Source organism: Rhagoletis zephyria, unplaced genomic scaffold (genome assembly GCF_001687245.7).
Source record: "Rhagoletis zephyria isolate East Lansing unplaced genomic scaffold, Rhagoletis_zephyria_1.1 Rzeph_scaffold_01709, whole genome shotgun sequence".
Classification (NCBI taxonomy): domain Eukaryota; kingdom Metazoa; phylum Arthropoda; class Insecta; order Diptera; family Tephritidae; genus Rhagoletis; species Rhagoletis zephyria.
Genome location: NW_016158793.1, coordinates 1 through 110,888, shown reverse-complemented (window position 1 = coordinate 110,888; position 110,888 = coordinate 1). Strand labels below are relative to the sequence as shown.

The 110,888-nt window shown below is 35.4% G+C and overlaps 7 protein-coding genes across 11 annotated transcripts; 2 read left to right on the top strand and 5 right to left on the bottom strand.

The window, feature by feature from the left end:
* Positions 1-189: 189 nt before the first annotated feature.
* LOC108364917 (transmembrane protein 94-like) lies at positions 190-800 on the top strand. Its single transcript, XM_017618804.1, has one exon. The coding sequence runs from the start codon at positions 213-215 to the stop codon at positions 798-800; it is 588 nt and encodes a 195-aa protein (XP_017474293.1). The 5' UTR covers positions 190-212.
* Positions 801-6,048: 5,248 nt separating this feature from the next.
* Positions 6,049-10,229, top strand: LOC108364916 (transmembrane protein 94-like protein l(2)k05819). Its single transcript, XM_017618803.1, has 5 exons — positions 6,049-7,091; positions 7,128-8,417; positions 9,398-9,521; positions 9,594-9,843; positions 9,915-10,229. The coding sequence occupies exons 1-5, from the start codon at positions 6,138-6,140 to the stop codon at positions 9,985-9,987; spliced, it is 2,691 nt and encodes an 896-aa protein (XP_017474292.1). The 5' UTR covers positions 6,049-6,137; the 3' UTR covers positions 9,988-10,229.
* Positions 10,230-12,750: 2,521 nt separating this feature from the next.
* Positions 12,751-54,968, bottom strand: AMPdeam (AMP deaminase). Of its 5 annotated transcripts, XR_001847841.1 has the most exons (15): positions 44,352-44,500; positions 36,898-37,199; positions 32,445-32,628; positions 23,764-24,083; positions 23,085-23,123; positions 18,580-18,695; positions 18,401-18,495; positions 18,208-18,333; positions 15,881-16,211; positions 15,200-15,363; positions 14,826-15,116; positions 14,443-14,737; positions 14,275-14,385; positions 13,312-13,770; positions 12,751-13,152 (listed from the first exon to the last, which is right to left on the bottom strand). XR_001847841.1 is itself a non-coding variant. In XM_017618801.1 (14 exons), the coding sequence occupies exons 2-14, from the start codon at positions 54,519-54,521 to the stop codon at positions 13,606-13,608; spliced, it is 2,352 nt and encodes a 783-aa protein (XP_017474290.1). In that variant the 5' UTR covers positions 54,522-54,568; positions 54,725-54,968; the 3' UTR covers positions 13,013-13,605. The 5 variants fall into 5 exon arrangements, 4 of the variants coding, with proteins under 4 accessions (XP_017474290.1, XP_017474287.1, XP_017474289.1 ...); XM_017618801.1 differs by lacking the exons at positions 36,898-37,199; positions 44,352-44,500 and adding exons at positions 54,407-54,568; positions 54,725-54,968 and having other exon boundaries at positions 13,013-13,770; XM_017618798.1 differs by having other exon boundaries at positions 13,013-13,770.
* A 534-nt stretch (positions 54,969-55,502) lies between these two features.
* Positions 55,503-59,156, bottom strand: LOC108364914 (transmembrane channel-like protein 1). Its single transcript, XM_017618797.1, has 10 exons — positions 58,743-59,156; positions 58,444-58,667; positions 57,928-58,378; positions 57,712-57,863; positions 57,362-57,656; positions 57,203-57,303; positions 57,017-57,137; positions 56,846-56,955; positions 56,484-56,774; positions 55,503-56,407 (listed from the first exon to the last, which is right to left on the bottom strand). Exons 1-10 carry the CDS (start codon positions 59,124-59,126, stop codon positions 55,987-55,989), a joined length of 2,550 nt encoding a protein of 849 aa, XP_017474286.1. The 5' UTR covers positions 59,127-59,156; the 3' UTR covers positions 55,503-55,986.
* Positions 59,157-61,491: 2,335 nt separating this feature from the next.
* On the bottom strand, positions 61,492-62,161 carry LOC108364913 (succinate dehydrogenase assembly factor 4, mitochondrial-like). Its single transcript, XM_017618796.1, has 2 exons — positions 61,671-62,161; positions 61,492-61,563 (listed from the first exon to the last, which is right to left on the bottom strand). The coding sequence occupies exon 1, from the start codon at positions 62,060-62,062 to the stop codon at positions 61,694-61,696; it is 369 nt and encodes a 122-aa protein (XP_017474285.1). The 5' UTR covers positions 62,063-62,161; the 3' UTR covers positions 61,492-61,563; positions 61,671-61,693.
* A 1,802-nt stretch (positions 62,162-63,963) lies between these two features.
* Positions 63,964-64,692, bottom strand: LOC108364918 (succinate dehydrogenase assembly factor 4, mitochondrial-like). The gene has a single exon (XM_017618805.1). The coding sequence runs from the start codon at positions 64,473-64,475 to the stop codon at positions 64,125-64,127; it is 351 nt and encodes a 116-aa protein (XP_017474294.1). The 5' UTR covers positions 64,476-64,692; the 3' UTR covers positions 63,964-64,124.
* A 14,335-nt stretch (positions 64,693-79,027) lies between these two features.
* Positions 79,028-110,557, bottom strand: LOC108364911 (uncharacterized). The gene is made up of 7 exons (XM_017618794.1): positions 110,541-110,557; positions 93,511-94,522; positions 92,975-93,268; positions 85,194-85,322; positions 84,790-85,095; positions 80,144-84,701; positions 79,028-80,012 (listed from the first exon to the last, which is right to left on the bottom strand). Exons 2-7 carry the CDS (start codon positions 94,351-94,353, stop codon positions 79,840-79,842), a joined length of 6,303 nt encoding a protein of 2,100 aa, XP_017474283.1. The 5' UTR covers positions 94,354-94,522; positions 110,541-110,557; the 3' UTR covers positions 79,028-79,839.
* Positions 110,558-110,888: the final 331 nt, after the last annotated feature.

Here is a 110,888-nt window from a genome sequence, read left to right as displayed (position 1 = left end):
GGTGGGTAAATGTGATATTAGATAAAATCAATTTAATCAATCAATCAATCAAGATTAATCAATTTATGATCTGGACTTACTTAGTTAAAGCAGAAGCATTTTCTACTTATGGAAAAGAAAATAACAAAGATCGCCGAAGTTTTCGATCTCGAATTGATCAGATTTATAATGTTATTCTCTTAACAAATCTATATTTGATTTCTCTTTATTATATGCAGCTGGTGACGAAGTACATCCAACAATGGGGATTCATATGTGCCCTATGTCTGACACTTTTCGCCGGTCTATTGCGCATAAATGGTTTAAGCAGTTCGCCTAGTGCGGGTAGGCATCCCGATGAGCAACATTACTGGAAATACGTTTTCCTAGAGACACCCGCAGCCGCCGTGATACCACTACTTCCACTCATCTTCCCCATCATGTGGATATCAATGAATTTGTGGGGAGTCGCAAGATTGCAGTGCTTTCTCAGAATACCACAAGTTCTTATCACCAAAGACTCCGAAAAATCATTCGAAGAAGATTTGGACAGTCCAACCTTTGACTATGATAATATTTCGCTGCTACGTTCAAATGTCTTCCGCAATTGGTGGCAACTATGGAATGGTGAAAGTGAGTTACTACCTCGCTCATCGAATTTAGTTCAGGTTTTGGGTTCCATCACGGCACTCTGTTGTATAGACAAGAAAGGCATACTTTCATGGCCAAATCCGACAGCCGAGAAGGTTTTCTTCTTACATGAANTTATCCAAATTTTTGTTCCAATACAACTAGGTTTTTGTATTTTGCACAAATATTAAGCGAGAAATTTGTATACCAATCAAGAAATTTAACGTCATGCAAATTCCAAATTATTCAAAACAAAAAAGTATTTTTTTAAATGCTCATTTTAATAAGGCTGTCTAAACAGAAATCGTGCTACGTACGTCTTTACAAAGCATGAAAAACGGATTGATGCGCTAAATAATTTTTAAATAGCGACATTTGTTGAAATTCCTGTAAGATGCGAAGCTATTTTCTACAGCACTACACTGACGCACTTTCCCAAAAAAACAACAACAAATAAATCGATTACCGAAAATGTTGGTTTTCAATAACGCCGCTTTTAAAGTATTGTATTACACGCGGTTGAAATATAAATTTTCTATATTTTACCTTGCTTTTATTAATGAAAAAACTTTTGTACTCATTCAAAAGGCTATGCTGAAGCCTTAAATACTAAAAATGGACTACTGGTTTAATTGCACTAAAAATAACATCATTTTCCTCTTATTTATTTAGTCATATTTGCTTTTTGAAGTTTTTGTTTTAGAGCTTACGGCATGTAAATTTTTCAAAATTATAAAATTGCACAGTTTATGTTGTCCTAACATGTTGTAACACCTAATTGGCGTAAATAATTGCTTTAATCATTTTAACATTTTGTGGTAAATAACTCCTGTGTTTTACTCAATTTTATGTTTAATTATAAATATCTCGTAGTTTCATTTCTATCAATTTCGATACTACATACTTTTTTCAGATATTTAATTGTGTTACTGAAGTTTGCTGTTTTATGTAATTTTGCTGAGTTTCGGCATCAGTATCTGAATGAAAGAGAGTTTTTTACACACGTAAATTTGTTGAACAGTTTGGCCGCTAGGAGAAAACGTTTATATTAAAATATATTTAAAATTTTAATCAAACTTTAAATATTAATATAAATCAGGTTACAGCTAAAACAAAAATAACCGATTGATACAAATTAGTAAAAAAAAGTTAAAAGTCCTTCGTATGTTTAAGAAATTGAGCACGATTATTAGAAATCTATTTTTAAAATTCTAAAATCACACTCACCGAATTGCTTGAGAAAATGTCCCACTACTGAGACACATCCTTTGCTTTCCCATTGAGACTGAATCTAGTTTATTAATTCGATTTCCGAACACTCTTTGTTTCCAATTAAGTAGGGAGAGGATACTTGGGCGTCTACTTAACAGTTAATATATACTTCTTATATCTACCTAGACCAATTTATTTTTGTCTCCTTTATGCTGGCAAATGCTGCACTGCACCAAGCTATCTATTGCGGCCATTCGGAGCTCAAAATTGAGTTCAACGTCACTTTAAATTTTGCTGCGTTCCCTAATTAGAAAATCGCGTGCCATTGCGTCTAAGGGCAGCTCCTTTTCTGCTCAATGGTGGCTTTGGCAGGTTTCAAGCCGCACTGATATGATCCAGTTAGTTGGTTCATGAACGTTTCAGTCTTTCATGCAGTATTGTGGTTAAGTCTTACCTCGTCTTGGTCTAAAAGAGGGACGTGAGCTTAACACCTACACATTGGACCGAATGAATGTTTGAATGCCGTTCTGGGCACACAACCTCCTGACCTGTACAGGAAAAAACTTTGTCTGCCTCGGGAGACCCGCACCACAATAGCCCAACTTCGCTCTGGCTATTGCAGTAGGCTAAACTCATGCCTGAGCAGAATAAACGAGGATATGCCCAACCAATGCCCGGAATGCGGAGAGTCGCCACATAGCTCACGGCAACTCTTCGCATGCCCCAAAAACTCCACTCAGCTAACGTCCCTGTCCCTATGGACAGATCCCATCGAGGCTGCACGATTCCTGGGTCTTCCGCTTCCATTGAGGGACTAACCGATCTGGGCGGGGTTGTTGTAGCCGTATCTTTAATTCATAAAAATCATACTTCTTTAAGGTGTAAATACATACATTATTTAAGGTTCATATCAAATATGTTTTATTAGAAAATTGGGAAAATGAATATTTATGTAAATTCGTTTATAATGTTGAAAATATAAAATTACACATTAGAGTGGTCCAAAATAATAAAGTCGGAATTTTAATGCCGCCACCCCCTAGGATTGTTCTGAACCGAAAATAAATATACCCCTATTTTTTATTTTGAGATCAAAAACAGGGGTATATTTTTTTGGTATAGAACACTCCTAGGGGCTGGCGGCATTAAAAATGCGACCTTATTTTTTTACATACATTTTTGGACCACTTTATTACACATACGCGTAAATTGTAAACAGAAGAAAAACCACTTCTAGAAGGCATGCTGGGAAGCACTTTGTTCAACCCTTCTTGGGTAGGTCTTTTAGAATGGCTTCACTTAAGAAGGCCTACCTAAATTATCTCTTGGTTAACCACTCTTCCTTGCAATAGTATTTCATCAGGTGTAATTTTTTTGATCCTCCAGCTAGAAAAATTTTATCCACCTAATCACACTATCGCTGCATGTTTTCTTGGCCACGTACAAAAGTGCTGCCGAGATGTCATCAACAAAATAGAACAATTATCTCCAACACTCTTATCTCATTCGTCGCTACTTCTACTAGTAGCATCTTATAATTTTTGATCTCAAAAGCCGAAGCAGAAATTCGTACCTCTGAAATGGTCTTGTTCCCTTGTCTTTTCTTCAACGAAATTCTCTGTGGCAAAGCTTTTGCAATTATCCTACCTACTATTGCCTTATTTGGTTCCTTCAGCGCTAAGCTCTTCTCCATCCGACTCTGCAGCCTTAGCCCTAAGAAGCGCGCGGTTTCTCTTGAGGCTATGTCCGAATTGAGCCTACTTTACCTACTGGACCGGAGTTGGGCCAGCGTGACTCTTGTGTCACGTAGAGGTCTGATATAAACGAGAGAATAAGGTGGAGGGCGTCTTACTTGCACAATGTCCGCGTCGATATTTTTGTGCCATCGACCTCCTCTATATCCACCTCAGCCTAACCTATTTCGTCTAGCTGGTGAATAAGGTGTCCGTAGATTTCGCAGCGGGGGACCTTCCCAAAGTAGTTATTAATGTCTGCTGCTAAGGAGATGATCGAGATTCCCTTAGGCGGATGCTGGAGTTCGGAAAGTTAGATATGTATATATTGAATTGGATACGAGACAGTTCGTCATATTGTGGTACTCCGTGTTGGCTTCTCCTTGGTTTAAATGTTTTACCTCTGAATGACACCGATGACTTCCTGCTCCACAACTATATAGTTTGACACCCATTACTTCGTGATGATGTGTACTGTCGATGAGACGATGTTTCCATGGCTTGGTGGACTGTGTCGAAAACATTGGACGGGTCAAGAGTTGGTAAGCACAAAGGGCGCTTCTGATTGAGGTCGTTTGTTATTTGAGCGGTGATGGCGTTTAGAACGGTGTAGGTGAATTTTTCTGAATCCATGTCGATGTTAGACCAGGCGTAGATGATTTGTAAGTGAGGCGGGGGAGTAGTGCTTGGAATCACTTATCCATGGGGAGAGGAGCGTAGGGAGATGTCCGTTCGCCCCTTTCAGGTGCAATTTATTAATGTTCGCGCTCGTTGTGAACATGGCTAGCGAGCTGCAGCAGTTACTCGTCAGTCTGGTGTGTCTTGCTGGTCGTTACCCAGATTTGAATGCCAGAGCGCGTGACATGCATTAATCTTGTACCTGAATCTCGTAGGCGAAAGAGAGAAAACTTCGTTTTCTAGCTCTTTTATTGTCTGATTATACAAATTTCCAAACTGTCTTTAACACGGATTTCTTTTAAGTGTTATTTATTTTAGCTAACGTCAGTTGTATATGTAGTATATACTTGAAGCATTTTTTTCATATGTTGTACAGTGAAACCTCGATATAACAAACCTTGATAAAACGATTTATTCAATATACGAAAATATTTTACTGTCCCCTGAAAAAAACCTAGTTGTTGGGAGATTATCAATACAAAATTGTTCCGTAGAAATGTTGGCCATGAAAACCTTCTGAATTTATTGATGGTTAAAGTCCCGTTAGCAAGAACCTCAATGTAACGAACTGCGACTCAAAAGCCTCTACATAACGAATTCTGAATATGTTGACGGTTCGAATCCGATTAGCAAAAGCCTGTATATAACGAAGTCTTGAAGTCTGAATATGTTGACATTAAAGTCCCCGTGATAAAAAAAAAACGAAACTACACTTAGCAAAGTGTCAAAAATTTTGTTTTTGCAAAAAAGAAAATTTTATTGCGGATTCCGGTAGAATACCCAATCGGTAAAAATATTTTTGTCTAAAACGACAAACCCCTAGAAATGGGTCTGGCAGTTTTAGGACTAAAGTTAACAAAACGAAGATTTTATTGTGGATTTGGACAGGTTTTCATTTTGCTCCATATTACCAACAGTGTTTGTTATGTTTTTCTAGACCACGCGGCTTCTAAAATAACGATTTTTTCCAAAATTTTTCATTTTTCTTTGTATCGAACTTTTAATATTCTATAAATATAAGGAAACTATAGGCATAACGAAACATTTCAACTTCGTTATATTGAGGTTTCACTGCACTTATATACCCCATATATACATACATATACATTATATCCTCATACATAATACATTTGTGATCATAGCTTCGTATTACTACATTCATCGATTACCTAAGTGTTTGTGTATTTGCAAATCTTTACACAAAAACATAAAAAAATTTTACATTTTACCTATTTTGTATTTTAGAAAATTACAGTCATGTGCAAAATATTAAGATCACAAGAACGATTTCCCCCAACACACAGCTATTAAAGCGACAACTGTAATTTTAACAACTACAACAATTTTATTTTAAATATTTTCACAAAATTGTTTGTTCTGCTACCTCAAAGCCTGCCATCCGGATTTTGCCAGGTGGTCTTAATATTCTACACATGTCTGTATTTTTCATTTTTAAGCTATTTTCATTATAAAATCTCAATAGGCACATATGCCCACATAGTTCATGCATATTTACATGTTCCAATGCCTAATTTGACATCAGTGTTATACTTATCACCTCACATGCAAAGCAAATAAATTACTAAAATCAGTTAATAACATAAAACTTTAAACTTATGCAATTTCGAATTCACATGCAGACGTTGCCTCTGCGAATTGGCCAAACAAATCGGTTTTACCGATCATGCCACAGATCGTTTTGCACTCGAAGGCCAACTGGCTTCCTATAGACACTTGGTAAGTAGCAAATTGTCTATTTATGAAGTACTCGTATAAATTAACTTTTTAACTCTGTTTCGTCCCTTGCAGCAACCGGAGGTGGTTCGTCGTGACATTCGTTTTGCGCGCCAACTTCAACTCTCATCCAAAGTGAAGGTACCCTTTCCGCATTCCTTATCGGTGGTGATGCGCGAAACCCCCGGTGGCTATTTATCGCTCTTCACCCAGGGAACCGCCGACATTATAATGGATTTCTGCGATGATTTCTGGGATGGCAAAGACTTGCGTCCGCTGTCGCCGCAAGACCGCAAAAAGGCGCTCGATTTCTATCAACGCAGTGCGCTCACCGCCTACTGCACGGCCTTCTCATATCGCCCACTTCGCCATGGCATAAATGGCGCGCTAAGCGGCGCAAAACATACTGGCGGTCCAATTGCCTATCTGGAGTTGCCTCCCGAATCAAAGATACGTATGCGGCATGTAGATCGCGCACACTGTGACTTCGAAAGTGGACATAGCCATGTGAAGTTAAGCCATAGCATCAGCACCGATTCGCTGCTGTTCTCTGAAAGCAAAGACGACGACATTAATGATGTGGATGGTTGCTTTGAGATGCAGTGCCATCAGGTGTTCATCGGTATGGTGACTATGCAGTACCAAGCGCAGACAGATATAGTGCAATTGGTAGAGCGCTTGGAACGCGCTTGCATACGTTTCGTACACTTCAGCAAGGAAAATGAGTTGCGTTCGCGTGTGTTTTCGGAGAAAATGGGTCTGGAATCGGGTTGGAATTGTCATATATCGCTATTGAATGAGGCAGACGACAAGGCGTCGACGAATACTGGCGCGGCCGCAAACAGCAGCGCTGAGAAGGCTAACACTAGTGGTACGTCAGCGGCTGGGCAAACGCCCACGCGATCTGGTAACAAAGAAGCGCATGTTACTATTGCGAATAATATCAACAACATTGTCGAGTCCGCTCATGATCACTCAACAGCCATAAGCATCATCAAAAACAAGAACAACACTGCCACAAGCACCAATTCGACCACCACTGCCATCAGTAGTAGTAAACCTTCATTGCCTCATAAAGTTGAAAACATAACTCAGTGCAATAGCATGCACCACAACACCACCATCATCAACAACCAAAACAACAACAAAAATAGTAGTAGTATTAGTAGCACGCATCACAATCATCAAATGCACCTAAATACATCGAATATTGCAGGAGGTACAACCGGCGCTGACAATGATGCCGATGACGAAGGCAGCGATTTGCATCGCCTACTGCCGCCCGCCAATCTCGAGTCTTCCAAAGCGCTTAGTTCATCAGCGCCTGGCGCAATCTCTAATCCGGGCGACTACAGTGCGGTACAGCTTAGTTCATCGCCGCCGTCGCGTCGCAGCAGCGCCAGCTGTGGGGACGGTAACGGAAAAGTGGAATCTTTACACCTGGTTGGAGACGGCGACGAAGGTAATGCTATAAAAGCTGCAGCTGAAGCTGATGCCGAGGAGCAGCGCCAGTCAGAGGACTCTGCAATGGATGAGAACTGCCGCTCTATGAGCATCATTACGGAAAGCACGGAACAGAGCGCACCTGTGCACTTTGATATGTCGAATCGTGCGAAACTGCCGCGCGGTATCGAAAATATACGGCCGCATTTAGAGCAAGTGGATAACGTGCCGCTACAAGTATCGCTTTTCACCGACTGTTCACCTGAAGCGACGCGTCAAATGCTTGACATCATGCAATCGTATGGCGAAATTGTCGTCTGTCTCGGCTCTTCGGCCAGCAACTCAAACGCAAAGATCTTCTTGCAGGCCGACTGCAGCATTGCGGTTGAACCGCTGTACCCACAAGTTTGCCAAGATATTCCCGCATACACGGAGGGAAACCTAACTAACAACAAATTGCGTTTGTTACGCTTGAAAAAAGACCTCAATGGCGAAGAGAAGTATGGCAGTCATGAGCCTTACACCACCGAAGAGCTGCTCGAGAGCGGCTTCTATGGCAATGACGAGCCGCAAATGCGTCCAATGCAATCCACGGGTAATACTGTGTCGCCTGTTTATCTAAGCAGACTACTCAACTCCTTGCCATGTTCCATATCGGTGTGCCGCGATGAACCTTTGTCACTGGTAGCCATTATCGAGCTATCGCGTCGTTTCTCTTCAGGACTCTGGAATTGCATACAGTACTGGGCTTGCTGTGCTGGTGCGCTTTCGGTGATTAACATTTTGAGTGCTTGCCTTTCCTTGCCGCCGCTGCTGACGCCACTCATGGTTATCTATTTGATGAGTATACCGGTGCCGTTAATAGCTCTCGCTCTAGCGCACATCGATGTCGACCCAAAGATTATGAATCGTGCAACGGGCAAGAAGCAAACTGAATATGACACACGCGTATTTGGTTTTGTGGTTTGGTGTTACGGCTGCAAGTTCATTGCGCCCATTTTGGTGCTGGTGAGTATGTTTAATAGACTAGCATAAGCTTACGTTTGGATTTTTTTATAAAATCGGATGTTATCTACTAGATACTCTGCTAAAATATGTACATACATATATGTAGATAAAATATTCAAAAGAAATACGGATATTACGCGTCCCAAAGCGGAGCATTATCGATAAATCGATGGCCCCGAGATACTTTATCTTAACTGGTCGATAACCCTCAAACTTTCTTATCCTGAATGCCGTGCGAAAGACTGTCTTAATTCGATGAACTATCTTGACTTTGTATTAACTAAGCGCTCTCAGACAAACTATCCTAACTGAGACGCGCTTATTAGTTGTGTATAAGCTCCATAGCTTAACCACTTTACATACGACCCAAAAAAGGTGAGTTAGTACAGAGTTAGAATAGTTCATCAAGTTGAGAAAGTCTATCGAATGGCATTCAAGATAGGAAAATTTGACCGTTATCGACCTGTTGAGATAACTGAGTTCGAGGCCATCGAAATGTATCCAAAGGAGTACCGGTGAATACTATACCACTAAACATATTACACAAAACTGTCTATGAAAGTATCGCCAAGATGCCAATGAATATATTAAAGCCTATATCCGAGAATATTGTATATATAATATATTATGTGTGTCGAGAAATAAATAGGTAGCAATATCGATATTCATATCGAAAATTATATCGGCAAATAAATCGATAGGATGCGATTAATATGTTTATGTATAAGTAAAGCAAAAAATACCATGTCGATAACGAACTTTAGCGAATATAACCGTTGTCGATGAAAATGTCGTTAACGAATAATGCGTGCGAATATAATATTGCGCCGAAGCTTTGATCGTAAATATTAAAAAAGTATGAAGTTTAAATACTTTTTAACTCCTAAGGCCAATCGTGTAAACTTACTACTAAACATAGATAATGTACGTATACCTGCTACCCACCATTAACCTTTCCTCCTGCTTTCATTCCACAACAGATTTTAGCCTATTGTACATTTATGGCACATCCCATCGAACTCATGGACATTGACGAAGAGAAATTTCATATAAATTTGCATATCGCGCGCATTTTCTCATTTCTTGGCATTTTAGTACATTTTGGTAAGCATCCAAAATTTGTAAAGTAACTATTTAAGTTATGTAAATATAATTGAAAGCATTTTCAAATTTCAGTGATGATTTCTGCCAGCTTCGTGCATCGGGATCACTCGCTGTGGCAGCGCAATCCCTTCCGCAATAGCATTTGGTTCTTCACCTGCAGCTGCACACTACTTCTGCATGTAGTTGTTTGTGCAGTGCAGATTTTCCTGCACGACACCTACTTCAAAGAGGCATGTGGCATGTGGCCGGCAATAGTTTTTCTCTACTGTGGAAGTTTGATAAGTCTGACTATCACAGAAATATGCAAGTGGCAGGAAATTAAGTGAGTTTCTCAAAAATTTATTTTTAAAATCGATATTTTTTGTAATGAATTCACGATTGCTTTCGTCACAGGGTAAACACGCGTTATCAGCGGCGTGCGAGACTAGACTTTGGCACCAAGTTGGGCATGAATTCACCTTTTTAAAAAGCGACTGAACAAAAGCGATGAGTATTCAACAATCTAAAGAGACTAATTTCGACATCAAAGAAATAAAAAACAAAACGATGCAAGGATGATGCATTAAAAAGACCATAAACTATTATTATAAAAACTACTTAAAGAACACATTAAAAAAACAAAAAGATAAGCAATTCAAGACGTAGTGCCAAGGCTGCGGCTAAACTAAATAATAACGAAATTATGGAATCACAAAATAAATAAAAAAATCAAACTTATTTGTACTTATGTGTCGTTTTTGAAATGCGAATGCGCCGCTGACACTATTTAATATTAAAGCCTTTCATCAAGTTCGCTAACGATGAGCAATATGCATTTACATCCATATGCCAACGAAAAAAAATAATAGCAGTGACCAACTTTGGTTTTTTTTTTTATATGTTTGAAATGATTTATATACATACATACAGTCAACCAATCTTGGCAAACTTTTTATAAAAATATGGTTAATTCTACATCAAAACCCCCAAAAATCAGAGTTCCAGGCCTGGTGGAAAATTAAAGAAAATTCTGTAAATTTTTCATAAAATATTGCACATTTTAATTACATTCTTTAGAACAAAAAATTGAGTATTCACTTTTTTTGCCCATTTAATTTTAGTATAATAAAGTGCAAGTTAGAGGTAGCTAGGAAGGTGTTGCTCATTTTCTCTGTATAAAATTGTTGTTATATGGGAAAAAAATGTGCGACATGCCTTAGAAAAAAATTTGCCAAAAACCAGTGGTAAGTCCTAGCTACTTCAAAGTTGCACTTTATTGCACTAAAATTGAATTTTCTAAAGAAGTGCACACTCAGTAATAAATAATGTAATTAAAAAGTTCAATGTTTTAAAGAAAATTTGCAGACTGCCGTTTGTAAAAGTCGATAATACCGACATATTATGTTCTATTTCAATCGCACTTAAGAAGAAAATAAAAGTTAGTGGCAGCTGCAGCACTAGCTCCAAATGCAAATAATTTTCCTAAATATAAGTGCACACATACATACATATGTTTGTATGTACAGTAAATATTTCCTTAAACATTTTCTATTAGCAGCGCATTCGCATTTAAGCGCATATAAAACTCAATAGCATCTAAGTTTTTAGTTGTTAGTGTGTGCATTTTTTAACTTACATACATATGTACACTTTCCTTTGCTAATGAACTACATATGTTTATGTTCACATTTTTGTAACGTATTGTACATACACACATATACCATTTAACAAAGAGTTATTTATGAATTTATCGCTTTAATACTTATGTAGTACTAACTCAGACATTTGTGAAACTTTCAATGTTTTATGTATTCAAACTTGCGAAAGCAAGAAAAGTAAAATGCAAAAAAAAAATAAATGAATTTTTTTTATCAATTGTTTTTTTTTTGTGCGGTTAATTCGATTTCACCATTTTTATTTCCGAACTTTCATATTCGAAAAAGTGGAGTGCACGTTTAAAAAGTGTTAAATTTTTTTATAAAAGTATTGTTTATTTTATTATCAAAATATACAAACTTTAGAAAAATGCAAACAATTTTTAACTTTTTAATCCGAATCTTTATACAATTTTTTGGTATGCAGTTACATGGTTCATGTAGTAAAAAAAGTGCAAGTTTTAAGCGGCTAAAAATCGCGTTGAATTTTAATAATTTTTCTTTGCTGAAGGCGTTTTTGGTTTTTTCATATAACAAGTGCAATTTTCAAAAAAAGTGCCGTTGGTGTAAACTTTTTTTTTTAATTGTTTTGCACATTTTATTCCACAAGAAATTCTTCTTTATATGGAAAAAAGTGCAAAGAGCTACAGCAAAAAATATAGTCAAATTAAAAGCGATTTTTTAGCAGAAAATTGTTTGGAAAATTAAAAAAAAATCAGATTGAAAAGTTCAAAGTTTTGATGAAAATTTGTTAATTTTTTCGAGTTTGTAAAAAATTTAAAAGTTTGATTTATATAGTTTTGGTTAAAGCACGAGCAATAGTTTTATAAAAAATAACAAAATAAAAAAAATAACTTGAAAAACTTTGTAAATATTTAAAATAAAATATCACCATGCACTTAGTTTTGATCGTCAGCGTATGTAGAACTGCTGATAGAGCAGATTATCTCGTCCATTTCTTAACAGAATTTTTTTTTATTATACGTGCATTTATTTGTTGGATCTGCTTATTTAACATCTATTAAGCCTAACAAGTTTAAAAATCTTACGTCTAATTTACAATAATATAGTTCAAACCATGTGGTTTGAATGATTTCTTTTAATCAAAAAAGCAGAAACGCGAGTGAATTTGAGTCAAGTGCGCATTGTATTCAAATTGGCAAGGGTTGAAATTCCCTCGGAAGTGAATTGCAGAACACAATACAATACAATAATATTTAATTTTATTTCTTATAACCGTTATGGTCTCTGGTATACAGTGCTGCAAAAGTAACTCGAATTGTGAGGAATTTAGTTACAAATAATATATTGAAGTCAGCGCTTGTTGCTCCAAAATTTGTTGAAAACAGTTTTTCTAAAAAAAAATTTCACCTGGTCACCGCAGCAGTCGCCAAACATTTTGCTGCTCGATTTTTCACCAGGCGCTCAGAAGCAGGAAGCAAGCGCCCGCCGCAAATTCCAGCACGAAATCGTTGCCTGAATTTAGGCTACATCACCACAGTGGCTACAAAAGTACTGCGAAACAAGTTTGGGAGGCAGTGTACTAGTAGAGTCAGATGGCACAGTAGCGGCAATTTAAAAACAACAACAGCTGATTTATTTTGTCACTTTTTTATTTATTTATTTATTTATTTACCATTTAACATTTTTTTTATATAATTTTCTGTTTGAAATGGTTGTTACAGGTTTTAATGAACATATCTTGCTTTTGCAATATATTTTAACAAGCCGCAGAAAAAACCTTGCACAAAAGGTACATAAAATTGTAGAGCGTAAATACAACAAATATTAACAGTTACTCGTTTGAAATAAGCTACATGCGCGTTATAAATACCAATACATATATTTTTTCTTTTATCATCTTGTTGGCAAATAAGAAAACTACAAATTCTCCAAGCATGTGCAATGTTCCGAGTTTATATGTGAGGATATACTTGCATCGGTTTCGCTGTCTAGTTCAGCTTCATCTTTGGCTACATTTAAATTTCGCGCTGAAACTGATTTTATAATTGTTATTTTTCTTTATAATAATAGGTACATATAAAATGNACGTGTAACTATATATTTACTTATTAACATGCATAGATATATATATGTATGTATGTATGTACATATACTGTGTGCATCTCAAAATATATCTTCTAGAGGCGCTTTACCTGCGAGATGCATTCATAAACATATATGCACATACAAGTAGAAACAACTGTATGTATGTGATTTTTAGTAGCTGTTGTGGTAGTCGTAATAGTAGTAGTAGAAATAATTTAGTAAGTAATTTTAGTTGTAACTGTAGTAGAAAAAATCCTTTAAGAAGGTTGCATAAATTCATGAGAAGATGACGACTGCAACGCCATAGCACCACAGTGGTGGTTTATACTTCTGGATGCTCAGTTGTGTGACGCAGTGTGGTTGTTATCGCAACAGTGCTGCGATAGTTGGAGCAACGTGAATTACTCACTTTTGGGAATCTCGTGCACCTTGAATATGTTCGACAACTCGTCCAGCAGTGTTTCACTTCGATAGGAAACACGGATATCGGGCACATTCGTGCGCGTAATGTCATTACCAGCAACACCTTCACGGGTATAATTGGGACCGAGCCAATGTTGTTTGACCTGAGAAGATAAGATGGTGATAAAATTAGTTTAAGATGAAAATCTAAAACAACAACAAAATATGAGCATGTTGTGACATGTTTTAATGAATAAGCGAAGTACTCCTGTAAAGTATTTTAGTACGATTTTCAAATTGATTAAGAATCTACAGCAGTTTTCACGAAAATAGCAGCGCGACGTATTCACATACTTTGATAATTTAATTTCCTTTTATTTAATTTGAATAATTTCTGTTATAAAAATATAATTTATTCTATGACAAAAAGCGTACAATCGTCCAATACTCGGAAACAAAAAGTGAAAAGTGAACCGGTTAGGGGAAAATGAAACTAATGATAAGGCGAAGTGTTAAATTTCACACTTTCTAAAAAATGTATAACAATTCAAGAAATTCAGGACTTTTGAGTATGCCGATTTAAGTTTAAAGTTGAAACATATCTACGGTATATATATTATACTCTTTTCCTATCCTTTCAATGGACTTAATTTTTGTAACACACATACCTTATGCGGGAAGCCACTCATGATTACACTATTGCGAGCCAATTCGCACATATCACATGAGCTAAGCTTCCACACTTGTGCCGCAATGCTGTACTCCTCCATTAGCGGTTCCTAAAAGAAAGTAAAACAAATTAATAATTAAATATATTTCTTCTCAAATCGTCTTACCTTTGTGAAGTGAAATTGTAATGGATCATCAGTCGATAGTGAGACAATTAAGCCACGTGCTAAATATTCTGGCAGCGGATTGCGATGATAGTTGAGAAAAAGTGAATTGTTGGAAAGTGGAGACATGGCAATACCAATCTGAGACAAATAATACAGATACTGCAGTACAGGCACTTTTCGCAACAGCAGACCGTGAGATATATTCTCAGCCATTAGGTAACCGCAAACTAAATGCTGCACAGGACCAGCCTCGCCGCAATGCGGACGTAAAACAAATGTGTTCATGCCACGCGCTCTAGACGAAAAAAATAAATACATATGTAAGTGGAATTGTTAATAAAAAATTATAAGCTAAAAGCTTGAAACAATAAAGACCCACTCACTTTCTGTACTGATTCAATACCGTCATATTTGCATACATATAATAAATATAATAAGCATATGGCGGATTTTCCTCTTCGCTCCACGCTTCTGGTGTTAGTATATCCACATCGATAATTGGATTCTCTGGTTTTGATTCATCGTCTACCGAATCGAAGCCGATGACATACTTGAGGAATCGATGCAATTCGGGATGCTCATTAGGACGGCTGGTAGCCTCGAATAGAGGCAGAAAGATATTATCCAGGATATTTTGGAATGAATTCATCAAATTGTTGGATTTGAATATATCACTAAAAAGAGGGGTAAAATACGATTATGTTATTTGAAATCAATTCATTTTTATATAAATAAATTTATAATTTTATGTGCTTACTAAAGACGTGGAATCTGTATCAGCCAGCGTACATTTGTCGAATGCACATTGTAATCGATGGCCCATTTGGCTAATTTTTTCCACTCATCCGGCGATTTACCGTAAATGGAAAGACGCAATTCTGCATTTTGGTATTTCGATTCCTCTAAATCATAGGCAACTTCCTAATTAAATTATAAGGCAAAAATATATTGAAAATATATTTTGAATGTTTTATGTGCACACATTAGGGTGGTCCAAAGAAAGTAAAATTGGAAATTTAATGCTCTCACATGTGTATTTTATATCGGGGGAAATTTTTTCGTAGAAAATGGTATGGAGCCATTGAAAATCAATATTTTACAATCGGCAAACTTTCGATATTAAAAAATTGTTAAACAATTGGATATTATTTTTTGATGGCTTTTGAAGAGAACACAGTTTGCGGATTGAAAAATATTGATTTTCAAATAGCTTTTCCCCCTTGTAAAATATGTACATGGGGAAACTTTGAGCGCTTTGAGGTACCTCTAAATAATTTTTTATAAAAAAAAAAAACGTGGATATATTTTTTCGATATAGAACAATCCTAGGGGGTCAGAGCATTAAAATTCCTACTTTACAAACATATATACATATTTATAAACATTTCAGTTTTCGAAAAAGATATTTAACTTGTATGTTTCCTGTGTCTACCCTTACCTTAATAATTTGCGCAAAATATTTGCCATTCGAATAGTTATCCGTCTTTAGGAAGACCTCACGTAAACGCGACTCACCGATCGGATTGTATTTGGAATTGAATTTGTCAAAGCGATGGAATGTGTTCCGATCTGCATGCACGTCCAACATATCTACGGTAAGATCATAGGTAGTTAGGTTCATCGATTGGAAAACATCTCTCAGTGACATTTGTTGACCTTTGGTAACTGTCACAATTTCATCGGAATTATTTTTTAGTGTCTTCTTAATAAAACGTAATAGATGTTTTTGATTCATGCAAGAGGCCGCGTGTATGTGAGTGTCCACTTTTCTAAAGGTGAGAAGAAGAAAAAGAATTAGTTGAAAGTACCATAAAATGCATGGGACCATATTTAAATAAAGAACTTTGGTTAGAATTTTTTTTTTCGAAAAATGGTTTGGACAACATATATGTGGCAGGGAAAGTTCGAACATAAGTTTTCGAAAAAAAACGACTTTGAAGTTAATAAGTGAATTTGCGACTGTGAATTTTCATGACCACGTTACACCAATATAACAGTTAATAACTAGACAGTTTGAGAGGTAATCTTCGAAAACTTTGTCCTCACAAAAACGGCAGCTTTTGAGACAAATAAAAGGAGAAACTATTGACAATACCCAAGACAATTGTCCGGCTGGTTCTGAGATACGTTGCGTCGGTTTGTTCATCAGAGATTAGTTAGACCGGAAGAAGGCTTAGACTGCCACAAAATCACACTCCGAAAAGCCGGACAATTCGTTATGATGATGCCTGAACATCAATTACAAACTTATGCCCTTACGCTCATTGTAAAGCAACATAATTGTATGTTAAGTAAACAATTTCTGTCGCTTTGTTGCGACACAAATCATCCGATCTGCTACAATTTTGAAGCTGCTACCCGGAAGACAATTTAGGTCGGCGTTCATAAGGAATGCCGTCCTATAAGGCTTACCGAACAAGTGCTGAAAGAAGAGCTTCCGTGCAGGTATTATAACGGGTGATTTTTTTGAGGTTAGGATTTTCATGCATTAGTATTTGACAGATCACGTGGGATTTCAGACATGGTGTCAAAGAGAAAGATGCTCAGTATGCTTTGACATTTCATCATGAATAGACTTACTAACGAGCAACGCTTGCAAATCATTGAATTTTATTACCAAAATCAGTGTTCGGTTCGCTTTACGTCCGATTTATGGTCTACATAATCGACCAAGTGAGCAAACAATTAATGCGATTGTGACCAAGTTTCGCACTCAGTTTACTTTATTGGACATTAAACCAACCACACGAATGCGTACAGTGCGTACAGAAGAGAATATTGCGTCTGTTTCTGAGAGTGTTGCTGAAGACCGTGAAATGTCGATTCGTCGCCGTTCGCAGCAATTGGGTTCGCGAAACACATTTCGAACCGAACACTGATTTTGGTAATAAAATTCAATGATTTGCAAGCGTTGCTCGTTAGTAAGTCTATTCATGATGAAATGTCAAAGCATACTGAGCATCTTTCTCTTTGACACCATGTCTGAAATCCCACGTGATCTGTCAAATACTAATGCATGAAAATCCTAACCTCAAAAAAATCACCCGTTATAAGGGCTTTTCCGATTTAAATATTTGATAGGAACTTTATATAAATACATTAAAGAAGTATGATATTTCTGAATTAAAGAAGGAGCTTTAGAACAACTACTCCAAAGAGCCTTCTGAAGTACATATGTATATACCTTCTGGAAGCCCTTCTATGATAAGCCAAAGCAGACCTCCCTTTAATGTGTCCCTCTCCATATACAAAAAAAATAGAAGGAAATACAGAATGGGAGTCCTCTAGACTCTCAGTAAGGCCTTTTTGCAGGGCTTTTAGCTCCTGAAGTTATTTGATGGGCATATTCTACCTTACTAACATAATCGTTAATGGGTAGCACGTTCTTGGTTGGGACACTGAATCTATCTGAGATATGTAATAAGCTAAACTGCATACATGCATATCGTAAACCTAACATTTTAATTTCTTTGAGTGGTGATTAAAAAGTTTATAGAAATTGTAGTTTTCTAGTTGCGAATCTCTTTTAAATGTTGTGCTTTATTGAAGATTCTAAATTTAATGTTTTAGTACCAATTTTTTTTGATTCTGAGAGGTATTTAGTGACTTTCGTACAAAAACTGGATTTTAAATGAATATTGGCATTGGGATATACTACTATAACCAAATCAGGTGTTGAAAGAAACATATTTAGTTGGCGACACTAAACTCAATGGATGCTAGACAGCGTGTGGACAGCGTTTATAAAAAAAAAATCTTACTTACCTGATGTTGTAGAAATCGCGATGTGGCACCGCTTTCTGTGAGGCTAACTCACGCAGCTCATTCAAGAGAACGTGTAATTGGAATTTCGACGAGAGATAGCAAAGACGGCGATAACAAAATGATTTCCTATGTAAAAAAAAGAAGAAAGGATAAAATAATAGCAAAGCCATAACAATTGGTTTAGCCAACTTACAGTGGACCATCGACGATCATGTTGCACATAACTTGCATATCGTTCACAAATTCTTTGAGATTTGGATATTCACACTTAACTACTTGCGTGCATTCCTGTTAAAGTAGGGGATAATCAGAAAAGCAAAACAATTAAAACAACAAATTAGTATACATAGTTTACCAATATGGCGCACTTACCTTATCCTTGTAGACGTGGAAGACACCATTAATACTTTTGATAGCATATTCGTTATCAGGTGGAAACTCCAAGTCCCATGGGTCGGACGTGTCAGTTGGCGGATGTATGGGATGGTCTACATACGATTACCCGAGTGTGCGCCGTTTGATGGAGTCGAGTGTCGGATGTCGGGTGTGGGGTGCCAAATGACGATTTACATGAAGATGGTGCCGGTGGGGCGTGGCGTGTCCCAGTTGTATAGTTGTGTTTGGGTGTGTAGTTGTGTATTCCATATTCGAAATTGCATTTGCATATTTTTTGTTGTTGTTGATATTTGTTTTTTTCAATTCATTACGTGTTGTCGTTATTATAATTACAACAAATTGCATTCGATGCATAGCGTTGCGTTTCAAAAATAGTTTTACGCATACGCATGCACATATCGATGTAGTGTACGTCATAAGTGTAAAAGTGTCGCATAAAAATAAAGAAAAGAGGAAAAAACCAAACCGAAATGTTTATTTGTTGCACTACCAATCAGTGTTATCTAGTATATAATTGCACATGTATGTATGTCAATTATTGTGTATGTATGTATTTATTCTATAGGCATATTATACTGTATCTACACGTATACATACATACGTATGTATGTATATTCGCTAATACTAAACGCTAAGTTGATTAAGCGCATCACAGAGGTGAACACAAAGAAAATAGGCACACAAAAAACACAGTTACAAAAAACAAAGGTTTCAAATTCAATTGAATAGCGTGAGTGGGCGGCTTAGAAATACAAAAACACACTCGGCAAAAAAAAAACGAAATATAAACAAGTTAAATGCAGCACAACCGACCAACGCTGCTCGTAAAGGTCACGGCTATGGGCACACAATATTCAAGGATATTTAACTGCCGGCTCTTTGTAAATATGTATAGCATTTATGAATGCTTGTATGAAAAAAGATTTTAACTTGTAACTGCAATTGTACATGGTTGTGCACAAAAACAAAAGAGTGCACTTGCATACGACTACATACATACAGTATCGGTCATATCTATAGCACGCCATTTCAAAGTGATGTTGTGTGCCACTTATATTTATTTATTAATTTTTAAGAATTTTCAATTCAAATATAGTTCACTCTCAGACAAAGCCCATATAAACGCAAGTTTAACAATTTGTATAAAACTACAAAAAAGAGCAACAAATTTTCACCTAAATTTCAAGGTTTTTTCTCCGAAGTGTTGGAATTTTTTTGAGTGCGCTGTTTTATAGCCCATTAAATTTTAATCTAATAACGTGCAAGTTTCAAGAGGCTAAAAGTTACCGTTGATTTTTTGGATTTTTTTTTTTGCCAAAGGTGTTGCGGATTTCTTCCATATACATACAAATAAATCGAGTTTATCCATTTTATGGAAGCCAATGCGACAAGAAATCTTAAAAATGAACGATAATCCGCAGCCACTTGAAATTTGCACATTATCAGACTAAAATTGAAGGGGCTAAAAAACTGTATACTCAAAAAAATTCTAACACCTCCGAGAAAAAAGTTTGAAATTTAGGTGAAAATTTGTTGCACTTTTGTTTGTCTGAGAATGCACTATATTTTAATTGAAAATTCTTAAAAATAAATAACTAAACATAAGTGGCACACACTATCACTCTGAAATGGCGTGCTATAGATATGATCGATACTGTATATGTTATAAGGCATAGGCGACTTAAGCGTTAGCAAATTTTTCTATGTATTATGGTGGTCCTTAAAAATCAAATTAAGGATTTTTTTAGGTTTCACCCCCTCAATCGATAATACCGCGACCAAAGATATCACATATAAATGTTGGTCCCCTTGGCGACACGCCTCAACCGTCTCTAATCGGGACCAAAATTTAAATGTGATAGGCTTAGGAATTCTTAGGAAAACAAAGTTGGCCGTACACCCCTGAGTCTAACTGCCATATCCAAACAAAAGCGTTGAGGGAAGCGTTTTCTGTCGCCTAGCGTTAACACGCAAAGTGTCGTACATAAGCAAAAGCGGTAACGCTTCGTCAAATGTTCAAATAACAGCAAAAACGAGCATAGGTTTGAGTGTGCAAAATACGAAAATGACAGTTTCGTCGTTTAGGCGCAAACAACTTCACTTCTTAACGCCCTGTCAAAATCGGATATTCCGACTGCTCAACGTCGTCGCCGCGGTATATCGGCATGCTTCGTACAAATTGTATGGGCATGAAAAATTTTTGACAGCTAGACAACGCCGACGCTTTTATTCAGGTATGCCTGTGCGGTATATTTGCAAAGTACTTTGGAAAAATTAATTTTTTTTTTTGGCTTTTTACGGTGACACCTAAATTAGGCAATAAAATAGTTTGTTCAAATAGTTCTACTGGGATAATTAAATTACTTTCTTAGCAAAAGTTTTTCGAAATTGTCTGGCAAAAATACTTCATCGGTGTCCCTAAAATAGCGCGTCAAGCGCCAATTTGGGTAGGTATTAGGTACCAAATAAGCTACAAAAAAAAAATCTATCAAATAAATTTTCCAACGAAATTCCTTTTTCATTTTCCTTAGTGCTAGTTACTGCCTATTACTATCGTTAAATTCGAATTTCGGACTTCCTTTTTCTATTTAGGATATTAAATTAGAAATTTAATTTAAAATGAATTAATTTTTAGATTTTTATGAAAATTGATACAAATTTCTAAAATGCCATCAAGAAAAATAGATCCCGAGATATCTAAACAAAAATAGCTAAATTATTGGAAGGAGAAAAAGTTAAATTTCGCAGGCCCGTGTAATTGATTACTTCAGAATGTGGTATTAGTAGATCACCTGATTTGATTTTTTTTTATTTATTTTTTTCCAAATAATTTGGTCTCTAAAAAGTGTAAAAGGTTGTCTATTATTTTTCACAAAAACTCCAAATTTCCAAAATATATTTTCATGGGAAACCTTTTTTCACAAAAAGAAGCGATTGAAGACCAACTTTGAAACCGTTCGCTCAGCTGAGTAGCACAAACGGTAATTAATGGACCTTGCTAAGAATGGATCAATTACTTTGTTCCAGTGGTCCAGGACATAGTAAGAAATAGTATTAAATTACAGGAAGTCGTTACCGTACACAAGAATTTTTCTCACTGGGGACACTTTTGAGAGAGTAAGAGAGCAACTCTTCTCGGTCCGAAGTTATAGGATCTTACACGAGGTTTTTCTTCCTGCAAGTTCATGAAAAGTGTCAAACGATAGGCCGGGTTGCATTTGTAAATAAAAACAGAAGGCGCTGAAAGCAAAAAAACCTTACATTTGTTAAAAATGGAAGTAAACAACGAAATATTTGAATAATGTGTAACGCAATAATGCTACTACCTGTTTCATATGCCTTGGTGCTTGTAAAGCATTGTTGGTGTAAGTATTATAAATAGATTTCTTCTTTTCAAAGTTGACTCACAATTTAGCTAGTTTCAGAATATGCGCATATGGATATTAAAAATCTCCTGAGTATGTACTACATATAAATGAGGACAGCTTCATAAACATATCTTTTACATAAGCTTAAATCATTTAAGGTGCCATTATTCCCCTCCCACTTAGGCACCTCGAAAATATAGGCTTTCAACCTTTCAACAGATTATTTGGAAGCCAAAAACCCTTAACCATGAAATGTTGTTTTGATTTGAGGAAATAAAAACAAGATATTAGGTGTCAGGTTGTGGGTGTACGTCAACGATGATCAAATCTCTGTCTTGCATTATTAGTTCCAATAGAACGTCTGAGTTTGGACGGCATTCACAGATTTTGCCGATTTTCAAAATGTCAGATTGAACCAGACAACACCTACTAGTCGCAGAATATATGTAGCTGCCCTCGCATATAGACATACAAAGGGATGAGTCATAAGGCTGTTGATTTATTTAGCCGACAGATTGATAATATATGAGATACAAATGGTAGCTCCTCTACATGATTTCTTATTAAATCAACAGCTGCATGTAACCTTGTTAAACCCCGATACATATAGTATGTACATGTGTATAATTTGATGCGTAAAATGGCGAACGAAATATAGTCTGGATTTAAACACAAAGCAGAACAAAGAACTTAAAGAATTTCAAAAAGCGGAAAAAATTTTGCGTGCAAATTAATGGAATCACTCAAACGGAAAATAAATAGAGGCAAAGGAAATGTAAAAAATAAAATTTAAAAAAATAAATAAATAAATTGTCATAATAAATTTGTAATCAGGAAAACATAGGCAAAGCCAAAAGATAAACACGGCAATAAATTGCAGATCAATCACATTCCAACATACATACATAAATATTGAAAAGTCTTAGGAACATTTCCGATTTCTAGATGATTTACATTCACATAAGTGTATAAGCAAGTAACTCATTGTCTTAACTGTGCAATAAAATTTTGAAATTGAAACAAAGAATAGCAAATCACATAAAAAAAACCAAAAATAAAATACAGAACTCATTCGCCCGCTGCAGTGGTGAAATGCAAAAACGAACGAATTACCTGTCTGCGAACTGGGGAGGCTGATCTTGCGTATTATAGCTATAAAAAGAATAATGTTGGAAATAAAATATTTATATTTGTCCAAAATAAAATCATAAAAGATAACAAAAAAAAAAACAAATAAATAAAACGAAAAGTGTGTGACTAAAACTAGCACTAAAAACAATTTTGAAAAAAAACGTAATTTATTTTTGGAAAATTCAACTTTAGAGCAAATAGTTATGAATACAAAAAAGAATGGAAAAAAGTTTGCAGTGCGATAGGCAAGAAGAAAAACGACACGACAAAGCGACGTTTGCGTTTGTACTAAATATATGTATATTAAGTGTATAACTGTTATTTGGAGGAACTTAGATTGTTAAAAATCCTACAACTTTGCTTTGTACATATTTACAATAAAAGATTATAAACAATAAGTACATGTAATAAGTATTAAAATTACACCAATCGAATTATTGCTAAAATAAACCAAATAAGACGTGTACATATCTATGTACATAGTATGTATTTATGTAGTATTTATAAAGTAATCAAAATTGAAAACTTGCTACTAAAGTCTACATTAGAACAAAAATATCGAAATTCGATAACCCTCTACAAATTATTAGAGAACTGTGTGTAGCCTATGAGTAAGTACTCTTCTAATAGCAAAACAAAAGCCGTAACAGATCAAACTTACCAGCAATGGTCTTTCGATTCTCGTGCTCAATCGTACCGAAACGATTACGTTCGTGTACGGTTTTCAGAAAACGGCGAGTTGTTGTCGGGAATGATTGACCAGAATGTAACATATAGCGCTCGCGTAATTCCAACGCTTGTATTAGTAGGGTGGAGGCGCGTTCTAAATCCTCCAATGGCACACCGCTAGTATCCTCACCAGAAATGGAGACACGCTGAAAATTGGGCAAATCGTGCTCCTCTGCATCGACGGTCTCCATTGTCGCTAAACTCTCATCACTGGTCAATGATGTATATTTTTCCGCTACATTAGCGGGTCGGCTAGAAAACCGAAAAAAAAAAAAAAAATGGAAATGATCAAGAAAATTATTAAAAAATTTAGTTAAAGCTCGTCGGCTTAATAGCTACAGTTGTTTATGTGTTTATGACATTTTTTTTAAACATTGAACTTTTGAAATACATTCTAATTGGGTTGTTGGTGTTTCTGACTGGGTAGGAGTATGATGGAACGATTTTTCGTCATACCTTGTCAAATTTTAATTGTACTTTTTGAGCTTGTAAGCTGAAGAAAGCAGTACCAGCTGACTGAAACCATGATTCAATAATTAAAGGTTTACTCACTAGTGACATTAGAGTTTGGAACCTTCCTTACAAAAGCTTAGCGTACACACACACGAACCCACACACAGTGCCTTGCTAAGGGAGACGATTTTGTCAAGAGGGAGCGAGAAAACTGTTTTCTGAGCAAACCTTTTATTATTGAACCATGGACTGAAACCATATATTAATTACACCAGCATACAAAAAAAATGGTGTGTGCTTTTAACCAGACCCTATTTCGACCCTCTGAATCCGAATCTCAGGTCCGTTTGATATCGAAATTTCGGAGGTGTACCTGCCATTTTTTTCACAATTTTCGCAATTAGCTCGAAATTTAGGAGTTGTACGAGTCATTCAGTCGATCCAGATACTTGTGGAGAGGTGGGTATGGTTAAAAGCACAGCCGGCGTTATCGTGATTACTCCAGAAACGGGATTCTGAAAATTATTATCGCTAATTCTGATCGCCAAAAATATTTAAAAGAATAGCAGGCGCGCCTAACAACATGTACTATCTAGTTATATGTCCGTCATATTACCAGATTTCGCTGATTGTAATTGTTACTTTTTCAAGTTTTATACTTTTAGGCTACACTGCTTTTCATTTGTAGAATTTCGGCGATGAAAGTTTTGCGTAGAAATTGTCAGCATCCCAATCTTGGATGGAAACCCGATGTATGTCAGAGATCGGTTAAGAATCCAAAGTACTTGTACTAGAATCCTAAGTTTTATAGGAAAATTGAATCTCTTTTATTATATTTGAACCATATTAACGCTATGACACTAATAGTTCGCAATGCTCAACTTTGTCAATAAAATGTTTGTAATGTAATGTGAATTGGACAGCCCGATCCGGTTTGCAGTTAATTTAAACATCACACTCTTATAAATTATAATTTTTAATTGCATTATTAAAAAAAAAAAAATGCTTCTTACCTGTAGTACAACTCGAATGTCTTAAACTTATAGGTATCACAGGCGAATGACATTCTCAACGTTGAGACACGTCTTTTTATCACTTTGTTTGACTATTACAATAAGGCACTTTCGGGTATCACAAGCATGAATAGAACTTAAAAACTTTGTTTGCCACCACCAAAGGACTAAGAACTACTAAATTTACCAACTCCAGAATTAAATGGTTCAGAGTAGCTCAAACAAATTTTGGTTTTAGTTATATACATAATTGACCTTTTCGATGCGATAAAAATGTTATGATGGATTGCGTTATTATTGTTGTTATTCGGCTTTTAAAGTTATGACAAAGAAAACATAATACGAATAGGAATGAGTCAATGGCACGGGCCATTCGACACACGCACCTCCACAACGCAGACGGCTTTTGCAACAGATATTTACGTAATTGTTGGCAATCATCCAATTCCTCTTGCGAACTAAGTCTCAACTGATGGATGATAATATAAATATGTATGTATATGCAAAACAAATTGACATTAAAGGAGTTCGCAAGAAAGAAAGGTGTTAACCTGCGCACACTTTAAATGCCATTAATTGAATTACTAAATTTCGTGTGACACGAAAACGGAGTCGTCGTCTTCAATGCATATTAATTGAAATAAATTGAAAATAACTTTAATGCCGATTTCGTTTCTATCGGAAAATGGAACCTTTTCTTTGTCTTCTACGCATAAACACTGAGAAGTTATGCATTGATATCAACGTGCGACAGTAAATTTTTTTGAGTTAGTCATAAATATTGCGAAGTCCTTTTAAAAAAATCCTGACGTCAAAAAAAAGCTAAAAAGGTAGTTTATTACTAGTCCCATAGTTTTGCAAGTATGCTGATTCTTTTGTGTTTTGAAATTGTTAGATTTTTGTCGCACGGTGTAGTAGCCAAGAGATCTGACATTAAAAAAATTAGGTACAGCTTAAAATGCATTACTAGAATCGAAACGGTAATAGCCCGAGGCACACCCTTTTAATTTGTTTTTTTTTTTTACTATAATGGGCGAGTAACGTATTTATTATTTATAGATCCTTCTTTCTCATAGGTATTACTCAAAGAAATTTTTCTTGCTCTCATGACCTCATATGTAAGTTTTAAAAAATCTTTTATCTTTTTATGCTGAATGGGACAATCGATTACCATACTTATTTTTGCATTGCCCTTACTGAGTTTTGCAATAGAATGCAAATTAATAGGTACAATACTTTTCTTCAGGAATGAAGTTAAGGATTTTACTTTTAGGGATCGGAGAGTCTTTGTTTTAGGGCCTTTGTCATCATGTCTGATTAACCCTAATTCCCAATTAAAATTTGTTGGCGACCGGCGCAATATTGTCTGCATGTTTAACAGGGGATTAGTGTTAACTGAACATTGAACAATCGGCCCTTAGTCTTATTCTGAAGAATAATCTTTAAAAGGGCAAAAAAAACATATAATAAGAGGAGTAAAGAAAGGAGCACGGAACGTCTATCGCTTCAAAATATCTGAAATAAGGACTCCTGAAGGTCTTATTTTTTTCTGATTCTGCCGACTGTAAGGATAGGAGAGGGCATAAAGGTGAACTTGAGTTCCACACATTTTTGTCAATTTGGCCTTAAGAAGTTCGCAAAAATTGTATTTAAAATCTCTGGTTGAGCTCACGGTTGAATGACTTTCTGGGGTAAATATTGTTTCAGCCGTCATCGTTTGAAAAAAGAAAAAAAAAAACAGGAAATATAACCGAAACAAAAAGGCAACACGGAAATGATATAAGGTGCACTGAGAGGTCAGCACTATATGATTGCGGTGACACTGCACTTAAAACAAGAAAAAAAGTTGGTCTTATGCCACCACCAAATAGGTAAAGGACTTTTGCCGAAATGTAAAAAAAGGTAATCAATAAATGCACAAATATGAGAGTCAAGAGTGGAATTTCGGAAGCTTTTTTTAGTTTCGATTACTACACATCATAGCTGAGAAGATATAATGGTGCTATAAGGCGTGATGCCACTTTATGGAAAAACTAACGCCAAAATTTAAATCCCGAAGTTGTAGTCTTCGCTGGCGAAAAACTTTATCTTTTATGACTTCAACGGATTTAATAATTACTTTTGAGATGACGATCTTTTTATAGCGGTTTGAGGAGACTAATTGAGCGCTCATATTATCGGACCGAGTCCATAAATCTTTTAAAAAGCCTCTCGGACAGTGTTCTGAACAAGTTTTTTCCAAGACGTTTTTCAAGTTAATTTTTTTGTTTTGTTATTTTTCAACAAAAACATTGAACAAGCTTTGGCCAAAACCATAAAAAAGCTTCAAATCTAATACAAAATTTATTGAAATTCCACTAATTTTCACGAAAATTTCGAATTTTTTAATCTGGATCTTTACAACAGTTTTGGGTATGCATTTGTAAAGATCCACATTAGAAAGCTCGAAGTTTTGATAAAAAATAGTTGGATTTTCATAAATTTTGTACAAGGTTTGAATCTTTGATTCAAATGGTTTTGACTAAAGCTTGGACAATATTTTTGTAGAAAAATAACAAACAAACAAAATTAAATTGAAAACATTGATTATTTAAAGAAAATCAACACCTGAATTGTTTGAGTCACTGCGGGCGGGATGTACCTACATCATATATCGCTCAAACTCGAAATAAACGGTTTTAAAGTTGTGAATTTACATATACGGGCATAGTAAAAATTAATACATATTTCGTTCTAGTGAAAATACTGGTAATCGATACAGCTATGAAATTTTTACACAACGCAGAAGAAGAGGTATTTAGCTGTAATTTCTGCATACTTAATTAAATTTTTGTATTTTGAAGCAAATGAGCGATATGGTCATGCATATTCCTAACATGCTCCAAAAAATATAAAAACTGAGTTTCTCGACTGTCAAACTTGCATTCTAAATTACATTTTTAAGTATTAAGAAAAACACGAGCCGCGTTACTCTGACATCGACCGATATTTACTGACATTCGTATGCCGCAGCGATGGTGTTGGTACCTTTAACGGTGGGCACGTCTTTGGTACGCGTTACCGTTGTGAAAACTAATGAACCTGGTTCACAATTGTCGCAACAACGACGAGACGAACACCGCGTTCCAAGTCATTTGAATGCAAAAATCGTACTAAAATAAAATAAAACTAATCTGCGGGTTGTACGCGGCTAACAAACAGTACCAGGTTATAGACAAGCTAGATAGCTAAATACATACATACAAATGTACCTGTACAAATACGTTAATTCATTACCACACACCAATGTATGTATGTACACACGCGTATTCGGAAGAATAGGCATTGCAACTGTTCAGGTGTATATTTCCGAGGTACCTACATAAGTCCGTAAAAGCTGTCAAACACCAAAACACTAAACACTGATGGATGGTTGTGGATGGTGTCAATGATGATATGTCGCGTAATCCCACCAGTTAGTTTATGTAAATACATGCTATGATGTGAGTAGAATAGCGTCATAACACCACGAAAGTGAGAAATTCTGACAAATTTTGAATCCACAAAACGCACTGATGTGCACATACACACACCGGCTACCGCCTCCCTTATACAACGCTCACATATGACAGCACTGGCTGACAGCATTATATGATACTTATGACATACTCGTATCTATGGTGGGTGGGTGAATGCCACCACACAGCAGAGAGACTAAAACTGTAAAATGACAGTTGCTTGAAGGCATTTACGGAAAAGCCGGTCAGAATGTCCAAAAGTTAGCAATTGTGTGTAGGCAAAAAAAAACGTGAAACGTGCTATAATTGGCCTATATGTATTACGAAATGAAATTGGAAACTTGAGCAGGGATTCTTATTTACTTGACTAAGCATGTGACCAGCACAGATGTGATTCGATGGCTGTGCCTTGCCATTAGCAATATCAGGCAGTAGAAAGTCTTTTTTTTCTTCTATAACATCTCGAAATCATACCACAAATTCGGCCAAAAGTTCGGTTAAACGCCTTTCAAAACAAGAGAAAAAAACAAGAGTTTTCTTGTGAGAATTGGAATGTTACGAAGGCTCTGTAATTTTAACAACAACAACAACAACAGAACCTTTAATACTGAACTAAACTCCTTCACCTAGAGAAAGATGGGTACCCTGGGTTCAAGAGAGAAAGGTGGGTCCCCTGTCGTTCATGGGCTAGTTTCCGTTTTTGCCAGCTCATCTGCTGGGAGGTTTACGAATATTTCACTATGTCGGGAACCCATACCACGTTGATGGTGAACAGATAGATAGATTAATAAATAACACTAGTTTACAAGAAATCGTTTCTTAGGTAAAATTTTCTCCTGAATATGAGACAATTTTTTTAAGGAATACTTCTAACATAGCCTTTCATTTATTAAAATTTAAATTGGAAAATCTTTAAAAATTTTAGCCGTATTTAGACTATCGAAAATGTGTAAAATGAAGAGTATTGAGTTTAATTCGTCAATCCAGTATTGCGATTTCTGAGGAAATTTCTTTTTTTTTGTGTGTGTATGCTTAATACTGTCAGTAGTGAACTATTTACTATTTGGAGGGGAGACCTCAATTAAGATAGGAAACAAAAGGCGGTTTACAACTTTGTTTCTGCAAAGGCTGCTCTTTTTAATTTTTCGGCAGACAAATTAGAAAATTCAGACCGGTAAGGTTTTCAATTGAAATTAATATAATTTAACAATATTAAAAAAAAATCGCCACCGTATAAATTTATAACTAAGAGACATTTTTTTCTTTAATACAAAAATTTTGAAAAAAACTGCATTGAAACTTTCAAGAAAACCAAAAATTAAAGTGTCCTTTAGACCCATCGGGCGTCAGGGGTTAAGATTTTGAAGTGGTCCTGAGCGTACGACAACTGCTACGAGTCAGTTCTATAACTCCGCCCATCACTATTAGACACTACATGCTAAGGGCCGGTTGTTCAATGCCTGGTTATCACTACTTCCCCGTTAGGGCCAACTCTGGTTAACACAAATCCCCAGTTAAACATTGTTGCCGACGTTACCGACACAGTGTTTTGCGGTAGACCATGGATCTGGATTCGAAACGTTTTCCCATTCGTTTCTCTCTATAAATCTAGTTCGTTATCTATAATTCTAATGCGTTGCAGATCGCCTGAAGCCTACCATTTACGTAGATAGAAAAAAGATTTAGCACGTTGCAGGGGCTGAGGGCAAGTTTGTCGTGATTAGAATGAGGGAAACCCGCTCCTATAGAGAAAAATTAACCTTTGGAAATACCTACAAGGCCAATAAAACATATGTCGAAATAAATCATATTGCACTAATTAAACGAATTTATCAAACATTTTTTTTTTAATTTTCCCTTTGCTTAATAAATAAACGACATTTGACAGTTTGATCCTATAAACATTTCAACACTTTGGCATCTATTCAAAATAATCATATGACGGGAACTAAGTGCAACCTATCCAAAAAAATTAAGTATCTAATAAGTATATTTGCATGTCTTTGTGTATGTGAGTGTCTATCAATTAGTTGAACAAATTATCGCATAAATTAGGAAATCTTGGCCATATTGCAAACCTATTTATTGAATAAATTTCACACAATTTGACAACTAACATCGCCACTCATTTATTTACGATTGCAAATGTGGATGTGGTGTGCAAGTATGTATGTCGAGAAAATGAAATACTGATTTCAATCCATATTATGTATTTGCAACATATAATTAACGTTTGCACAGCAGATATATATATGTATGTATGTATGTATGTATATGTGTATGAACAACTACTTGTAATCATCTACCCAAACCTTGAAAAAACTATGAATTCTACACCACTGAGTCGGTTTCATTGATTTAATTTACCTCAATTTTACAAGTACATATCGCACTGAGCTAACCCAAAATTCAGATCGGAAAATATAACTTCTTATGGATCGCACAGATTCAACGCAATTAATACAAAAATATGCATAACAGTCATTTTTTACTTAGTTTATCTAACAAAAACAACATAAATCCAAATTTAAAACTTTAATAAAAAATTATAAAAATTCAACAAATTTTCACCAAAAGTTAAAGATTTATTTTTTGTAATATTTAGTCAAATTATTGATATAAAGTAGCCCATAAAATTTTAGTATAATAAAACTCAAGTTTTAAGGCAGTTTTTTTTTTTGTTTACATATCAGTAAAATTTGATTTTTTTCCATTAAGGGAAATTTTGGTGCATACATTGCATGAAAGAAAATGCGTGGCATCGTCAACAAAAAATGCCAAAAATCAACGGTGCTTTGTAGCCACTTGAAACTTGCACTTTATTATAGATACCAAAATTTAATGGGCTATAAAGCTTAATAAGAAGTTGAAATGTTGGTGAAAATTGGTTGAATTTTTGCACAAAGTTTGAAATTTGGATTTACATACAGTGACCCCGAGAAATTACCACGTGTTGCATTTTTAAAATATTCGTAATGTTTTTCGAGCTATGATGTAAATTTTTGTTGTTATTTTTCTATGAAAAACACATAAATCACAGTTTCAAACTTTATACAAAATTTAGGAAAATTCAAAAAAATTTTATCAAAATTTCAACTTTTTAATCTGAACATTTTTGGGTATGCAGTTTTATTATAGCCCATACAATTTTATTAAATGAAGTGCAAGTTTCAACCGGCTAAAAAATTGCGTTGATTTTTGAAAATTTTTTTTGAGACTGCTTTTGCGGTTTTTTTTTATGTAACAAGTGCAATTTACAAAAGCTGTTGTTCATATTTTGAAATTTTGTTGTTAACGGACTCCCGCATTTTATTTCATAAAAAATTCATAGTTATATGGAAAAAAGTTCAAAAAATCCGTCACCAAAAAAAACATTCTCAAAAATCAACGAGATTTTCTAAATTTTATATAAAGTTTGAAACTGTGATGTATATATTTTTGGCAAAGCTTGGACGGTATTTTGACAGAAAAATATATTACGAATATTTAAAATATTTAAAAAAAATTCAACACGTGGTCATTTGTTTGAGTGACTGTGTATGCTTTTTGTTAAATAACGAGCTATACAGGTTAAAATATCGCATTCCTATTACTTATGTGGACAACTGTACATACCTATGTAACCTCAGTATTTTAAATTAATTGCTTACCTCGTTGTTATTGACTCATTTAAATGCCTTTGAATTTGCAATTTCTTCTCAATCTGTTCGATGGGGAATTGCGGTACTTCATACGGCGCGGAGATTTCATTGGGAAGCACATCATCGGCGACTTCACCCGGCACCGGTGTCTTAGACTGTCTTGCCGCTGCTAGTGATGTTGGAGAATCGGATCCTAAAAGGAAATAGTTAAGAAGTGCATGAGCAAAGCGTTGATTAAGTAATCATTAAAAATAAATAAAAATTAAAATGTTGAAGTGAAACTATTAAATACTTAAATTCACCCTACCGATGCAAGCGAAGCACACTCACACGAGCCATCTAATGCCGTGTGTTTTAATTACAGCTGAAGAACGCCAGCATGCCTCCTGAATGAAATTTTCCATTACAAACAATTTTTGCAGCTCATTACTGGCTTTGTTTGTTGTTGGCCTATTTCAGGCACCACACAAGACATTAAGCTCAACACAGAAAATTAATAGCGCTGCGGGCAAAGTTGCACACGAATACAACAAGGAATAACATAGAGCCCACATTTGGCATGAAAATCAATATATCAGCAACGTCAGGCGATATGGCGCTGGTACTACACAATTGCATGAACATTAGCTCACCATTCGCTGGCAAAAATAGTAAATATTTTGCGTGTTTTCCTTTTGCTGTCTTTTGACTTTTGCTGGTGCTGGTGCTATACTATCGCCTCGCCTGGTGTTACTACAATCGTTTGCTTTGATGCCTAAACGGTGTGGCGGGGCGTGGCAGGTGGTGCTTGTAATTGCTTGCCATGCAAAAGTTATAAACGAAATGGGACACCCTAAAATACTGTCCTGACACCAGCCCTTCTGCTAATTCATTAATTTACTTTCACTGGTAAAATTTGCTGGTTTCGTATTTACACTAAGAGACAGACATCAGCCGTCCGTTTCCTTACCTAAAGTTAGGAGGCCAAAAAGTTTTGCATCGACCAGTAGACGCTGTGCCGAATCCGTTCGATTAAAATTCATTTCGCAATGTTGCTCACAAAATATGTATGTATTCACTTCAAAGATGTCGATCGATTTAAGATCTATAAATTACTAACGATTGTGTACTTATTTCAATGCATTGGAATCTCATTGACTTTACTGGCACATTAAGCACTAAGCACATGGAAACGACGTACTACGGACCAGAGCTGTGAAACTATTGAAAATTAATGGGAACTCTGCTGTGATAACATTATAAAAACAAAAACAAACTGATATGAAATATTAGAAGTCTTGTAAATATAAAGCAAACCAAATTAATCCAATCGCATCGAATCATATGAAAACAAATGAAGTGAAATCAAATTAAGGCAAATCAAATCAATAAAAATTAAATCTAAACCAATCAAGACACGTTAACTCAAATCAAATTAAACGAAATGAAATGAAGTCAACACAAGTCAAGTTAAATGAAATAAAGTTCAATAATCGACTGTCTCACTTTCAAAATATTCTGTAAAATGTCACTCAATAGAATCAGAGCACCCTAGTATACGAACAATCAGAGCATCTATACATTTCTTTCTTGGACTTACATACATACCTACAGTGGTCGAAAATATTATAGCCGCACCACATTTTGACAAGTTTTAACATATCATTATTTTTTTCTTTATTTAAATTTGGTTCTTTTTTATATAAATACAGGTCGAACGACAATATTAAAAATAAAAACAACGAGCTTTGGTAAAAATTTCGAGCTTTGAATTCTAGTAGAATAAAGTACAAGTTTCAAATGGCTAAAAATTACGGTTAATATTTTAGTTTTTTTGCTTCTAATTAACGAATAAACCCTCGTAACAGCGTAAACCATGTAAATAAACCGATTTTCCCATACAAAATTACGAGGCATTTACGCGTTTAGATGAATTGCCCTAATTTATTTTTATATGGAAGAAAACCGTAACATCTTCCGCAAAAACAAATTATTTTAAATCAACGGTAATTTTTAACTATTTGAAATTCGTTACTTATTTTACTAGAATTCAAAAGAAATCTAATTAAAAAGCACGAAATTTTTACAAATGTTTGTTTAATTTTTTTATATTGCACAAAGTTTGAAACTTGGATCTACATTGTTTTTGTTAAAGAGTGAACTGTATTTATTTAAAAAAAATTAGCCTAATTTAAAAACAAAAGTATAATATAGGTGCATTTTTTTTGTAAGCGAGCGACAAAAGAACGCTCAACTCGGATAAAATTTCCTTTTAGCTACTTAAGCAACCCTGTTGGTAGCTGGCAAGAAACATGTGATTAGTTTAACGGGGTTTATATACAAAAACCAATTTTAGTAAGTAATTATGCGAGGTATTTGCGTAATACATATACTTATTAAAATATGTCACGTATATAAGGAAAAAAAAAAAATTTCCCTCTCCACTTTCCCATTAACAATTCAAAATAGAGCAGTTTTTTCTCTTGACAACACTATCCTTCAGGTCGCGTATTTTTTAACCGACCTTGCTGAACTCGGATAAACAGCCGAGTTTGTGTTGTTGCTTTGCGTGTATTTCGTCATTTAAGCGAGTGTTCTTTTGTAGCTCGGTTGCAAAAGAATGGACCTTATGCTAAAACTTTTCAATATGTGTAGCCGCTATAATTTTTTCGACTACTGCATCTACAGTATTGGCCATATTTAGAAGAATTTTCAATTAAAATACAGATCATTCTCTAACAATACCCATATAAACCCAAGTTTAAAACTATGTAGAAAACTACTAAACATGCAACAAATTTTCACCCGAATTTCAAATTTTTTTCTCAGAAGTGTTAGATTTTTTTTGAGTACACAGTTTTATAGCCCATCCAATCTGATAATGTGCAACTTTCAAGTGGCTTAAAATTACCTTTGATTTTTTAGATTTTTTTGTCGCATTTGCTTCTATGTAACGAATAAACAATTTGTTTCTATGTATATGGAGGAAACCCGCAACACCATCGGCAAAAAAAATTCTAAAAAATCAATGGTAATTTCTAGCCAATTAAAACTTGCACTTTATTAGACTACAATTAAATGGGCTAAAAAACTGCGCACTCAAAAGAATTCTAACACTTTTGTGAAATAGTTTGAAATTTGGGTGACAATTTGTTGCATTTTTTGTAGTTTTCTACAAAGTTGTAAACATGGTTTTATACGGGTTTCGTTAGAGAATGTACTGTATTTTAATTCAAAATTCTTCAAAATAAATAAACATGAGTGGCAAACAATATCACTTAGAAATGGGGGTACTATTGTATTGAGCGATACTGTATGTATTTACATACATATATACATATGTAAGAGTATGCATATGTATATGTATGTAAGTATTTGTATTATGGAATTTTTAAATTTATGCTCTACTCATCAACAGTTTGTTGGCTGATAAGACACTTCTTGATAAGCTAGTTTTTATTTAGCGCTACCGAGTACATAGATAAGTAAAATATATGTATCAAATATAAAACAATTTGGTGATTCACAACGTGTCTTAGGTGTTGTTGTTGTCGCGGCTTACTTATCCCTAGGTACGAGTTGGGACGGGTACAATATCCAGTCCGTAACTGGGCCTCTCTCGGCAGTTGAGAGTGGTAATTAGGCTTTCACAGGACGGGAGTCTATGAAGGCTGCGGTCTCCCTGTGAATGCCGTTAATCACCAGACTGTCCCGGCTCCAGGGGCATTTGTACCTCATCCTTCGTTTTGTGGAAATGCCTTTTGACGTCTGTTCGGGTGCTCACCTCCATAACCCGCTATAAGAACTGCTTGCTAATCATGATCATCGGCGATGAAAAATGGTTTCATAACGACATTCCAAAGCGCCAGGACGCGTATGTTAAGCATAGCGAACCTGGACCATCGACTCGCTGCATTTGGTGGGACTCGAAGGGAATCCTGTATCATGAGCTTCTGAAAAACGGGCAAGACGATCGACGGGACTCTCTGCAGATAACAAATGATGCGATTGAAGCGAGCGATTGCGAAAAAATGCCTGAAATACGCAACCAACAATGCTCGGCCGCATGTCGCACAAGTGGTCAAAATTTAACTCGATGGTACCGGATGGCACGTTCCAACCAACCGTCTTATAGCGCAGAGCTTGCACCCTCAGACCACCATTTGTTCCGATCGATGCAGAACGCTCTTACGGGCGTACGCTTCACTTCAGTTAAAAGGTATCAAAAATTGGCTTCATACTTTCTTGGTCTCCAAAGACATGCCATTTTATTGACGCGGAATCCATGCATTGCCAGTAAAGTGAGAGAAATCTATAGCTAACGATGGGCACAATAAAGTTTCAAAATGTGAAAAAACCTTAAAAACTTACTTGTAGGGAAACTCACGATAAATAAAAATCATAAATAAAAAATAATAAATTTAAAATCATAATCCATCTATAGTGTGTATGAAATCAGTTATATGTAGCACTCAACACTTACTTGGCGCTAACGAGCCTGGTCCTGAAATTGAACGCATAACCGATCGATTGGACGTCACATAAGGATAGCGACTTATTCGAGTTGCAGCTTCAACTTCAATCGAATCTATTGAGTCCCGTGCATGTACGCCACGCAAACTCATTTTGAAATTTTCACTATTATGACTATTTGTTTAAATATCGATTTATTACTTCTATTTTATTTGTTTATGACTTATGCAACGCTTGCAAATTTAAGTTAAAGCGCAATTTCACCTGAAATGTTGTTTATTTATTTTATTTTACTTTCTTTTGGAGTAGAATCTGAAAAGCAAAATAATGTCAACCGTCAATCTGTGAAATTTTTAAAACCAATTCGAATTTTATTAAATTATCCAAAACCGCACCAAACAAACGACAATGTCTTTAGTGATATCTTCTTTATCAGTGACAGCGCACGACTAATGGGGCGTTAGTTCATCTTTTTTACTGTCGGAAAAATACATAGGTATGCAAGCCTTTTCATTTCTGCGGAATTTAGCACGATTTTCACACCTTTTTTATTGAACTTGTTTTTTTTTAATTGTGTTGCTATTGCTTTCATTTGCACGATTTGTTTATTTATACATATCAGCTGTTGATTTTTTATTGTAGTATTGCTTTTGCTTTCTTTTCATTTATCGCATATGCTTTTCGTAGCTTGGGTGGTGTTGCCACTACTTTTAAATTATTTAAGGCTTTAATGTAATGGTAGTTACCATGTTTTTAAGATACTTTTATTTTTAATTAGCCTTTCCACTCACGCATATACTCAGATGAAGAAACGCAAATTTAAAAAACAGAATTTATAATAAAAAGGGAAGGGTTTCGAAGTCGATTATAGTTACATACTGTTAGGAAGCGTCGACATAAACTTTGATGTACATTTTCGTCAAAAACGGATGTCCCGTTCTTAACAACGATCCAATTCACTTGCTAAATAAATCTTGGCAACAGATCACACTTAACAGACAGGCTCTGGTGAGGAAAAAAGCTAACCGGAGTAACAGCATGCGGCGATAGACATTTTTTTTACTACAACCCAATTAACAACTAAAAACTTCATGCAAATACTGAGTATTTATAGGATTTTTTCGTATTATCTGAATATAAACCAATTGAATGGGATTCTGATAGTACAAAGAAAATTGTATAAGAATCAGTTCTCAAAGGCTCTGTCGCAAAATATAGCAACGGAGATTAAACTCAAGCATAAAATACCAGAATGAATAGGTCTCCTGAATTCGAATCAGCTTTTTGTTGTATCAGATATTGTATTTATTGTTTTTGCTGGAAATTTTCAACAATACGGGTAACATAGTCAGCCTTTAGGCATGTTTTCTTAAAAAACTTGTTTTTTTCGAGCAGGGAGTAAATCTAATAGCCTTTTTCCACCAAAGGCTTAACTGCAGTTAAGAGCACAGAGAAGTTCCAATAATTCTAACATGGGGTGATCGACGAGGTTGTTTTCTTAAGTTTTCCTTTTTTTCTTTCGTTTTCTTCTACTTTATAGGTGGAATTACCCCCTTCGAATTGTAGTCTCCTTTTTCCAAATGGCATAAACTGCAGTTAAGGCTGGGTGGAAGTCAACTATAATACTGTGTCTTAAATTGCATATTACCTGATCTGAAAAATAAAATAAGGGTGCAACCATCTCACACAGCGCTTCAATAGATCTTTTTTTATCGGACAATATAAAAAAACAATATATGGGGTGTTCCATACCAAAACGCTTCAATAGATCTTTTTTTATCGGACAATATAAAAAAACAATATATGGGGTGTTCCATACCAAAACGGACGGAGTTCACACTTCATGTGTTTGATTTGTTTCAAATTTTTGGGTTGATGCATAAACATAAGTAATAAATAAATATGAAATTTGAGCTTGATTAATATATTTTTAAAAACTTTACAGCACAAAAAAAAAATCGATTAAATAGTTTTCTAAATATCTCGAGAACGGGGCGAGGAGAAAATTAAACAAAAAAACACACACATAGACGCATTAATATTCTCTATGAAAATAAATATTAAAACAAATTTTTTTCTTGTAAAATTTTTCGCATACAAATTTTTTGAAAAAAGTGAAAAAAATCACAATGGTAGCTCTGAGTATTGCGCAATATTTAATATAGTATTATGGGGTGCACTCTACAATAATTTGAGTTATGCATTTTGTTTTTACACCGAAGATAAGTAAAATTAATTTCATTTTTTTTTTAACTTTTTGATTATGCAGTTTTGTAGCCCATTAAATTTTAGTATATTAAAGTGCTAGCCTTAAGTCGGCATTAATTTTTTTTAAATTTCCTATGAAAACGGTTTTGCGCATTTTCTTCCATAAGAAAAAAGTGCAAAAAGCCGTCAGCATAAAAAAAAATAAAAATCAACGCAATTTTGCAGTAGCCCTGATATCAGTTATGGAGTCGATAACGATGTTTAACCTGCAGTTAGTGTTAACCAGACATTGAGAAACTGGCCCGTAAAGTTTTATGTGGGCTACGAAACCATCTGCCGCTTTTTTGATAAGCTTTTTCATGGCACAAAATATACTACTAGCAACAATCTTCGGGGTGTTGCTTCGATTAGGAATCGAACCTGGGCTCTACCAAGCGCAGAAATGCAGCTCTAACCGGCGGTCGTAACTAATTTAATGCTATAGTAATTGTTAGCGACCGTTGTTATGTCATTATAGCAGTAAACACAAAATTTAACCGCAAAGATGTCTTTCCGCTGAGGCAGAAAGCCAATAATTCGTCGAAGGGACAACTTTTTCCTAAATTATTCACGGATTTTTAGAACATTTTGAAGAATGCCATCAAAGCTACAAGGTTTAAATTAAAATTTTAAAATATAAAAATATATCTATCTAACAAAACCACGTAAGTCAAAATTTCAAATTTTCTACTAGAGATTTATGTATTTTATACTAGAGATTTATGTATATGTTTATTTATTTTTAAGAATTTTCATTTAAAATATAGTTTGATCTATAACAGAAACAAAAAGCAAAAAAAAACGACTTCAATTCTCATATAAAAATTTAAGATTATCGTTAATTTCTTCATGATGCAATAATCGGATCTAAACCAAATTAGTATGGGACTGCTCGTTAAAAAAAAAAATATATATGGAAATCGCTTAATTTGGCCCACTTTTATGCGGTAGCATACATACAAAAAAAAATATTCCAACGAATTGGTAACACTGGTTTACAGCAAAAATGTTCTATGGATGCCACTATCCAATTCCTATGTAGAATTGCTCGGTGATTCCGAAAAACGATATAATTTGTTTTCTATGGATAACTTTTCGAGATATTTGCTATTTACCGTTATTCAGCTTAAAAAAATAGTGGTTTCACTTAATTACGTATATGTATCTTACGAACCAATTGAATAATCGGAAAATGGAAGAAAATAAAATTCTCAATAACACGTATTTACATCACTTTTCGATAGACCTGATAGTTTCTGAGAAATTATTTAATCATTTCTGACACCTCTTGTTTTCGATGCAAACACTCTAACTACGCAGGTGTACGTGGCGTATGAGCAACACTCATATTACATACAAAAAATTCTTGCGCATTTTCATTTGAGCAATCATTACTTTCTTATTTATCCATCGATTTTCTTCGTTAGTAGCTTAATTTTTGTTTTTTCTAAAGGAACAAGCTTTAACACAAGTGCAAAACATTTACACATAAGTAGTTAGTGTTTGAACGTTTTCCTGTTAAAGGTTGAATTTTTTCCCTGTTAAAGTTTGGGTTTTTTGCATTTTTTCATCAAAAAAAAAAAAAAAACAACAATCTGGAATGATGAATTGATTTTTCAGAAACTATCAGGGCTATCGAAAAGTGATGTGTATACGGTTTTGGAGAATTTTATTTGCTTTCATTTGCCGTATCTCACGTCCGTCACGCTAGCTGACCCACTCCTCCAAAAAATGATAAAAATTACTCAGGAATTAGGTGCGATTTAGGTGCAATTTAGGGCCTCCAAAATTAATTTAAGTGCTCACTCGGTTTCCGAGAAAATTGCAAAAATATATGGGTCAGCCAGCGTGACGTCACGCTAGCTGACCCACCCACTAATTTTCCTCGAACACTGGTAAATATTATTCAGGAATTAGGTGCAATTTAGGTGCAGTTTAGGGCCACCAAAATTAATTTCGGTGCACACTCGGTTTCCGAGAAATTCGCAAAAATGTGTTTTGGGTCAGCCAGCGTGACGTCTCGCTAGCTGATCCACCCACTAATTTTCGTCGAACGCTGGTAAATATTAATCAGCAATTAGGTGCAATTTAGGTACAGTTTAGGGTCTAGTGGGTGGGTCAGCTAAACCCTAAATTGCACCTAGTTCCTGAATAATATTTACCAGTGTTCGACGAAAATTAGTGGGTGGGTCAGCTAGCGAGACGTCACGCTGGCTGACCCAAAACACATTTTTGCGAATTTCTCGGAAACCGAGTGTGCACCGAAATTAATTTTGGTGGCCCTAAACTGCACCTAAATTGCACCTAATTCCTGAATAATAATTACCAGTGTTCGACGAAAATTAGTGGGTGGGTCAGCTAGCATGACGTCACGCTGGCTGACCCATATATTTTTGCAATTTTCTCGGAAACCGAGTGAGCACTTAAATTAATTTTGGAGGCCCTAAATTGCACCTAAATTGCACCTAATTCCTGAGTAATTTTTATCATTTTTTGGAGAAGTGGGTCAGCTAGCGTGACGGACGTCCGTATCTCGTATTACGATTATTTAATTGGTTCGTAAGATATACCTGACTAAGTGGAACCACTCTGTTTTAAGCAGATGCAAACATCTCAAAAACTTATCCATATAAAAAAATAAAATAACTCGATGTTCGGAATCAGCGAGCGATTCTACATACAAATTGGATAGTGGTGTCTGGAGATTGAACTGTATTTTAATTGAAAATTCCTAACTGTATTTTAATTGAAAATTCCTAAAAAAAAATAAACATGGGTGGCAAACAATATCACTTTTTTTTTTAATCCAGTAAGTATAGCGGAGAAGTTTTCAAAAATTTATTGAATTCCCTCGAAACTTGTTACACGGTTACTTGGGGCTTTTTGGAAACGCCGCCGAAAGGGCGGAAAAGTAAAAAAAAAATGTTAAATTTACAAAATTCCATACTAAAAATCTTTCTGAGAAATCTAATTAAGAAGCTCAAAATTTTGACGAAAGTTTTTTTGATTTATGTGCACAGAGTTTGAAACTTGGATTTGGTACTAACTAAAATTAAATAACAAAATATTAATTGTAGAAAAAATATTTCGTACTAATTTGGCCTTATCGGGTTTTTGGTGCTTCTTTTGGACCTATAAATAAAACAAGTACGTTTATCATTTTCGAAACAATGCATTTCAAATTTCTCTAGCCTTCTGTATCAAAATATGAGTTCTCATAAAAAGTGGACTTAGCAACTTTTCACTCTAAGCACAATTCGGGTGGAATTATCAAACAAGGGGTTGACCTCGTTTGTATTGGAGTTGAAACGAGACGATTTGGCTCTGCTCCCTTTTTCCTGCTGGCGCCAGCACGTCTACGACAAAAAAAAGGAGTGCGCCAAATTTTCTGAAGCTTTTGTGAAGCCAAAAAAGTAGCATTAATGCTCTACTAAGGATTCATTAATACTTAGTACATTAAATAATTAAAGCAAAATCATACAACAAAAAAGGGGTGCCAATCACTTGCCAAATTATAGCAAATGACTAAGTAATGTTTCGGAAATTGTAGCGCGTAGTGGTAAAATATAAATAATGTGCAGCTTTCTTAAGTGCGAAATTTCGGACTATATATCTACATACATATTGACTGCTGCAAGAATTGGTTCATTGGACATTTGTTTACTTTTCGCGGTGGGAGTTGAATATTCGCATTATCATGCTCAGCGCAAAAGTTCATTGATACGAAAAGCATACATATAAACCTATACATACATACATCAATAAATTCATACATATATGTACATACATATATTAGTGCGCCTCAGAAAAAAAAGTCCCGGTTTTACAATTTTTTATATTTTAAGACTTCCGCCAAAACTTTTGGAAAAATGTCAAGATTTACTTGTTTTTTTTTGTTATTTTTATGGCCTTATAACAATTACTTTTTCCGCAAACAATTTTCATTAAAACGGCCTCAAGCTCAATAAAATTGTCGAATATTAAGATTTACGACAGCTGAACCGATGAAAATACATCCAAAAATCTTTTGATTCCGTTCATAAAATTTTTAGATAATTTTCAAATCGGTCCAGCTTAAATCTTAATACCTTTCCAAAATATTATGGCGGAAGTGTTAAAATATAATAAATTGTATAATTTCGATGGAAAAACAGTACTTTTTTTGTATGGAGAGTGATGCACCCTAATAGATATACATATACACATACATACATCTATGTATGTTTATTCATTTGTATAATGCGCACATACTGCAATTTGTTACTTTTTACTATATTTAGAACCCTTAGCCCAACAACTGCCGCCTAAGTACTCAATCACGCCTTCACCCACTCCAACCCGCCAAAAAAAATTCCACTATATACTCATACAAAAGCGCATTGATTAAAGAGCACAGCGCAAATGTAAGCAATGCTAATGACGTACTTATAATTTTGTTGATATTATCTCTTTGCAGCTATTCATCACTTTTATTTTGCGTTGCAGTTGGGAGAAAAGAACAAAAAACAAAAAAACAAAAATAAATAAATTCATATGACATTTTAATTTCGAAATAAAAAAGAGACATCGCTAACTCAAAATGACGTCCTACACATTGGCAAGCACTCAAAAGACGACTTGTGCGCACTAACCATTGCGACAATGGAAAGATTTACCAACACAAAGTGCGTCCAACAGTATTCATAACAAAATACGAAAACTTCACTTTGAGTGATGATGTGATGCACCTATGGCTCCAACGACGCTGTAGCAGAGGCTACACCTTGCAATCTAAATAGAAGCAATACTCGTCATCGTCACGTCGATTTTTATCGGTTGTTTAAAACGATTAATTTTCACCATGTCAGATCTTTATAGCCTCATAGGTACATACATGGATAATAGGTACTGCGTTTACCGGCAAACTAAATGAAAGCAATACAACAACCACAAAGCACACACTTCAAGCACTATGCAGAGCAATACCAACAACAATAATCTGTATATTTTCTTTATTGCAATCATCACATTTCTGTCGTCGATTTATCATTCTGTTGCATAACAAAACAAAATCACTAGCTGCGTTCTCAGCTAATCGCTAGAAGCAAACGATGTTGCTACGCTAGTACTTAGCTTGCCAACAATTTTGATTCTAAGTTTTATTTTTTTATAGTAGTTTGTAATAATTCCCACACTCGTTTACGCGAAATGCGGACATAATTTAATTTTTATAATTACAATGCAAATTAAGATTGAGGAGTTGAGAAACACTTGCTGCACTTTTGCTGCTGCTGCTGCCGTAATCGCTGTTGTCTAGCTTGACAAAAGAAATTTAGTTTTCCGCTTGAAAATCCACGATAAACTGAACTGATTTGAACATTCACAAAAGGTATAGCAAATTGACGCTGCCAACGATCGAAACAAAAGATTTCTTGACGTGAGTACGCAGCTAAATGGGAATATAGTACTCGTATACATACATGTGGATATATTGTTGAAGAGTACACAGCGGCAATGACATCGAAAACGACAACGACAACCACAACGATTGCTAAGGCAACAAGCGCAACAATAATAAATAATACAAGTGTAAACAATATAGAATATGTATGTATGTACATACATATATATTTCGATGCATTGGTGTTGCATGGCGCTACATTCGACCCTCAGGTTTTTTTGAAAATAAATAATTTAGCTTTATTTAATGACTTTCTGTTAGATAGAAATGTGGACTCATAAATATCGCTGGGTCCTTTGGTAGCCAAGCAAGCAACCGTGCTGAGTGTATTTTGTGTTTAGCCAAGCTCGAGAAAGCTGAAAAATGTCATTGCAACATTCGAAGGCTGTCCTTTCAAAATCAAAAAAATTATACATATGTACTTAAAATTCGTGGTCGGTTATAATAATCGTCTGGAGCGACGTTCTTCTTCATACGGCAGCATATTCCCCTGAAAAAGGCGACCATTTACTTTTGATTATTTAAAACAATTTTTAGTAGTTTATCCTAACAAATAAAATTAATGAAATTAAATTTGTTAATGAAAACGAGTTGAATTCTTACTTTTTTAATAAGTTTTCCAACTGTATTTATGGAAGAACTAAAAAAAAATGTCTTTAATTTAAAAAAATTTAGAAAATTAAAAAAATAAAAATAAACTTTGAAAACAAAATCATTTTTTAATTTTTGAATTTTTATTCGCACAAACGGCCGGTTTTGCCAGCAATTATTATTAGAAAATTATTTTTTCCCCTTCTGTCAGTTTTCATTTAAATTCAAATAAAAAATATATTTTATTTTTTTTGCCTTCCAGAAAGTGGCTATCTTTGACAGCTTTCATAACAGGTTACAATTCAGTCTCAGCATTAGCAACACAATTAAATATCAAAACTGCCAGACCGATCTACAGATTTTCAGGATGGCGCTAGAGTCCAATAACCTACGACTTTTATAGAAAACTGCGAACAATGTGGGTACAAAGTTCTCTAATGCTGCAGCAGGAGTTTCAACGGAAAATGAATAAATACTACCTTTCCGGAATAACAAACCAAACAGCGAAAACCAAAAACAATAAATTTAACTGTCCCTGTGCAAGGGAAGAAACTTTTTCTGAATACATTCGATATGACCAGCCCCTTTCGTATAGCAACACTAGCTACAAACATAAAATATGTACATAAGTACGAAATAACAATTCCTAATGTAAATAAAAATGCTCATAAGACGAAAAATATTCCATACATACATACATATGTACACAAGTACATACTTACATACATACATCTCGCGATTCTTATCGCTAATGCCCCGTTCTTGAATGCGGCAAAAGTATTATCAAGAATTGTTGTAAAATATTAGTACATATACACCCCGTGTCATAAATATAAGCGAGCCAAATATTGACAAGTTTTAACATTTTTTTGTTATTTAATTTTAGTTATTTCTTTTATAAAAATAGGCCGAATAATAATAATAATAAATCCATGCTATATTAAAAAAATCAACAAACTTTCGCAAAAATTTCGAGCTTTTTAAATTTCTTAGAAAACGTTTGAGTATGCAGTTTTGTAGCTGGGATTTTTGGCATTTTTTTTTTTTTTGTTGAAGATGTTGCTCATTTTCTCCATATAAAAAATTATCGAACACACTTCGTATGGAAGAAAATGACTGACACCGTCAAGAAAAAAAAATTGTTAAAAATCAACGGTACGTCCTAGCTGTTTCAAACTTGCACTTTATTATACTAAAATTAAATGTGGTACAAAACTGCATTCTCATCTTTCTGGAAAATCTAATTAAAAAGCACCACATTTTTACGAAAGTTTGTTGATTTTTTTTTTTTAAATATGGCACAAAGTTAGAAACTTGGATTTATTTGGTCCTCGTTGATGAATAAACTATATTTATTTAAAAAAAAATTACTAAAATTATTGAATATTTTTCAGTGTACTCCGACACGTCAGCTTAATGAATAAGTTATTACTGCTATGCGAATTGCATTTGTACTATTTATATGTATGTACTTGTAATCCAGTGATTGCCAACATTTTTTCCGATGAGTAATTGGAATAATCGATAACACGATTTAACAAAATTTTTACGAGTTTGATCTGGAAAACAGGACCCACATATACATACATATGTACATTAGAGTGGTTCATAAAAACACTCTTTTTGGAAATTCATAAACGCTACATCAAAATATTGTTACTTGTGATAAAGAAAAGAGACGCGTATTTTTTTATTTTGGAAAAAAATTTGTTTTAGTGGTCGCGCTGGTCGATTTTTTTATAAAAACGCTGATGTTTTTAATTTTTTTTCATTTCCTTGGCATTTTAAAATGCAGCTAAAAATGTGGTTTTACATATAATTACTCTGGTATTATTGGGGAACATTCCCTTAATGGCGCACCTGTCTTGGACAGTTAGAATGGGCCTAGTGCCCAAAAATATGCTCTCGAAAATAGACTAGTAAAATTAAAACGTTGATACTGAACGATTTACGCGTTGTCATGGGTTGGAACTTGTTACCAGGAGGTTTCTGGGATTGCTAATTAGGAAGCTGAAGTCAGTTTTTCAAAATTCAAAATGGCGGATCCAAAATTGCAATCCATTTTTTTTTAATGATTGGAATTGTTCGAAACCCGGCACTCGAGAGTCGAATCTGAAGTCAATTTTTTTAAATTCAAAATGGTGGATCCAATATGGCGATCAAATTAAAAAAAAAATATACTAAAATTAAAACGTTGATACTGAACGATTTACGCATTGTCATGGGTGGGAACTTGTTACCAGGGGGTTTCTGGGGTTGCTAATTAGGAATCTGAAATCAGGTTTATTGAGCGACTTAGTGGAATTTTCCACCCCTTTAGTTGTGCGTGTCGGCCGCTGTGGTGTAGTGGTAAGCAGTGCGCGCTTTCACTCATCGGCACTTGTGTTCAAGCCCTGATCAAAGCAACATCGCAAAAAATATAGAAAAAAGGTTTTTTCTTAACAGCGGTCGTCCCTCGGCAGGCAATGGCAAACCTCCGAGTGTGTTTCTGCCATGAAAAACAGCTTATCATAAAAATACAATCGCCGTTCGGAGTCGGCGTAAAACTGTAGGCCCCTCCGCTTTGTAAGACAACATCAAGGCGCACGCCACAAATCGGAAAAGAAGCTCGGCCAAACACTAATAAATATATATAAGCGCCAATCTATTATTAATATATTAGTTGTGCGAATCAGGAAATAATTATGCAAAATAATCAAGCCACTTTTTATGCCGCACAGTGTTATCTAAAACGTGGCTTTTTCAACTGATCAAACAGGAACTACTTTTTTTTATTATCCATATACATATGTATGTATGTAAATCTCACTCGTTTGTTGTCATTTTGAATGATATTCAATTGCAAAGCGGTGAATGAATTAATAGACTAATCAATTATAGTTATTATTAAACTGAAAAGCATCTAATAAGTGATTGCCTAAACCATGTGGGCTAGAAATTGTGATCCGTCAAAATGTATTAGTTTCAACAATACGAGTATACTTACATACATACATACATACAGTTGTCCACAAAATAATAGAAGTGCAATATTTTGATCAGTTTTGGCTATTTGTCTTTTCTTTATTTTATGTTTATTTTTTTTTTTTTTTTTATAAAAGTCTACCTGGTTGTACAACAAACACCATACCAATTTATATTTCCTACTTTTTAATCTTTAGAAAATATTTTAGTTTGTAGTTTTGTAGCCCATTTAATTCGAGTCTGATCAAATGCAAGTTGCAAGTTGGTAAAAAATCCCGTTAATTTTTGGCAATTTTTTTGTTTTGGCAATTGTCGAACACACTTTGTATGGAAAATACGTGAAACACCTTCAACTAAAAAAATTCTCAAAAATAAACGGAATGTTTTACCAACTTGAGGCTTGCACTTCCTCAGACTAGAATTAAATGGCCTACAAAATTGCAAATTTTTTTCTAAAGATTCGGATTAAAAAGTTCGAAAATTTTGGAGAAAATTTGCAGAATTTTTTTAATTTTTTTACAAAGTTTGGAATTTTAATTTACATGGTATTTTGTTGTACAACCAGATATAATTTTATAAAAAAAAATAATAAACATAAAATAAACAAAAGACAAATAGCCAAAAATTGATCAAAATATCGCACTCCTATTATTTTGTGGACAACTGTATGTATACAAGTAAAAGCTGGGAGACGCGCACATGCGAGGGCTCGTTTAATAAATGTTTATTGTTGTACATAAATAGAAATGATAAATATGGCAAGCAGGGAATGCAATTTTTATTGTAAACAAATTAAGTGGAGTGTAAAAGTTTTTCAAACCGTAAAAACACACACAAAATGTCTATCAAAGAGATAAAAAATCATAGTAATTTCAAAAGATCTTAAAGCTTTTCCAACAAACACAGTTTCAAGCATTTGAAAATTTTTTTTCTTAAATGATTCACAAATTAAAAGTAATATTTGCGCTACATTTACAGCACGGCGACAAATAACTGTTTAACGGTTGTTTTTTTTCGAAAATAGAATAATTAATAAAATTAAGGTAAAATCTGTGAAAAACTAACAATAAAATGTTTTTTTTTCGCAAGATCTAAAAAGGACCCTTTTATTAAAAAAAACTGGGTAACAGTTATTCGTCGCCAAGCTGTAAATATGAATTACGTTTCCAATATTTATAAAATCACTGAGGCTAAGCGCAAAAGTTTAATGATTTTTGGCAAGCTTTAATTTACTGGCATTAGGGTTGTTGGAACTGAGTTATTGTGGATAAGTACTAGAACGGGGTACTTAAGGTCAATTAAGTTGTAAACAAGAATATCGATATACATATTATAATTTAAGATCCGACAGTAAATGCCGAAGACAGATATTTATGCAAAAAAAAATCTAAATTGGTTTGCACAAATACTTTAGACGCAGTGGTGTATAGCGAACTTTGTTTGGTACGATTTAATATATGTATGTACATTAGGGTGGTCACAAATGCATGAAAAAAGTAAAGTCGGAATTTGTATGCTTTCACCCCCTAGGATTGTTCTCTACCGAAAAAAGTATAACCCAGTTTTTTTATTCGTAGAAATGGTATAGAATTCTTAAAAATCAATCGATCGGAAAAACTCTTGTTTCTCTGCAGGAGATAGCCAATAATAATACCCAATTATCTATTTAACCATTTTCCATCCCAACTATAATTTATAGGTACGCCAAAAATCCACAAAAACCCCTAAAAATACAATGGGGGGGGGGACCAATAAAAAATCGTTTGTATTAAAAAATTGTTAAATAAACAATAGGGCATTGTTATTGAAAGTCTCCTGAAGAGAACCAGAGATTTCAGATTGAAAAATATTGATTTTCAAGAATTCTATATCATTTCTAGGATAAGTTGTTTTTTCCCATATAAAAGTACATGGAAAACTTTGAGCGCTTTGAGCGACCTCTAAATATTTTTCAATTTCAATTTTTTCGATATAGTGCAATCCTAGGGGGTAAGAGCATTACAATTCTGACTTTACTGTTTTTGGACCACCCTAATGTACGTACATACATACATACATTTTTAAGGTACAACATGCATTGTGGTCAAGAAGGTTATCGATTAATGAATTGCCAAAAATGTAAAATAATATTCGGTATTCCTTTTTAACACATGCAAATATGTTGTATGCGCCTAGGTGCAAATTTCAAATGCAATTAAAAGTAGAAATTTGTAGAAGCATCACTTATATTTGAAGCAATAAATAGAAAGCAAGCTGAGGCCGTTAAGCTATTTATTTATATGAAATATGTACGTATGTATGTATGCACTAACTATGTCTATGACTAATGCACTCAAAAAAAGCTTGATGTTGGCGACAATGCACTGACAGACAGACACTCGTATTGTTTTGCCAAAAATGTTATAATGAATATCGCGATTTTATGTAGTTTCATATGAATGTTTATAAATTTGTGTATATGTTAGTATTACGTATAAGGAATTACGAAGTTAAAATTAGTAAGATATAAATTAGATGCTATGCTTTACGCTTTCAGCAAAAAAGCTTCAGTATATACATACATATGTACCTATTCAATATTTTTTTCTGGCTCTGGATTGAACCTCAGAGTTTCTAATTAAGGATTTCTAAAGACTTAGTGAAGAAAGCGAATGTCGTAGCGATTATGATTTTTGGAGTAAACATTAATATTCAGTTGTGAAATTATAAACATTGCAACATCAAAGTCAGCAATGCTTATGGTTGCAATGTTTCACTGCTCTGTATATATGTAGTACGTTCAATAATATACTTACACAGAAATGTATTTCAAAATTTACGTTTTTGGAGATTTCATCATAAAATTAATAAGCTTGATAAAGAGAATATATAACAGATAACTCAATTTCGCAAAAATGGTGAAGATTTCTGTCTTTCTATCTGTCTTTTGGTATACGAACTGCATGAATTGGTCAAACTTTGATTGCATTTTCCCACAAAATTGAAATTTTGAAATATGCAGTTCTGCATATTATTAAACGTGCGATATAGGTTTTAATTAAGAGTAAAATATGTCTGCATTAAGAGTAAAATATGTCTGCATAAGGATGTTCCAATTAAAAATTTTTTATTTTTATTTAACTTTCATTAAATAAGTAGCATCGCAAACTACTGCTATTGACGATTACTTAAAAATAAAAATATCAACGTCGAACTTAAAAAGTGACTGCATTGTAGAAAAAATGACGCAGTAAAATTCTATACAAGAAAACTTATACCAATAAAATGTTGGAATATGTATGTATGTATATGTACATACTTATATACAGTATCGGTCATAACAATAGCATCCCCTTTTCAAAATGATATTGTTTGCCACTGAAGTTCACTTATTTATTTTTAGGAATTTTCAATTAAAATACAGTTCATTCCCTAACAAAACCCATAAAAATCCTAGTTTAAAACTTTGTAGAACACTACAAAAAAATGAAAAAATGTTCATCTAATTTTCTAACTTTTTTCTCAGAAATGTAAGAATTTTTTTGAGTACACACTTTTATAGGCCATCCAATTTTAGTCTAATGATGACCGGTTCAACCCAACATAAAAAATAAATAAAAAAACAAAAAAGGATTTTTTCTAATAGCGGTCGCCCCTCGGCAGGCAATGGCAAACCTCCGACTGTATTTCTGCCATGAAAAACAGCTTCTCATAAAAAATACAATCGCCGTTCGCAGTCGCCGGAGTCGGCGTTAAACTGTAGGTCCCTCCCATTTATGTGACAACATCAATGCGCACAGCGCAAATCGGAGCAGAAGCTTGGCTAAGCGCCTATCTACTATTATTATTCATGAGCCAAGTTTCAAGTGGCTAAAAATTACCGTTGATTATTTAGTTTGTTGATCATGCGTTTATATGGAAGAAAACGCGCAACACCCTCCAAAAAAAAATCTGAAAAATCAACGGTAATTTTTAGCAGTTTAAAACTCGCACTTTGGTTTACTAAAATTGCATGGGCTAGAAAACTGCATACTCGAAAATATTTTAGAAATACTGAATAAAAGTTTTGAGGAAAATTTTTGAATTTTTGTGAACTTTATATAAAGTGTGATACTTTGATATACATAGTATATGGTTTATGTTATAGAATGAACTATATTTTTATAAATATTTATAAAATAATTGTGAATATTATATTGGACAAGGTGTACACTAACATTTGACACTGACTGTATATGTACATATATGCACATACATACCTATTATGTACTATCATCACTATGATTCATACCATCCTTCATAAAAATAAAAATAAATTGCTTTTTTTTTGAAGTTCGATTAATTTTTGTTAACTTTGTGCAAGCTTTGAAACTTTTATTTACATATGTGGTGATGGTTAAAAATAAATAAAAAAACATAAATTGCGAACAAAATAATTTTTAACTTTGCTACTATTTCATATCCCGCAGCTACACATACATACATACATACATATGTATTTAGGTTCTAAAAAGGTATTTTCTGGCGGTATTTGGAAACAAAAAATTATTGATAGGGAGTAACGGCCTGGCAATCTATTAATCGTTGACTGGTGTCCGCTAAACACAAATGATTCATTCACATCAACAAAGTTCAACAAAGCAATTTTATTTTTTATTTCATAAAATAACGATTTACATTTTCCAAATAACTTCTTCCAGGGGTTGCAGTGACCCGATTTTTGTCAAAAGTGGTTCGTAAGTTTTCTTAAATTATGTACATACATACATATACGTATATAAAAATTTTAACCCTAGCCATTATCTCTAGCGATAAATCCCGCTTTTGCTACATTTAATTTCGAATGGCAAATTAATGAAATGCTTTTTTCTTATCAAACCATGCCGATAGTTAGAAAATGTAATCAGTAATTTTTTCGGGTATCAAATGCACGAACATGTTTTTATGTACACTAAAAGATTGACATTCCTAGCTGATAAATCTCAAGAATGATAGAATAGTATTCTATCATTCTTGGATAAATCTATGCTTTCGAAGTTTTAATAGGCTCTTTATTATAGAAATGTACACAAAATAATCGAACTACAAGCAGTCGGCAATAGCAGATAGCTGTATAATCAACTTCCGACTGAATTTCAACCCCTGCCAATTTGAATTCTAAGAGGGTTTGATTGAAATTTACTCGGAAGTGAATTGCAGAACCTGCCTCAGTGCTACAAAAGAAAAATACATATTAAGAGCGAAATACACCACACAAGCGGTTTGACAAACCAAGCGAAATTTCCCTTTGCTTCAAGCCATTTGTGCTGTGTATGGGGGTGTTTGAAGGTTTGACGGCGGTTTGTCAAACCTTCAAACACCCCCATACACAGCACAAATGGCTTGAAGCAAAGGGAAATTTCGCTTGGTTTGTCAAACCGCTTGTGTGGTGTATTTCGCTCTTAATTAGCTTTTAAATTTTAACCTTTAAGAGCGAAATAAGGACGAAATACACCACACAAGCGGTTTGACAAACCAAGCGAAATTTCCCTTTGCTTCAAGCCATTTGTGCTGTGTATGGGGGTGTTTGAAGGTTTGACGGCGGTTTGTCAAACCTTCAAACACCCCCATACACAGCACAAATGGCTTGAAGCAAAGGGAAATTTCGCTTGGTTTGTCAAACCGCTTGTGTGGTGTATTTCGCTCTTTAGGTATTCGGAGCCACGCTATACATAGAGATGAGTGAGTGAATAGGTAAGTAGTCTTTAAAAAAATCATTATTTACCTAAAATTTTCTTGAATGTGCTATACGGAAAAACAACACTTCAAGCATTTAGCTAGAACATTCTTTCCGAATGTCTTGCTAGCGACATATCTTTAATTTCATAATCTGTAACATGCCGCTCCTCAAAAACAAACACAATGACCTCAACCAAGCGGACAGTGAGGCCCGTCATTTAGACGACGACAATGCGCATCAATAGACGAGACCCAACCTCAAGAGGGCTCCAGCACACACAAACACCCAGTTATTGGGAAAAGCTGCGTCATGCAAAATGTCCAACTACATGCTTCGTTGCTATTGTTGCAGTTGTCTTAACTGCCTCCTCAACCTACTTTTTATGCGAACTACTTAGTCATTTTTTCCAACAATGTGCCAAATCGACAGACACCCCACTTTGAGCTGTGCTGTTTGCGTTTTGGAGTGCCGGTTTCTTTTAACTATGGATGAAATTGTATACAAACATGCACATAGTATCTGGCATACATATGTATGTGCATATAGATGTTATATACGTATATATGTATGTTGACTTACCCGCTTTGGTCTTCAAGTCATGTCCATTGTTCAAATCAAAATCCATTTCCATGTCGGTGTCGAACCCAAAGCTGCGGTACCCTTTGGCACTCAATGCATCTGCATAGTTTTGCATAGTCGCTTTCTTTGTTGTTGTCGCTTCCAGTTTTCACTTTTAAATTACTGATATATGAATGTATATATAGGTATAATTTGTTATTCCTCAATTCTGATTAAACAGAAAATATTTGCACGTTGAAGATTTATTTTTTTATCTCACTTTGAAAAACTTTATTATAAGCTTGTGTCGCTTTTACGAATGTGCGTCTCGTTTTTTACCTGTGTCCGAATGCACTTTTATGCTGGAATTTAATGCGAAACTTTTTTCTTGCTTCTTGGCTATGGCTTTAGCTTGATTTAACTTTATTTATTAAAATTTGTGCATGTGAATTCACTATGTATTTTTTAAATTAATTGAATTGTTGTTGCTACTTTGAAAAGCACTACGTAAACAAAAAATTTGTCCGCCTCTTTTCTATTGTGTGTTGCCGATTTCGCACCGATTTTGTAAATGAAGGTTGCCAACTTTTTACACGGATAACTGCACTGCACTACCATCCCCTGTTTGCACTGCAGCACCGACTTCTTTTCGATTTTTCCATTTTCCCTCATCCTAAACGGTTAGGGACCAAAAAGCACAACGAAAATCGGTTTGGGACATTTTTCTAGGGTTACCGAGCCTTGATAAGATCATGTAGGGAATTAATTACCCTAAAATCACCCTAAAATCATAGCCGTTTACAATTTCCAATTCACTTCTAAAATGGTTATTGTTAGATTCTTAATGAAGATTACAAACAAGTAGTTCGTTTGCTCTAGAAATACAACTGAAACGTATTGTTTAATGATTACCATTGAGAAAGAAACAAAAAGTTTGTAAGCTTTGAGCAGAACTTTTAATATTTAACTAAAAAATATTTTCCTATATTTGTGTATTTTTAGTATATGGACATTTTGGACTTCTATATACATATCTACCAAAGAACACATTCCTCTCCAATTCTGACGGTTTTCAAAATGTATTCAACAATTTTTATTGAGCTTGAGGCCGTTTTCTAATGAAAAACTATTATGGAAAGGCAACAATAATTCGAAGAAAAAAATGGTAGAAGTAATAGCTATTTCGGAAATCACCACATTTCCTCATCAGACTTCTTTCAGTGGGATTCGATCCAACGACCCCAGTTGACTCAGCCAGTTGCCAACGCACTGTGCTAAGTTCGCCTTAATTCAAAATGTTACAAATCTGGAAAGTAGGTAGGTATTTGTCTATTGCGTTTTCAACATTTTAAACAAAAATTTAAGAATGTATGTATGTATGTATATGTATAGTACATGTAATTATAAATGAGTATAAATTAGAACGCAAGTAAAATATTTAACTAAAATCAGACATTTGAAAATTTCTTCCATATATGTACATATAAGTAAGTAACTAAATACAATACACGCATTGCAATGTACATATGGGCATAACACAAAAAAAAATTAATAAACTACTTAAACTAATCAATATGACTACGTAGAATCAAGCTAACACTTCAAGTTGTCGCATTCCGACCAAGCACGCTGATTTCGTTTTGTACAAAAATTTCAGTTGGAGCTGTTTGAATTGCACGCTTCCGCACTCTCCGAAGCGATTTTCCATCACATAGCGAAGGATCCGGCTTTTTCGTTAGATTCATAATGCGATTAAGTAAGAATTCTTTATCTTTCGCCTCCAGATATATCATTTCTTTTAGTAACTTTACCATCAGACGACGGGCACGCGACTTGGCGCGTAGATAGTAAGCCAGCGCACTCATTATGACTAGCATTATGCCCACAGCAGCAGGGCGTATGAGCAACGTAAGAAGGCGCCATAGTGATTGATTATGGCGCAACTGTAGTACACCGTCTATGAATATTTGAAACATATAACCGGATTCGCGAAACGGACCGCACTGCGCGCTCATGGGTAGCCTATAAAGATAATGAAGGGGGAATTACTGGTTATTCTACTAGAATACGTAATGCTAATTGTTATTAGCAAACGTACTGCGTCATAATGTAGCCCAGTGTCAAAATGACGCCCAACAGAGAGACAAAAGTGAAGACCAGGTAAAGCGTTTGTGTTTGTGCTGAACGCCAGATATTGCAGGATGGTTTACATAGATTCAATAAAAGCGTCTTATTTATGTAGAATTTTAGGAACATTTTGCAAACAATAATCGCCACAAGCAATGGTGCGAATAGTAACCCCAACCACAGCAATGTTTGATTATAGACGAGACCCAAACTTTTTTGAGATATATCAAATTCGGGACCACCGAGCCAAGGCCAGTAAATGCTATGATTCGCGATAATAAAGATTGTAATAAATATCAATACTCATTAAATCAAAAACTTCACTCCCCTCACCTGGACAGGAAAGCTCGCGTAACACAAATGAGTGGTATAATAAATAAACAAATGAATGTGTCCATCACAACAAAGCGATACAATTCTTGTCCAATATGAGTCTCCCAGCACTGAAAATAATAAGGCACGTAAAGGATGGGCTAATATATTCCGAAAAAGCGCAATACTCACTTGACTATATTCTTTTGTTAGAAGAAAGTATACCAAAACGCTTATAATAACCGCCTCCAGCATGAAATTTCTCAACAAGGCTATGTGCAGAGTACGACGGGGTGAACGATAATCTTCCATTCTGAAATACATAAATACTCATTTTAATTGAAGCCATAAAAGAACTTAATCGTAAAATCGTTTTACCTCGAAATCCATGATAAAACGGATTGCATTAGCAGCATTGTTAGATTTAGTATACCCGCCGTTGAGAGGGTTCTCCAGCCAGTGTCAGTTGAATCGAGTCGCTAACGGTGATTAACAAATTACAATGGTACTTCAAAGCTGATTGCGCTTACTATTTACCGTCAACAATATCCACACAGCAACTCCAGCACAGCCTATTATAGCAGCCACCAGCACATGTGCTATAAGACGAGAGCAAATAAACCAAATACGCCACCAAATAGTTAGATTTTTCTTGGTTTCAGTTCTTTCATTAAGTACCGCTTTAAATTCGGTAAAAATTGCCATGTGTTTTAGTTCAGCCGCCTTTCTATTCGATATACCAAAATCCCAAAAGCAAAAGGTTTTAGGTGCCAGCATACCTCTAGCACTGCCAGCGGCTTGAATAAAACTTATGCGGTAGACACGCGCCATTCTAGTGAAAGAAAATGATATAGAATAGATTTCCAATAACTAATTACAGTATCTACTTAGTGGAAATGACGACAAAAATTAGCAGGTAAAGCACCAACATTGTCATAAAATACGCATGTGGTAAACTGTAACGATTTAGAGCAGGATGTAGACGAAATGTTGCATTGCTGTACCCACTGTAAAATATGAGCGAGTTTTGCAGATATCCCTAAAACAAAATGTGTGTTAATAGATGGAAAAATATGTAAACCATTTTTTAACCAATCACTTACCTCACCAGTAAGTACATTCATGATAAGCCCACTTTCACCTTCCCCATCACCACCCGTATAGTTTCCAGTTAATACTGTTTCATTAAGATACATTTCCTCAGTTGCTATTGTGTTATAGAGTACTTGCGGAAATGTGATGAACGTGAAAACGCATACCAATACCAACACATTCAGCATTAGAAGCCAACGCAGAAAGTTGAAAAAGGAGCTGACATTGCAGCCAAAGTGACCCTCGATTGTCTTCAGTTCATCATACCAAATTTCTAAGTTATGATTTATAAACGTTACGAGCTTCCAGCTCCTAAATAGAAAAGCTATGAAAGCATTGGTGAAGAAATGACACCAGCTGCAGCGTTGCTTTTCGCTGGCATGTTGCTCAATGGTGATGGCCAACTTTTGTTTAAGCATGCGTTTCACACAAAGTGGCTGCGGCAGCGCGCGAAGTGTTTCTCTGTAATTTTTTGTAATTGCGTATGTATTTATAATAAAATGATAAACTAATTAAAACAAACATACAGTCTATGTTGATGACTTAGTGCTGTGTCTTGCATGAGGCCATCGTGCTGTTCGATTTCCTGTGCTAACAATTCGACTTCATTCTCCGCATCCAAGCCATTTGTAGAGAGCAATTTTCCATCCACTTCGAAAAATTTACGTGAAGGCATGCGATATATAGTTTTTTCTCGTATACTATGTTTATCTCGGTCGAAGCGTGCCAAAGTCTGAGACCACCGACGCACCTTCATATATATATAAACACATACATATAGCATATAATGGACGCCATTAAGAACATAAATTTTTTATGAAATTACCATATTTGTTGGTGTTGCACCGCGACTGAAACTACCAGATAGCACCGCCAGCGGTGAAGTTGGTCGCAGGTGATGTCGATGTCCACCGAAATTATTTATCAGCTCTATGGACTCATCGCCACACTGTTCATCTGTGCCATCGCGACTGCCGCCACAATCGCTTTTCTTACTTTTATTGTCATCGTTGGCAACTGATGCACTGGCGGCGAAGATTCTGAGTTGTTGACCGTTTCCAATGCTAGTGAGCAGATTTTGGCTACCTTCGAGTTGCGTAAATAAATCGCTTTGTGATGATGCCGTCGACGTAGTAATCACCTCAATGCGATCGAAATCTTCGCTGCTGTCGGAAACATAGATCCGATTTTTCATCCCGTAGCCCGACATTCGCTTCAGTTTTTATTTTTATTTGAAATGTTTAAATCATTTTAATAAACTAAAATTAATAAAATAAATTAAATTAAATCAAACAAAGGAAAAATTTAAATCAGCTGAAAATAGAGCTGGGATACTATCGATAGTATTGATAGTTGAAAACTGTCGCCTCTATCGATAGTTTTTGAAGACTATCGATGTCGGTGTTTAGCAAAACTTCACTATATTCTCTTCAAATCTCTACTCAACTTCATCGCTCGAGGCAACCGAGAAAAAAGAATACTAGAAACCATTGTGATTTTTAGTAACTACAAACTTGTACCGAATTATATGTAAATTGAAATTTTGATGAAACTATGTAGTACTTTTTATTTTTTGTACAACATTTATAAAAAATTGAAAACCATTAAATAGACAAAAAAGAGATTAGTCAAAACGGATAAAAATGTTATTTTCACCAGCACTTTATTCGTTTTCTAATAAGGGAACGTACCCATACTACGTGACCCACTTTTTGCAATTTTTAACCCCCCCCTCCCCCCTCGGTGGCCGCGGGTAGTATATTCCAAGACCCCCCCCCCTCCCCCTACAGTTTTCACGTAGTAATTCATAAATATGGTTTTGAATCATTTCTTGCTAACAAAAAGTTGAAAAAAATATATATTTTTATAATTGTCTTTATTAACACGGCGCTTGCTGCGTGACGGCAGGAGTGCTTTCATACCTATAATTACAAGTGGAAAAAATATTATCAAGATAAAATGTCAAAATATATCTTAAGCAGTACTTAAATTATAGAAACAAATGTCCCGTTATTTTTATTAACCTTTATTTTCCATCTCAATCATCTTCAACAAACACCTTCCCAGCATCAATCCACTCGGATACATCGTAGATCACGGGGGCGGTAACATCGGGAGTTTCCTCAGACGTAATTATTATCTCTTCATTGACAGCCTCGACATCTATCCACTCCACGCATTCCTTTATGACACACAAGGCCTCCTGTGGTCTCCTAGAGAGAACCCGCAGAGGTCGCACGCGAGACACGTCATCCACCGCACCACCATGCACGTTTTTTCGATGGTTGTTCAATCAGCTGACGTCTGTTCGTCAGTGTTGCCATCTGTGGGTTTAAAAAGCGACAAACACTGCGCGCCATATTTGAATGTAGCTCGAAAAAAACGCTAGATTTTCTTAGTGGATATTGACTACGTGATAAAAACCTAAGCCCCCCCGCCCCCCACTGTGACCAAGTGTGGTATTTGGAAGATCCCCCTCCCCCCCCTGAACGGGTCACGTAGTATGGGTACGTTCCCTAATATGGTAAAAGGTTAATAATTTCCCTTGTCACTGAGTTGTAAATTTTGTGTTTGTTGTACTAAAAATGTATGACTATAACCACATTCACTCCCTTGCACTTGAAAAGGGACAAACAAAATCTGAATTTCATTTTTCCATATAAAAAATTCAGATTTTGCCTGTCTCTATTCAGATGCACTGATCAATTAATAAGTTTATTCTATTATTATAAAAAGTTCCTTTTGATTAATTCATATTAAAAAAAAGTGTAATTTACAAAGTAATTTATTAATTTTTATAAATTTTCTAAGAACTGAAGGTTTCAATTGAACACTGTTACATAATGTGGTTCACGACGATAGTACTATCGATACTATCGATTTTTTCAACTATCGTTTCGAACACTATCGAGTGGCGGTACTATCGACAGTATCAAACTCTACTGAGAAACTTGGCACAAAGGATGTAACAGAAAAAATATAGAAAAATTGTAAAGAAAATTCTGTTTTGATTCCGGCATTTCGTAAACATCATTTGTTCTATGAATTAATTGTTTTTTTTTTTAGTTGCCAGTAGGAATTAGGTTTTAATTATGTAATTAACAATGAGCAAGTGTTGGAATGGGAGATTATTTATAATAAAACCATTGTGATATCTCTAGCCTTTACTGTAAAGCTTTCTATTTTCAATGGGATTATATGTAATTATATTTGATTATGTACTAAGTTGAGGAAATAATTTCGCCGTGACAGCTTCATTGTTTATACACATCCTTTTAAACATTTTTTTTAATTTTCGGTAGCCGCCTGCAACTTACATATAAGCAACGACTATTCTGGGATAGCCATTACTCAGTAAATAACAAGTTCGTTTACCCTCATATTATTAAAAACAATATACTTATCCTCAAGGTCATCAGCGCTATTGGCTTAGGATCGTCCATTTGACGTCATGTGTTTTTGGTTTAAAGAAACAGTTAGACGTATGTATATAGCTGCGAAAACTGAACGCACCGCCTTTATTAAATACCTATGAGTCAGTAAATAAAACTGGAGATATACGAAGAGAAAGCTTATATTACCCTCTTGCAGTATCAGGATAAATGTAGCTTTATTGAAAGGAAAAGTAGTTTTCTGAAGACCTGCAGCTGCACATAAGCATTCGTACATTCATTTTAATGAAAGCAAAAAAGCATCTGTTACTACATATATATAAAAACTTCAAAGACAAAAAGTAGGAATAATATTAGTCTACCAAATCAAGCAGCAAATTCTACTTTAAAAGTCTGTGACGCGGCCTTTACGCTCCCAATCACCATAGCGCGTTGGCTCTGGTCCAGCAGGTCCACCAATTTCACCCGTATGTGGATTGGTTGCATTAGGCCATGGCTTCAGCGGTTCTTTTTCTTGGAAAGGATGTTTCGAGAATTCATCTAATTTTCCAAGTGGTGTCTTTGCACGCAACTTTTTCTCGAATTCAACTACGCGTTCGCTTTTTTGTTTAGGCTCCTTGGACTCGGCGCAGACATTTGCGGTTGTGGAGAGCGCAGCGCAATTGCTTTGCAATATATTTGTTGCAGCTTGCTTCAATGGCGATTGGCACAATCGGCTAGTCTGTTTGCTAATGTTTATTAAATTACTCATCATTTATAAGCGATGGTAAAACTTAAATCTTCAGTTTATTTTACTTTTTTCACAAAAAAAAATTGTGTAATGACAATTAACCATTTGTCAACTTATCAGCTGTTTTTGTTTTCCTTGGTTTGACATTCGCTAACAGTGGTGAAATTGATTACAATTTCACCAAAAGAAGTTCGAGGGCCGGCCAAGGTTGCCAGGCAGCCGCTCTTAACATAATTTAGTGTTTTTTTATTGGCTACTGACATTAGCATGCTTTTTGGATACAATTTGATGATTTTGACAAATCTGAATTTCGAAAATGGCGAGAGTTCGAGAGGAAATTTTAATAGCGTGAATATAGGGTGATCCATATAGACCCTTTTTGTAAATATTAAATAAAAGGGAAATGTTTAGCTAGTTGTACAACGATTTAGAGGTGGGGCGGAGGGGGAAGGGGTGTGGGCCCCAAAAATCCCCCCTAAACGAAGGAGGATTGACGCCGCTTCATGAAATAAATTTTTTTTTTCAAAAATCCGTGGAAATGTTCCTATGATACAATATTTACTGCCCTTTTTAAGATAATATTAACGTTCGTTCAATGAGGGAATGAAAAACCGTTTTTCTCGAATTTTTGATTTTTTTAATTATGCATTTATTCCAGCAAACGTTAGTTATAGAATAGGCTATTAATTACGTATCAAAAGTTTGGATTTTTGCAACGCAATAAAATTCTCACACCCGCGTACATAAATACATATATATACTGTATGTAGAAATGCCAGACCCCTTCAACGAGCCCAGTTTTATACGACCTTTGACGTAGGTAGTACGTAATCTGATGGTAGCGAAAACTTTTTACAGTTTTCAATTTCCTATTGGGTTGTTTACAAACTTTTCGACCGCGTAGACGAATAAACTTAAAATAATTTTTGTTTTTTACTTAACCGGCTGGAAAGCTCCTCAAATAATAATAATAATAATAATAGATTGGCGCTTACACATATGTTAGTGTTTGGCCGAGCTTCTCCTCCGACTTGTGGCGTGCGCCTTGATGTTGTCACACAAAGCGGAGGGACCTACAGTTTTACGCCGACTCCGAACGGCGATTGTATTTTTATGAGAAGCTGTTTTTCATGGCAGAAATACACTCGGAGGTTTGCCATTGCCTGCCGAGGGACGACCGCTGTTAAGAAAAAACCTTTTTCTATATTTTTTCGGATGTTGCTTTGACCAGGGCTTGAATCCAGGTGTTGATGTGTGAAAGCGCGCACTGCTTACCACTACACCACAGCGGCCGACCTCCTCAAATAAAAAGAAACAAAATATTTCAATTCAGAAAAAAATATTGTTAAAAACGAGCATTAATAATTCGAACTACAATGAAACCTCAATATACGAAGCTGATAGGGTTCGACCAATAGTATGTTATATTAACCGTTTCGTTATATTTATACACCCAAATTCATTAAAAGTAAAGAAGGCTTTAACTACTTTATAAACCGAAAAATTGTATAAAAATGTCATTTTATAGAGCTCTTTAAATCTATTTTATTTTTTATGAATAATATATATATTCAGACTTAGCTATGCAGAGGCTTTGGAGTCGTCACTTCCGTTATATAATGGCCGTTTAACCGTCAATATATTTCGAAGAATTTTATGCTCAAATTTAGGGGACAAAAATTTTCTTATTTTTGAGTGTTTTCATGTTATCAAGGTTCGTTATATCGAGGTTTCACTTGACTGTCTTACATTTCAACATATGCATCGGCAATGCAGTGCTTTTGCCCACCGGAAAAAGTTCCGCTTTTCACCACTTACAACATAGCAGCAGAAATCACTTCCGTTTTCTATTCACCCCAATTAGTTCCATCGATTCCCGTTAAAGCGAAGTAAAACTCATTATTTATGTTTAAGTACATTTGTACTTAAAATAGTATAGTAATTTATTAAAATATAAATTACAATTCTTATTCAGTCGAAATGTCTTATGCTATTTTTTTCTTTAATTATTGCTTATACATACTTATGTACTATTGATATTTCTACTTAGTAGTGAAAGAAAAGCAAAATTCTAAGCAAATTTTGACTAAAAATCTGAAACTCGTCCCTTCCGTTCCCAATCACCGTAGCGTGTGGGTTCTGGACCAGCTGGGCCGCCAATTTCGCCAGTATGTGGATTTACGCTGTTCGGCCATGGCTTCCATGGTTCTTGTTGCTGTCGTGGATGACCAGTTATATTTTGCAGCGAAACTTTTGAGAGAAGGCGCCTTGAGAATTCGACAGCTCGACTTTCCTGTTTGTAGGCGGCATTTGTTTGTTGGCAAGTGCAGGATGTGGAAAAGGCCGGTGCAGCTGTCTTCCAAGGATTGGGAAAGAAATTTATTTGCTTGCCCGCCGTTTGGCAGACACGACAACTTTGTTTCACTATGCTGCTCATTGTTTCACGATTTTCTACGTATGTAAATATGTATGTATGTAAAAACACAAATGTTCAATTTACAATAACTTTTCAATTGGTTTCTTTTTTGGTTAAAACGCTTCGCTTTTTTTCAAAAAGTTCTTCACTTTTCACTTTCAGTTATTTCAAATTTTCAAAATTTTTTGCTTTATTATTCTTAAGCTTATTGTGTACTTGCTGCTGGTTGTTGTATGAATGTTCCTCGCCAGCGGCGTGCAAGCGCTTTTATACACAAACCCAAAAACCTTGAATGGAAACATTGATGCCATCGCATGGATGGAGCGAATGTTTGAGCGCGCAAAATTTTTTTACGAAGAGTATTTGCTTGGCGCTGAGCGTCAACAATTGTGCAGCCAGCGTTGCCATAAGTCAGAATTTTTCTTCAAAATAAAGATTTTTTGGGCAGTTTTTTATTAACTCAAAAAAGGATTTTTTAAATGCAAAATTTTATACTGTAAATATCTTTAAAATTAAGATTTTTGTGTATGATGTAAGATTTCAAAATTTTTAACTTATTTATTTTATCCTTGCTACATCATTGTAAGTAGCAAATGAATGAAAAAGAAAAAGGTTTTTTATAATGAATACGTTAAACGTGGAAAATTTCAATTAAACTGCCATTTAAGATATATTTAGTGATGAGTCTACATGGATAAATTTATAACAAGAAGTAAAGGGGGGGTAAGCTTTATAAAACAATATTCATAGAAAATCTAATTAAAAAGCTTAAAAATGTTATGAATCTTTGTCGAATTTTCTTAACTTTTGAAGTTTGGACATACATGGTTTTCGTGAGATAACATTAAATAAACACAAAAACTAAGCAATTTTTAAGCACAAAACAACTGACCTCACTCCACATATATAAATTTAGAGGTACCGTTAATTTCTTCATGAACCAATGACCAGGAGTTTTTTTTCAATGTATTTCCGTATTTTATGCGTTGGTTTATTATTTGTAAACTCATATATGTATGATTTAGAAAGCAAACTGTGCTAAACAATTTTTGGATGCTACAAAGGCAATATTGATTTCTCACTTAAATTTAAATAAAAAAGAATTTATTAGCCGGTTTCACCATCAATTTAAGTTGAAAATGATTTTTAATTTTCTGTAAATTTCCATATAAAATTCAAAAAACTAAAATCATTTTTCATTTAAACTGCTTTCGTGAAATTGGCTGTATAACTTGAAATTGCAAATTTTTTTCAGTTAACATAATAAAGGCTGTTTACAGCCGTAAAGCCAATATCGAATTGTGTGTTTCTTATTGAGTTAAAATTTTTTTTTTTAGATTAAGACTTTTTTGGGATCGAAAAGATTTTTTTATCTTTAAAATCTTATTTTGAAGAGTTTTTTGAACAAAATGAAGATTTTTGGGGCAATTTCTCTGGCAACACTGTGTGCAGCACGTATGTATTATTCGGAGCGCAACTGGTTTCACGTACGCTACCAAATGAGTCACTGCCGGCGGCGCGGTGGTGTTTGATGGACTTTTCTCCCCATACACAAATGTGGGTATGTGCATACATCTTATGGAGTGTCGGCACAAATATTGTTATTGACACCAGCTGAGCCAAAACAATACTTTTCGGCCGGTATGTGTATAATAAGTATCTTATTGAAAAGTGATCATCGGCGATGTTTACGTCCTTTAATGCACGTACGCCGCTTAGCGAAATCCACTATATAGTATATATTTTATTTGTGTATATTCACATTCGTGGGTTTATCTGTATATAAACAATTGCATACATACCTACAAATGTACATAAATATATGTATAGTATACTCCTCAATGTAATTAATTTAAGTATACGTTTAATTGCTTTTACTGTAATTCTCTTCCGCAGCAGTTCACTATTGACTGAGCTTGTTCAGCTAAAAAAGAGCAGTTAATAAATAATTCAAAGAATAGGTATTGCGAAATTTACTAGTTTCAGATTACGAGCGGTGGGTAGTGACAGATAAGGAGCTAACTTTGAGGAGAAAGAAGGCTGGTTACAGCTGCAGGGGGGTAATGGCAAAATATCGGGTATCTGTCTGAAGGCTCTGTTATGCATACTTGGCATTGCATGCACTGCTATACCATTTTTACGTAGAAATCAAAAACCAACAGACTTTTACGTATGTAATGCTGTGCGTTGGGTAACCGCTTACACGCGAAGCTCATTTAACAGATTCCTTATGTGACAACTCTCAAGCAATGCCAAGTATGCATAACAGAGCCTTTAAGGCTCTGTTATGCATACTTGGCATTGCTTGAGAGTTGTCACATAAGGAATCTGTTAAATGAGCTTCGCGTGTAAGCGGTTACCCAACGCACAGCATTACATACGTAAAAGTCTGTTGGTTTTTGATTTCTACGTAAAAATGGTATAGCAGTGCATGCAATGCCAAGTATGCATAACAGAGCCTTAAGGGCCGGTTGTTCAATGTCTGGTTATCGATACTTGCCGGTTAAACATCATTATCGACGTTTTCGACATCACGCATATAACATGTGATCGATAAAGAAGTCGTTGTATTTAACTGGAGCTTCCACCTCCGATTTGTGCTAATCAGACATTGAGTAACCGGCCCTTAAGGATATTTCCTTCTGGTTATCACTACCACTGCACTATCGACGTTTTCGATATCATACATATAACATGCGATCGATAAAGCAGTCATTGCCTTTAACCGGAGCTTCTACCACCGAATTGTGTTAAACAGCCCTTAACCTTATATGGGGTCGTGGTCAGCGTCGCCACAGAAGTGAAGTATCTGGGACTTATCCTGAAACTCAAGCTCCTGTGGAGGACTAATGTTGAGGCGGCCTGCACCAAGGCTACGAGAGCGCTGAGGGTGTGTAAATGTGTAGCGGAAAAATTCTGGGGTTATACGTCCAATAGCAAATAACCTATGGGGCAGTGGTGTAGGCTTCCAGAACTACTTAAGTAACGATGAAGCAGACGCTCGCTAAGGGCCGGTTACTCAATGTCCGGTTAACACTAATCTGCGGTTAAACATCGTTATCGACGTCTTCGGCTCCGTGCATACAACAGGGAGTGGGCAACGTCGATAACTATGTTTAACCGGAGATTAGTGTTAACCAGACATTGAGTAAACGGCCCTAAATATTCAATGCCTGGCGTGGGGGCAATGCTCACAGGTTAAGTCTTATCATCTAGAAACAGAGATCAGCAAGGCTCTTAGCTCCAATTATTTCAGATCGAGATCACTCTAAGAATTCTGAGGGTTTGGAGCTGGCGTATATGGCCTCAGACTGAAGCTTTCGCTACCTCCGAGAACCCTTCCAATCTTCCAAACGGAAGTTTATCAACTTTCGCAGAACCTGGAGTGGCTACAGAGGGTCGTTCTCGTTGGAAACAGTAGTGCACTCAATTTCACTCCCACTCTGACGCTTTACGTCATAGCATCTGTCGACCTGTAGGTAAGGCTAAGGTGTGGCTTTATTCCTGGTGTTTTTTCAGGTAGCACTAGCTGCTTTAATGGAGGAGTCGATTGGCTAATCAACTGTACATCGTTGGCAAGGTTGGTAAACATCTACTGACTGTGATTGTAAAAGTCCAGTCAAGTCGAATTAATATAAGGTGATAGCAGGAGTACAAAAAGTAATTAGAGCTTTGGGCTTACAAAGAATATCCCTGGCAGTGGTGTAGTTACGGTTCTCCCACTGCAGCCTGGATTACTTTGTTCGCTTCCCCAATTACTAATGCGAATTACCCCATTCCCCGGGGGTACTTTCTAAATTCGATTTGACAGTTCTCTGTGTTTTATTTTTTTCCTTCGCTACAAAATTGATGCAAAATGTAGGTTATTGCTAAACATTTGTCAGATTCCGTATTAAATGGGTGATGTACACATAATATAAACTTTACTTTTCGTCCTTAGAAAAAAAATCCAGGAGGGAAATTCCGTAACTAGTTAGCGACAATTTTCGGATCGCTAACTGGTTACAGAATCTATCCCACCAGTTTTGATTTGCGAACTGTTTTCGATAAATTTCCGATAAAAATTAGAGGCGGGAGCGAGACTGTCTGTAATTCGCATGGTAATTGGATCTGAATCACGAACAAATGATATCCTAGAATTGAGAGAAGTACATAACTACATAATAGATAAAATATGGAGTAATCTAATTTTTTTGTAAATATCCTTCTAACTAAGAAGACACGCTAGATGACGGCAAATAATTCACTAAAGTGAAGCTTTAAGTGGACTTATTAAGCTCTGTATCAATGCTCTTAAAACGTATGCAATTCAATCTAAGCTCGAAAATGATATTGATGCTCGTACAATGGTAAACGTCAAACCATAAAAATGTAATACAAGTACATAAGTATATGTATATATACTTAGAAGCATTATCAGAAAATATAATAAGCATATCGTTTTGGTTAATACAATTTCGGTTTACTTGTATAAGATGCTGGCTAATCGGTAATGGCTGTTAAAAAATGTTTTTTTAACGGGGTCAAACACCAATAGGAAGAAGCTAGCCTTTAGACTGACGTTTGGATTGACGTCAGTAGTCATACATACATGCATACATACATCGTTAGGGAAGCATAACATAATATAGTATATATAAATACATAGTACATGCATACATACATATAACATACAAGTAACATGTCTGTGTTCATGAATAATAAAGTCTGGAAGTTAAATTTACTACTTACATTACCTGACCTATGTACATGAACATTTTTTAATGAGTTTTTGATATGAATATTTGTTGAAGGTTGCTGTCATTATATCTTTCACATCTACACTGAGAAAATAGTTTAGTTACGTCAAATAAATATGTTTTTCTCTACGTATGATTTCGTTATAGTTAGTTAGTAAGTCATGTGTTGAGAGAAATATATGCATTTGGCTGACTTTTTTCTGGGTGTACTTACATATTTATTTATCAATTGAAATTAAATGACTACGAGAGCATACGCTGTTAATGGTGCATTTTACCAATTTAAGTCAACATTCCGATTTCAACTATTGCTCCTTGCGAGCACAGATGGAAATGTAAACAAAGCCACAATGTAGTTGAAATGCAAGAAATTTACTAAAACTGCTAGATTGGAGAGTTAGACTCCAAATTTCACAACGCTCAGTGAACACAAAGATTTCGGTGTGGACACTCCTGAAGATTTTGACCCCAAATAAGGCTGCAGGTGTAGTGGCGTTCTATAGTTCGAACAGTGGAAATGAACCATTTGCCCTGCTATCGTTATCAATAAGAGCGCGTAATTTATGACGTAGATAGTCATATCAGTAGCTTCGCTATCACGCTATTCAATAAACACGCCTTATTTAACGGGTAAAGATATAAAATAATTGGTACCAAGTTTGGGGAGAGCGCTGCTAAACTTTGATTTTTTCCCAACATTTTCCAATAGCACCACTTTGCGTAGATTTTTGCTTTTACTAAAATTATTATCTACGGTTTAAGATTATGGGCCAGTTCCTCAATGTCTGGTTAACACGAATTGCAGATTAAACATCGTTATCGTCATGATCGATTTCATAACACATCACCTGTTTAACCTGTGGTTAGTATTAAGTAGATATTGAGTAATCGGCTCTAAATCTACACCATGTTCCAGTCAAAAATCTACTACGCTAAGGTCAACTTTTGATTGAATAAAATTATTTTTGCCTGCCATTGCTCAATACGCCCTCCTGGCGGCCAATTCTCGTTCTATGAAATAGTGAAGTGGGAATGAAAAATTCGATGTCAGTGAAAATTTAGTTTGCTCCATTGCTCATTTCATTATATAATTTGAAGCGATTCTCGATCTTTAAAGGCTTTTACATTAACATCTAGGAAGTATGTAATTATTTGGTAAATTATTGTGAAGTGATGAAAAATGTTTTCACTTCAAAATTCATAAAACAAGAATTGGCTCCCTGGCAAAAAAACATCCGATCAGTTTCTAAGTTAAGCTAAAACGAACTATTTTTTACACTCTTCCCCGGTTACTTTGATTGTCAGAAATCCAGCAGAATCTGAATTACATATATGTAGCTAATTTACCAAAAGACTGTCACAACTCAAAAAGATAAATTTTTCAGTAGACGCGTTAAAAATGTTTAATTTGCTGCTAAAATGTAGGAAAAATATTTATATGCATATTGTGCTATTATGCGGAAACTACAAAAAGATTTCAGCACGAAATTTGTACACAAAGTAAAGCACGCTTCATTTGCTCAAAAACACCGTTTTTTGAGTTATGACAGTATTTTTGTAAATGATCGATATACTAACCGTAAGCTAATTTCATACTAACTATTAATACTATGTAAATTTAATATTTTTTTATTTTGTTTTCGATATTTACATAATCTAACCCAAGTGTAGTAGATATGCATTGACGTATAGAAACGTGAATTAAGTATTCGAAAACATGTGCTTCTCGCAGAGTCAAAAGTACAGTGTAATCACTTTTTGTTTACTTTTTTGTTTTTTGTTTTCGATTTGCTATATTTAAATATAGAAATATGCAAATAAACAACTTCTGATTAATTTAAATTGAACGCAATTGAAAATTATTGTTATGCTATTGCGTTATCAATTTCTTCAATGTTCATGTAAACTCGTTACAGAGAAGAGAGGTGGGTTCAAAGTCCAATCTCATTCCTTTTAAAATGCGCAGTAATGCCAACACGAGATTTGAATTTATAAATAGGAATATAAATAGGCATAGGAAAAAGAAAAACACAAGCTCAAAAAATACATCAACTGTTTATTACAAATGTGTCCATAAGCTTCTGATATACATATTTGGTAATGTAAATATAAACAGGGTTTCAGCCTTGCCTTTGGCAGTTTGCGACGTAAATAAAGGGTATCTACTACTATTTTCATTATTTTCATGAGAGCCAATTTATGGCACTGTGCATTAGGGTGCCCATCGAAAATGCTTTTTTATTCGTTGTTTGGAGAAATATTATTGCCTATTTTTACAGATTTTTTAAGGTCATTCAGAGGTCGCGACCTGTCGATTTAGGTCAAAAAATACGACTTTGTAGATTTATGACCTTTTGAATGAATATGTTTGATTCGATCGAATATGATATGAGAAGAGGATATATAGGTCTTTAAAATGGGATATAATAATCTATTGTCGGATTTGGCTTGTTGGGATTTTTTATCGGGTAAAATAAAAAACCCATATTTCTCTTAATTTTTTAAATTTCGACCATCGATAATTTCCACAATTTCAAAATATGTGATACTATCCAAAATTAAATCTATTTTTAAATAATGCTGATAGCTCATTTATTGCAATCGCATGAAAATTTTCGCAGTTAGGCGACTTTTCTTAAATACGGCCTTGAATTTATATGTGTGTATGTACCGCAATTTCAGATTTTTTGAGCAGTGTGGCTAAGGAATTCATCAATATTTATTCAAAATTGATTAGGGACACGAATTTCGATACGATATGATAGCATATCGATATTTTTGCCATTCGATACCGATACTTTTTACTCGATAGTTTTCAAACGATATTTTTTAGAATCGAGTACCAGAACCCTTGTATCGTATCGAATCGTAAATGTACAATACAAAGTTTAAAGGGGTCTTTCCTTAAACTCGTAAAAGCCTCGTAAACCTCGTAAAGCTCGTAAGCTCGAGCCTCGTAAAAGAACAGTCAAAATTTGTATGGAGCTCTATTTACGAGCCGCTCCAAAAATTACGAGGCAAATTTGATGCGCAAACGACCTCGTAAACTTCAGTATTGCCGAGGGGCCGAAATTTTTATACTAAAATGTATGATAAAATAATGAAAATAAATTAAAAAAATTATAAACGAATAAAATGAAAGAATTTCATCCGCTAACTGTACTGACTTAGGTTTTTTGCCAATTTTCGGAATTTTTAATTGTATTTTAGCCAAGATGGCGGGATGTTATGGAAAATACTAAGAAAGAAAAGTTGCTTCACAAAATCCTGGCTGATCTGTCAAACAGACACTTTACGCAACTATTTACACCTTTTCATAAAGGGGGCGTTCCTATAAAAGCCTCGTAAACTTACGAGTTTTACACAGTTTAAGACTTTTAGAGTTTAAGGGAGTCCCCTAAATGTAATTAATAAAATATTGTACATTATATAAAAAATAATTTTCTTTTATTAAATTCTTTTTGATGTGCTTAAGGAAAATCTCGCGTGGCGTGACGAAATGTTAAAAAAATAAATCGTCAACATTTAAAAACTCTGGGAATTGGGCAAGATTATTTGTATAATTTTTATTTGTTAATATTTTAAAGTTCATTTTCAAAGTTTCAAAATGTAAAAATCTTTCCTGCTTTTTTATTAGCCGAAATATCTGAGGTGATGTTACATGACGTTACGTTACTAAAATTTCAATTTAATCTTTTTTTTGTTAATATTGTTATTAAACTAATTTTTAACGCAAATAAAACATGAATTTCCTGTCGAATATATTTTTTTATTTTGACTTCAGCGCTACTTAGTTGTTCCATTTTTTGCAAATCTATGTCGTGCCATGACCTTCCCCTGGAAACGCCCATAAATATGTCTATACTTTGGAACTTATATGTAAAGCAATATGGATATATTTTTGGCCTTAAAGAGCACAAATGTGTACTATTTTACTTAAGTTGCCATGCGGCGGGATTTCAACCCATGCCTTCGGTGATGTCAAGTAACACACTTACCTACATAAGCAACCACTTATTAAAGTGCAAAATTGTTCATTCTTTATTAGAAAATGAGACCAATATTCAGATTTAATTTTTGAATTTGGTATCGATATTTGGAATATGGAGTCTTTTTATCCCGATATTAATGGGTACCCGATATTTTTACAGCGATGTTTAAAATGAGTACTATATCGATACTTTTGGTTCGATATCGTGTCCCTAAAATTGATATATACAATCGCTCTTTAGCAAAAAGTGGGTTTTCAAGAAATTTTAAGAAAATCGGGGTGGCACCGCCCACTTATATAATATATGTATATCTCAAAAACTACTCGACCGTTCTCAACCAAATTTAGGGAACACATTGCGCTTAGGCTTCTTATGCGCCAGTCTTGAAATCGGACAAAAACCACGGGCTCCACCAACGTAACCGTAATTTCAAATAAATCAAAGCTAGCTATATTTTAGGAGGAGTAGGTTTTGTTGGATTTCACAATGTGCATACCAAAATTGGTCGAGGTCGGTCAAGTAGTTTTTGAGATACGCATATATCAAATAAGTGGGCAGTGCCACCCACATTTTCCTAAAATTTCTTGAAAACCACTTTTTTTGCTAAAGATCGATTGTATGTATCAATTTTGAATAAATATTGATGAATTCCGTAGCCACACTGTCCAAAAAAATTCTGAAATATGGGTATTTTTTTAATTTATCCCATAAAATATCCCAACAGACCTATTCCCACAATAGATTATTATATACCATTTCAACGGCCTATATATCCTCTTCTCAGATCATATTTGATCTTTGAAATCAAATCAAAAGCAGTCATTCAAAAACTCATAAATCTACAAAATCGTATTTTCAGACCTAAATCGACAGGTCCCGACCTCTAAATGAAATTTAAAAAATGTATAAAAATTGGCAATAAAATTTCTCATAAAAACGAATAACTTTGGCCCTGGTGTTTGAGAAATCCTATTTTAAAAGCGCTGATTTTGTTATCAAAAGGAATAGAGAATTATTACTAGCAAATTGGAAACGACTATTCAGGGAAGCAGGTTTGGTTAACATATCGCACACGATCTTCAAAAGTGACACAACTCAAAATTTGGCATTTTTGAAATTATACATTAAAAATCTGCACAGAGCTTTTATTTACCTTTCAGCCAAATCTGAATCAAATGTTTGTTATAATTTGTTGAAAAAACCTAAGGTAAAGTCTCTCTTGCCCATATGATTAGCATATGATATGAAATAGTTTTTTCGCATTTTCTGACGAACGCGTAATTTTGATTTGTGTCACTATTGAAAATCGTGTTCGATATGTAGATACTTACACACATACATACATATGTATTTAAATCAAAAGGACTTCTCTTTCTTTCAGTGGGACTGATTCATCAAAAATGTCGTAAGCGTATTTATAATTGTGAAAAGCGCAATTTAATTTCAAATTTCATAAGATTGCTGCGAATTGCAGTGTAAATTTTATATAAAACGGCTAGAAAAACATTTCAGTCATAAAAGTACGCTTTCTTACAAAATTTGCACAAAACAGCAACACCAAACACCTACTGTATTAGTGCGATAAGTACATTAACCTCACTCAATCCATAAATATTTACATGTATACAGTGTACCATGTATATACATCCATATTTGCCCACAAGTTGCCTTTATAAGCGCTCAACATCGTGCTCATGCGAAACAACAACAAAGTCACGTGCAAGATAGCACGCCAATACAAAACATTTCAGAGAGTTTTTATTGCCCATACTATGGGCAAGCATGTCCGACAATGGGCGACTCTCAAAAGTAAACAAAAAACATAAACAATATATTTTTATACATACATATATTAATCATAATTTGTATATTCAGAAGAGAGAGAGAGAGAAAGATCAATCGCGTATGTGTGAGTTTGGTAGCGGCACAAAGTGGGTCATTTGTGTGCACAGTGAAACCTCGATATAACGAAGTTGAAAGGGTTGGTTGGACAGATGATTCGTTGCACTTGTAGAATAACAATACATACATCGAAAAATGGAAAATTTTCGCCAACATATTGTGAATTCACAACGTGAAGGGGTCTGAGTCAACACTTCGTTATATATAGACATTTGTTAACGGGAATTCAACCGTCTATATATTCCGAAGGTTTTCATGCTCAATATTTTCAGGGGGCAATATTTTTCAGTGGACAACCAAAATTTTGTTATATTGAGTTTTTCAGTTCATAAAGGTTCGTTATTTCGAGGTTCCGCTGTACTAATTGGACATAAGTTCGCTTTCGGATAAATTTCGACGCACTAAAAGTCACGTCATACACGTCATACCACCACATAAATTTGGAAAATTGCATCAACAGGATATACTACATACATACATACATACATATGTACCGAGCATGCGAACGAGCGTGCATGAGTACAGGTTTTGCGAATACAAAGTACAAAGTACGTCGATTTCCTCACGTACGCCGGCTTAGTGACCTCCGCTGAAGTTTTTACACCTTCCACGTCGGAACTTACCACAGGTATAGAAACATACATACATACGTATCTACATACATACTTACATATGTACATACTCCTATCTTAGTGACAACATTTTAAGGAAATTATATTGAGTAGTTGACGTGATGAATGACTTGATTAAGGCCACTGATAAAAGTATCTATATCTGTACATACATATGTTTGTATGTATAATAACGTGGGCTGAAAACCCGTTTTTTTTAAACAAAACAATTTGTGTGAAATATGACAATATTTGGTGAATGTCTTAGGCTCGCCCAATACTTCGATTCTCCTCAAAAAAGGTTCATATACCAAACTATTTCGAAGACAATTGCAATTTTAGTAAAAAAATGTATTAAGTAATACATTTATTAAATTTTATTTTTTGAGCACGTTGAACTTTAATGAACCTGGGCGAGCCTAATAGTGATATTGACGAAAAATTGTCATCTTTCACACAAATTGTTTTTTACAGCATAATGAACCATATTTTTGCTACTAACAATCAAAATTCTAAAAAAGCAAATTTTCGGCAAACATATGTATGTACGTATATATATCTAATAATGAGAATTTCCAATTTGTTTGTTCGTTATTACGCTGCAGAGAGTGACGTTAGCTGATACCTAACTTTAGTCTGTTTACGCGAACACTTTTAACTGTATATTTTGTTCGTAAAAAGCTAACTACATTTGCGGGGCGATGGCTAGGATACCTCTGCATTGTATGTCAATTAACTTGTAACTAATTATTTTTGGACATAAATTATCAATAATAAACATTTTATTAATTTTTATTTTTTTTACATTTTTATTAATTTAATTTATATTCAACATTGCATATTTGTTTATTTGTTTACATATTCTGCAGTAGGTGGCCCTATATTGAAATTACGTCAGCCATAACGTCAAAATGCTACTATAAAATTTCGAACTTCATTTTATTTATCCTGAATTCGAAAAAATTGTGAAGTGTAGAAAGAAATGTATTCAAAGTATTTTTTTTGTACTATGAGGATTCTTAAACAGAAACTTGTAAAGAAAACAAATCCCGACTGCATCTGCATGACTCCTGCACGACTTTAGAACTCACTTTAAGTTGGTTTTGTCATAGCTAATTAATAGTGAGGTATTTATCGAAATCCCGCCAAAAAGCTAATTATAAGTTGGTAATTTTTAACAATTGATAATTTTTCACTGCAGGGTACCATTACTTATCAGCAAACCTTTGTGGGCAAATACACAATAGGTGCGTTCGTTTAAAATCTCCAGCAGAAACCAACCAACTGCCAAATTCCGGCGCAATGTCATCTGTTCTCTCACAAGAGAGAAATATCCAAAATAGTACGCGAACAGAAAATTTGCAGAAACTTGCAAGTTAGACGAACAGCTGATATAATTTTTGTTTACATACAAAAGTGTAAAATTTAAAACGTACGAAAAGTCATCGCAAAGTGTTATACTGACACAGTTTATTGATTAAACAAATAACTACTTATTTCTTACAAGTTTACTTAGTCGCATTTTGTAATTTTTATCTTCCAAACCATCAAATTCAATTTTGTGATTTGCGTAAATTCCTACCAGCTGTTTTTGATCAGCTGTTTCCCTGTTGGCAAATTGCTGTTGGCAAAAATTTTTCCAACAGAAACTAACAGCTTCCCCTCAAAATGAAATGCCACTTTGCTCTCTCAATTTCCCCTACTTTGCAAGTTTTTGCGTACGCGAACGCAAAAACCTGTAAGTTTTGGTTAAACTTGAACAATTAACTGCTACGCGAACGCACCTATTGTATGCATTTACATATGTATGTATGCATTCGTGCTTCTTGTTATCTAATTTATCATTGCGCACTCAGGAGTGACTTTTGTGGTAAAATAACGCCTAATTTGGATTAAAAAAGGGTAAATTATTATATAACATAATTGTCTTTAAATTATGGCTAATAATTCAGGATTTAAACTCACATCCGTTATGTTTGATCACTTTGTATTTTGCGATCCGTTCATATTTTCAAATAAAGCAGTGCCACTGAAAAAAGAAACGCCCTTATCGACTTGAGTTTCAACTGCTTTATCGGTCAAAAGCAGTGCTGATCTTTATTTGAAAGCGTTGCATACTTTTTGGGTGGATATGTTAGGGAAAGGAAAGTGTTTATAGCCCAGTTATGCGTACTTAGCATTGCATGAGGGTTAACTGGCTCGAAAATTGGACACTCCAGAGTTCTGGAGGGCTTTGATTTCGTCCCTGAATGGACAAATTACTGCGCCACCGAAATGGTTGCCGGTCGCGCCTTCTCTGCCTACAATCCCTCAAGAGGTAACTGTAGGAAGCGAGCCGTGAACTTCTTCACGGATGGACCAAAAATAGGAGGCAGAGTTGGTGGAGATATATTTGCTGGGGGCTCTCAATAAAAACTATGTTCAGGCTTCCGGACTTCTATAGTGTCTTGCAGGCTGAAATAGTTGCTATAAAGGAAGCGGTAGACTCACTTAAGGTGCAGCTGGAACGTCTCGGCCCTCCTGCGGTTCACTTACGCAAGCTCGTCGCGCGTTGGGCTAATACTAGGGCATGCGCAATTGCAAGATACTTCTGGAGAGAGCCGAGGGCGGTCAATGGAGCTCCTTTTGCTTGAAAAGCCTCAGCTCTCCTTATTGAAGGGGGTTCTGGGAGGCCGTTGTGCGATGGGTATTCTCGCGGTAAGCTTATTCGTAATTTCGTAACCGGCTCACAGCGTTTCGTCGGCCAAATTAATTGAGCTTTCGTGGACCATCTCTTAGTTGTCCAAGTGCGTCCCGTGTCTGGGGCAATCACTATAACTAATATAATCTAGGTTATTCTTTAACTCAAATAAAACAGGTTTTTTTTTGTTGTATCTGTAAAAAAAAGAAATTATTTATTTATTAGCAGACATCTATTATTCTTTGTGTTTTTCATTTAGTTGGATGAAGACATCTCTTTTCAGCAGCAGCTATTTATCTTTTGCTTCTTCTACATTTTTTCTGTGGGGAAAAACATTATAAAACTTATAAAAAGCTGAAAAAATGGAAATATTGTCATAACACAAATACATATGCAGTAATAGTAAACTATGAATAAGCAAATATGTGTATGTAAAATTAATACGTAAATTAAAAAAAAAAAAATTAAGTCAAAATTAAAGTAAGATAAAAATATTTTGTGAAACGCATGCGCAAGAGTTGGTGGCCGTTCGACAGCCACACGCCAAGACGCAACGATTGCAACTAAAGACTAATTATGATAATATATACGTATGTAATTTATATATATGTAGAGTAATTAAGGGCTAAATATATATTTTTTTGTATTGTTTTTTTGTTTTAGTTTATAAAATATATTTGCGTATAATAAACGATTAGATGGGTTTAATGTATGAGATTTTCATGAATTTGTAAATGTATGCAAATGCAGTTGTATGCTTAAATATGAATGTATGTATGTATGTATGTATAACTAATTGATTAATGAATAAAATTATTTCAAGTCAGTAAATTACTAATTTGTTAAACGAAATGGAAGAATTATAGATTTTTTGTGGAGTAGTCAAAGACTAAAAATTTTTGAGAAGCAACGCTACGTAGCGAATTTTTGTTGTACTTTTTTTCAATTGAATAAAAATGAATGCCAATTGTTCTTTATGTAGAACCATAAAGAAAATCCATGCAGTACATAATTTTGAGAGGGAAAGCTGCGCCAAAATTTTAGAAAGTTCTTTCAATAGCCATACTTTAGGGTAGAAAGTTGTTGCGTATGTATGTACGTATGTATGTATGGGTGGCAATGTGTCTGCAAGCTTTTGTAAGCATTTAATAAAAAAAAACGATGCCATTAGATGTACTTACCTTCACATATGGAGCGTATGTTCTATAACGTAGGCATTGATATGTATCTTGATATGGGCGGCAGCTTGGCTTGAGATTTCATAGTTTCACTAAACACTAATTTAAAGCTAAAAATTATTGTACAACTAAATGTTACGCTTAATTACGGCAACGCTTAATGCTACAGAAATGCAGTCATAGTAGTCAACCTAGATTCGCTCAGCGATTATTGCGTTTCATTGCAGAAGCTTTCTCTACTTCCACACTTCCTCCTTTCCTCTCCATCCCACCTTACACCCTCCTACCGCCGGCTGTTCAACATCTGCAAGTAGTACTCGCAGTTGGTGCAATACACGGCCGGCGCAATTACATGCCGCTTTCGGCACAAATTACACTCCACCGCCTTGGCCGAAGCCTTGACGATGGCATTATTGTAGACGCGTGTGGGAATAGCGGTCACATTAACGCTACTATCTGCGGCCGCCGCCNCGGCGCAATTACATGCCGCTTCCGGCACAAATTACACTCCACCGCCTTGGCCGAAGCCTTGACGATGGCATTATTGTAGACGCGTGTGGGAATAGCGGTCACATTAACGCTACTATCTGCGGCCGCCGCCATAGCCATGACCGACGGCAGACCATTCTGTTGTGCTGCGGCTGCGGCTGCGGTGGTGTTGGCGTTGCCCCCACCCGCTGTGAGATTCATCGGTGGTTTCGGTGGTAGCGCCGCTGTTGAGTTGTTGTTGCTTCCATTACAAAGCGAGTCCGTTTCGCCTTTGGTGCCCGGCTCAAAGCTTACCTTCTTCTGATGCGATGCCTTGGTGGTGTGTTGTGGCTGTATGTTGACGCTCATGGCTAGCGCGGCGGCTGCGCTCTGCGGCACGGGAAAGTAAGGTGAGGGAGCGGCGCTACTGCTGTGATGGCTAGCTGTTGGTGAGGGATAGGGATGTTGTGGCTTCTGCATGCTGTTGGCGGCCGATGGCGGGAATTGTTCGCTGGCGTAGCCGTGTGGCAAAGGCACGCGCTGATAAGGTGATGGCAAAGGTGGCGCGTCCAATCCTGGTACGCCTGGATAGTAGGCGACGTTCGGTGTAAATTGTTGTTGTTGTTGTTGTTGTTGTTGTTGCTGCTGCTGTTGTTGTTGTTGCTGCATATGTTGCTGATGCTTCTGCAATTGAACTGAGTAGCTTTGTTGCTGCTGCTGCTGCTGCTGCTGGTGACTTAGGTGGCTGCGCGGTATGCTCACATAGCTAGATTGCGCGTCCAAATGTTGTTGTTGCTGTTGTAATTGCTGCTGCTGCTGCTGTTGCTGAGCTGCTAGCATCTGCATATGTTGCTGCGTGGCAACATTAGCGATGCCGCTCATGCTGGTGCGTGCTGCAAGCAAAACATGATTCGCGCCGCCGCTGTTGTTGTTGTTGTTGTTGGCATGCATGCGCTCATCAAATTGTGAATGCTGCTGATGCGCTGGTGGTAAAGGTGGCGGCGCCAGCTGTGCAGCGTACTGTTGTAACTGGTGTTGTTGTTGCATGCGATATATGTCCTGCATGGGCGCGTACACCTGTCCTGCTGGCATGTATGGCAGAGCCGACTGCTGTTGCAGCTGCTGCTGTTGTTGCTGCTGTATCTGTTGCTGCTGTTGGCGCAGCGCTTCCAATTGTGGTCGCTGCAACTGCACATAGCGCTGCATCTCTTGGCCCTGCAGTGGTACAGCGCGTCGATCAGCACCAAGCATTGGCGACTGCTGCGCCAAAGGAGGTGCCATTGGCGGTTGGTGTTGTTGTTGTTGCACTAATGGCGGCAGCGGTTGTACGACACGCGGTTGCGCTTCGGTTGGCAGTCGTATCATGTTCTGTTGTTGTTGTTGAATGAGCTGCGCTGTCACATTCTCGTTGGGATTTTGCGCCGTACGTAGCACGCGTTCCAAAATCGGATTCGGTATGAAGTCGTCGTCCTCTTCATTATCCGCTGTTGCAACGAGTATCACTTGATCGCAGAAGGAAACGCTCTTCTTCTTGACGCGCTTGGGCAAAGCAACAGATGGCCCGTTTTGCTCCGCGCATAGTTGTGGCTGTTGCTGTTGCAGTTGTTCTTGCGGCTGCTGCTGATGCTGTACAGCAGGCGAATGGTTCAAAGTTTGCTGCACCATTGTGTTAAGCATTTCGACCTCACGCAACTCTTCGGCGATCTGCGACTGCGGTACTTCGTATTTCGGCTTGGGCAATACCTGGTGTGGCGGCAGGCGCTGAAGGCGTTGTGGCGCGCAGTCCACTTCATCTGCCTCGGGTTTGGGTGGCAGTGGGGTGCCGGACGTGGCTGTTGGTGACATAACGTTGTGCTGCATTGGCGGCAGGCCATTCATTTGCGTACGTATCGGCGGCTTTGGGGCATTGAGCAGCTCCTGTGATGAGTAGGAGCGCAGCGGTTGCTGTTCACCTGTACTGCTGGCCGATTTAGACTGCTCGAAGCGGTGCGTCAGTTCGCGCACGCCGTTGGACTGCTGCGTCAGCTGCGCGACTGGCGAATCTGTGGCACGTTGTGCATTTCTGAGATCAGTTTGCTTGGCCTGCAACTCCTTGAGCCAATTAGAGGGATCGCATGTGGGCGTGGCCTGTTCTTTGCGCATTTTCATGAGCTGGTGACGCTGCTGCAGCTGTGCCAAAATGCTGCTGGTGCCCTCCAGAGTCTCCATGTTGCGTTGCTGTTTGTTCGCTTCAAGCACCTGTATCTGATTGATTTGATGATTCAGTGGCTCGAGATCGATCTCCGGCGGTGGTGGTGGAAAATCTTCGCTGGCCTGTCGCGAGTGGCAAACTGACTGCGGTGGGCTCGGATATGGCGGAAGTTCAAGCGGAACTTCGGTTGGATTACTGCCGCTGCCATTGCTGTTGCCATTACTTCCGCCAGATATGCCTTCAACTTCATCTCTGCCCAGATCAGCCGTTGTGGTGGCATAACCGTTGTGATGTTGGTACTGACCCGCGCTCACGCCGTTCGATGTCTGGTACATGTTATCCTTCGGCGGACTCTGTTCGTTGTGCACCTGCGCGCATGTCGTGATAATGGTCTGGCACGAGTCTTCGCTAATGGAAGTGTTTGAGCTCATGACGGAAATGTTAGAGAGATTTGCTTCATGGTGGAAGTGTTGTAGCACTGCTGCGTCTTGCTGCTGCTGCAAAGCCAATTGTTGCTGCAGTTGTTGTTGGGTGAGCGCGGAGCTCGTGCGCATTGGTGGTGGTGGCGCGACCTTAGCGACTACAGTCAACTGGCGTCCGCTGCCGTGGAAGCTCTTACGCATAAGCTTACTGCGCTCCAAATTCGGATTGGCATTGTTCGAGTCGCGATTTTCGAAGTGACCCTCCGAGATGTAGCCGCTCATGCCGTTCTTGCCATTCAAACCCACAGAGCTGTCGTCCACCGAAGTGGCTAGTGGTGGAGGCGTCTCTTTCTGGGTCGTTGCATCATCACCTGCCTCGGTTAAATCGGGCATGGAGCGATTTTTGCGGCGTATTAGGCCGCCCATCAAAAGCTTGCGGCGAATTTTATGCTGCTTCTTTCCATTCTTATCTTTCTCCTTCTTTTCGTCTTTCTCCTCCTTGTGCTTCTTGAGCGTATCCTTCGCGTTAACAAGCAATGTTTCAGTCAATGAGAATTCACGCGTCAGCTTATTACGATCTTCGCTGCGGCTGCGCTTCTCCTTCTCCGACTTGTTGCTGCTTCGGCCGAATAATGAGCGGCTCTCGCGCTCAGGCTTAGCTGCCACCGGCTGTGGCGATTCGTATTCGATGGCATTGTCATCACTAGCATTACCTACCGCAGCTGCTAGAGTCTTCAAGGGGCTCTTCTTCTTGGGCAGCGTGGCATAGATTTCGATGCTCTTATTTGCGGCTGCGGTGGCGGCTGCTTGGGCTGCCTGTGTTGGCGTCTTGTCCAATGTCTTGTCCTTACTATTCTGGCGCACATGTTTCACGCTGCTGTTGCTGCCCTCACGCATATGCTTCATCTCCGGCATGGCATCCATATCAGCGCCCTTCTCAACCAAAATACGGCGGTGCAGACTGCGTGCGCGCATCACGCACGTGTTGTGTTTCATGCGTGCAAATGTCATGGTGTGTGGATTGCTGTAGGGGGCATCCATGGCGGCGCGTGCCCGCCCAGCGGCTGCGTTGCAAAGTACCAGTGCGGTCTCTAGATCGTGTGACTCCTCGACAAGACGTGATTTCTCTAGCAATTGGTCGGCCTCGTGGCAGAGCTTTTCGCAATCACCGGAGAGTGTTTTGGATCCACCAGCCTCAGGTATCTTGGCGAGCTGTGGATTCAAATGATGCTTCGGCGGATACGAGTCGGTTGAGCTCAGCGAAAACGAGTCATAGCCGGGGTCGTAAGGCAACCCATTGCGTGTGGGACTCTGCGGCACGGCGGGCGGATTGCGTTTGCCCACCAAATACAGGTAAGGATTATCCAAAGTGGTGGACGAAGCGGAGCTTGCGCTATTGCGATCGCCTGACCAGTTGCCCGAGTCGCGACGACGCGGCTGATTTAAGTGATCGGGCATGGTTAGACCATCGCTTGGTGGTGAGGAGCCATTCGAAGAACCGCCGCTGACATGGCCGGATTCAGCACTCTGACTGCGTTGCAGCTGAAGGTGATACTTGCGTACCAGCTGCGCATTGAGTACTTTGCCGATTTTGTGCGTTAGCGTGTCGACGTCTTTCCCATCTGCTGGCTGATTCGTAACACCGCCACTGTTATTGGCAAATATTTTGTCCTGCACGACACTCAAATTCTGATACTGTTGTGCATTTAAAACATGCTCGACGGTCTTACGACTAATGTAAGCATCGGTCTCATCATTGCTGATTGTCGGCGTGGCTGCGGAAGCGCCGGAAAAGATACTCTTCTGTATGACACTCAAGTTCTGATAGTCGTTGGGTGAACGCAGTGGTGTGGGCGTAATGGCACGACGAGTGTTACCCAAGTTGGGCTTCTCCGGTGTGATGGGACTTGGTGTGATAGCGCGGCGCACGATGGTGGATTGATTGGTCTCGGGTGCGAATTGTGCACCCCCCGATGGTGGCTGTGGTACGGCGTAGAGCAGCAGTAGGGGTTGATAGCGACCGCGGCTGCACTTGTCGACAACACCCTCCCAGTTGGGACCGACCTGGGTAGAGAGAGAGAAAAATAAAGAAATAAATTAATGAGACATACTACTTAAGAGGTTGCAGAAAAAAGTGAAGTGCGTTACTTACTTCCTTCACATTAGCATCATCGAAGTACACCCACACTTTGAGTTTGGTGTGGAAGAAGAAGGTCGTGTAGTGTTTGCCGTAATACGAGACAATGCCGACCAGTTCGTGTTGTACATTTTGCGCCCAACGCTGTTCGGCGACCTGATGGAAAACGTCCGATAGACGTAAGCTGGTGCCGATTGCTTTGAGTACAGCATGCACTTGATCGGCGGCGGGACGTTCCGAGTCCCACACAATGCCAATAGAGACAACATCGGGACGATTGAGCAGCGCGCGGCAAATGCCGATTTTGGCGCCACAAGCGTTCTGCGAGAAGTGAAAAAAAGCAAGTTTGAATTTAAATAAATTTGGATTAATATTTAAATAAATAGTAGAGGCATCAAAGGAATGTAGGCGCCACTTACTGGACAATCTCTGATGTCACCCATATTGCCAGCGGCGCGCAATAATTGGCCAAAAGTTAGCTGCTGATGATTCTGCAATGCCAAGCTATTTTGTGAGGTCAACGCCGATGCTGACACATAGTGAACCATCTGGAAAGAGAAGGCAAGTAGAAATATGAATTGGTTGTAGCCCAAATATGTGTTTGCTTGTTTTTGACTAAACAAATCTTAGTTACCTATATATGTATAATTAAAAATTATTTGTATTGTAGTATAAAAATATTTCGTTTTAGGGCGTACACAAGCATATGGATTTGACCCGAAAAGGTGTGCCAATAGCTGCGCGCGTGGGCTCATTCATTGTACAGCAGCAACGGCAAACTAACTAACAAACTGATCAAGCGGTCAAGCAACAACAATTTTTCGCTTAATCAAACTCATATAAGACTGAAGTGGAGCTGTTGAACTGTGGAATGAGCTTAAGCGCGGCTTAAAGCAGCGCTTGTTGAACAAATTAAAAAACACTCAACGCTGACCAAAAATGGATAGCCAATTTGACCGCTAGGGGTGAGCAGAACGTGATTGCTTTTTGGTTTTTTGTTTTAGAAAATCAATGCTATAATAGTGTGTTCACACCGGAAAACGCCCACTTGCGAAAAAATTATGCTCTACAAAGTCGGCAAGTGCTGCGGTGTGTAGGTGTAGTTACGTTTAGTAGTCACGCTGCACGTGTTTAAGTGCTTTGACGCGCTTCGACGAGCTTTGATACGCTTTTAATTGTCATTTAATTTAATCTATTCTACTAAATACTCGCATTTTTCATATCGAAATAGACTCAAACTGCATGCGTTGGCGTACAAGCGGGCGAATATGCTCTGGCTGGTGCAACTGAAATCTGAAGTCACAAAAGAAAAGGAAACAAGTCAAAGGCGTGAAGCGCAAGCATATACATACTACATGCGATACATGCGCAACAAGTAAATGAAAGAAATAAATTAAAAAAAAAAAAAATGAATGCTCAAACGAGACAAGAGTTAATAATAGGCGTTAGCGCGTTAGAATTCGCAAATGCCACATATATCATGCGGCAACACCCGTTTGCGCTTAAGTGCTAAACTTTTTTTTTTCTAGTTCTCCGCCACTACCAGTTGACAAATGGTAGCCGCATTTTGTTACCATTTCAGCAAAGTTGTTTATTTTTTTTATTCATAGTCATTGTTCATACATTTTTTAATTCTTTTCATCACAACTAATGAGTTCGGTTCGGGGTGTGTGCCCACATGCTGGCTTATAGAAGCGTTATACTTGTAAACACATAGATATGTATTTTCAATACGAGTTACTACAAATTAAAAGCTTTACAGAAAAGAAATACCGAGCAATAAAAAAAAATTTACAAAACACAAATTCGCACAATCGCATTGAATTGCAAATAAAGCAAGCAAGCTCATGGTCATTTCTCGCGCAGAACGCTTTCGTTTTCACTTGGCAGCTATGTAGTCGCCGGCAGGCAAAAGGCGCGCAAAATCCATTTTGACATGCTTCCCGATTGGCTGGCTGATTGGTTGATTGACAGTGAGTGGAATGGTGCGCGCTAATAATGTGGCACACAATCAGATCAAGAACAACTTTGGCTCGTGGGCGGTGATGGTTGTCAAGCAAGTGAACTTTCGAGGCTTTAAGGCGATTATTGTACGCTTACATGAGATCATTTCATTAGTATTACATATGAAATAATTTTGTAATGATATTTAATTTGGATTGATGGTAAATGTAAAGAGGAAGGAAGGAAGATCACACCAAACTATTAGCGAGTGTTTAACAGGCAGCTGAATTTTTAAAACTCACTTGAGAGTAATGAAAAGCTGATTCTTGATGTATGCCAAAGGATGGTAAGTTTCAGCTAAAATATTTATAGCTCTGAAATTGGCTTTGAAACCATTTAGATGAGTTGCAGTTTAGGTCGATCTCGCGCATCTCCGAAATGCGGTTCTCAACATGGAGTTGCGTCGACTGGTAAACCACCATAAGCGGAAGAAGTGGCAAGAGCAATTGAAGACCTGCAAATTCAACTATAAGTTTCCTATCAAACCTGAGAAGGTGGAAATCATAGACTGTAGTGCTGCCTCGTCGAACACGAAGGTCAAATTTCGAGCGACCAGAAGGGTGCGAAAAATCCGAAAACCTAACCTCCAATATTGATACTAAAACGCTTGGATGCGGCGGGAGAAGAATACCTCACTAACAGCCTCAGTTTGTCGTTGAATGCTTTAATTATTTCTGAACAATAGAAGTTTGGGAGAAACCCTCGAAACCAGCCAACAAATGTGTGCCTTATCATTCATTGACTTTCCTCTCTCTTCATATAGCGAAGACCCATCAGGCTACTCCCAAACTTTACAAGCAACCTGACTCTACCTGAACAGCTCTAAATACTTAACGCCGTAAATGCTCAGATAACTTGCGGCCTTAACCATGTTGGAGAACTAACCTAACAACAACGCTACTTATCGAAAGCCGCCGGAATCGTCTGTCGCTATTATGCTACTTATTATGTGAGGACATTGAGACAATTTCTCTCACACAGGGATTCTAACGGTGGACTGCGAAGTATTTGAATAGTCGACAGTCGTCGGTACATTTTCGAGACAAATTTAAGCAATTTTTACTAAATATCTGGCACACACAACAGCAATTTTGAATAAGGTATCTATAGAGAGCCACAACAAAGTACTCAAATCACAGACCTGTCAAAATATCGCAACTGTTTTCTGATGTCGCCTGAACACTAATTTCAAAACGAGAACTCTATGCTACCAACACCGTTGCGCTGAGCAAGCAATTCCTACTCGGCTGCTATCGTAAGGAATATCTGAACAGACATTGGCTAGAAGTAGAGCCATTTCCAAGGCATATAAGGAGCCATATCTACAAACTCGCGGACCTACATTGCACAAACCATAAATCCGACGTTGTACTGGCAAGCCATAAGCGATATTAAGTGTGAAGGAAAAACGTGATTTCCCGAATTAAACTCACTAAATGGAATGATATGCCTAGCATCGCCAGAAAAAAGTTTAAATCAACAGATTATAAAACTGCGCACACAAAATTTGTCTAGAAATATTGATAGAAAAAACCTGAAATTGTGGTGAGATTTTTATGATGTTCAACTTTTCGTCTTAACTTTTTTTTTTTAATTTCGGGGAACCCTATAATCATTTTCAACTAGTTTTTTTATGCACTACTTATTTACACGAACAGGAAAAAATTTTATATAAACAATTAAGAATTAAAAAAAATCCGGTTCGACAAATCTTGTTTAAATTTTATTAGCTAGTCGGTTTAGGCATGGCTTAGTAGTGTAAAGTCCACACGAAAGTGCGGGACCTGGAAAGTGGTTGCCAAGTAGGCAATAAATCTAAATTATTTAATTTTTAATTTCAAAAAAAAGGAGGAGGTTATCAATTAATATTTTTTTTGATGTATGTTACCATATAACTTTAGACCACGTTAACCGATTTCTTTAATTTTTTAAAGGAAAGGTGCTCCCATACTAATTTTCTTTAGATCCGATCATTGCATCATGCATAAATTAACAGTAAGTACTCTTAAATTTCTATTTCAGAATTAAAGCCGGCTTTGTTTTTTCCTAAAAATTACTTCTAATTTATCATTTTTTCGGTTTTGAACGTAACTTTTTTGATATACACAAATTTGCGTAGCAAAAAATTAGCACAAAAACAGAAATACAAAATCATTTCATTGGCCGATGATTTTGATCAGCCAAGAACACCTACGCCTGTGCTATGATACCATACTTATACGCTACATTTATAGCAGTAGTTAACTTTCAAACTAGTCTGCGCAGAGCACACGAAGTGCCCTTCACACCACTTGAAGCGTATTTATTAAACAATAGCTAGTAGCTACCCAGTAGGAAAAATGGAAATGAATGTATGTACTTTATTTCTAATACACAGCTAACACAGTAGTGATGTGGTTTTGAAATAGTGCCAAATATTTTAAAATGAAACTGATCTGGAATTATAGTTACGAATCATGTTGATGAAGATCTCAACGTTCTAGTGGCAATGAACTATCACAATCGATCCTTTAGGCGTCGTTCATATGTCAGGGTTGTGTTCCATAAGCCGGATACAATATTTTATCGAATGTAATGGAGGCTGTGAAATACATCATACGTGTCACACACAGGCTACTGTGGCAAAATCTGATATTCTACTAGAAATGCGGCATGATAAAGCACAATCACTCATTAACCGACATACAGTGAGTTTCGGAAGAAGAATTAGCATATGTAGTTGTTGAGAGAACTAACGCTTGTGAGCATATTAGATTTAAAATACTAAAATTTTTTTCTTTCTTCAATTAATAACTTTATCATTTGAAATATCAAGGGATCTCCATCTTCCCTCCACGAATGTTCAAAGGCCTTGAAGATAAGTGTAACTAGTTAAAGATGACTGAAAACTCTATTAATTATGGCCACAAATTTATTCGCCATTGATTAAAGGACCGTTTGAACGCAGAAATGACCCTTAGGAGTACTTGAGTTCGTTTTGTTGCTTAAACTGTAATTGTCACCGTGTAGGCTCAAAGTCAAAACAAAAGGCATAAGGAATCTTGTCCCAAAATGTGGCACAATTTTGTTTTCAAAATTTTATGCAGAGATGCCAATCAATTTAGAACCAATCGATTTCCGTTCGCCGTGCTCAGTATAAAATCGATTAGCTAATTATATATCTAGCTATATAATCGGTCGATTCGCCACTTCAACAATTCATTAATCTCTTTTGTCAAACTGTCCTTCAACACAAGATTAATGCTAGCTACAGACAAATATGTGCATAAATATGTACCACATACATTTCAGCTCTTAAGCAAGAAAACTAGAAAAAACGTGTCTTGAAAAAAATCAATGAATTGCAAAAATTCTTTAATTGCTAACAATAAATAAAGTTTCACATGAACGACGCAATACTACAGTGATTTCATTTAGCTGCCATGCATATTTTGTATAGTTTTTTTTTATACATATATATATATTTTTTTTGAATTTCTTAATGTAGTATTTAGTTTACTGAAAAATGCTTGAAAAATAAACTAGCACAAATGCGCAGGTGCTTGGCAGCTACTATAACATAGTTGGCTTGACATCGATCCAATTGAAATTGTTCTCAGCGCATGTGACGTTTGACAACTTCCACTCGAACGTGTTCCACGCTAAATTAAAGCGTTTTAACTAAATTGCTTGTTGCTACTGTGTTAAGAATTTTTATATAAATATTTTTTTTGTTTTACTAAGAAGCACAAATTTTATAGAAACAAAAAAAAAAACACTTAACACTTATTAACTTTATTTATGTATATGCATTTAATTTTTAAGCACTTTTTCATTAGCCCACAGCTCCGCAGTTCAAAATAACACTAGCAAAGACAAAGATGTGAAACTCGTTTAATTTTAATTCGCACTACTTACATAAATATGTACTATAAAAGCAACCAGTTTCGCGTGTGAATGTGCATTGAAGCGCATTTGTATGTACAAAAGTATTTACATATATATTTCTCTAACGTTACATAGTCATGTGCTTGAATGGTAAGTACTAATGCTTATCTGTCTACAAGCCGATTTGTGTTGCACTGTGCGAATGCTACTTTTTTCCATCAGCACATACATACATATTCTTTTCAATGTTTCTTAGCTGTTAGCCGCATGATTTGTTCGCACAAGTAACGACGACAAGCGTTTCGAAAATTTGCATACTTGAACTTAACATCAAATGGCATTTGCAGACTGCAGTTTGGGCGGGGTAATGGCGGCGCGCAAGTGTTAGAGCAACTAACTAGTCTGCAATTCATTGGTAGTGGCGTGCACTTGTAAAGTTGTGGGCGGTTTGTTTTTTTTTTTTTTCTGTGGAAAGGGGTTTAACTGCTTTTGTATGCCTTTTTGTGAAACTGCAAGATTTTTTTTTATTTTAAATTAGTTTAACTTGTTTCGGTGCACTCATGAATGAATAAAATTTTACTTCGCGCTTACTTTTGCAGAACTAGTAGAGCAATAATTATGACAAATTGCGTCTATATATAAGGTCACCCTATATTGAAAAATTTTGCCTATGTATTTTTTTCAAAGAAATTTTTCTTATATTTTTATAATCATACAAATCCAAGTCTCAAAATTTGTATAAAAATTAAAAAAAAAATCAACAAAGTGTCATACAAATTTCACACTTTATATTCAGAACATTAAGAAAATTTTTGGTTATGCAGTTTAATAGAGCCCATTCAATTCTAGTATGGAAAGTGCAAGTTTAAAGTGGCTACAAACTATCGGTCATTTTTTGATTTTTTTTTCCTTTGACGGTGTTGCGCATTTTTTTTTTCATATAACGCATTTCGCAATTTATTTAATATTGGAATTGAATAGGATTAAAAAAACGGCATACCCCAAAATTTTCAAAAAGTTCGAAATAAAAAGTGTGAAATTATAATGAAATTTCGTTGATGTTTTTAAACTTTGATTTATATAGTTTTTGTTATAAAATGAATTATATTTTTTTAAAAAGATTTAATTTAAAATAAAAATAAAAAAATATCTCAAAGTCTAAGGGCCGGTTGTTCACGCGGTGCGACTCAATATCGTCACAGATCGCTACTGCCGCAGCTGTTAGGAAGACGAGGTGAAATCATCTCATCACTTCCTTCTCAGCTGTCCGGCATTCGCTAAACTAAGGTTGAAGCACCTCGGTGCGTATTTCTTCAACTCACCCGAAAAGCTCTTCGGAGTGGACATGATAGCTTATCTTAGTCCTAATACAGAGTATTTTCAGTTACCGTTCAAAGAACTTGTGTAATATGGTAACACAATGTACAATATAATTAATGTCTAAGTGAGTCCCTCCGTGCGTGGTCTGCCGCAACAACCTAACCTACCCTCAACAACTATTCGAGAATAAGTATCCAAAATGAACTTCAGTGAACCCCACATATTCGGACCATATATTTTCATTTGTTTTTTATGCGTTTTTAATTCTTCTATGCAGGGACCGAAAATAACCGTTAAATTTCAATTTTTATTTTTAGATTTCGATCAAGTAGAATCGTTAAATTTAAATTTTTATTTTTTTCGGTCCAATTTAATCGGTTTTTTTTATTTATTATTTGATCAAAAATAATCGTTATTTTCGATTTTTATTTCTTCGATAATTTTTAACCGTCACTGCGTTATTCAGAAAATTTTTTAATTGTAGTTATGATCTGATATCAAAAAATAAAAATAGAAAATACTAATTATATTTGATCGAAGAAATAAAAATCATAAATCATCAATCAGAGTAGTCCTTCTCTTTATCGAAAAAATTTTTAAAATAACGGTTTCATTTGACCAGAAAAATTAAAATTCAGTTTAGCAGTTAAATTCTGACTTTCATTTAAATATCGTTAAAAATTCGAAAAGTTTATTTATTTTTGAAACTTCAAACTTCTAAATCAAAGATAATCGATTCAAAGTAATACTTGCTGTAAACGGTTAATTTTGCAAGAGAAAGTAGAAATTAAAATAATTTTCTTACTTTGCCAAGAAAAGTACTTTAAATATATAAAACGAAAGCATCAAAACACTTTCTGGCTCCATTCACTTTCTGCTAGTGAAAATTATAAACTTCGCGCTACCAATACATAATTAGGTATTTTTAATTTTTCATATGCACTGTCTAATTATAACCAATTTGCTACTATGCGTAGTTAGCTATTAGCATTTCCATCGTCCAACTCACCTGTGTGAATGGCAATTGCTCCGAATTGGCGCCACACTTGCAGACGCTCTGCTCGATGACGCGCATAGCAAAGCGGCGATGAGCCACACAAGCCTGCGACTCGCAAGCATCGCCATCGTCCAAGGAAATGTGCGAGTGTACACGATGTAAGAGTAGCTCAAAACATTCGGCGGCATCGCCAAGACAGCCCAGCGGAAAGCGACGACCAGCCAGAGGGCCACTGGCCAAAGCGCGACGCAAAGGTTCCGGGCATAAGGCTGGCTCTGAGCTGGTTTGTAGTTGTTGGAAAAGTTCCTGTAGAAGAAAAATAAAATTGAGAAAAAACAAACGAAATTAGCAACAAATAACAATAACAATTAATTCTAGCTAGAACGAGTTTTCTGTGCGGCATTGCAAATCAGTACATTCTACACATTCACAAGCGCACACATACACACCCTCGAACACCATAACACACACAAACACGGGTAGTTTTCTATTAAAAAAAAGTAATTTCAAATTCAATTAGACATAGCAGTTTACGCTTGAACACTCACAATCACCGCATTTATGCAACGATCACGCTCGCCGTACGCTCCATTGGCCGTCAGCGAGAGTAGAGTGTCGTTGCTGCCGAAGATGTGCTCGTTGCTGTTACTTTTCTTGTAGTAGTAGCTGTTGTTGTTGTTGTTGTTACTGCTGCCATTGCTATTGCTGTTAATTATATTATTCATGCTGCCACCGAACGCATACCCCCACCCAGCCAGCTCCGCCGTCGAGGCCACCTTCGCCAGCGCGGACACTTTGCGGCTGCTGGCGGTTTGCCGGGTCAACGTCGCCGATTTGTAGCCATCCAACAGCGGATCGTATGCCTTGCGTGGAGAGCTGCGCGGCAAAGTGCCATTGTTGCTGATCAGCTGCGCGTGTTGCGGATGCTGGGGCTTTAGGGGCGAGCTGTTGTTGTTGGCGGCGATGGAGTTGGCAGGTGTTTGCGTATAATGCTGCTGCTGCTGCTGCTGCTGCAGTTGTTGTTGTTGAAATTGTTGGTGTTGCTGCATTTGCTGCTGGAACTGTTGCATTTGTTGTTGTTGTTGCAATTGTCTTTGTTGCATCTGCTGCTTGAATTGGTGGATTTGGTGTTGCTGCTGTTGTTGCTGCTGCTGCTGCTGCTGTTGTTGTGCCACCGCACTCTGGTTTGCTCGGCCATTCTCTTTTGTTGCTTTGGCATCCTTATGATTTTCAGCGTTGCTATTTTTAGCATTTTTACTGTTGTTATTCTGGTTGTTGTTGTTGTTATTGTCATTATTTTTATTCGCGGTCTTCGCATCTTCCAGCGTAGTTGCTGTCGTTTTGGCCACTGTATTTGCCGGTTCTTTGCGTTTGTAGCGAAACTTAATCATTTTGCCTGATAGTTGTAGTTGCTGTTGTTGTTGTGTTTATCGTTGTCGTTGTTGTTGCTTTAAGTGATGGCGTTTCCGTTTCTGATTAGTTACCTCAAATTACCGACGTCAACATTGTTGACTTCCGTTCGCATTAGCGTCTTTCTTGCTGTTGTTGTTGTCGTAGAGTCTGTAAAATGTGGCAAATAAGTTTCGCTGACGACAGAAAATTCATTGAATAAATGAGGGAATTAGCAGGCCGTGGAAAAGTGTTGAGAGCTGGAGCTGAAATCTGCAGATACACGTTTTCTCAACGAGATGTTGCCGTGTAAGAAATTTACGATTTGCACGCGGAACTTTAATTTGATCTAATTTAATTTTATATAATAATTGCTTCAATGATTGGTTTTTTTTATTTAAATCTTTATCACTACCTTTTGTTAATCTCTTTAAAGAAACTAAAGATAAGTTAAAATTACTTTAATATATTCAGCCTTGCAATATTTCTATTGAATCTGGACCGCCAAGTAGTGGATTTAGGCATAGGAAGCCTTTAAACAGTCTAGGCGCCAACAAAGCCACCTCTTTGTCAGTACTTTACTTACTTCAATGTCATTTTGATTATTTTCAAAGTAGTTGCCAAACTATGTGGCTGCGTAATATCTGCTATGCGAAGCAATGGGTAATGGAAAATAGTGTTGTAAATGGAAAGCCGTACTCATACGTAATCTAATACTAGTATAAGGTGAGGCCGGCCAAAGCTAAAATTTGACTATATAAAGCCTTTTAAAATATGGTTATGGGTGGTCAAAAGTATGAATGCTTTACTGTCTGAAAAAACCGGGAAGGAATTTTAACTAAAATTTTCATTTTCACTCAAAGTCCAGTGAAAATTTAATTAGGACCGTCGATAAACTGTCCGTTATACACATTGGGGACCAAACGAGATTTACAACTCCCTTACATCATATCCAGTTGCTTATATCAAAGGGAAATCAACGCTTACCTACCAATACATAGTAAGTACATGGTTGGCGAGATAGAAAAGGCAGATTGTCCAGCTTAAGGTAGTTACTTTTCCGCTTTCGTAGATATCGATAGTACCATTGATGACACTGCCGGATAGATGGCACCATATTTCCTTGAATATTAGGGACATAAAATGAAGTTAACGGGGAGGCGAACTTTCTCTTTTACTTTAGTCTATCGTGATGGACTATTTCTTAACCAAACTATGTAGTAGAGTAGTGTTATTGGCTACAAAGACGAACCCGTAATTATTTATACAGGAAAAATCGGCAGTACTGTCGCAGACTTTATGGCATCAGCATAAATCTGCAAAGCGGTGTTCGTTACGACTAATAAGAAAATATAGACCGAATTTGGATGCAGTTATCGTTGGAGTAACAATGCTTGTCAAATATCTTTGATAAGAGACTAAATTGGATATAGAGAAAATACTCAACAATGAGGAAAATTTGGTCTGTGTAAGGAATTTTGCTGAAACATTACTCCGGTGAATGTAGGGCGGCCCAGACACAGTTGCAACGATAGAAATTTAATAAATGAGAAAATAAAACGCCATTCTGAAGTAATGTGAAAAGTGGTCCCATACGGGAACTGCTGTAAGGACGGATTTGATGATGCATTGGGCACTTTAAATTAGGGACTGAACCGGTTTCGAACCGAATTTATCGCTGTTTTTCTACTACCTAATTAACAAAAACTTTTACCGAATGGAAATTTTACACAAATATTTGATCTGAACCGAAAAGTGTAGCAAGTTTTATAAAGGTTTGATGTTCATTTCGAACACCTATTGATGGAAACATTTTACCATTTTTTCTTTTCCTAAATATGGTAATGAGAACCACGTTTGTTTACCATCTGACAATTTTGTTTTACTACGTACAGCGTATGACATGTATTGCATAAATTCTTTTTTTTTGTTTTTGAATTAATGACTGAATAAAATTAACGCAAGTATGCATAGGCACATATTTTTCCTTAATTCTCGAGCCGTTAAACCGAACAGAAACCCCGATTCAAATACTACAAGAAAGGTTTTGGTGAACCAATCCAAAGTTGCACAGATTGTTCGAAGCGCTGAACTGAAACAACCAAATTTTTAATACGGTTATCAGCCTTATTTTAAATCATCCTGCCTTTAGGGTAATATTGCATCGGTTAATAAATTTTTGTTTTAATTTATAATTAGTATATTCATTTGTAAATAAATTTCCCGTCTGAGTTCTTGCTCTACTTAAGCTCAGCATGACTCATGCCAGATCAAATTTCGTAACGAAGTCTTTCTGTTGGCACATTGTACTACAATTTCAACTTGACCCCATTTAACCTCCAAGAATATCCCACAAAGCGTAGGAAATCAGAGAAAAAAAGGCAGCGAAAAACAACAAACGCGAATCAAAGCGGAAAATATATGTAGCACAACAACAAAAATAATGATTAAATTAAAACAAATAAAGAAAAAAACAAAGAAAAAATGGCAAACTAACTGAACTTTTTGTAAGTAATGCGAAACTTGCTGCTGATTTATGAGATAAACAGACAAGTTAAGTTAACGAACCAAGAGTGGTATGTAGCAATGACTGTTGGTACAACGAATAGATCAAATGGAGTTTCATATGTATATATGTATATGTACTGATACCGATACATATGTATGCGTGTATAGAGTACATATGCAAAAAGCGTCTAAGAAGCTGTTGGGAGTTTCCAGCTGCTTTCAATGCCAGTGACTCATGACGCAAGAGGAACTAAAGAAACAAAATTGAAATTGCCACAACGATGTGTAGCATTGAAAGCAGACGCCCCGAGAGAAAAAGTAAAACAAAAAAAAAAATTGTTAAAACAGAAAAAAGCAGCAATATGTACTCGTACAAATTAAAAAAAACTGAATTAAAGTAGGTGCCGTTTGACAAAATTTAGCTACGAGCGTAAAACTATGGGGTGCATTCGCGCTATGTAGACGATAGCAGCATTATTAGCATACGAGTCGGCACATTACACCGCACCAAAAAAAAAAAAGAAAAAAAATCGGCGCACGGCGATGAGTATTAAGATATTTTTTAAAGGCAATTTTCGATTTTGTTAGGGGTCTCGTTTTTTATATTTTTCGCCTTATAGCGTAGAATCTTATGATATATAAATGTTCTTGTCTTTTTTGTTCCAAAGCTCATTGACCTCAAGAGCCCCCTTCAGGCACTTACCTACCAGATCTCATTTTTTATCACTCTCAAGTACCAGCCTAATGTCAGTAAATTAAAGCTCGCCAAAAATAATATAACTTTTGCTAAGGAAGTATTTCGAATCAAAGGCAATTTCGATTTTTTTTGAGTCGACAATAGGAGTCGCCTTTTTACATTCTACGGTATAACTTTGACATTTACAGTCGGATATCAAAGTATAATATATCGAAGTTTTGCGTGGAGAAGACAATATCGAAACATGTTTTTTGGGTTAACGTAGCGGTTGCCTTTCTATAATTTTTATTATTTACAGTCGGATTCTACAGTACGATGCATCGAAGTTTTTGTCTCGAGGAGACCCTATAGTACCACCCAACATTAGTAAAGTAAAGCTCACCGAAAATTAAAATTTTATTAAGCAAGTACTTATTCACATTTATTTTATTCCAGTAGAACTTTTTAATTTTTTTGCCCAATTTATGTTCGAATTGCCCTACAAAAAATATGTAGCTTAGACTTAGCGGTGTACGGCGATTATTTTTTTTTTTGCTTGTAAGGTGATACGGTCTAATGTGCATGTGTATAGCTAACAGCAAAGTATTATTACACAAAAGCAGATCATCAATAGCAACAACCACCAATCAGGCAGGCTATCCAGAAGGCAACCAAACTCTTAAACGTAAATTTACTCCCTGCAATGGGCAAAGGGAAGTAAGAACTTTTCAAACTCTCAATTCAAAGGAAGTGCTAAGTGTTGTCGTTTCGCTGCAAATGCGAATTTAAACGTTGCGGAAGCCTCTTAAAATGTTCTGCATACGAATTTAACACTTTGACTTTTTACGCACTGCCTGCAAGTTGGCGGGCTGGCACTGGGACGCGCTTCTAACCTATTTGAACTTTTGCTTCCATGCTGAGGTATATGTACGTAAATATAGTAAACTTCGAAGTGAGGAAAGTGAGTAAGTAAAGCGGTTAAGGGAAGGCTTGAAAGCTATTCATTAGTAAAGTGATGTCGACCAATGTTCAATTTTCATGCCAGCGGTGCGTATAGTTAGTGTGGTAGGTACATACGGGTATGCTATTAGTACTTTGCCCTTGAATGCATACATATGTATGTATGTGTAAAAACATGCAAATTCTTATGGCCTGCCATTTGCGCCTCAATTTGGCATGTGTGTGGCAGTTTGAGCGATTGGCGCACGTGTTGTCGCTTAAGTTGGTAAGCAAATGACGCTAATGACAGAGCATTATGTGTAAAAATAAAAAAGCAAGTGAAGCAAAAAAAAATTACAATAGTAAGGGCAACAGCAAGCCTGACTAATTTCGCTATAATATGACAACAGCTGGGATGTAAAATTTGTATAATAATAATAAATATGTATACTTTTCTACATATGAGCGCATGTTCTTGATCCACTTCTCGTTCTTTCAACTTTTAGCTTTTAGTGTGATATTAGGATACCAAAGCAACAGCAGTTAATTGCAGCTGTTTGCAGCGACTGCATTAGCAGCAACAGCGGCAGTCGGCAATTTGTCTTTGTTTTGCGGTATTGCAAATGTGGCATGTCTTTTCAAAAGTGTGGCTGTGTGGCATGTAGTGCAATTTATTTATTGCAACGCTTAAATATTTTGAACACTTGTTACTACCAAACAATCAGCTGTGCAGCGAAAGGGGAATTTAAAAAAAAAAACTAAAATCGTGTCAAAAGTTTCAAAGTACAGGTTGTTGTTGAATAAGTTAAGTGGCGTCTTGAATGGTAGCTTAAATGGGCGCAGATGCTGTTTGATGAAAAATTAAGTCTATGAAGTACCATTGGGAGTGAAAAACTTGCAAAAAAATTATGTTGCAAATGTTCTAGAGATTAAGAAAATTAAAAAGAAAGCAATAAAAAACTCCAAAAATATATGCCAACTTAATAATTTGCATAAAAGGAAAAAAATTAAAAAAAAAAATTTCTACATTTAAAAACATTATTTTTACCTAGAAAGCTGTATCATTAGAACAGCTGATTTGAGTTTGCTCACTACCTTTGGTCCGCATCGGTTTGCAGTATCACCGACGATACCAAGCTTGAAGTTTTTTGTAGAAAAGATTTATAGACAATTTTTTTTTACTTAAGCTCGTGGGATATTTTTAAAATGTATCATTATAAATAATTATGAAGTAAATAACTACTTTTTATGTACTGACTTCTAAGTTTTTCTAAAATTTATAATTTTCGATTTACATACATAAGTAATTTTTTTATAAATATAGAAAAAAAATTAACAAAAAAATAGATTAAGAAAAATTAAAAAAAAAACTGTTATATGTGTAAAAATGTGGATGGAAATTACATAAACAAGAATTTCAATGAGCTTGGAGATTTTTATGAATTAAAAAAAAAATAGTGTGCATGCTCAAAAATAGATTATAGTAAAGTAAAGCACATTTTTGAATAATAATTAGTGTTTAATTCATATTTTTTAATCAGAATTTATTTTTATATTAAATTTTGTAAAAACAGCCAAAAAATTAAATTTTTGGATGTTTTATTTTTTTCAGAAACATAATGCAGCAATCTTATCAAAGAGTGTTGAGCTGGGAGATTATAAATTCACAGAAATTTCATTACTAAATAAAAAAAAAAATTGTTTCGAAAATAAAAAAGAGCAAATTTGAAACGACAAAGACAGCGTCTTATGAAAAATCTCAACATCTGTGAATGTCTTTTTAAATTTTTTTATAAAAAAATATTCCCCACATTTTTTAAGTTTTATGTATTTTTTTTTACTCTTTAAATTTATAAGGTTGTTTATTTGCAAAATATTAATGTATCGAGTTAATCTTTTCGATTTTGAAAATGTAAAACATCTTAAAAATAAAAAAAAACTTAAAATTCTTATATTTTTATTAGGTAACAATTTTATAATTAAACTATTAAAAGGTAAAAAACATTGCAAATTTGCAAACAATTGCAAATAAAAAATAGTTTCATGATATTAAAACTTAATGGCTTTTTGATTCTGAAGATGACAAAAAATTAGAAATTTTTACAAATATTTTCAATTAAAAAAAGAATTATAGTATATTAAAATTTAAGAGTTTCTTTTGAATAATAACGACATTTGTTAAAATTTTTTACACTTAATTTTTTACATTTTCAAAATAAAAAAAAAATTTTAATTGTTAATAGTTTTTTTAATATTTTTAAATTTTTTCCTTAAAATTGTTATTTATTATAATTAAAATTTAAAAGTTAAAAAAAAAACAAATATTGGAAAAAATTCTTGATAAAAAAATAATTTTATGATATTAAAATTTAAAGTTTCTTTTTTATTTTGAAGATGACAAGAAAATAGAACATGTTACAAATATTATCAAGTAAAAACGAAATATAAAATATTAATATTTAAGTTTCTTTTACAAATAAAAAAAATGCTTAAAATTTTAAAAATTTTTACATCTTCAAAAGAAAAAATATTGACTGTTGATTTATTTTTTTTTTTAGTTATTTTTTTACCTTTGAATTTTTTGCATTAATGTAGCTTTAAACAGCAATTAAAGTGAAAAATGACTTCTCCCTTTTCTTAGTTTTCATAAGTAAGTAAATGAAAAAAAAAAAAAACATTTAACTTAAATTGCTTTCCTGAAACTGGCTATAAGATTTCCTTATTTGCTTTATTTATTAAATTTTATATATATTATATTTATTAATGGTTGCTGCTACTCTTTTACTGTTAAGATTTTCAATTCACTTCTAAAATTAACAACTTCAACAGAAAACTCTTCCTTTCCTACTTTCCAAATAACACAGCCTCTGCAAAATAGCATCTTCTCGACGATGCCAACTTTCGTTTTTTTTTCTCCGAACGCCAGCTTCTATTTTTGGCAGCTTTCACTCTTCCCTTTTTAAATACTTACTTATATATACATATGTACTTTTACTATAAACTTTCCGCACATACACACACACACACACAGACTCAAAATCATTGCACACCTCTTTAAGCTAATAAACTCTTTATAAACTCATAAATAATTGCACAAACAACACAAGCGGTCACCTAATTTCGAAAACCGGTATTGCCAAATTCTGTAAACCGCACTTAACGATGATGGCATCAGCACGCGAGTCATGGACAAAAAGTGGCACACAATGCTAACAACAACAATTCACTGCAGAAATCGAAAATTCAGACAAAAAGGAATGAATCGGGAGATTTTTAATTTCTGCATAAAAACTGATTTACTTAATAAACTGATGATTGGCAGTCAGCATAAAAAAGTGAACTAATTGCCAAAAAAAACAAATTGCTTTTTTGTGATTTGTGATAAATTTGTTGATGCTGCATTGAAGTGGTATGACAAGCAAAAAGTTGACTGAACTACGGCTGTTTTTTTTTTTGTGAACAGCAATTAGGGATTTTTAATTTTGACGACCAAATCAGATATGTTTGAGGAGTTTGATCGTCAAATAATTATTTTTAATTAATTAAACTAAGAGCAAACATTTAAAAAAATAAAAAAAACTTCGTTTCTTCAATAATAAAGGAGTATCACACACAAACTGTTGCTAGGTGGGGCAAGTATTTGCTACATAAATAAATAAATAATTCTAAAGAAAAACTTATCCTGAGTCCAATAAACATAACGACGCTGTCTAATGCTGACACTGCATTTGAAATTTAATAACAATTTAATAACAAAAGGCGTGCTAAATTGCAATTTTATATGTATTTCTTTGCCAACAAGTCTATTTGCGTAGTTAAAAAAAAAATGAAAAAGAAAAGTTTGTTGATACAGGTGTCAGATAGCTAAACAAGCGCGCTTGTTAATAATTCAAAAGACTTGATGTCAGCACTCGATATACGTGAAACAACTATATGTACGTATGTATATATAAATACACAAAAGTTTAAGTGTGTGTGTGTGCTCGAAGTGGCGCACTCAAATAACAGATATATGTAGCTTATGTTCACACAGTTGTTTTAACGCTTTAAAAAACGAACAATGCGACAAGATGTCGAAGCAAAATTTAAATTATTTAAAATGAATATGGAGAAGTTAAAACATACCGAGAAATATATTAAAAAAAACTAGAAAACAATACCAATAAAATGGGTTAAAAAGAAGAAGAAAACGAAAAACATAAAATTCAAGATCATACATATGGATACATCCATCCAAACTCACACTAACCCGCATAATTTTTCTTACAAAAAAATTCTCGGCGTCAGTCTGTATCAGAGTAGACTTATAGATATGCAAGTAGTATGTATGTATATGTACATATTTCAAGTTTTGTAGTAAATTTTTCTTAATTTTTTGTACATCGCTTTGTCAGCTCACTTTACTCATAATATGCTTAAACAAGCATAAAACGATTAAGCTTTTTAGACGCTTGACTTTATAGCTCATTTCATGCTGTTTATATTTATGTACATATGTATTCCAGTATTTGTGTAAGCGCTAATGCCGCTATTTGTTGTGGCGAGGTTGAAACTGAAGCTGAAAGCGACTTTGACTTCTAAACCGCTATGAGCAGTTAGATGGCTGTACACATATAAAAGATAATGTATATAAAAAATATTTTTTTACTTTTACTGCAGGAAATCGGGTTGCTAGAAGTTAGAAAACTTGTGTGCCTGCATATGTATTTACATAGAGCGCATATAGCATCAAAGAATATTTTTACATGCATACATATGTAGGTAAATATGCAGGCAAGACGATTATTGCATATCTAGTAGTGTATGCGCATATACAACAATCTCACCATGTATACGAAAAGTAGTACGGTAAGGCTATTTCATATATGTAAATGGAGGTGTTTTCATAGTAACTATGCTCTTGTATATTTAGCCTCCAGCATTCAGCTGCTTATTTTTGACTGTGATCTTCCTACTTTTTCTAGTTTTTCACTAGCAAATGGTGGTTTTGTTTCTGTTGGGGAGTTGCTATGCGCTAGTAAATGTATTATGTGAAAAATTATCGTTTTGGGTTTCTTCTAATATGTTTTTTCAATACACAACAAATGCCCATGGGTATGGATGGCTAAATGTTGGATACAATGCGAGCTAAAAAAAAATATTTTTTTTAGAATAACTCAAAAACGAATTTTCATTTAAAATACTCAGCTTTAGCATTCCAAGTTTGCATTTGACTAAAAAAAAGTTGAATTCCGATGAACTGATAACCTCCTCCTTTTTTGGAAGTCGGTGAAAAATAGTTTTGCATTCCAGTCGACAAAATTGGAACATAGGTCAACTATGTAGAACAGTAACAGGTTTCCAAAGGGTTCTCAAGAATCAATCTACAGCTACCGGTGTATGACAATACGATGCAAAAGAGAAGGAAGATTTCACCAGATCTATCTATTATATAAAAATTCAATATACTTGAAATAGTAGTTACAATAATGTGAAACAAAAAATAAATAAAATAATAAAATAAAATGAAAGAAAACAAAATTAAATTAAATTAAATTAAGTTAAATAAAATAAAACAAAATAAAATAAAACAAAATAAAATAAAATAAAACAAAATAAAATAAATAAAATAAAATAAAATAAAATAAAATAAAATAAAATAAAATAAAATAAAATAAAATAAAATAAAATAAAATAAAATAAAATAAAATAAAATAAAAGTAAAATAAAATCAAATAAACATAAACATGTAAATAAAAACATAAAAAAAAAAATAAATTATTTAACAGAAGCTATCAGATCCAGGTGAAAGATCATTTAAGCACCAGAGGTAATAATTTTTGGGAAATCACTTTGAGCGGGGATCGAGTGGTAGAGCACAGCTACGACCACTACCTCTGCTACCATGGGCGATCAATTCACTTGCCTTGTTTTCTTCATTTATTCATAATTCGCTATGGACAACAGCTTTTGCTTTTTGGTAAGTGTCACGAATTCCCCTGACCGGCATTAATTTTGAGCATTAACTGTACTAATTAAACCGGATCAACTGAAGTGAGAGAGTGCGATATTTTGTATGTGTTCAGATTTGTCTATATGCTGTTCTTAACTAGCTGCTCTATCTTCCTCCTCAGCCTTTGAGGGCACGAATCTTAGTGCCGCTTGCATAATTGTCTAGATAATTGAATCACCCGTATTTATAGACCGATTTGGTTCATATTTCGAACCTTAAAAAAACGAATAACTCCAAAAAAAAATTTGCCCACAGATGGCGCAGGAGTCGAGATATTTGGTAAGAAAGTATTTATGCTCCGATTTCGTTCATATTTAGAAAGCTCGTTTAAAAATTTGCTTTTTTACTATTAACTTATTGAAAATATGAGCTGAAGATACTGAAAATATATATTTTGCATCAAAAGCCTTACAAAGAAAACTGGAGACCAAATTTCACTTCGAAGCAAACTATAATCGAACTTGCATACCTGTGTATGTTTATATTGTTTCACCCAAAATTTCAATGATAATGAAATGTTTCCCGTAGACGCATGGCGCATATAACTTGTCAATGATTTTACAAAATTTTTACCTTTGAAACTTATTTGAAAAATTGGAAGTTCCAAAAAAAGTCACTGCCTTAATATTTTCAATGAAAATATGCGCCGTAAATGCGATTTATGGCTAACTTGTCGGTCATCAATGAAAGCTTTATGTCAACAAATGGCCATGAAATATGTGGGGGAAAAAATTGCCAAAAATATAATCAATACTGTTTATATGAATTTGTAAGAAAATGCGCAAAAAAATAACTTCAAGGCGCTAAGCAGTTAAGTAAGTACATACGTGCGGACATCTGCAAACAAATAAACAATCAACAAAAAAAATCAGCGAAGGCGTCGCATTGACGAATTTAAATTTCCGAAAATCACACAGATTGTCAATAAAAAATTAATGCGCAGACAAATAAAATAAAAAACTTTTTTTAACAAAACAAGATTACTAAAAAAGGCAAAAATATCAAAAAATTGAGAAAAAAGTGACTATGAAAAATTTGGCAAAAAAGTAAAGGTAAATTTGACAAGGAATGACGTAAACAAAAAGCTTACGCTTTCACCTTCAAAATACAGATAATCTACGCAGGTGAATAAGTATGCACACATATATACTTGTGTGTCTATAAATATATACATAAGTAATGTAAAATATTTGTAAAGAAAATACCAAAAAAGTCAACGCCTAAAAAGAAATTATTAAAAATTCGTAAACAGCTATAAAATATGCGCGCTTTGTTATTTTAGTTTCAGCTACTTTTTGTTAAGTATGCGCGTATGAGAATTTCTATTAAAAAAGCTATTCATGCATAGAAAGTAATTGTGTAAATATTTATAAAATGCAAGTGATGTGTGTCGCGAAAGTTTGCTAGAGTGGGTCACTAAATAATTGCGGATGACGTCCAGAAGAGTGTCTGTTGAATTTTCCTTTGTGAATTTAAAGCTTACATTTCAAAAAAAAAGAGAAAAACAGCTAATGAAATAATCATGTGTACGGTCAGTGTCATCTCTAGCGATCCAGCGTTTACGACCTTCATCAAATCAAATAACAAGTCAATCAATGCTAATAGCAACATTTAAACGCAATTTATGGGAATTTGAAAAATCAATAAATTTAACATTAAATTAAAAGAATGTATTGAAGTACATACAAACATTAATGTTTTAGAGGAGAAATAATGAAAAACTATAAAAAAAAATTTGAAAACGTTTTTATTGCGAATAATTAGCGGCGACAAAGTTGGTAAAGTTTTCTGCACCTAAAAGGCAACAAACAAAATTTTTTAAATTCCAAACAAGCAATATTTACTTGCTGGTAATTGCCTGGCCTTAGTTAATTTAAGTACATATGTACATATCTGCAAATCGATAGCTTATTAACCATAATTGTATATATCAGTGTGCAGTCAGACAATCATACATACTAAGTGCTTCAATTGGCTATGAAATTATTGCCAATTAGGTCAATTTAATGTAAATTTGTAGCTAAGTATTTGCACTGTACTAATTGTTTGCATTTAAAAAATTGGATAATGTGCAAATATGTAGCGCGAAACAAAAGACTTAAGCAACGAACTTGCGACACATTAGCAGCAAACTGAGTATAGTATATGAAATATGGTGTGCGCTTGACCTCAACCACGTGTTTGGTAATTTTATGCTAGTTAAGAAAATAATTCATATTACAGTGTAGAAACATATGCGTAGTTATGTTTTTGGTGCTTTTGCGCAGCTCCACTTAGCCAACATCTTTGCTCTTCAGCTGTCATTCAAGCAGACAACATTTTGTTTGCGCAAAACTCTAGTTGGTTTTTTGGTCGGGCGTTTTTTTTTCGCCAGCTGTTACTTTTTCAAGCAATGCATTTAAGGCATAAAATTGTGTAAATGCGTAATTGCTGCTTGTTTTCAAATCACTTATGCTTATGTAATTATACAGCGAAAATTAAATATTTATGACTTTTGTAAAATTGAAGAGAAAACGCTTTGTGTAATTAAATTTATCTAAGCAGTGAATGCATATACCATGTAAGTACATGCATTTACTCTATGTACATATGTACATAGCAACTTGCGGCCGCGCATACTTTTGCCCGTGTAACTACAATTAAATTTTTTTATGATCAGCTTTCGCTGAGTAAACATTTTAATTTTTTGTCAACGTGATATAAATTTTTATTATTAAATTAAAATTAAAGGCTGTTTACGCGTTTTGAAATTACATACATTAAAAAAAATGTTTTAAAATGCCATGGATGCATTGGGAAAAGAAATTATTATCTAAACAAAATTTATTTCAAGTTAAAAAAAACTCTCTCAAGCTTAGCTCCTAGCTTTTTTTAAGAAAAATCACTAACAAATTTTTCATTATTTGAATTTTTTGCTTAAAAATGCACCTTACGGCTGAGTAAATTTTCTTGAGAGCTGCAAACTGATTTAAGAAATTTTATAGAAGAACATTTTATTCATTTATGTTTAATTTCGATCGGTATATTAAATAACAGAAACCCCTTCTGGTGATACTAATTTCAATTCTAAGGCAATGGTTTTCGAACTTCTGAAGAGCTATGTAAAAAACGAAGTTCTTCGTGATTTTTTGATTTGTCTAGGAAATTTTCAAGGTTTTTCAAGATTTTTCGTAGACTTTCAGTTTAAAATTTATATAAGTAATATAAATTTTGCTAAAAACTAAAAAGTAATTAAAGTATTATTTTTGATTTTTTTTCCGTCAAATAATCATAATTTTTGTTTTTTTTTTGTATTTAAGTTACTCCAGAAAAGTTTACAAGGAGACTTATTTGGCCCAGCTAGAAGTTATAGCGCCATGAATCATAATTTTTGGTTTTTATTTTTTCGATAAAAAATAGTCGTTAAATTTTTTATTTTTTTTTGGTTTTTTTACTCGCTATTTTGGATTTTTTACTTTTTCCGATAATATTTAAACGCCTCCATTACTGCGCCCCATTATGGTCTAAAAAATGAAATCCCAAAATAACGGTTACAATATGATAAAAAAAATTAGAATTAAAAAAAAAAAACAGATATTTTTATCGAAAAAATAAAAGTCCTAAAATATTCATCAAGAACTGATCGAAAAATGGAAATTAAATTGTAACGCTTAAATTGCGATTATTATTTTAAATATCTTAACCGTTATGGTCGCTAAGTTAAATCCTGTCAAAACCCAGATAAAACTCCGTTACGTGGCTTCAATTCTAATGTCAGGCCCAATTTCATACGCGAATGACAACTGATAGCCCATCAGGGATGAAAAATTAAATCTTCCGTTGTGATATTATGAGAAGGAGAACCTCGCTTTTCGATCCCGTATCAACTTCTGGACTCACATAAAAAAAAAATGGGCCCATAAAAAATGACGATGGAAAGGAAATCATCTCTTCGAGCAATTCGAGACGAAACCATTTTTAAGGATAAGTAAATCATTTTCGTTTGAGTTGTTCAATCTGAAGTTTAAAAAAAAATATTCGCTATCGAACTTTCGTTCAGAAGCGCATTTGAGCACAAGGTTCTCTCGTCAGTTCCTGCTTTGATGCAGCACCAACTTGGCGCAACCGATTACTGTTAAGTTACTTTGACCACTCCTTTTTATCATTTATATGCCCCTACACCTATGTAAGTGGGCTTTTGCCGAATGTACTTTCAAATTGAAAAAGCCCATCGCTAATCGAGCTGCTGACTATGTGACATAAGGCATATTGTTCAGTACTGACATGAATTTTGGTCATTTGTTTATTTCTGTATTATATCGGCGATTTTTCGTGACTTCTTTTTTCACCTAGTTTTATGTTTTTTTTTTTTTTAATTTTCATCAGCACTAATTTGTTTGCTTTTTTCATTTTATGTAACTTTGTACTCTCTTCTTACAACAAAACTGATATACAGGTCTCTGCCTCGAAAAATGGTAGTTCTTTCAAGCACAAAAAAATATTTGACCAGCGTTCGAAAACATAAAGCTTCAATGTATTTAATTTAAGAATAAAAAAGGCTAACACAAAAATATACCTAACAAGTTTCAAGTGTCACCAACATGCTAACAACCGTTTCTACGTATTCCCGACCACCAACCGCTGTTGTGTTTTTCTTTTTTTTTTACTGAACGCCGATTTAGTACAGGTTCTTGTAGTAAATAAATAAGTAGCGTTTACTGAGTTGCTTTGTTGTTGTTTGTAGTCAGCGTTGCCTTACTTGTTGTTGTGTGCCTACAAAACCATTTTACGATATATTTGTTGTTGCACTTGTAGCTTACTGCACTTTTTATGATTTTTTTTTTTGCTTTCCGATTTTGCTTTAACGCCAAAGGATGCAAGCAATAAAAAGCGTCGAGAGCGCAGTTTGTATGAGGAAGTGCTTGTAGCGGATTAAACAATTTCCGGCGCCATAGCATATGGCTTTGTTGTAAGGTAATACATACATATAAATATATATGGTAAGTTTGTTGTAAATTTTAAGTATGCGGGCGCAGAAATTTTCTTTAAGTGTTTACGGAAGGGATACTGAAGTTAATAATTTTATGGGAGAAAATAAATATGTATGCACTTTGAATAAATTAGACGTAGTGGCGTAGAAATTAATTTTCGCTTAGGAAGAAACTAAAAAAAAACTAAAAAAAAATTTCGGTGAAAAAAGTCGAATCGGTTCTTATAACGGGTATGACTGCTCGAGAAGAGTAATTCGAAACAGATGAAGAAAGTGACCACAGTTGGTTTGAAATCGAAGCAAATTGAGACCGAAGAGAATATACATTTATTTATATGGTGGTAGCACAGAAAGAGAGAGGCCTTCTCCGCTATAGAAAGACCAGGTAGAGAAGCACTTGACTTCACTTGCCATTTCCTATTGGCCTTAGTTGGCACAAAAGAGTAATGACTGGCGTGGTTTATTGAACTCGACCAAAAACACTTTGGCGGTTATAGCGCCCTTCAAAAGGAAGATTTACGTATGTTGTTTATATGAAAGCAAATTCGCATAGTTTAATGAAATAAAATCACCGCAAAACTATTATTTTTGTAGCTGATTTTTTTAAGCGTAGTGTTGGATAGCTGCTTCACACAAAGCTTTATAATTTTATTAGAAAATGCAAAAATGTGGCTTACAATAAATTGTTCTCAGTAACAGTTAATTATAATAAATTTTTTTTCGCTACTACTCAAGTTTTACAAACCACACTGCATCTTACCAATGAACGCCAACACTAAGCCGCAGCGGTAATGACGTATTCATCGCCGGCAGTTAATTATAAATTAATATTTACTTTTGTTGGGAGGGAAAAAAAAGCAAGCTGGCTGAGGGATAATTTTGTGTCTTTATTTTTTCTTCGAATGCATTAATATGTATTTCCAATGAATAAATTTCGTTGGCGATATTCGAAGGCCAGCATTAATGCTAATTTAAAAACCAGTTTTGTGGTGAATATATGTACGTACATAAGTTTATAATTTTTTGAACAATTTTATAAATAAGACTTCTTGAGTCTTAGATATTTTTATAGCATTTTGTTACACATTTTTCATATACAATTTACCTTAGAGCAAGAAATAAAAGACTTCACAGCTCTTTTATGTATATATGCAATATGAGTGTATGTAGTTCAAAGATTTACGAATCCCTAAAGGCATTGACTTCACTGAACCAATGTTAAGCGATTAGATGGAGATTACCTAAAGTTTGAGCTTTAGCTTTAGTTCTTACCGAATATTTAAATAAAATGTTGTTCCCAACTATCTCACCGATTTCTTCTTACACTTTAAGCAGTAAAAATAAACAAAAACATTCTATTTATTGCTTTTAATCTCCTACAATTCGATTAAGAAAGAGTGTCAAGTGTCACCTCACATGGCAGCCCTGCCTGAAATATGCACCCCTGAGTATG

Excerpts from the sequence above, each read along its gene's own strand:
- LOC108364916 (XM_017618803.1), top strand. The coding sequence starts at position 6,138 with ATGCGCGAAACCCCCGGTGGCTATTTATCGCTCTTCACCCAGGGAACC. Across the intron at positions 8,418-9,397 it reads TTGCGCCCATTTTGGTGCTG|ATTTTAGCCTATTGTACATT; the intron begins GTGAGTATGTTT and ends ATTCCACAACAG. Across the intron at positions 9,522-9,593 it reads TGGCATTTTAGTACATTTTG|TGATGATTTCTGCCAGCTTC; the intron begins GTAAGCATCCAA and ends TTCAAATTTCAG.
- AMPdeam (XM_017618798.1), bottom strand. The coding sequence starts at position 37,039 with ATGAGTTTGCGTGGCGTACATGCACGGGACTCAATAGATTCGATTGAA. Across the intron at positions 18,496-18,579 it reads TCCACGTCTACAAGGATAAG|GAATGCACGCAAGTAGTTAA; the intron begins GTAAGTGCGCCA and ends CTACTTTAACAG. Across the intron at positions 14,738-14,825 it reads GTATTGAATCAGTACAGAAA|AGCGCGTGGCATGAACACAT; the intron begins GTGAGTGGGTCT and ends TTTTTCGTCTAG.
- LOC108364914 (XM_017618797.1), bottom strand. The coding sequence starts at position 59,126 with ATGTCGGGCTACGGGATGAAAAATCGGATCTATGTTTCCGACAGCAGC. Across the intron at positions 58,668-58,742 it reads GTGCAACACCAACAAATATG|GTGCGTCGGTGGTCTCAGAC; the intron begins GTAATTTCATAA and ends ATATATATGAAG. Across the intron at positions 57,864-57,927 it reads TGAATGTACTTACTGGTGAG|GGATATCTGCAAAACTCGCT; the intron begins GTAAGTGATTGG and ends ATTTTGTTTTAG.
- LOC108364913 (XM_017618796.1), bottom strand. The coding sequence starts at position 62,062 with ATGATGAGTAATTTAATAAACATTAGCAAACAGACTAGCCGATTGTGC.
- LOC108364918 (XM_017618805.1), bottom strand. The coding sequence starts at position 64,475 with ATGAGCAGCATAGTGAAACAAAGTTGTCGTGTCTGCCAAACGGCGGGC.
- LOC108364911 (XM_017618794.1), bottom strand. The coding sequence starts at position 94,353 with ATGATTAAGTTTCGCTACAAACGCAAAGAACCGGCAAATACAGTGGCC. Across the intron at positions 85,096-85,193 it reads GTGACATCAGAGATTGTCCA|AACGCTTGTGGCGCCAAAAT; the intron begins GTAAGTGGCGCC and ends CACTTCTCGCAG. Across the intron at positions 84,702-84,789 it reads ATGATGCTAATGTGAAGGAA|GTCGGTCCCAACTGGGAGGG; the intron begins GTAAGTAACGCA and ends CTCTCTACCCAG.